The sequence below is a fragment of the Capricornis sumatraensis genome, chromosome 1 (genome assembly GCF_032405125.1).
Source record: "Capricornis sumatraensis isolate serow.1 chromosome 1, serow.2, whole genome shotgun sequence".
NCBI lineage: Eukaryota > Metazoa > Chordata > Mammalia > Artiodactyla > Bovidae > Capricornis > Capricornis sumatraensis.
In genome coordinates, this window is record NC_091069.1 from 159,495,025 (window position 1) to 159,639,203 (window position 144,179).

The window sequence follows — 144,179 nt, forward strand, 5'->3', positions numbered from 1 at the left end:
GCTTTACAGAATTTTGCTGTTTTCTGTCAAGCCTCAATATGAATCAGCCATAGGTGTACCCATGTCCTCTCCTTTTTGAACCTCCCTCCCATCTCCCTCCCCATCCCACCCCTCTAGGTTGATACAGAGCCCCTGTTTGAGTTTCCTGAGCCATACAGCGAATTCCCGTTGGCTATTTTACAAATGGTAATGTAAGTTTCCATGTTACTATTTCCATACATTTCACCCTCTTCTCCCCTCTCCCCATGTCCAGAAGTTTATTCTCTATGTCTGTTTCTCCACTGTTGCCCTGTAAATAACTTCTTCGGTACCATTTTTCTGGATTCTGTACATATGCATTAGAATACGGTATTTATCTTTCTCTTTCTAACTCACTTCACTCTGTATAATAGGTTCTAGGTTCATCCACCTCATTAGAACTGACTCAAATGTGATCCTTTTTATGGCTGAGTAATATTCCATTGTGTATATGTACCACAACTTCTTTATCCATTCATTTGTGGATGGACATCTAGGTTGCTTCCATGTTCTAGCTGTTGTAAGTAGTGCTGCAGTGAACAACAGGATACATGCTTCTCTTTCAATTTTGGTTTCCTCAGGGGATATGCCTAGGAGTGGGATTGCTGGGTCATATAGTGGTTTTATTCCTAGTTTTTTAAGAATCTCCATACTGTCTTCCACAGTGGCTGTATCAATTTACATTCCCACCAACAGTGCAAGAGTGTTCCCTTTTCTCCACACCTTTTCCAGCATCTATTGTTTGTACTTTTTGATGAGGGCCATTTTGACTGGTATGAGGTGATAATTCATTGTAGTTTTAATTTGCATTTCTCTGATAATGAGCGATGTTGAGCATCCTTTCATGTGTTTGTTAGCCATCTGTATGTCTTCATTGGAGAAATGTCTGTTTAGGTCTTTTCCCCACTTTTTGATTGAGTTGTTTGTTTGTCTGGTATTGGGTTGTATGAGCTGGTTGTATATTTTGGAAATTAATTCTTTGTCAGTTGTTTAATTTGCTATTATTTTCTCCCATTCTGAGGGTTGTCTTTTCACCTTGCTTAGAATTTCCTTTGCTGGGCAAAAGCTTTTAAGTTTAATCAGGTCCCACTTGTTTACTTTTGTTTTTATTACTGTTACTCTAGGAGGTGGGTCATAGAGGATCTTGCTTTGATTTATGTCATCGAGTGTTCTGCCTATGTTTTCCTCTAAGAGTTTTATAGTTTCTGGTCTTACATTTAGGTCTTTAATCCATTTTGACTTTATATTTGTGTATGGTGTTAGGAGGTGTTCTAATTTCATTCTTTTACATGTAGCTGTCCAGTTTTCCTAGCACCATTTATTGAAGAGGATGTCTTTGTCCCATTGTAAATTTTTGCCTCCTTTGTCAAAAATAGGGTACCCCATAGATGCATGGGTTTATTTCTGGGCTTTATATCTTGTTCCATTGGTCTATATTTCTGTTTTTGTGCCAGTACCATACTGTCTTGATGACTATAGCTTTGTAGTATAATCTGAAGTCAGGAAGGTTGTTTCCTCCAGCTCCATTTTTCTTTCTCAAGACTGCTTTGGCTATTCAGGGTCTTTTGTGCTTCCATATGAATTATGAAATCTTTTGTTCCAGTTCTGTGAAAATTGCCATTGGTAATTAGATAGGGATCGCATTGAATCTGTAGATTGTGTTTGGCAGTATAGTCATTTTCACAATATTGATTCTTCCTAGTCAGGAACAAGGAATATCTCTCCCTCTGTTATGTCATCTTTGATTTCTTTTATTGTGTCTTATAACTTTCTGTGTACCATTCTTTTGTCTCCTTAAGTAAGTTTATTCCTAGATATTTAATTCTTTTTGTTGCAATGGTGAATGGGATTGATTCCTTAATTTCTCTTTCAGATTTTTCATTGTTAGTATGTAGAAATTCAAGGGATTTCTGTGTACTGGTTTTGTATCCTGCAACTTTGCTAAATTCACTGATTAGTTCTAGTAATTTTCTGATACTAACTGTAGGGTTTTCTATGTATAGTATCATGTCATCTGCAGACAGTGAGAGCTTTACTTCTTTTCCAATCTGGATTCCTTTCATTTCTTTTTCTTCTCTGATTGCTGTAGCTAGAACTTCCAGAACTATGTTGAATATACTGGCAAAAGTGGACACCCTTGTCTTGTTCCTGATCTTCGGGGGAATGCTTTCAGTTATTCACCATTGAGAATAATCTTTGCTGTAGGCTTATCATATATGGCCTTTACTATGTTGAGGTAGGTTCCTTCTATGCCCATTTTTTGAAGAGTTTTAATCATAAATGGGTGCTGAATTTTGTCAGAGGCTTTTTCTGCGTCTATTGAGATGATCATATGGTTTTTATTTTTCAATTTGTTAATATGGTATATCACATTTATTGATTTGTGTATATTGAAGAATCCTTGCATCCCTGGAATAAACCCAGTTTGATCATGGTGCATGAGCTTTTTGATGTGTTGCTGAATTCTGTTTGCTAAAATTTTGTTGAGGAATTTTGCATCTATGTTCATCAGTGATATTGGCCTGTAGTTTTCTTTTTTGTGCTGTCTTTGTCTGGTTTTGGTATCAGGGTGATGGCCTTGTAGAATGAGTTTGGAAGTGTTCCTTCCTCTGTAATTTTTTGGAAAGAGTTTTAGAAGGATAGGCATTAGCTCATCTCTAAAAGTTTGATAGAATTCTCCTGTGAAGCCATCTGGTCCTGGGCTTTTGTTTTTTGGGGAGATTTTTGATCACTGCTTCAATTTCAGTGCTTGTAATTGGGTTGTTCATAAATTCTATTTCTTCCTGGTTCAGTCTTGGAAGATTGAACTTTTCTAAGAATCTGTCCATTTCTTCCAGGTTATCCATTTTATTGCCATATAATTGTTCATAATAATCTCTTATAATCCTTTGTATTTCTGCATTGTTTGTTGTAACCTCTCCTTTTTCATTTCTAATTTTGTTGATTTGATTCTTCTCTCTTTTTTTCTTGATGAGTCTGACTAAAGGCTTGTCAATTTTGTTTATCTTCTCAAAGAACCAGATTTTAGTTTTATTAATCTTCACTATTGTTTCTTTCATTTATTTTTTCTGCTCAGATCATTGTGATTTCTTTTCTTCTACTAATTTCCAGGTTTTTTGTTCTTCTTTTTCCAGTTTTAGGTGTAAAGTTAGGTTGTCTTTTCAATGTTTTTCTTGTTTCTTGAGTTAGGATTGTATTGCTGTTAACTTCCCTCTTAGAACTGCTTTTTCTGCATCCCATAGGTTTTGAGTTGTCATGTTTTCATTGTCATTTGTTTCTAGAAATTTTTTTATTTCCATTTTGATTTCTTAAGTAACCTGTTGGTTATTTAGAAACATGTTGTTTAATCTCTATGTGTTTGTGTTTCTCATGGGTTTTTTCTTGTAATTGATGTCTCATAGCATTGTGGTAGGAGAAGATGCTTGATATGATTTCAATTCTGTTAAATTTACTGAGGTTTGATTTGTGACCCAAAATGTGGTCTATCCTAGAGAATGTTCCATGTGCACTTGAGAAAAAGGTGTACTCTTCTGCATTTGGATAGAATGTCCTGAAGATATCAATGAGATCCATCTCATCTAATGTATCATTTAAGACTTGTGTTTCCTTATTAATTTTTTTTGATGATCTATCCATTAGTGTGAGTGGGGTGTTAAAGTCTCCTACTATTATTGTGTTACTGTCAATTTCTCCCTTTACGTCTGTTAGTGTTTGTTTTATGTATTGAGGTGCTGCTATCTTGGGTGCATAGATATTTACAAATGTTATGTCTTCCTCACAGATTGATCCCTTGATCATTATGTAGTGTCCTTTCTTATCTCTTGAAATCTACTTTATTTTAAGGTCTATTTTGTCTGATATGAGGATTGCTACTCTAGCTTTCTTTTGCTTCCCATTTGCATGGAATATATTTTTTCCATCCTCTCACTTTCAGTCTATATGTGTCTTGAGATCTGAAGTGGGTTTCTTACAGACAGCGTATATATGGGTCTTGTTTTTTGTGTCCATTCAGCCAATCTGTGTCTTTTGGTTGGAGTATTTAATCCATTTTCATTTAAAGTAATTATTGGTATATATGTTCCCATTGCCATTTTCTTAATTGTTTGGGGTTGATTTTGTAGATCTCTTTTCTTCTCTTGTACTTCTTGACTATATAAGACCCTTTAACATTTGTTGTAAAGTTGGTTTGGTGGTACTGAATTCTTTTAACTTTTGCTTGTCTGAAAAGCTTTTTATTTTTCCATCAGTTTTGAATGAGATCCTTGTTGGGTACATTTGTCTTGGTTGTAGATTTTCTCCTTTCTGTACTTTAAATATATCCTGCCATTCCCTTCTGGCCTGCAGTTTCTGCTGAAAGATCAGCTATCAAGCATATGGGGTTTCCCTTGTATGTTATTTGATGCTTCTCCCTTGCTGCTTTTAATACTCTTTCTTTGTGTTTAGTCTTTGTTAGTTTGATTAGCATGTTTCTCCTTGAGTTTATCCTGTATGGGATTCTCTGTGCCTCTTGGACTTGATTGACTATTTCCTTTTCCATTTTGGGGAAATTTTCAACTATAACCTCTTCAAAAATTTTCTCATACTCTTTCTTTTTCTCTTCTTCTTCTGGGACCCCTATAATTCGAATGTTGGTGCATTTGATATGGTCCCAGAGATCTCTGAGACTGTCCTCGGTTCTTTTCATTCTTTTTACTTTATTCTGCTCTTCAGAAGTTATTTCCACCATTTTACCTTCCAGCTCACTGATTTGTTCTTCTACTTCAGATATTCTGCTATTGATTCCTTGTAGAGTATTTTTAGTTTTAGTAATTGTGTTGTTTGTCTCTGTATGTTTATTCTTTAATTCTTCTAGGTATTTGTTAATTGATTCTTGCTTTTTCTCCATTTTGTTTTCAAGGTTTTTGATCATTTGTACTGTCATTTTCTGTATTCTTTTTCAGGTAGTTCTCCTTGCTTCCGTGGCTGCCTGGCTTTCCTCCATAGGCAATTCCCACCATGACCTCCTCCCTCACATCTCCTTGATCTGTCTCTCCACAGTCAACAGCATCCCTGGCCCTGGGGTTGCTCCACAGTCCCTAAACTCCAGCTCCAAGCTGCTGCTCCTTCCAGGAGACCAGCGTCTCTGTCTGGGGTATGTATGGCTGTGGCAAGGACTGTCTGATTCTCATTCCATTTAGGCTGCCACAGATCAGCTGTTTTACTTTTAGCCTTAACTGTTTCTCCTCTGACTCAGACAATTGCCCTGATTTGGGGATCAGACCCCTGCTTCAGTTCCCCCACCCACTGAGGGCCAGTCCAGTCCTACTAACACTCCTGTTTCCCCCCCTAGTTCCTTTGTCCTACTGAGTTTTGCGTGGTTCTATATATTCTTTTCCACTGATCAGGTCCTCCTGTCTGCGCTCAGCTGGTGTTCTGCATGCACTTCTGTGTCTGAAGGTGTATTCTTGATGTATCTATGGAGAGAGATGTACTCCACGTCCACCTATTCCTCTGTCATCATGTTCTCCTCTTGTCTTTTTGTTTTTTAAAGCCACGATTTTTAGTCCTATTTCTATGGTGTAAATACTCCCATTGATGGCTGATTTTAAGCTACAACAGTTTAATAACCACTCTCAAAATTTCTGAATCTCTGACAATGAGCTCTTAGGGGCTGGTACACCATTGCAAGCTACTACAGTGGAGGTGAGCCTATTAAAATTTAAAATCATGCAGTCTTAGGACTAGAAGCATCCAGAATATGTTAGTCCTACTCCTAACTTTTCAGAAGAAGAAAATTAATGCTGAAGATAAGTAACATCTTTAAAGTCATGCAGAAAATTACTAGAAAAGTTGGGATTGGAATCAAGGTGTCTGGACTCCCCATGCAGTGTTCTATGCCAAAGCCTTTATATAGGGAGTAGAGAAAAAAGTAGTTTTGGGCTATGAATGGAAATCTGACTGTATAATTGTGTGTTGGGCTATAGATGGGACAGGATGGGTGATGGGCTATGAACATGAAGCTCCCTCAGATTAGGAAACTCTGCACTTTGTAATCTTGGTTTGTTAAATAGGCAGGGCACTTAAACCTTTATGGCTTTGGTTTTACTATATTTTAAAGACAGTTTTTAATATTAGTATGTCTTAAACTCTAGTGGTAAATAATCTAGGGTACTTTATTAAAAATCATTTCAGATGGGGTTAATTTTAAGATAGCTCACAGAAGAAGCACTAATTTAGATCCTCTTTGAAGACACTTTTGGATCTAAGGTAGTTTATCTGTTTACTCATAGCCAGGAAACATTTCTAGAGTGCTAATTCCTTAAAGGAGTTCTTAGATTAGCTGCATCAAAGGCACCTGAGGAGCTTTTTAAACTTTCTGACCACCCAAGGTTCCACCTAAGACCTGTGCGATAAAGAACTGAGGGAGAGGAGGGCTGGGAAATTGGATTTTTTTTTTTTTTTTAGAAGTTACCTACTTGATTCCATACTAGAGTTGGGCACTTCAGAGGTTTCCAACCTAGAGAATGCTGTGTAGGGTAAGGAAGTGATAACTTGCTGTTGACTACTGACCCGTAGAGTAGGGGCTATGTACAAAGATTTTATCCAATAATTTCTCAAATAGGGGATGGGAAAAAGCAGATGATGAGCTCTAGGGCACTATTGAGGAGCAACCGGAAAGTGTCACTGTAGTTCTCAAAAGGGCAAGGACAAAGTATGGAGTGGACCAAGGTGGCCTGAAATAAAATACTAATGGTGACTCAGCAAATCACAGGTTTGAACTTTGCATGTCTGTATCGAAAACACCCAATTATGGAAATCTAATGCTTAAGATGTATTCTTTAGAACATGTTAACATGAACACATTAAGATGGTTCTTGCCCTCTTTTGTCCTGTATTTGTAAAAAGACTTGTCAAACGACAACAAACTAGTGAATCCAAAATTGATTTTACCCTTTAAAAGACCATGCCACCTTTTCAAATATAAAGTTTTAGGAATTATGACTTGGTTGTTGGGTGCATTCAGTTTTTAAAATGGTAAAGCTTTGACAATGATTGCTATTTGACTACAAAATAGAGAGGATCCTCTCTAACTACTTCAATCACATTGTTATAATGAAGACTGCTTTAAAGAAAACACAAAAAGCATTTCAGGCTGGCAGAAAAGAGTTTAAGCATTTGGGCATTTAATCCTACGTTCTCTACAAAGGTTCCTAAATCCTTAAAGTCTACTGACCCTCAGCATTCAAACCCATGTTTGTTAACCATCCATGTCATGCAGAAGAGTTTTGAATCAGAGAATTACATGTTTTCTCATCTTCCTTCACAGACCCATCTGTTCTAATAAAAGGCTGGAAAATAATCTAAGAACTGCACACTGATTTTTCATACCCGTTTACCTAAATCTACATTCTTAAAGGGCATTCTCGGTGAAGAGGGTCTGCTGTTACATTCTTTGTGAAAAAGAAAAGAAAGGGAACTACATTTGCTGCTTGCAGATTCACAGTGCAGATGAGAAGTCCTGAAGGAAATGATGTTTAATGTTTTTCAAATTTACTGGTTATAGAAACATTTGCTTATGTTTAAACTCATGGGAAATGCTGACCTAGGTTAATTAAGAGGGCAGTAGAGAAATAGTTCCTTAGAGGTGTCAGAAAGTTGTTCCTACTTCATCAACGAATAAATGATTATGTAAGTTTAAGACATGTTCATTGGGCCATATAATTTTATTGGAGAGGTCATACGATTCACACAAGTTGCCTATTTGAATCAAAGGGAGACTTACTTTATACAAAGCATATCATTTCCAAGAACCATCATTTTTTTAGCTTTATACTTTGAAATAATTTCAGATTTATAGAAAAGTCCTAAAAATGTACAGTGGATTTCTATATATTTTTATATATTATCTCAAATCTCAAAATGTTAAGTTAACCGTATTTTAAAAATCATTTTTTTCTCTATACGTGTGTGAATATACAAACACACACACAAGTATACATTTTTTTCCCTGAACCATTTGGGAGCAAGTTGCTGACATGATGCTTCTTTGCCTCCAAATACTTGTGTGTATTGCTAAAACAAAGGACATCCTTTTGTATAACTCCAGTACAAATATTAAAAAAAATGTTGATTTAACACAATTATCCAGTCTATAGATCTTAATCTTACCTGTCTCAGAAAATCTTACCTTTTCTAACAAATAAAGGCTTTTTTATTTTTTTTGCCCACTATTCAGTCTTGAATTGTTTGTTGCATTTAATTATGCCTCTTTTACCTCCTTTAATCTGGAGTAATTCCTCAGTGTTTTTCATGACCTTGTAATTTTTTTTTTAATTTAACAGCCTCTCTTGACTTTTTTAAAATTTATTTTCAATTGGAGGATAATTGCTCCACCATATTGTGCTGGCTTCTGCCATACAGCAGTGTGAGTCAGCCACAAGTACACTTTTTAAAAGAACAGAGGCCATTTTGTAAAACATTCCTCTGTTGGATTTGTCTGATGTTTTCTCATGACTATTAACAGATTCAAGTCATACACTTTCAGGAATGTGTGCTCTTTTCAGGAGAAACATGCTATCTATTTGTTTCACTGCTAGTAACGTTAACTTTTGATCCCTTAAAGTGATATATCCCAGGTTTCTCCACTGTCAAGTTATGATTTTTCTCTCTGTAGAATATCTCATGGGCTTTGAGATTATGTAAACACTCAGTTTTTCATTAAATTTTCACCTATTAGTTTTAGCATTTGTCAAGAAATAGCAACCTACTCCAGTATTCGTGCCTGGAAGATTTCATGGACAGAGGAGCCTGGTGGACTGCAGTCCATGGGGTCACAAAGAGTTGGACACAACTTAGCAACTAGACAACATACATAAAGAAGTACATTGAGGCCAGTTCAAATTACCAGTAATATTGTGCCATTTTCCCAACATGCTTTGGAAATGCTTATTTCATTCTCTGTGCTTCATTTGGGTAGTTGTTAAGAAAAGTTAATTCTTCAAATGTTTACTATTATTATTATATGATCAGTGACCTTTTTTTTTTTTTCCTTTTTGGCCATGCCATGTGGCATTTGGGATCTTGGTTCTTGACCAGGCATTAAGCCCATGCCCTCTGCAGTGGAAGCATGGAATCCTAATCACTGGAACATCAGGAAATTCCCTGATTAGTGATCTTTTTTTCCTCCATCAAATTCCTTCTTATTTGCTACTCAAGATATCATTGAATGATAATTAGCTATTATCCAAATTTGTCTCTCAATTTTCTGCTTGAAGAGTACTTTCCTTCTTGACTATTTAAAAAGTCCCAGCAGAAGTGGAGACCTTTCTTCTCCCCTCCTTCCTGTCTATCCTTTCTCAACCAACCTGGGAAGGAACACAATTTATTCACAGTTAAACTTCTTGTTCACAACTTGATGAGTGGGCCTTGATTCTATTACTATGACTTGTAAACCTCAGATGATCATTAGCAGTTTTAAGCAATAAAGTATTTTTTAATTAAAATATATACAATATAGTTTTTTTTTAAATATAGTACAATATAGTTTTAAAAGACAATGTTATTGCAGACAATAGAGACCACAGTTTATTGTGAACATAACCTTTACATGCTCTGGGAAACTAAAAAATTCATGTGATATACTTTATTATTTGCTTTATGGTGGTAGCCTGGGATTGAACCTACAGTATCTGTGAGATACACCTGCATGGCCATCGCCAGATGGTGATTTCTAAATGCTGTATTTCTTTTACTTTAGCTGTTATTGTACTATAAGGAGGACCCTTCTCTTCTGCCATTGATTCATTTATCTCTACCTGTATGGACTCATAGTTTGTTGTTTTATTCTCTGGGTTATAATTTATTATTGTAATTTGTTTTGATGCTCAGTTGTCCCAGATTGGCTAGTATGATATTCTACAGTCTATGTCCTTTAGCCATATCCCCATCATTTCTTTGTACATGTCCTTACTATCTGGCAAAGAATTCCAGGCTCATCTGTGCTTTCTCTGCCCCAGCCCAGGAATTAGTAATTTTTCTAAGAAACCTATTTTGTTGTTGTTGTTAAGTAGAAAATTTAGAAACCAAGATCTGAGTGCTAGGTATTCTCATTGCTATCTACTGGAGAAGGCAATGGTACCCCACTCCAGTACTCTTGCCTGGAGAATCCCAGGGATGGGGTCGCACAGAGTCGGACATGACTGAAGCGACGCAGCAGCAGCAGTCACTGTTTCTAGACACTCTTAGAGGACAGAAGTAGTAAACACATGTATAAAAGTGTTTGTATTTCTATATCTATAAATATTTATATTTTCAATTAATCTAACTGAAAAACCCTTGAGTTCATACTAATGCTGCCAATTCCAATTCTGGACCTATGATTTATAATTACTATCTTGAAACTGTCAGATCTCAGACTTGATAACATTACATTAATCTGCTGTAGAATAGGACCTGCGATATACTCTGGAGCTGCACACTACATCTACCCATTCACTTACTAACTCACACCCTATGTGCTAGGACCTGGTTAGGAACACAGAAACAAGAAGATTTTCTCTTTATCTTCAAGCTGCTCAATCTATTAGAGATGATGGAGGAAAAAATAATGACAATATAGTACAACAAGTTCTGTTATTCACAGGGCTCTATGGGAACTGAAAGGAGGACCACCTTGCCCAACCTGAGTAAATTGGATTATTTCAAAGGAAGTGAAAATAGGTTGCTTACACTAGTTATTGGAAGAGTTCTTAGATTATTGTATTTGCATGAAATGAAGAGTGCACTTTGTTTCTGAGTAACAGTACATTTTATGGAGAGCTCTCATCCCATGACAACAGTGAAACTGAAAAGTGAAGTTGCTCAGACTGTAGCCTACAAGGCTCCTCTGTCCATGGGATTTTCCAGGCAATAGTACTGGAGTGGATGGCCACTTCCTCCCCCAGGGGATCTTCCCAACCTAGGGCTCAAACCTGTGTCTCCCGCATTGTAGACAGACGCTTCACCGTCTGAACCATGACAATACCTATGCAAATAAGTTCCAGGGAAACTGCTGTTAAGTTTGTGGGTCCAAAAGTTAGGTTTTGGTCTTTCTGTTCTGCGCCTCCCAATGACCATAAAGGAAGGGAAAAATGTGGGACTTCATTTCAAACTACCTATTATCGGAAATTAAATAAACTGACTTTGCCATTGTATTGATTGCCATCCTCTTGAGTAATGGGCTTCCCTGATAGCTCAGCTGGTAAAGAATCTGCCTGCAACATGGGAGACCTGGGTTTGATCCCTGGGTTGGGAAGATCCCCTGGAGAAGGGAAAGGCTACCCACTCCAGTATTCTGGCCTGGAGAAATCCATGGAGTGTATAGTCCATGGGGTCACAAAGAGTCAGGACTTTCACTTTCACTCTTGAGTAAAAGAATAGTTTATGCATACTGATTTATCTAAATATAATCTTAAACTAGAAAGTTTGAAAGAAAAAGATTTGTGTGTGTGAGGGTATATATATGGAAAGTAAAAGCTAAAACAAAGCAGGGTGGAAATAAAATAATCAAATGAAAAATAAAAAGGGGATTTTATTTTTTCTGTTATATATATATACATATATACGCATACACACACACAAATATAATATTCTAATCAAAATTTATCACTAGATCCTTGTTTCCCCCTTATTAAAAAAAAATAAGTGTGGACTATCTTCTGGTTTGAGCACATTTCATCAGTTTCCCCCAGTTCCAAGTCTGGTCACTCTCATATTGCTTATGTCACCAACTTAGAAATCCCAGATGAGAAAGTTGCTCAGTAAGATGTGTAAATAAAGACCGCCAGTACCAGGAGGCTGATTGTGACATGACTTGATATCCTTCCTTCTGCTACAAAATGATTCTTTAGTATATCTGAAAAAAGTAGAACTGAGAAACGTATACACCTCTTTATTCACTACAGGAACATAATCAAACATGACTGAAATATTTATTTTCTATCAGGGAACCTTAGATCATAGTAGATATAAAATCAGTTTAGTCATGAAATGGTCATGGTAAGTAATAAACTTCAAATGTTAATAAAGATACTAAAGTTTTATTCTTATGCTTTTTAAAAAAAATGTAATTTTAGGTAACCATAAAGTTGAGGCAAGGGTAGTTTGGAATTTTGGAAAGAATTCCCAGCCATTGCTGGCTGCATCTGGGAGCAGAAACACTTCAGATCACTGTGTGTGTATCAAATGGAAGGGGCCGGCTTATGCCAAAGGTCCCTGTGCTGACAGCAGCAGCAGCACCTGCAGAAAGCATGGGTCCTACCCACTCTGCACCACGTTCCTCTCCCTCAAATGCAAGGAACCATAAGAACAGGGAGCCACCAGGTCAGGGCTTTACTATATGTAATGATTAGTGAAAGCTGCTTTGAAAGTGAGAATTTTAAATTACTTTATTAAATATTATATTCAATTTAAAAGTTTTGACCATCCATAATCATCATGATACAATATGTGTGTATATATGTTAAAAAATTCCCATCAACATGCTTGAAGAGGAATAACTGTGCTTTGTAATCCATGCAACATGAAATATGATTTTCTATAAAAAACCAATAATCAGAAGCATGAAAAATGGTACGTTTTAATAAGAGCCTATTGCAGATTCTGGAATGACTGTGGCATGCATGTCTCTTGTCATGTTGGACTTTTCCTTCAGTTTCGACTGGAGTAATGTGTGTTCCACAACACCGATTCTTATGTCCATCTGAACGGTTTCTTGCTTCAGCTTCGTTAAGCTCTGTTTAATCTTCACCAGAGGAGCTGCAGAATGAAAATAACATGGAGTGAAAATTTTCATTTGGAGTATCAGTTTATTACAGAATGGTATGACATTTTCCTCACTTTGTCTTAAGCCAAAAATAGGGTTAAAAACATAGCCAACAATTTACTGACATTCACACAGTTTTGCTGTGGCATTTTAAACACCTGAAATTTCTAGGCTGGGAAATGATGTAGCATTTGATATACTGAGGCTGAACTTCTTTTCTAGAGGAAGAGTTGCTAAAGGGGTATATAATGATTTATTCAGTATTTTTTAATGGCTAGTATATCTAAGGAAAAAAGGATACTATGGGAGAAAGGAGATTAAAAAAGGGATACAAAGGGAAGAAAGAATTACTTTGAGACAGAGCTAATGGGCTCATTCAAACATACTGCAAACCCTCTATACATCACCTTTTGAAAGATTACTCAGTATATACCATTAGAAATCTAAAAAACCACCAGGCCATGTCAAAGTAACTAGCTCACAATGGAGGATGATTACTGTCGGAATATTAATTCTTCCCTGTCTGACCCTTGCCCATCAGGCCTACTGGGGGTGAGTGAAAAAGGAGTCATCACATCACCACCTACACTGAGTGTTTTTGTACAATAAAATGGAATGATGAATCTCACTGGATGAAAACAGAACAAAATATTACGTTTTTAAACAGGCATATCAAAGTGTATATTTCAATATTTTCTACCTATTTCTGAACAGATATAGTTTGAATAAAATCCTGAATGACAGTAAAAATGACTCTTCTCAGCTCATTTATAAGGAAGATAGTATACTGATTATCAGACATCATTTTTGTACCATGTACCCCTCCTTCAAACAAATTCATTTTAAAAAGGAGACTTCCTATTTATTAATACCTTCTTAAAAATACATTTCTTAAGGAGAGACACTTCTTTTGCTCATTTTCTTCTTAAAATTAGTGTGTACTTACCACCGTCAGTCATACTGCTGCCTTTTTCTTCCATTTCTTGTTTCACCTTCTCTAGCTCTTCTGTAACCTTTCATTGAAAACAAAAGTTCTCATGAGCGCTGGATTTTAAAGAAACTTCCAAATTTTTGAATGATGTATTAAGACAAATAATTCAGACATAATACACACATAAAGGGATACAAAGATATTAGCAGTATCCTGGACATAATTTGAACAATAAGATAAAGTATGCAGACATGCTAAGCTTTTTATCTTCTAAGCGTGCTCCTATTGTTAAACATCCCCAAATTACTTTCTCATTAACTGTCTCAAGTTGTAACAGATCTAAGTTGTTTTTTTTTAGGCATTAGGCACTCAAGCTTTGCAGTTATCTCACAGCATCTACCATGCAAAGTCTCTAATGACTAGTTATTAATTAAAATACCATAAACATCCTAAAGGCTCTGCTAATTCTAAAGATTTACTAGGTATCTTTCTTAATATTATAATTTTGTAACAGAATATGCCACCTCTTCCACTATAGGACACTAAAAATAACATTTATGCCATATGGCTATATGTAAAAATATTCTAACTGCTTTATCCAAACCATGAACTCCAAGAGGCATATTGTGCTGTTATACTGGCCCTTATATATACTCTACATCATACTCACAATTGTACTATAGTCTCTGTTATTAGCAAAATTCCAAACTAGCATTAATATTGGTAGAGAGTTATCACCTTTAAAAAACTGAAAAAATTTTGATACAATCTAGAACCAAACCATGGAGAAGGCGGTGGCACCCCACTCCAGTACTCTTGCCTGGAAAATCCCATGGACAGAGGAGCCTGGTAGGCTGCGGTCCATGGGGTCGCGAAGAGTCGGACATGACTGAGTGACTTCACTTTCACTTCTCACTTTCATGCATTGGAGAAGCAAATGGCAACCCACTCCAGTGTTCTTGCCTGGAGAATCCCAGGGACGGGGGAGTCTGGTGGGCTGCCGTCTATGGGGTCACAAAGAGTCAAACATGACTGAAGTGACTTAGCAGCAGCAGAACCAAACCATAATTATTATAACTTAGTAGTCTTTATTTTTTATCATACTGGTGAGTAAAAACTTCCTTGGGAATAAAGTGCACATCCAAGTAAAGCAAATTAATTTTGTTCAGGCATCTGAAATGTTACAACTGGGGATAACTACATACTCCAAAAGAACTAAATGGTTCCCTGGACTCCCTTCCAGTGTTAATTTACCTAACGTAAGTGAGCACTTTAGTTCTGTATAATGTTTTATCTGCCTAGAAGCACCACAGGACTAGAGTCTAAATATTTCTAAAGTAATATTCTTATTATTTTAAAATAACTATTTACTCCTCAAATAATCTCCAGGAAAAAAGCTTAATTCTACTGCATAGAATGTGTGTGTGCTGTTTGCTCAGTCACATCAGACTCTTTGTGACCCCGTGGACTGTAGCCCACCTCCATCCATGGGATTCTCCAGGCAAGAACACGGAAATGGGTTATCATTTCCTTCTCCAGGGGATCTTCCTGACCCAGGGATTGAACCCACATCTCCTGTGTCTCCTGCACTGGCAGGTGGATTCTTTACCACTGAGCCACCTAGGAAGCCCACTATGCAGAAAAGTTTGTAACAATTATACTTGAATGTATCCAAAGATAGTCTTAGACTTTAGTCCCACACTGGCTACTGATTTTGTCAGGCCTTTGTTCCTCTCAGCTCTTCAGTGAGAAGCAGGAGTATATATTATATATATATATATATATATATATATATATATACACACATATTTAAACATAAGACCTAATACATCAAATATAATACATGTATTATTAATATAACTAATATATATTAGGTCTTCCGTCTCTTGCAAAATGATGAAAGTAAATACAACAATGTATGTAAACATTCTAAAAACTCTTCTTTTTATACTATTCTAAAAATAGTCTAAAAATCCCTTTAGAAGGGAAAGGGTTAAATGCCTGTCTCAGTTTCTGGACAGACAAATAGGATCACATACAAGTTATCAACAACAATCATTAAAAAAATTATATCTTAAATACTAACATTAAAATTTACTATAGTAGCTCAGAGGTTAAAGTGTCTGCCTCTAATGTGGGAGACCGGGGTTTGATCCCTGGGTCGGGAAGATCCCCTAGAGAAGGAAATGGCAATCTACTCCAGTATTCTTGCCTGGAGAATCCCATGGACGGAGAAGCCTAGTAGGTTACAGTCCACAGGGTCACAAAGAGTCGGACATGACTGTCACCTTTATAGACATTTAAGTAAATACTTTACTCTTCTATATATTAATTATAATCATTATGTTTTTAAAAAGATTAAGGAAGGTTATAAACGTGCTAATATCATTAGCATGTTTTACGTTACATTTAGTAAAACAATTTTAGGTATTTTGTGGAAATAAGTAGGTATATAAATACCTAACTGATTCACTGAAAAGAAAATTTAGGGATTTTTCTCCTGACGAAAAGGATTTAGAGCCACAGGAAGCAATTACTAAAGTAAACAACCATGGCTGTAGCAGTATTAAACCATCCATGGCTGTCAACAGCAGGGCCCTGCTGACAGGTGAGAATTTGGGTGAACACAGTGTGTACCTCAGACAGGATTCTGGTCCTTTCAGTTACTCCACCGTTTCCCTGCTGGTAACGCTCCCTTGCCTGAGGGAGAAAACATTTTGTTTAATGGCAAAATCAAAACAAGCAGATTACTTAAATATGACCTCTTTGTATTCACAACTTCTGCATATCACTTTATGACAACCCCCTTCCTTGTCTGTGAATACATTTGTGAAAAGTGACATTTTAACAGCAGCTATTTGAATGTCCCTAACGGGCACCATGTATTTAATGAAAACACTATATAAGGGTGAGCTACCTCAATCACCATATACTGACTGTGTAACACACAGGGCCACAATTCACAATAAAAATCTGTCCCCAGCCATTCCTAAACAGTTTAGACAATGGCTCTTGGTTGATCTAATCTGCCTGCTATGCGGAGAAAACTCATTCTCAAAAACAACAGAACATCAGAATCAGTAATTAGTAAGATTTAACAGGCAGTATGACAATATAGAATGTGTTCTTGGGAACTTATTTAACAATTATTTAGTGTCGGTGTTTGAGAAATACAGCGTGGCTTTAATCAGAGACTTTTACAGCATTTTAAAAGTAAAAAATATCCATAAATTCATGTGTATATGTGTGAACAGTTAATTAAACAAACAATAAAAAATGTGAAGGTTAGTTTCTGCTTCGTCTTTGAGAACTCCTAAAAGTATTAATACAGAAGTATCTCCAGTTTATTCCCATTCTTTTCTCCTTCTAACTTTGTCTGCCTTCAACTGACATCAGTGTGCTCTTAGTGGTCTTCCTCAACATCAGGAAAGTGGGGAGCATAAATCCCAGAGAAAAAAGCCTTTAGATCCCTACCGCTGGAACAAAGTGGGCTGCTTTCAAAGGATGAAGGTTTTTATTTTTGGTTGAAATTCTAAAACGTTGCAAGGATCAAAAAATGTGCTCATTTAATTAATTAAACTGCTGTCTTTGAATGTGTTTCACTTTCATATCCCTGATTATGTGGTTGTAAGCCATTATGGCAAGGCTGTCTTTTCTCCCTGACACATGTAAATGCATACTCTTACTTCCTCCTACTCAGACAGTAAATTAACAGCAGACTTAGAAACAAAACCAGGTGTCCTGACACTCTGTTCCTTTTCTAAGGAATATATGACTTCTTTTACTACAATCAGATGAAGAAATGCATTCTAAAGACTCCTAGGATGTCATTTCTATCACTCTAAAATGGAGATGACAAGTTCCATTTGCTTCCGAATGCGGGCAGAGAATTATTGTGCTGCTGTCTGTGAAAAGTACTGCATGACCCTCTAGAAGAGAAGTGCTGTGCCAAGTTTAGGGATTAGAGTCATGACCTGGAATGAGCCCCAGGTGTCACTCTTCAGTTACCTCACTCAGCTGGGCTTGAGCCGCGCGATACTCCTGAACCAAGTGCTCGAGCTGATTGTTGATGTACTTTTCTCGGCTGCCAATCTTTTCCAGAGTCCTGCTAATTTCATTATGAAGTCTGTCCAAAAATCCCTAGAAATTTCATAAAATTTTAATAGGCAAAGAACGCACAAATATGTTTTTCCAAAGTAGTTCTAAATGGGTTAAACCTCTGTTCAGCCCACAGATTCTTAGTTACAAATGAAAAAGATGAAACAGTTTGAAATTTTCAGTAACAAAAAAGTCTGCAAGGAGAATTATTTTAGTCACACTTTGCAGAATGTTAAAATTAAAAAGCACCTGGTAGTGTTAGTTGATGTATTTGTCCTTATGCAAATCCAAAATGTGTGTGAGTGGAATTTGCTTTAAAGTTCACAATCAAAGTAGGTAAGGGAATAACATAATTTTCTTATAAGCACAATTCAAAGATGACTGGAATATTGCAGCTGGAAGTAGATCATTAAACTTATCGCTCTAGTCTGCAGTGACATCACTGGGTGACACAAAAAAAGATGCCAGTTTTGAGTGGTATCCAGGGGGAAAAAGGGGTTCTATAGCAGATTCATACTTTGGCATGAGCAATCTTGCTATGATTGAATTGTGTTTTCCGAAATTAATATGTTGATGTCTTCCTTTCCCCCATCTTCCCTCAAGTGACTGTACTGGAGCCTTTTAGGAGGTGATTTCGATTAAATGAGGTCATCAGAGTGGAGCTCATGGAAATGGTGTTGTTATAATATGAGGAAGAGACATCATAGCTCTCTTTCCCCATGTGAGGACACAGCGAGTAAGTGGCTGCATGTGCGCCAGGAAGAGAGCCCTCGCGCAGCCTGGTCACGCTGGCATCCTGATATCAGACTTCTGGCCTCTGGAGCTGTGGGAAAATAAACTTATACTGTTTAAAACCAAACCAAACCAAACTTATAGCTCCAGTCTGGGAACCAGAACCTTACTGCAGCTTGCTTCCTTGCGGTAGTCTCCAAAAGTCCCTATTACTGGCAGGGCAGTAAGCCTGGAAGCTGTAGGTTCTAGGCATTGCTGGCCTGGCGCTCTATTATTCTTTGGGATTCCAAGAGGAAAGAATGATGAAATGATTCTAACACACCTACATATATAAATAAACTATCTAAAGTATGCAATAAACTATATATATACACATAACACACACATTTTAAATAGTTACCTTTCTTTAGTTGGTTTAAATCGTAGGGCTGTTGAAATATAATATGGTATATTTGATCAGTAAACTCCTCAAGGGTAAGGACTGGGCCGTTTTTCTTTCATGTCTTCCCTTAACAGGTACTTCACAGATGAATAAATGGACTCACGGACTCATCTGAAGTAATTCACATACCTTGGTTTCCTTTAGAGCAGATTCAATCCCACTTTTGTGCTGGTGCATTTGGTCAACATGGATTCTCCAATCCTATAGGGATAACAGCATAGAGGAAGAAGTGAAAAATACATTTCCTTCTTTCTTCTACTTTTTTGAAGCTGTATTCTTTATTTTAATTACTTTGGTTGCTGCTCTGTTTCAGGTAGGAGAGGCCTATATATAGCTTGCAATCAGATTATAAAGAAATATGTGTAGAGCACTTCAGGATAAAAGGTTCTAAATAAATTTAAATTATTTTATGTGTTCACAGAGTGATGTCTGACAATTTGAATATAAATTATCCCTGCACTGCTGGTGGTTAATATTTATGACTACCCATCAAAACGGAAAAAAACCCTAATTACTAGAAAAGAAATACTTGTTTAAACAGTAACAATTATATATAACAGAAGCAACTCTGGAATCAAGTTTTTATTCAGTTGCTAAGTCATGTCCAACTTTTTGTGACTCCATGGACTGCAGCACCCCAGGCTTCCCCATCCTTCACCATCTCCCAGAGTCTGCTCAAACTTATGTCCATTGAGTCGGTGATGCCATGGAACCATCTTGTCCTCTACTGCCCCCTTCTCCTCTTGCCTTCAATCTTTTCCAGCATCAGGGTTTTGTACAATTAATTGGCTCTTCACATCAGGTGGCCAAAGTACTGGAGCTTCAGCTTCAGCATCAGTCCTTCCAAAGAATATTCAGGGTTGATTTCCTTTAGGATTGACTGGTTGGATCTCCTTGCAGTTCAAGGACTCTCAAGAGTCCCCTCCAACACCACAGTTCAAAAGCACCAATTCTTTGGCAGTCAACATTCTTCATGGTCAAACTCTCACAACTGTACATGACTACTGGAAAAAATCACAGCTTTGACTAGATGTACCTTTGTCAGCAACAACTGAAGTGACTTAGCAGCAGCAGCAGCTAGGTTTGTCATAGCTTTTCTTCCAAGGAAGAAGTGTCCTAATTTCATGGCTGCAATCACCATCTGCAGTGATTTTGGAGCCCAAGAAAATAAAGTCTCTCATTGTTTCCCCATCTATTTATCATGAAGTGACAGGACTGAATGGCATGATCTTAGTTTTCTTAAGTTCTTTTCTTTCTTGAGTTTTAAGTCAGCTTTCTCACTCTCCTCTTTTACCTTCATCAAGAGGCTCTTTAGTTCCTCTTTGTTTTCTGCCATTAGGGGAGTATCATCTATGTATCTGAGGTTGTTGATATTTCTTCCGGCAGTCTTGATTCCAGCTTGTGATAGATATATCCATTCCAGCATTTCACATGATGTACTCTGCATATAAGTTAAATAAGCAAGGTGACAATATACAGCCTTGACATATTCCTTTCCCAACTTTGAAACAGTCTGTTGTTCCCTGTCTGGTTCTAACTGTTGCTTCTTGACCTGCATACAAGTTTCTCAGGAGGCAGGTAAGGTAGTCTGGTATTCCCATCTCTTTCAAAATTTTCCACAGTTTGTTATACGCACACAGCCAAAGGCTTTAGTGTAGTAAATGAAGCAGATGTTTTTCTGGAATTCTCTTGCTTCTTCTATGATCCAATGGATGTTGGCAATTTAACCTCTAGTTCCTCTGCCTTTTGTAAATCCAGCTTGTACACCTGGAAGCTGTTGGTTCACATACTGCTGAAGCCTAGCTTGAAGGATTTTAAGCATTACCTTGCTAGCATGTGAAACGAGCACAATTGTAAGGTAGTTTGAACTTGTATCATACATCAAATATTAGTTTGTCCCTTGAAATTAAAATGGGGCTCTCTTGTTTAGACTTCAGAGTCTCTCTCTTAAGAAATCTCTGTAATGATTATTAGAGTTCATATATTTGAGACATATTCTACTACTTCTAGACTGATCTAAATTTATGTGCATATTTAAAATCTATCACAACATTTTAATTTCCTAGAAGAGATTCTCAAAATTTTTGATTTATATTACTAAAGGTAACAACTTTAAGACTTGAAAAATATTCATCAGATGAGAAAAAATATTAAGGTGAGTTGAAGTAAGTGATGGGGCCAGGCTATCCCTCAATCACACATACCTTTCTGCATTTTCTCCCTTCCTGCTCCCGTTTTATATCTACACCACTTTATGAAGGAAAAATTCTTTTGTGAATAGTTCTATTCTAATGATTTCTTAACTTTGAAACATGTGTCTGTGATTATATGGTAAAAAATCCTTGGGTATTTCACACATATCAATTATGAAACTACATTACATCTGCAAAGAAGCTCAAAGAGCATCTAGCCTGACCTTCATCAATTCACAGATAGGCAAACAGATGCTCAGTGACAGAAAGGGCCACGTCCAAGGCCCCAGAGGTAGTGGTGCTTGTGGATCAGAAGCCCAGGGTGCTAATCCCCACACAGTATCTTTTGGCGGTTCAGAGTTAATAAAAGGAGAAACTGGCTGCTTGACACCAGTGAAGGTGCTAGTCAAAGAACTGTTTGTCGCTCAGCTATGTCCAACTCTGCGAACCCATGGACTGCAGCCTGCCAGGCTCCTCAGGCAAGGACACTAGAGTGGGAAGCCAGTCCCTTCTCCAGGAGATCTTCCTGATCCAGGGATCAAACCTGGGTCTCTTGCATTACAGACAGATTCTTTACTGCCTGAGCCACCAGGGAAACCCTAGAGCAGAGAACAAACAGCACTTTGCTGTGTCCTTAAACACTTTTTCTGTCTCATGAGTGGAAAGTATCTCAGAATACAGAGCGTGGAAAGAACCTTGAAGATCGATTCACCCATCTAATAGTCATCTAGAGCAATGCCTTCATTTTATACTTGAGGGGACTGCTGATGACCTATGACTATGGCTAGACAGATGTGACCAGGAAACAGGCCCCTCCAACTAAGCCAGTCAACACAGGAAAAGAGAATCAACTGGCTGACCTCCTGCAACTAGACCTAATATGGTTAAGTTTAAAAATGGAAACCTGTTAAGCTCAAGCAAGCATTTTGATGAAAGATAATGAACCTAACAAGTATCATTATAATAATTTTGTAAAGAAGTACTCATCCTGCCTGATTTAAAAATAAATGTTAGCTTAATAAACATCAGGCTCAAGTATTCCTATCAGTCTCTGTCTCTGTCAATAGATATATATGTATATGTGTGTATATATATACATAAATGTATAAACATACACATATATTTACATATACATTTAAAATTTAGTGTAACTGGTGTTTAAAATACTTTTCTGTTCTACTTTCTTCTACCTAGCATTGTTTTCTATCCAGCAAATGTTTAAAACATGGATTTTTTTTCATGTTTTGATTTTCAAAGTATTTTGAGAGAAGCAAACATGCCTGACTCATCTGTGCATAACGATGACAACTTACATTGATGTTAAGCTCCATGGAGGAGCTGGCATTTCATTGGAACCTTGAAACATGAGTACTAGCATTTCAACTTGCTGAAAAGGAGGGGGAGAGGAACAGTATTTTAGGCTGAGGGAGTAACAAGAACAAGGGAAAACAGGAAAATATATAGAGAACAGTAGGCCAGGCTGGCTAGAATATAACACACAAAGTTCATAGGGTGGGTGGGGTGGGGTGGTTGAATCACAAGGAAACAAAGCTGGAGATGGTAGGTTAAATTAGATCAAGGGCTTTAATTAAGGAGTGTGGATTTTATCTTGTAGAGATAATGGAGAGCTATCAAAGAGTTCTGATTTCAGTTTTAAAGACAAGTCTGTGTTTTGAGAAAGTAACAGAGTGAAGGACCAATTAGAAAGGTAAGAGATTGAAGGCTGGTAGCAGACCAATTGGAGAAGGCAATGGCAACCCACTCCAGTACTCTTGCCTGGAAAATCGCATGGACGGAGGAGCCTGGTAGGCTGCAGTCTATAGAGTCACGAAGAGTCTGACACGACTGGGAGACTTCACTTTCACTTTTCACTTTCATGCATTGGAGGAGGAAATGGCAACCCACTCCAGTGTTCTCGCCTAGAGAATCCCAGGGATGGGGGAGCCTGGTGGGCTGCCGTCTATGGGGTGGCATAGAGTCAGACACGACTGAAGCGACTTAGCAGCAGCAGCAGCAGGCCAATTAAGAGGCTGTGGGAAGCTCACTGACAGATTAGCAGGGGTTTATCAGAGCAGTGCTTGTAAGAATGGAAGGGAAGGGGTGGATTCCAGGGACACTGCAGAGACAGACTACAAGTATTTGATTACTGACTCAGGGGAAGTGTGAGGTGGCTGAAGAGGTGGGGGGGAAGTAGACAGATGTCTGCAAGGTTTCTAGTCTTAGGAACTGAGAGCATAGTACAATCACAGTGTGACAAGAACAGAATGGATTTCAGGGGGTCAGAAATACTGAAGAATTTGGTTTTGGACTTTCTAATTTGATAAGCTAATGGGACATTTGTGTATTCTTATTGCCTTTTAAAGTGGAAAACTAGTAATGATCTATAATTATCTGCCAGGCAAATTTGAATGCTTGTTTTCTTAAGATCTTTGAGATGGACACATTTCCTGACATACAACTATTTTTATAAAAGCCTTATAAAAGCGTTCTTACACTTTAACCCAGCAATTTCACCTCTAGATATTATTCCCAAGGAAGTAATTGGGGATACACACAAAGGCCAATGTATAAGCTCTGGGTAAAATAGCAGAACACTCTCTAAATATCTAACAGTAGAGGATGATTTAAACTAATTCTGCAACATATATTTCATTCCTAAAAACAATGTAGTATGATAACGTTTTTATAAAGCTCAAAGCAAAAATCAAGGATGCACTATTTGGAGATGTACACACATGTTGTTGTGTTAGTCACCAAGTCATGCCCGACTCTATGTGATCCCATGGACTGTAGCCCACCAGGCTCCTCTGTCTGTGGAATTCTCTATACAAAAATATTAGAGTGGGTTGCCATTGCCTTCTTCAGGTAATCTTCCCTACCCAGGGATCGAAGCTGGGTCTCCTATATTGCAGGTAGATTCTTTACTGAGCCACCTGGGAAGGACACACACATATGTGAAAACACTAAAAAAGAAAAAAAAAAAAAAAGAGGCAGCAGCAGCTACTGGCAGTACACAAATCAGAGGACAGTGATTACCTGTGGGTCAGGGGGTGGGGAGGGGCAGCAGCAGGGCAGCACATGGACAACTTCCAGGGTACTGTAATGATCCAGTTCTCTTTCAGGTTGGGTACTGGGTTCATAAGTGCTTATCACTGGATTTTAAAATTCCATATGATTTCATAGTCAATATATAATATTGTATATTAAAATGTTAAATTCATATCAAAAATATTTCATAGAAAAAAAAGCCTGTTTTTCACACATGTAGCATACAATAAGGTGGAAAAACACTGCCAATAGAGTATATTCATTAGTTGTCCACCCAGTAAAAATTAATCTCTGTGTATATTTTTATGTGTTTATTAAGACAGGATTTGAATATTGGTATTTTAAATTTCTTCCTCATTCTAATAACACTTTCCCAATTTCCTATAAGAGAATCTTGTCACTTTTAATCATCAGGGGAAAAAATGTCAAAAACTTCCTGGGTGCCCAAAGACATTTCTGAAAGGGGTTTAATATAGCTATAATAGAGGATATAAATAATTGTACTTGTAACATTTTAAAAACATGAATGTTCTTGTTTAGTTGCTAAGTTGTATCCAACTCTTTTACCCCATGGATTGTAGCCCACCAGGCTCCTCTGTCCATGGGATTTCCCAGGCAAGAATACTGAAGTGGGTTGCCATTTTCTTCTCAGGGGATCTTCCCAACCGAGGAATTGAACCTGTGTCTCCTAAGTTGCAGGCGGATTTGTCACTACTGAGCCATCTGGGAGGTCCCAAAACATGAATACATAGCTTTAAAAAACTACAACTGAGAGAGTAAAAACTTTAGAAAGGCTAGTGGTAAGAATGGAGAGTATAGGTTTCAATGATATGTTAGGATCTGATCCTCCAAATAAGGAACAGTAAGAAGAACTGTTAAACAATAGCAGCAATTCTTAAGTAAGAGAGAATCCATTCGGTTATGAGGCACTTTTAAACACTTCTCTTGTCTGAGACTCACAACGCTTGAGAGCACTAGTAGATATTCCTTGTCCCTTCTTTTTCACCGCTATTCGTCCCTGTAATAGGGTTATGTGACTTGCTGCTGGTTGTAGGAGAAGTGCACTTCACTGCTCCAGTCATGCTGGCCTTGGCCACGTGATTCTCTTTGGCCAGTGGAATGATGACGGACAGGGCCTACGCCAGGACTGTGCAGAAGCTGTAAGAGGTACTGTCAACTCACCTGCCCTTTCTTTCAGCCATGATAATAGGCAAGCCCCACAAAGGGTTTATCCTATAGGTCTGGGAATAAGAAACATGGAAAGCAGCTGGAGCAAAGCCACAGCTGAGCACACATCGGCAAATGCGTATCTTGAATGAGAATAAATGTATGTTATTATTGTTGTAAACCACTGTGATTTGGGGGTGGTTTGTGATACAGAAATCTGACTATATATACGTAATTTATAGGGAAGAAAAGAATCAGGCTAAACGACCTTTCCGAAGTTTCATGTCTGGAAAGTGGAAATCATTCCACACTGGTGCCTCTTCCACATACTATATGCTGCTTTTCTTTGTCATAAAATGAACTACCAGAGAGTACTTAAGGTAAACCAAGATTTCTTTTTGTTACGTGTCAAGTGAGATCGCATGGACTACGAGAGGTTACTGGTCACCTATTCCAAAGTGCTCCACGTGTGTCTATTAAGCATCATTTATCATAGCTATTGAAGGTGACCTTTTCATCTAATCTAGCACATTTCTTCTCTCTATGGAATGAGAAAACTAATAATGATAGAGAATATCATTTCTTTAGACTTTCCTTCTATTTTACAAATCCTTTCATACAAAATCTTGTGTGTAGTTTGGTCACTGTGAGGTAGATGGCAAAGGTATTGTTGAAACTATAATCCTCCTCCCTGTTCCAAATTCTTGAGTACCAAATTATATATCTCCCTTTTTCAGAAACTGGAGAACTGTGATAACATCTCTGCAGATGGTGATTCATAGTATACCATAAAATCAAAATGTATGAGATCTAGTTACAAAAGTTAAGGTGACTGGAAGACTACAGATCTTTGGGTTTTACTTCAACAGAACAACACCTGAACAATTTCCTTTGCATACACAGAGACATTTTGTTTTTTCCCAACTTAGTGCTTAAAGCGCCTCTCTGAAATAGCAGGGAAAAGTGAGTCTGAAACATGAGCTAGGGATGGCAAATGGAACTTTTATCTGTGTATAAGTTCTACTAATTTACAACTTGTGAAATGTCAAATTCTCAGTTTTTTTTTTCCACCCAAGTTTGAGCTTCTTTATGTGTGGAAAGGCACTGTGCCAAAGACTCTTGATATAGAAAAGCTGAGGAAGGCACCTTCGTGTGTACTGGGATGGTTTTCTTACAGGCTCAGGAAAAGTCCCTGCCAGGGCACCGCTGACTGATCTATGGGCGCCTTTCGCTCCAGCCCCCAAGGGCAGGGGCAGGGTCCCAAGGCCCTGATGTCTTGAACTGCTTTCCATCACAGAATGTTACTTCTGCTGTATGTCCCACCTTTTCCCTCTATTCTTATTGTTCCTCCCTCAATTCTGTTATGAATAATTAGTGATGGAATCTTCATTCATTGTTCTGTTTTTGTAGTTTTATTTTAATGAATATAAAACCATTTACAACAGCTTTTACGGGTTCCCTCCATGAAAAGTGCCTAACCCATTTTTTCTTTTTAAACCTTTGTTTCAACTCTGAATTCATTTTCTCTGGGAATTTTAAAAAATCAGTCTGGGGAGGAAATCCTATGTACCACATCCATTCTGAGATCTTTTTAAGCCTAATAATAGCAAATTCAATGTTAATATTCAAGGAATGCGTTATATGTGTCAGGCACTATGTTAAACATTGTTTCTAAAATCATCACATATGATTCTCTTAAAAACTTCATGAGGATATTGAGATGTGGCTGCTTCAAAGTAGGCTGCCCAAGCTCACACAGGCAAATTGGGTAGAGCCTAAACCTGCAAAGACCAGCAAAGGATATCACGTCATTTCTCTGATGAAATGCAATAAAGCATAACTAAAAATTTTATGGGGTGATGGTAAAAGGAGTCTTTAGTTTTACTTCTAATATTTGAATTTTTATAAGAATGTATTTACACATCAATAGTATAATGAAAAAATATGAAACATTTTAGGATAAACATATGTAATTAAAAACTTTTTCACAAAGAAACAGCCACACCTACATGCTTTACCTGTGTGTCTCGTTTTGTTTTTGGCCATGCCGCATGGCCTGTGGGAGCTTAGTTCCGTCAGGGATTGACTCTGCGCCCTCAGCAGTGGAAGCTGGGCAACCAGGGAATTCCTATACCTATATGGCATTATCAGTGAGTTTTCTCAAACACGTAAGTAAGAAATAACAACAAACTTATGTGAACTCTACCAGAAAATAGAAGAAAAAGGGATAGCAACTGCCAACTTGCTTTATAAGAACTTCAGAACATCACACGAAAACCTGACAAAGATATTTAAAAAACAAGAAAAAAAAATACAGATCAGTACCTTTTGTAGGGATATAAAAACCTAACAGCCAACAGAATCCAGTAACATACAAAAAGACAATATAACATAATTAAGGTACATTAATTCCAAAATGCAAGGTTAAATACTCAATAAACCATTATAACATGAGAGAAAACAAGAAGAGATAAACCAAATGGTCATTTCAATAGATGAATAAAGAAAAATATCACTTGAAAAAATTTAACATCCATTCATAATAACAACTCAAGAAACTAGGAACAAAAAAGAAAGTTCCTTAACCCATCTTATGATATTTATAAAAGTCATAAAGCTAACATCATCCTTAATGGTAAAACTGAAATAGTTAAAGCTTTCTCCTTACTAATGCCACGTATATCCAACATAGACTAGGATTCTTAATCAGTATATTTCAGACAAGACAAAGGAAATAAAAGGGATAAGGCTTATAAAGAAAGAAATAAGATGGATGTTATTTGCAGATAATATAATTGTATATACAGAAAATGCAAAAGTCTATAGGCCTACAGTTAGAATGAATAAGTGAGTTTAGCAAGTTTGCTGGAGATGTGTATAAATACACACATACACAGATAAATGTATTTTTAAATAGCAGAAACAAATAAACAGAAAATAAAATGTAAGAGATAATACTGAAACAAACAGACCAATGAAATAAAACAGAATGTCCAGTTACAGACCCACAAAAACATGTTCTCTTTTTATGACAAAGCAGAACACTGGTAAAAAGAAAATTTTTGAAAATAAATTGGGTCAATTGCATAAACATATGAAAACCAAATAAATCTTGAGTTCTGCCTTACACCCTCACACTATATATAAGAATAAATGTTAGATGGACTGCAGATCTCAATGAAAAAGGTAAAACAATACAGCATCAAGAGGAAAACAGGAGATTATCTTTGTTAACACTGGGAAGCAAAGATTCTTAAACCTAGATTTAAATAAAGATTATTGAAACAAAGATTAAAACACAAATATCAGCCATATTCCACTCTCTCCAAAACAGATCATTTTGTGTATATTACAATTAAGCCATTTTATCACAGTACACCCATAAGAATGAAAAGAGAGCCAAAAGGTAGATATTTACAATACATATTAATATATCTGACAAAGGACTCATGTCCAGGGTATTTAAAAAAAACTTCTTTAAATCAAAAGAAAAAGCAGGTAACCCAATAGCAAAAGACAAAAGGGAATACACAATTGCCAAATAAACATATGGAAACAGGCACAACTTCATCAGGCATCAGGAAAAAGCAAATTAAAATGACAATGAGACATCACAAGAAACCCACCATGATTATTAAAATAAAAAAGACTAAAACTATACTAAATGCTGAAGAAAATGGGGAGAAACTGGAACTTTCAGACAAGGCAGGAAGAGTATAAATTTGTATAATTACTTTCAAAAATGATCAGTATCTGGCAGGGTCTGCTAAAGGTGAACATACGCAGACACTATGACCCAGCAATTCCACTCTTAGTAGAAACTGTAAGAGAAATGTGTACTTATGTTTCCCAAATGACGTATTCAAGAATTTTCAAATCAGCGTTATGTATGTAAGTCACAAACTATAAACAACTCACATAAGCCAGATGTGGGTTACCCTGGCAGGGCATGAGCTTGGGTTAGGCAGCTCTGTACTGAAGGAGCTGATAGCTGGAGGTTGTCTGCAGACAGCACTCTCTGAAGTTGGGCAGCAAGGCCTTGCTTGGAAGGGGACCTGGACAACTCATTTGTGTTTTAGCCAGAGGGAGACAGACCTAGTTATTAAAATGATAACTGTCGTTGCAGTCATACAGAAATAGGGCCAAGGGTGAGCTGCGGTCCCAAAGTGATCAGTCTCAAGATTTCGCTCTGGAATACTGATGTTCCTGTGACATGTTTAATATCCCATCCACAGTCAACGACAAAATTCTCTGGTAATCTGATAGCAGGAAATCAGGTTAAATGAAAGAGGCAGAGAAGACAGCTTGATAGAAGGAGCTGCATATGGCTAAGTTCACTGTAGCAAATATTTTTGGAATAGGTCAATAATTTATCATACTCTCTGCAAGGATATGAGTAGCATATTTCCCTCCTCCACCCAGAACACTCCCCACTCTAATGACGGAACATTATCTGTATTCTCGCTTTTTGTCACTCTGCACAAGCAGTTTTGCAATCGCTTCTTCCTGTCCTAATTGTTACATTAATTTTCAGCTTCATCACTGCTCACATTTTTGTGTATGTGAGTGAGAGAGAAAAAGAGAGAGACTGTGCATTAAATTAAATAACTTTTTCATGAGATTAAATTACTTCCTTAATGAAAAATGCCCACCAGGTTGCAGGATAATTGCAGAATGTGGTTGCTTTGAATTTTTAAATGGGAGATTTTTCTTTAATTGTCAGCAGCTTAAAGTCTTTTTGGAGTGGAAGCAGGATTTTTCTTTCTAAGTGTTCAAAGAACTAACCATATGACTTAGGAAGAGTTCAGTATGTATGTTCGGTGTATGCTATATGTTGCAGGGGGTGTGGGAATCATGCTAGAAATATGTATTTCCTCGGGAAAGTTCTTGCTTCCTAGACATTCCTCTTGTACAGAAAAATAAGACGTGCATATAAAGGGTAAGCAAAGGCTATCATAACAATCACTGGGATCCTCACATCTGACTGTAATTGAACTGAAAGTAGAGATCCATAATCTCTCCATAAAATACCTTGTTAGTTAAAAAATAACATTTCTAATGTGTGCTCAGAGATTATCTATACTGATTACCATCTGCTACTAAGCATTTTCATATGTTGACTCCATCTTATTATTCATGCTTTCTCTATCCACAACCCTTGTAAAAGTCCAAATCTTCTGAGTGAGGGCTTCCAAATTTTAGTTAGAGTCATGAGCCTTGAGAAGAGATTTGGCAAGGCAGAGAAAAGGGCTCTTCTGAAAATGCAGGAACACTCTCAGGCTGACTCAAAATGTCATTTTTTCACATGACGCTGAGGAATCATGGTGGAGGGTCAGAAGGGATGACCTTGCCAGTCCCTCTCAACCTCAAGAATTAATCATCAAAACTTTGATCTCATACTGATACTCAAAAAACAAAAATGGAAGTCATCTACATATTTGAAGAACTAAAAAACATAAATCGTTACCATGGCATAAAGAAACAACCACATACAATGGGATAAAGACTATGGGGTAACAATCTGTACAAATGTTAAGAAATTTGTAATAAAACATTCTGATGGTTTAGAGAACTGCTCTATTGATTGGAAAAATGAGGCAAGGCAATTACAAAGTGCATTTCATAGAGAGGTCCATATGATAAATGGTTTCTGCTTCAATTCATATTTTATATTAAGTAATTAAAAGGAAACATGAAATTATACTTTGCAATAATGAAATATTTAGGCAGTCTAGAAATTTCAGTTATAATCAATGTGTATTAACTCCACGCTCTCAATCACAAATGTCTACCTGAGGTATATCTGCCATGAGGCATGAATCACTTTCCTCTACAGCATTTACATAACATGTAATCTTTATTGGTTATTTCCTTAAAAATCTACCACTGTTGATGTTCTTTAGTTAGAGCTGATTGTAATCTCTAAAGCAAAAACTATTCCAACTTGTGATAAATGAAACCTTTCCGGATCCAATTGAAACATTTATCACACTCAGGGTAAATAGGAAGGAAAGCATCTTCAACCAAGTTTAAACACAGAATATCCTGAACACTCAGCGCTGACAAGAAGCAGCTAAAAATCATTTCCAGGTGCCTAAGGATGGCTGGATTTTCCTTCGCCCCTTTGTAGTATTTTCAAATGCGTAATTATGCCTAGTATACTTTCCTACAACCCCGCCCATGATCCACAAGCTACAAAGAAAAGAAAAAAAAATACAGCTGACCTTGAGAATGCAACTTAAAGTCCACTAAATGACACCATTTTTTAAAAACAATACAAAAGTCCAAAACAGTACTCTTTCGTGCAGTCTCCCTTAAAGAAAGTGTGCCTGTAAAAGTCCGTCAGTGAATATTTCCTCTCATTCTCTGAGACAACCTGCAGTTGAGTAATCACACCGGCTGCTCTAAAAATGTATGTGTGTCTAGTTAATTTAGGCAGTTTATTTTGATAGCATTCACCTCTTTTTGATTATAGCAGGTGTTTCAAGGATAAATTTGCTGAAAATTGTATTTTGTTTAAACAACAGCAGCGTGTACATTTATGGCCTTACTATATTAAAAAGCATTTATTGTCTGGCAGCAATAGACACAATTACAAACCTTTGTGACAGTAATTGGAGCTATTACTCCTGCATGGAGCCTCACGGAGATCAACTTACTGCCACCTGTATTTACATGTGCTACTGGTAACTGCAAAATCTGGTGCCTTATTTTTTAAAACTTTTGTGAATATTTTTCAACAAAAGGTCTACCAGAAAATCTGTAAGAATTACAACTGTAGTTTCTCCATTATTCAAATAACAGGCAGAATCCCATCTTCTTACTAATATGTATGTAAAATGTATTCCTGTATCACAGCCCACAGACTGTTCAAGATGGATTTAGAAAACGCAGAGGAATCAGAGATCAAACTACCAACATCCTGGATCATAGAAAAAGCAAGAGAATTCCAGAAAAACATCAATTTCTGCTTCATTCATTGATTACACTAAAAATTTGACTGTGTGGATCACAACAAATGGTGGGAAATTCTTAAAGAGATGGGAATACCAGGCCACCTGACCTGCCCCCTGAGAAATATGTATGCAGGTCAAGAAGCAACAGTCAGAACTGGACATGGGACAACGGACTGGCTCCAAATTGGGAGAGGAGTACGTCAAGGCTGTATACTGTAACCCTGCTTATTTAACGTATATGCAGAGTACATCATGTGAAATGCTGGGCTGGATGAAGCACAAGCTGGAATCACGATTTCCAGGAGAAATATCAATAACCTCAGATATGCAGATGACACCGTCCTTATGGCAGAAAGCAAAGAGGAACTGAGGAGCCTCTTGATGAAAGTGAAAGAGGGGAGTGAAAAAGTTGACTTAAAACTAAACATTCAAAAAACTAATATGATGGCATCCAGTACCATCACTTCAAGGCAAACAGATGGGGAAACAATGTAAACAGTGACAGACTTTGCTTTCTTGGGCTCCAAAATCACTGCAGATGGTGGCTGCGGCCATGAAATTAAAAGACGCTTACTCCTTGGAAGAAAAGCTATGACCAACCTAGACAGCATATTAAAAAGCAGAGACATTACATTGCTGACAAATGTCTGTATAGTTAAAGCTATGGTTTTTCTAGTAGTCATGTATGGATGTGAGAGTTGGACCATAGAGCTAAGTGCCAAAGAATTGATGCTTTTCAACTGTGGTGCAGGAGAAAACTCTTCAGAGTCCCTTAGACTGCAAGGAGATCAAACTGGTCAATCCTAAAGGAAATCAGCCTGGAATATTCATTGGAAGGACTGATGCTGAAGCTGAAACTCCAATACTTTGGCCACCTGATGCGAAGAACTGACTCCTTATGCTGGGAAAAGACCCTGATGCTGGGAAAGATTGAAGGCAGGAGAAGGGGCCGACAGAGGATGAGATGGTTGGATGGCATCACCAACTTGATGGACGTGAGCTTGAACAAGCTCCAGGAGCTTTTGATAGATAGGGAAGCCTGGCATTATGCAGTCCAAGGGGTCGCAGAGTCAGACATGACTGAGTGACTGAACTGGACTGAGCAGAGCCCACAAAATATATAATATATTTTTGCTCATGTCTACAAGGATCCTTTCTGAATGTTGAGCTTTAAGCCAACTTTTTCACTCTCTTTCACTTTCACCAAGAGGTTCTTTAGTTCTTCACTTTCTGCCATAAGGGTGGTGTCATCTGCATATCTGAGGTTATTGAGATTTCTCCCAGCAATCTTGATTCCAGCTTGTGCTTCCTCCAGCGCAGCGTTTCTCATGATGCACTCTGCATATAAGTTAAATAAGCAGGGTGACAATATACACCCTTGACGTACTCATTTTCCTATTTGGAACCAGTCTGTTGTTCCATGTCCAGTTCTAACTGTTGCTTCCTGACCTGCATACAGGTTTCTCAAGAGACAGGTTAGTTGTTCTGGTATTCCCATCTCTTTCAGAATTTTCCACAGTTTATTGGCATCCACACAGTCAAAGGCTTTGGCATAGTCAAGAAAGCAGAAATAGATGTTTTTCTGGAACTCTCCTGCTTTTTCCGTGATCCACCGGATGTTAGCAATTTGATCTCTGGTTCCTCTGCCTTTTCTAAAACCAGCTTGAACATCTGGAAGTTCATGGTTCACATATTGCTGAAGCCTGGCTTAGAGAATTTTGAGCATTACTTTACTAATGTGGGAGATGAGTGCAATTGTGCAGTAGTTTGAGCATTCTTTGGCATTGCCTTTCTTTGGGATTGGAATGAAAACTGACCTTTTCCAGTCCTGTGGCCACTGCTGAGTGTTCCAAATTTGCTGGCATATTGAGTGAAGCACTTTCACAATGTCAACTTTCAGGATTTGAAATAGCTCCACTGGAATTCCATCACCTCCAGTAGCTTTGTTCATATGATGCTTCCTAAGGCTCACTTGACTTCACATTCCATGATGTCTGGCTCTACGTGAGTGTGAGTGATCATACCATTGTGATTATCTGGGTCATGAAGATCTTTTTAGTACACTTCTTCTGTGTATTCTTGTCACCTCTTCTTCATATCTTCTGCTTCTGTTAGGTCCATTCCATTCCTGTCCTTTATCGAGCCCATCTTTGCATGAAATGTTCCCTTGGTATCTCTAATTTTCTTGAAGAGATCTCTAGTCTTTCCCATTCTACTGTTTTCCTCTATTTTTTTGCATTGATCACTGGAGAAGGCTTTCTTATCTCTCCTTGCTATTCTTTGGAACTCTGTTTCCAAATGGGTATATCTTTCCTTTTTTCCTTTGTTTTTCGCTTCTCTTTTGACAGCTATTTGTAAGGCTCCTCAGACAGCCATTTTGCTTTTTTGCATTTTTTTTTTTCCTCAGGGATGATCTTGATCCCTGTCTCCTGTACAATGTCATGAACCTCTGTCCATAGTTCATCAGGCACTCTGTCTATCAGATCTAGTCCCTTAAATCTATTTCTCACTTCCACTGTATAGTCATAAGGGATTTGATTTAGGTCATACCTGAATGGTCTAGTGGTTTTCCCTACTTTCTTCAATTTAAGTCTGAATTTGGCAATGAGGAGTTCATGATCTGAGCCACAGTCAGTTCCCGGTCTTGTTTTTGCTGACTGTATAGAGCTTCTCTATCTGCAAAGAATATAATCAATCTGATTTTGGTTTTGATCATCTGATGATGTCCATGTGTAGAGTCTTCTCTTGTGTTGTCAGAAGAGGGTGTTTGCTTTGACCAGTGTGTTCTCTTGGAAGAACTCTATTAGCTTTCGCCCTGCTTCATTCTGTACTCCAAGGCCAAATTTGCCTATTACTCCAGGTGTTTCCTGACTTCCTACTTTTGCATTCCAGTCCCCTATAATGAAAAGCACATCTTTTTTGGGTGTTAGTTCTAGAAGGTCTTGTAGGGCTTCACAGAACCGTTCAACTTCAGTTTCTTCAGTGTTACTGGTCAGGGCATAGACTTGGATTACCGTGATATTGAAAAAGCTGGCTTAAAGCTCAACATTCAGAAAACGAAGATCGTGGCATCCGGTCCCATCACTTCATGGGAAATAGATGGGGAAACAGTGGAAACAGTGTCAGACTTTATTTTTTGGGGCTCCAAAATCACTGCAGATGGCGATTCCAGCCATGAAATTAAAAGACGCTTACTCCTTGGAAGGAAAGTTATGACCAACCTAGACAGCATAGTAAAAAGCAGACATTACTTTGTCAACAAAGGTCCGTCTAGGCTATGGTTTTCCCAGGGGTCATGTATGGAAGTGAGAGTTGGACTATAAAGAAAGCTGAGCACTGAGGAATTGATGCTTTTGAACTGTGGTGCTGGAGAAGACTCTTGAGAGTCCCTTGGACTGCAGGAGATCCAACCAGTCCATTCTGAAGGAGGTCAGCCCTGGGTGTTCATTGGAAGGACTGATGGTGAAGGTGATACTCCAATACTTGGCCACCTGATGAGAAGAGCTGACTCGTTTGAGAAGACCCTGATGCTGGGAAAGATTGAGGGCAGGAGGAGAAGGGGACGACAGAGAATGAGATGGTTGGATGGCATCACTGACTCAATGGATACGAGTTTGGGTGGACTCCAGGTATTGGTGATGGACAGGGAGTCCTGGTGTGCTGCGGTTCATGGGGTCGCAAAGAGTTGGACATGACTGAATGACTGAACTGAACAAGGATCCTATCAATATAGCCTATCCAGCAACCAGAGAACAAGTCTTAAGAAATGCTCTTTATTCCAGAACTGTAATAATTGATAAATCCATATAGGTAAGAAATATTTAGAAAGCTAAATTTTATTAACACTCTTCAACACACTGATGGCAGAAGATCAAAGCAAGTTGATCTTCCACTGCTTTGGAATGGAAAAAATACCCTCTATTGCTTCCTGGTACAGATCTGTCTACAAGAGTAAAAAGAGAAAGCCTAGCATTGTACACTTCTGCAGGATTTGGCTTACAATATGAAGAGACTTAGAAATAATACAGCAATTCTGTGGTTTCTTCAGGTTCATTTAAATGGACTTCCACCTTCTGATTAATGAAGGCCTCTCTATTCCCTTTTAGGTTTTAGCTAGCACAGTGACTGAAGAGCCCAAGGGCTCAAGACTATTGTAATGATTACACCCTTAGCACAAATACTTCCCAAAAGGTTTCTTGTTGTGAATTACCCAAGGCAACACCCGTATGGTTTGTTTACATTAAAACAAAACCCAATTGCTTGGAGTTGAAATTTAAAGTTTAAGGTTCTTTTTACAAGTGCAACCAGACAAAGCTGAACTCTGAAGAACAAGGATGTAAAAAAGCAGTTCAGTGAATGAAAGGCTTGAAATAATTAGAAACACATGCTGCAGTACTACCTAAGCTTTAAGTAAAAAATCATCTCTTTATCTGAATTCCTTGTAATGAACCTGAAGATTTACATAATGACTAAAGACATTTTGGTGGAAAGAAGGGGTACCTAGCCAACTATCTTTTTTTTTTTTTTTTTTGCCAACTATCTTTTAAAGCAACAAAGCAAGAAACATTTAATTATAATTTGGAAAAAAGTCTACTTAAGTCATTAATCAAAATTCTAATTACAATATCCATAGGGCATTAAAGCACGATAGAACATTTGTTCACTGCATTAAATACCTAATATTAAATCATTCTAATATACAATCTTTTTAGGAATAAATACTGCATAATTGAAAAAAAAAGAATCTGTGTAAGGTTTAGTTGAAAACTGATTTCACACTTGGTGCTCTTCCTTATTTGTGAAATAAATATTATTAATGATTACTTGGCTTCTATGTAAAAACCCTTGACTTGAAAAAAATCATTCTCCTGATAAAGATTAATAAGATTGATCATTTTAAGAAGACATTTCCCTTCGATTCAATGACTAAAGTTGAGAAACTGAACATACAAATGGACACCAGATAGCTAGACCATTACTCAGAATAGAATTCTGACCCACATTCTGTGGCCACTACTTCAGGAAGCCAAGCCACGACCTGTGTAGCAAGTGACCAAAATGGTCAGCACTTAATAACTGTCGGCTTCTCCAATTTTTAGCCCCTGCTGCCACCCCATTTCTAATGTAGGACCAATCAGACAAAGCCAAATATCCACCCCTAACCGATCACGAGAGGCCCTGTTTCTAGTGAGCCTGCCTCTAAATTTCCAGTCACATCTGAACATTTGAAGCCTTTCCTTTTTTCTATTATAATTCTTTTAAGTATTCCTGCATGCCTTAAATTCTCTGCCAAATGCAAGTGGTGGTGGCTGATTCCTTGCTATAGCAAGCTCTGAATAAATAGACTTGCTCTCATTTCGGTGGGCTCTGTTTATTTTCATGAAGTCAAATAAAGGCTTGCTTTTTTATAGTAAAAAGAAAACTAAAAAAGAATAACTTTCCTTAAGAAATGGCATTTAAGTATTTCTTTAGCAATCAAAATTAATCAAAACTACACAAAGTGAAATCTATATGAATATGCACTCACATTTTCTATTTTCCCAGAAATAGAGGACATGTAGAATTCTTTGGCATCTCAGCTTCAATCATTTTATTATTTAACCCAACAACTGTCAACTGATTCACTACGGCAAAAACCATCACAATACTGTAATTATCCACCAATTAAAATAAATAAAAATTTTTTAAAGTTTAAAAATTATCATAGAAATTAAAATATTTTGATCAAGTAGGAAATATTATCCTTCAATAATCATCATAAAGTAAGCTGGAGAAGAGCCCCTCACACAGTTAAAAACAGATAACAGCAGTTACAACCCATAGGCTTTTCTGACTGTACATTCTTGCACCAATAAGTAATTATGTAAGATTTCTAATTTCATTTTCTATTTAATCATCATTGGCTTTCTCTTCTCCAAGTTTTCTCTTTCAACTGGATTTTCTTATGCAACAACCACTTGTTCTCTAAAATGACTCACTAGCCAATCCACTTCCAGCTACTGGATTGTGTTCTCAGATCTTATGGTCCTTAGGCTTGCTCATATCCTAACCACTAGCTCTTGTGTGACACTGCCCTGTCATTTCTCCACCCAGATCTTAGACCTCCTGGTTTGATCCCAACCTGCTAAACTTGGCCAAGACATCTCGCTACCTGTGCTTAGCTGGAGAATGACGGTAACCGTCTAGCACTACAGACAGTCATCTAAAGTTATGCTTTATAATTTTTAAGAATATGTGGAAATACTCATGATGAAATGTTAGGTGAAAAAAAGAGGTATAATTTCAACACTATACACAAAAGCACACAGCAACATATATTAAGTGATTCTTCTGGCACCATTCTAAGTGCTTTAGATATGTTAATTCATTTAATACTTTTAATAACTTAAGGTAGGCTTTATAATGAATTCCATTTTACAGACCAGGAAACTGAGGCATAGAGTGGTTAAGTAACCTACCCACAGGGTCCAACCACTAATAAGTGTTATAGAGTCAAGACTATTATTCAAGCATCCTGGATTCAGAATTTGTGCTTTTAAACCAGTGTGCTATATAGCCATTAATTGAATAGGTCAGAACCCAGGTTGGAGGCTCAAATATTGTGTCTGTCACCTACTAGGCAGTGGCAAATAATTTCTCCCTGTTTCAGTTTCCTCATTTGTATTAAAAGGTACCTGCATATCATAGGGCAGTGGAAGGGATTAAATGAGTTAACGTATGTGAAGTGCTAAGAACAGCACGTGGCACAAAGCAAACATTGAACAAATATCATTTACTACTATTATTTTCATCATATTATACATACCTTTACTAGGGAAAAACTAGAAATATTACAAAAATAATATGTATATGAATCCAACTATACCCTATTAAAAAATATAAGGCTGACAGTAATCAATATTCCTTAAATGTTGGAAGCATTAGTGCAGAAATTTTGTAAACTCCTCCTGAACACTGATAAAGACACAAAGAGGGCTATGATAGAACACAGTAATATTACAAACCAATGCTGTAACATAAAAATAATCAATATTCATTAGGCAATAACTATCAGTCAGATACTGTTCTCGGTGCTTTACAACAACTCCACAAGGTGAGTAATATAATTAGTCCCTTTTTAGAGATAAGGAAAAGAGGAACAGAGAGGTACAGTAGCTTGCCCTGGATCACACAGCTAGTTAAGTGGTAGAAATATGAATTTCAGGTGCCCACGGAAGGTGTGTGAGATAGGCTCCATCTTCCCTGGGTCTTTATAACTACCACAGTTCTATTAGGTTTCTGAAACTTTGTTCAATAAAACAGGATTTGATGGTGGGACTAAATGTGTTCTCCCTAGCTTCTAATTCACAGTACACTGCTTGCCTCCTTTCCCCTTGAAATATTATTTCTGTGTTACTTATATAATTAAAAACAAAATTTTATTTTAAAAAGACTCAGAGATTAGGATAATTCTTGAGCAGTTACAGATTTAAATCTAGTCTGAGTATAATCACAGATGTTTGCTCTTAAAGTTTTACATTCCATCCAAGTAGGTGTGTAACAGTTGTGGGCACTTACTATTGGATCTAATAAAGAACAATGGTGGCTTAGTGGCTAAGTCATGTCCAACTCTTGTGACCCCATGGACTGTAGCCTGCCAGGCTCCTCTGTCCATGGGATACTCCAGACAAGAATACTGGAATGGGTTGCCATTTCCTTTTCCAGGGAATCTTCCTGACCCAGGAACTGAACCTGGGTCTCCTGCATTGCAGGCAGATTCTTTTTTGACTGAGCTACCAGAGAAGCCCAATAAAGAACAACAACAACAAAAAAAAACACAGCAGAAAGGAAAGATTAGAGAAATAAAGAGGAAAAAAAGAACAAGGTGTAGAGTTGCAAACTAATAGCTGTAGATAATTTTATTAGGTGGCACCAACATCTACTCTAGCTTAAGTGTCCTCAGACTGTCCTTCTAAGGAACTGACACCCTAGTCTTACACACTTGGCCCTAAATGAAGCATTAACTAGGGCTGAACGACCCAGGATTTGGCTGAATTTATTGACACTCTTGCAGAACTTCTGACTGTGTCTTCAGACATATTATTCCAAGTTGAGGTAGATCTGAGACGGATATACAGCTACTCTAGAAGTAATCACCAGGAGCATTCTCTGTATCTAGCTCTAAAAAGGGAAACAGCTCATACAGTCCATTCAAGCTAGCATATGACAAAATCTTTTATCTTCAGTTGTGGAATGTATTATTTGTAGTTTTGGCAACATATTTATTTTCCCAATTGTAATTTGTTTAAGCTAATATTAAAATTTATTTGCTTTCTTTGGGAACTGGCAATAGTAACAAGTAGTGCCAGAAACAAGGATAAGCTAGCCTTGCAATAAAAACCTGATTACAAGATGACGCATATACAAAATAAAATATTGGCATATGACAGGATCTCATCAAGCATACAGACTATAATATGCAAAAAGAACAGAAAAGAAGATTTACTGTTTTTGCAGTTGGGAAGCATACAAGGAATAAACTGAACTTGTAAGAAAAAAAAGCAAAACAAATGCTTGATCTGGTGCCAAATAAATATGCAACTTTTTTTACTTATACCACCAGGTCATTTTAAAGAAATTTATAATGGTTTTAAATAATGGAAACTCTGCATTACTTATCTCCTACATCTCTATGCTACTTAAAACTTAATCTAACTGTGATCAGTAAAACACATTGATCTGAAAGTAATTAACTTTTCACCACTCCCTCAAACATGAAGTTGAAATCTTTAAGAGGTCCTAAACAGCCTGCAGATGAGTGAAAGGTTATTGTTTTGTCCAAAAGTAAAGGGGAGGTTTTGGTTTAGCCAGGAGTTGAGGAAGAAGGGGATCTACCATGATGCTGGAGTCAACCTCTCCTGATGAAGGAGGATAATGAGTCCGTGAGAAACCACATATATTACCAGATTTCTTCACTTCTGAGACATGAAAAACATTTCTCTATTCATTAGCACCTTATTTTCTCAAATCAATGTATAATTTTATTTTTCTTAAGTGAGCTGAATAAAGAATTGACCTTAAAGCTGCAATTCCCATTTGCTACAGCTGAAATACTTAGGGGAAAAAAAGGGTTTATGAACTAACTACTGGACACAAAGACCAAATTATCTAGAGAAGAATTCAGAAAAAGCAATCAAACATGATTTTACATCACTATCTTTTACCACAAAAATCTAAACTCGAAATGATATTCACATATTCTAAAAAATACCAACCCCCCTAAAAACTTTTTCGAGTACTGCCTGTAACACAGGGATTGTGTAGCTAATCTGACACAGTATATCCTCGTAAGGTCAAGGCTGGTAATGAATGGCATGAGACTCAGTTCAACCCTGAACTAGTTAATTCTTTCCCGATTTTGTAAGAATCCAGGATTTTGATTACTGCTATACTGGTTTATAAAACCGTACAGGTTAGCAGTTACATTTATATTCTCTCATTTTTTATTCAATTACTTCTATTATATAGTGATCAAGACCATTCGTGTGGTCCTATTATTATCCTATCAAACATCCTATTGTGAGATGTTTGATTTCAAGAGTTTACTTACCTTGAAAGTAAACAAATTAAACTTGCTTCCTTATGGAACTAAAATGTGCTTGAGAGCTCCCAACTACACAGTTATTTTAACACGTTCTAACTACAGTCACAATAGTAGTGATCTTTAATTTTATGAAGAGAATTTGTTCTGACAAAACTATAAAAATGAGAAATTACATTTTTTAAAAAAATTACATTTTTGCAAATTATGACTTTCAGCAGAGATCAAATCAGGAAAGAAATTCTTATTAATATATATTTATATATGAGATATATAAACAGGAATTTATCCCCGATGTATTCAAATAATAACTGTCCTCCATAATGACTGGGTAAACATATGGTAAAGAGAGTGCAGGATTTGCCTATCTACTCTAGAGAAAGCTTGTTCCACAGCTGTTCACAGTCTCGGAAGACCTCTGAGGTCCTTATTTTAAGACTGTCCTAGGAATGGACTGGCCCTAGGCCAAGTCTTACCTTCTCCAGGATTCAACTCTACAAGCCCAAATCCAGACAATCTAGTACGAATTAGCTTCCCAGAAAATGAGAACAGCAGTCTTTGCAAGGCTTCTACTTTGGAGATAGACACACAACCACATTTGCAGAATGACAAGTTTCCCTGGAACCTTGTTCCATAATTCTGGAGCTTGTCTCAAGTTCCAAAGATGAAAATCCTTTCGTTCTTTTTTATTTTTTTTAACCTAGATGTCCCTCTAGCTCTTTTTAGAGATTACTATATAGTATTGTCTAGTATATAGTATTGTCTAAAGAATAGGATTGTCTAGTCACTTATTAGCTTATTCTGAAGTTTTTACTCATAAATTGTAGGTAAAAAAGCAGAAACTTTATTAAATGGGCTGGTTCATTTGGCCTAATCTCCAAATATTTTTTGCATATGATTTCTTGATGATTTTGTTAATATTTAACTTTTAGTCACATGTACTGAATAGATTATGTAAGGTAACTTCCAGGATGTCTTGTTTTGCCATCCAGCAGAGATCTAAAATCACTTTTAACTCTACTCAATATATAGTCATAGAATTCCAATTTCATTCACTATTCACCTAGACAAAATATGACTGCCAAGAAAATATATCAAAATATATCGAGAAAATACACCTTACTCCCAGGGAAATGTGATATATTCCAAATCAGTTTAAAGATATATTCCTTGATTTGTGGACCATATAATGTTATATATTCATTCAACAACAGTTTACTAAATCTCTACTAAAATAAAACACTGGAAACTGAATCCCTTCTGAAATCATTTGTATAAGCGGGAGTACCCTTGATCCTAAATGGCCATATAAAAATCTATCTGACCAAAATGTGTTCTCTCTTCTATACCTTATTGTCAGTCCTGATCGTGACTTTCAGTTGTGGTAGTACACGTTCTACTTCCAGACTCCATTCCGCAGCATCTGTTGTAGATTCCAAAATATCTTCTTGTTTGGCAGACTCGTTCATATCCTAAGAAAGGAAAGATATCACAGGATTGAGAGTTTATAAAAAGAAATGGTAAAATTTTGAGGCATTTTAGCAGCACTGCACAATTTATATCAAGCACGGTAGTGTTAAAATTATAGCAGCAGCAGAAATTCTTTTCTGTCCTCCTATCCATGTTGAAAGACGATAATGCACCAAGCGGGTAGAATAGCAAAATAAGTATTTAGAATTATAAAGAAGCAAATTTGTGATGTAACTATTGTTTTTTTTATAAAGAATAAGGCTTCTGAGATATCAGAGTGAACTCAATAGGAATACTGTCAAATGGACAAGCCATTTAGGTATGTTAATAACAGCTAAGAAGATACAAACACTCACATGTTTGGTAAGAAAACACTGTCTTAGATTGAACTCACTGTACTGAAATACAAACCCCAAATCTGAGAAACAAAAAAGATAAAATTCCAGAAGCAAAGGGCACTTCATTTACAAATTTTGTATTTATAAGGTGATATTTTGGTTAGGTTAAACCATAATAAAGCTTAAAAATGTGATTTAATGCAGACCTATTTGAACTCAAATAGGGTTAACTTTCTGCATTTGATTTCTGCTGTTGAGTAATAAGATCAATTCATGCCTGTTTTCAAATCAGAAAAGGAAAACTTTCCCCCCCCCATTTTCCTAGCCCTATACACTTCAGCATTAAGTATGTATGGATCTGAAAACATACAGAACATAAAAATTAATGATTTAAATATAAAGCTTATAGTCAAAGCTATGGTTTTTCCAGTAATCATGTACAGATGTGAGAGTTGGACCATAACGAAGGCTGAGCGCTGACGAATTGATGCTTTCAAATTGTGGTGTTGGAGAAGACTCTTGAGAGTCCCCTGGACAGCAAGGAGATCAAATCAGTCAATGCAAAAGGAAACTAGTTCTGAATATTCATTGGAAGAACTGAAGTTGATGCTCCAACACTTTGGCCACCTGATATGTAGAGCCAACTCACTGGAAAACACCCTGATGCTGGGAAAGACTGAGGGCAGGAGGAGAAGGGGGGACAGAGGATGAGATAGTTGGGTGGCATCACTGACTCAACGGACATGAGTTAGAGCAAACTCCGGGAGATGGTGAACGATGGGGAAGCCTGGCATGCTGCAATTCATGGGGTCAGAAAAAATCGGACATGATTGAGCGACTGAACAACAACAACAAAACATAAAGCTTAATATGTTAATTCTGGTAGTATTTTTCCTTTTATGCTCCCTTGAAAAATTATTTTTAAAGTAAGGAAAAATACTAATGTAGAAAAAAAGAAACTTGAGGGACATAAACAGCCAAATACAATGTATAGACCTTCTATGGATTCTAATTTAAGTAATCTGTAAAAGGATGTTTTTGAGACAATCAGGGAAATTGGAATGTGGAAGAGTATTAGATGATATTAAGGAATTATTATTAATTTTATAGGTATGAAAATAGCATGGTGGATATGTTTTAAAAAAGACTTATAAATTAGAGATAAGTGCTGAAATATTTGGAGAGGGCAATGGCACCCCACTCCAGTACTCTTGCCTGGAAAATCCCACGGACGAAGGAGCCTGGTGGGCTGCAGTCCATGAGGTCGCTAAGAGTCGGACACAACTGAGCGACTTCACTTTCACTTTCTGCTTTCATGCATTGGGGAAAGAAATGGCAACCCACTCCAGTGTTGTTGCCTGGAGAATCCCAGGGACGGGGGAGCCTGGTGGGCTGCCATCTATGGGGTCACACAGAGTCAGACACGACTGAAGCGACTTAGCAGCAGCAGCAGCAGCAGCAGCAGCAGCTGAAATATTTACAAGTGAATTGATGTAATATCTGAAATTTACTTTAAAACACTATGGGGCAAAGAAAAAAAGAGGCAGAGGCTTCAAAGGAAACACAATCAACCAAATGTTAACTGTTAAACTGGCTACTACTGCCTAAGGGTTCATTATCTCATTCTAATTGTGTATATGTTTGATATTTCCCAAAATACAACATTTAAAATAAAAAACTATATAAACAACCTCAAGGTGAAATTACACTCAATGTGAATTTATGTCACTAAAAGATATTTTTATCCAGTCTAACACCAAGTATAAGAATAACCTTATATCGGGATTTGATTTTATGGGGAGCTTGAGGTCTTTAGGGGCTTTGAACTCATTCCTGACTGAGTCTCTAGGGCACTGCTAACACGAGAAAGCCTCTCTTTCTCTCCTACCTCCCAGTTCATATCAGCAAGTTCGAAATAGGCTCAGAGCCTTAAAAGGAGCATATACTGCTTTTTGTTCAGAAATTCTGGGGGCTATACAGTTCTAACCATGCAGTTAGAGGATGGGTAACTAATATATGCTTTTTCATTTCACAATATGTGGTCTGAATTTATTCAGTTACATTCTATTTTTAAAAACCCCAGAAGTATAAAAAAATACAAGGATTACATTAAGAAAAGTAAAATGTGGAAACTCTTAAGTGCAAAATGTTCAAGATCCTATTTGAAACATTAAAGTGCTCATATTGCGCACCTAACATAATGCTATATATCTGTATAAACTGAACCCAAGGTAGCACATAGCATCAAAACTGGGAAGTGGTGGTGTATTCACCAGACATGTGTGAAGTTATATAAGGATGTATGTGATGGCATGAGAAGAGATACTGGATCTCCCAGGGGAAATGTAAAGCCATGGGGAATGTTCTCAGTCATGTAGCTCCACACAGATACTCACTGACATTCATATACTTGCACACTCACTGGCACATCCCAGTTCCCCTCCCTGGCTCTAGGAAGCCCAATTCTGATGAACTCATTGTCTATAACAACCAGGGTGAGGTCTTATGAGGATGAGGCTGAGGGTGGGAGGGTGGATGCACTGCCAGTGGGATTTGAGCCCTGACATCTGGGGCATGTGTATGGTACATACACAGGCTTGCTCCTGCCAGGATTACGAGCCCCCCACGTCCCAACCCTGCAGAGCCAGGCTGAGTCAAAAAGGGACATGTCCTCTGAAGCAGCAGTTTTTCTATGATTCTTAATAGAACATAGGTGGTCTAATCACTGATTTAAAAATCAGTTGCTTTACAGACCCACTGTCTGAGTGAACTGAAATTGGTATTCTTGATGAAATACCCGAGCCATTGCTACCCAAGACCATCCTCTCATCCCCATGCCCCCCTTCCTCCTCTCCTTCCGGGAGGGTGGAGCCCAGAATCACCAAAGCCATCCACATTCCCACTTTCTTCAGGCCTGAACATAGGATTATTCAAGTCATGCATAACATACTTAAAATTTTTACTCAAGGAAGGGCACATTTTTCTGATTTTCACAATGGCGAATGGGTTAGCATTGGCCCTGTCTGAATCAGACTCAGAATCCAAGAGTTAACAGAATATATGGAGACCACACACTACATCAAGATACTCCAGTGCATGAGCCACTATTTATTTTTATACTGGGCCCTTTAGTAAGCTGCATTTACCCTTCTTAGCTTATTATTTGGTTCTGGTAAGCAATGATTTGCTAATTCCTACTCCCAATGTCCTGAAATGATTTAATGTAGTAGCTTGAAAGTTTTCACTTAGTACTGGGCTATAGTTAATATACTGGGGGAAATAACCTAGGTTACTAAATGAAGAAAAGGCAAAAAAAAAAAAAAAAAAGCACATTAGATTTGGTAGAGCAGCATTAATGTATTAAAACTATACAGTCTCTTTCTATTTCCATCTTTGCACATACGTTTCATAACTTTGTTCCTCACTCAAAATTTCCTAATGCCTAATAAGTGGATACATTCACTGAGCAAGCCCTACATATGAAGTATAAATCATTTTAACCACGCCTTGGTGATAATACTTTGAGAAAATCTTTCCTTTCTAATTGTTTCTCTGATAACAAATGGTGTTTTATGTGAAGCTATTAGTAAAGAGAAATAAACTGCTGTTTCCACTTAATCAAAATTTTATATCATCATGACGAAGTCCCTCTCTGAAACAACATTAACTAAGATAAAGGATGCCTCTTGGGAAATTGCATTTCCTAGTTAATGTTGCTGAAGAAACAATTAGAAGCTCAATAATACACAGACTATCCTGAAGTCTCATTTATAATTAATTAATTTACCAGTAAGCTATCTGTTAAGCTTCTATAACATGCAAGGTAAGAATCCAGACACTGTGCTTAGTATGGGATGACAAAAGGATTTAATTCCTGCCTGTAAAGAGTTTATAGCCTATTAGAAAGCATCTGAGGCTAGTTAATGCAGGTAATAATTGGTCCTAAGAAAGAGAAACTGATGAGAACTGACCCTAAGACTGCCAAAAGCTAAGCCATCCCATAATGTAACCTTGATGCATATTACCCAAGGTCAGTTCAAGGATCAAACATGCAATGGTACTAGCCTGCTCAGAATCCTGTTCCAGAAAGTAGTCTCCCCTTTTCCCAGGAAATATGAATGGGATAGTTTAGCCATCTGAAGAAATGCTATGTTCTCTGTGTGTGCATTTATGTACACACACATACACACATAAATATATACAATGAGATGTGGTTTTGGTCTTATGATCATAGAGAGGTAATAAGGAAAGGCCCTGCATATCAGAAAGGGAGATCACATGAGGGTAAATAAAGCCGTTGGATGGGTAGACCCAAGAGTGAAGCTCAAGGCTCAGGCACCCATGAGAACACATTTCTGATAATGGATACCTCAGGTCAGACACCACAGAGAGATCATAAATTCAGACTGGAGCCTGCTGGGAGGACCTAGATCATGAAGGCCTGGGCAGAAACTGGACTCACCGACTTCCAGGTGAAAATGGGAGATGAAGGGAGATTTAGAAGATCCCAACACATAACTAGTAGTGAAACAAGAGCAAGGGGAGGTGCTTAAGCCTGCAACTACCAAGCCCAAATCCCCCTGCCTCTGAGGAAGATCAAACACCACTGTCAGAATGGATTTCAGATACGGGGAATGCTGATACTTACTGGCTATAACTTAATCTTTTTGACATCTCTTATTGTACTATGCTGTAATACAATGATGCCTTAAAAGCGGAGAAATCTGGATATGACTGATCCCACACTAAATGATCCCGGATAACTGTAAGTTTTGCTTTCTAATGTCTGCTTTTAAATCGTCCCTAGAGCTGTGTTTATTATTATGATGCCAGTGATCACCTGTGGCTGTCTTCCTGCTTGTGTGTAGCACCTCTTCCTTCTCCTAAGCTGCTGTGGATTTAGAAACCTAATAACCAACCTTGTTAGAATTTAGGCAAAGTTGGACTTCCCAGGTGGTGCAGTGGTAAAGAATCCACCTGCCAATGCAGGAGACTCAAGAGACAAGGGTTTGACCCCTGGGTCAGGAAGATCCCCTGGAGAAGGAAATGACAACCCACTCTAGTATTCTTGCCTGGGAAATCCCATGGACAGAAGAGCCTGGCAGGCTACAGTCCATGGGGTTACAGAGTTGGACACGACTGAGCAACTGAGCACAAGAGTACAAGAGAAAAAAGTGAGCATTCAGGGATGGAGGGCAGTGAGGTTAGGACTCTTCACAGAAAAATTTTAGATAAAAGTGTTTATTCACTTGGTTGTTCAGCGGTCCTTTTTGAATTCTGCCTCATTTGCCGCATTTCCAAGATAGGCTAGATGGCCAGAAGGCTAATAGAGTATATATAGTATTACTATGAATTAAACAGGGTTTCTCCTAAGGGTACGGGTATCTAGTGCTCTTCTTTCCCATCTATCAATAAAGCTAGAGAAAGGGGTAAATAAGTTATTGATATTTCAATCAGAGTATTCCCTCAAAATCTAATGATTTTAACAAATTATATTTAAGGCAGAGATAAAACCATTCATGTCGCTACAAGTCAATTCTTCTTCATGATTAAAGCAGCACAAAATGTGAATCTAATTCATTATTTTCTTTCCAAATTAGGTTTTACATGATTTAACACTATATTACTGTGAAGAAGAATGTTTAATACCATACAAAAAGTATCTTCAAATTTGCTCTGAATAACCAAATTAAACCCTGGCTAATCTATCGAAAGAAACAGATAGATGGTAGCCTCTGTCTTGAAATATATGAAGTTCACAAAAGTTTTAAGTTCAATTTTAAGACTATCAAAAGAAATTTTATTGAGTTATAATGTGAACCAAGACTTGAACAAATTTTGTTACCATATACCAAAAAAGGTAAAAAGAAAGCTCCCCAAATTAACACAAAATAAATTTAATTTTCTAATAAAAGATCTGATATTGTTTTTGAATAAGAATTTAACCTCCAATATTATTTCTATTTAACACATCAAACGACCTTTGCTACTTTAACTACTTTAGCTACTACATTGGTACACTAAGTGCTAAGATAAAATCATTTCCGTAGACTATTTAATTTTCTCAAACTAAAACCAAAGAAAGTAACACAGGAAGCGCATCTGGAGGAAATAATGTAGACATTATACCTGGTGTTGCAGAGTATGTAAAATAAGTCTAACTTTTTATGGCATAAATACCTGTAAGGCTTCTTTTCTTTGCGATGGCAACAACATGGATATATCAATGCCCCAATACTAGGTGTTGCAGAGTATGCAAAATAAGTCTAAATTTTTATGGCAGGAATTTCTATAAGGTTTCTTTTGAGACTGCAACCACATGGATATACCAGCACTCAAATACATTTGAAGAGCTCAATTCATACCTACTGAGAGGAATATAAACATCCAATTAATTTTCAAGATTAAATATTCCCCAGGACTCAGGGAACCAAGTTGTCTTAAGAATCACTACAGTATGATGTAAATGTTAAGACAATGAGTCAGGCATTCCATCTCTGGTCAAATTCCACCTTTATCACTTAACTAGTTGCTAGTCATTAAATCTCAGGGTCCCCATCTGTAAAATGGAAGTAATAATTGTACCCTCTCCACACTGAAAGTTTTGTTACAGGGATTAAATTAAATGATGTGTTTGAAAGGCTTTCATAATATTTGATACATAATAAGCCCCCAATATATGTTAGTAGTTATAATTACTATTACCATTATTATATGCCAAGCATGGTATTAGATGCTTTTACATACAGGTTAAATGCCAAGTAATAAGAGCATGAATCAAAGGAGGCTTATTCCCATTTTTTCAAATAGGAAAACTGAGGTAGAGAGTAGTTATGCAATTTTCCCAATGTCACATCATCAGTAAGTGGCAGGGCCCAGGCAAGGCCTCCCTAGGGCACAAGCTCTGAAGCACCTTACTAAACGGCTATCAATCCTTTGTCATATAAGTTACAACTCTATTTGTCCAGTTTCTTACTTGTCTTTTAACTGTATGGTATTCCCCATCCCTCCATATATAAGGATTTAATTTATCAGAGGATTTATCAGTACTCTTCCTTTACGGTTTTTAGTTTTCTCGCCATGCTTTATCATGCCTATTTCAACCCATGAGTATTACACTTCCCACTCATATCCTTGGGCCTCATCAGTTTTTAATTTGTTGATCCATATGAGGTTTATTTGGGTGTAAGATATGAGGGAGGAATCCATCTTTTTTCTCCAAATGAACAGCCTGTTATCTCATCACCATTTAATTGAATCTGATTGATTTGCATTTCTTCATATACTAATATAACCATATATGTGGATTATTTTTTTAACTCTGTACTACTTCAGTAATCTATTTTCACATCAGTATAATTTTTTTCAGACTTGTAAAAAATTACACAAATAGCATTAAAAATTCACATATACCCTTCATCCAGATTCACTAAATGTTAGTGTCTCACTTGACCTCGGGGCAATTATGTATAAAGGGATACAATGTTTATATCTAGGTGCTGAGATTTGAAGAAATTTTTAATTTTTTCTTTGTATTCTTTTGGGCTTTCATTTAAAATAAACAAGGAATATATTTTACCTTTAAAAAGAATAAAGTTTTTTCAATAAAAACAAGTAAAAATGTAAGTTTGATTAATTTCCAAACACTAGCTGGTACAGGGGTGGTAAATGCTTTAGAAGTCTGAGTAATAGAGAGAAGTGCATTTTAATGGGAATGGTGAAATTTAAGTTTAGCTTTACAAGGAAGTTTGGGATGTAAACAGGCAGAAGAGGCAAGTCAAGCGTTTACATAGGCAGGAAAGCATCATAAGCCAAATATGAAATACGGAATGAACATAGCTTGTGAAGATCATATGAGATGAGAGACTAGGAGATTAAAAAGCTAAATATTGGGAAGCAAAAGAAAATTGAATATATCGTGAAGACCTCAGAGGCCAGGCTGAGGAATGTGAATTTTGTCCTCTAACCCAGAGGACAAAGAAAAGTTACAAACAAGGTAAAATAATTTAACCTAACAAATCTTTATTTAGTACCTACTAAATACCAGGTACTGTTCTACTCCAGGGATAGTGAATAAAATGATAAAAATCCTCATAAAAGAATATTTTAGTTTTGTTTTATGAAAATTTATAGGTTGTGGATTTGTGAATCATAGGATTAAGTGGAGCTGGGGTGATAAGGAAAGGTATCACTAAGGAGGCAGGATTTGAGCTGAACCTTAAACATTGAAGGGTCAGGTAGAGAGATGACGGGAAGGCATTTTAGGTAAGAGACAAAAGAGGATGAGATGAGGGCAGATATACTCATGAGGTTACCTTGAAACCTCATGAGTCTGCCTGGAAAAGTTATCCCAGAAAAAGAAAATAAAGTTGGCTATATAGGTTGTTGTCAAATTGCTAAGGGTTTTGAAAGCCAGACCAAAAATGTATTGCTTTGTTATCTGTCTAAACTTAGCTGTAGGCAATGAAAAGCCAACAAAAGTTACTGGATTCAGAATGATCTGGCAAAAGCCATGTTTGGGGGAGTAACACCAAAGAGTAAGAGGATACTCTCTAGTGGTCCAGTGGTTAGGACTCCATGCTTTCACTGTCGAGGGCCCAGGTTCAGTCCCTGATCAGGGAACTAGGATCCCACAACATGGGGGGGAAAAAAAAAAAGAAAGATTGAGGAATAGAGGAAAAATATTTCAGCAAAGGGTAGAGTTGGGGAAGGTGAATATGAGAGGGATTTCAAAGGCACCATCTACAGGTCTTAGTAACTAACTACATGTCCTGGATGAAAATGAATCAGTTGTCAGATATTCAAAGCACTAACACTGTGAGGGGTAGATGGGTACAGGTGAGGGTTTTTAAGAATATAGGTTTATAGAAGAGCGCACATTCCGGGTAAACATCTAATGTACTGAATTTTATAATAAATTACATGCTATTAGTGTTGATTAAGGAAGTAAAACCTATCCATTCACAAAATGACAGCTTTCAAATGATTCCTAGAAAAGATCCTAAAACTACAATACTTTTCATTAGATTCCCCTTAGTCATCTCTATAGAGGAGATCCTATGTGACAGCAGACTGAGTCCAAAAGGCCTTCAATAATAATCCAGTGACAGATAACAAAATTAAAGCCATGCTATCACCAGAGCTTCCTAATTTACATCAAAATGCAATCTTCCTTATAACTTACATGCTACGTAAGCTTCTTACTCAAAAATATTCATGGTGGTCTAGAAATTTGTATTGTGAGACTGGGGCTTTTTTCTATTCTTCTATAACACCTAAGAATGTTTATAACTAATTCCAATCTCTAGGAGAGGTAGAAATTATACAAAATAAGAAACTCATCAAACATATACTCTCTGCCAGCACCTTGCTAGGTGTGGTCCCCAAGTTCTATTAATCTTAAAACAACTCTGGGTTGAACTGTGTCCCCACCTAAAGATAAGAAATTGAGTTAGAGAGAGGATAAATCATGGCCATGTGGTCAGGATTTTCCATCTAATGCTGCTTTTCCACTGTAGCACTGGCCTTAAAGGTATGGACTCAGAGTTGGAAGTGACCTTGAAAAGTCCTTGCTTCCCCACAATAAAACCAGGATGAAGATGAGGATCTTTCCTATTTCAAATGTGGATTCAAAAGCAATGCTAAAGATCAAGCAAAACTCTCTTTTAAACCCAGCAAGAACTGCCATTTGAGTCTCCTCTGAGCAGTGAGGGGTGCAGCTTTTTTCTCTAACCTACATTTCCTATTCACCTCCAGATGTGAAACTGCTGGGGTGGTACGGGTTAGTTAACAGAGAAATAAAAGCATTTGCTCAGCCATAACGCATTCCATCACACTCAAAACATGTGGCATTTTAATTGTATCTTCTGTGAAGTACCAATGATAGAGTACAGTCACAGCACAGAGAGAACTCACAACCCATTGTTTTAGGAAAGGAGAAGAAAGAACATTTTCCTCAAGCAGGAATCAGAACCAGGGATAAACTATGGGGCATAGTTTATCACAGTTTATCAAATATACCATGTTGTAGCATGGTATATTTTCCCTCGTATTACTCAGAAAGACACTTTGTTGAACAGTAAAGTGTAAACCATATGTAAAGTGAAGAAAATGTGAAGTATTTAAGCTATTAATCAAAGTAGATCCATCTTCTTCCCCTTTTTTATTGCAATATTGCAGACTTGCCACAATGACACCCTAAACTACAACTGAAATGATTTTTATCCTAAGCCCAGAGTTTTACTTCCTTACAGCTTTTGCCTTTTAAGCTAAAAATTCTCTCATTCTTGCTACAATGAATTTTTTGCTAAGTAATTAAAAACCAATTGTGTTTAAACCTTTTCAGAGAGTTGGTTTTGTGCAGTATAACTTAGGATTTGGTTTCTAAAACCTTAAATTTAGCATCTCAAGGAAGAATGGTGTCTATGGCATGTTTGAAAAAAATGTTTTGAAATGAAGTGATGGGCATTTAAAAATAGAATTCAGAGAGTGTGCAGCTTCCCTCCCATTTTTTTTTTCTGCTGGGGGAGAAGAATGAGACATCTGCATTATGCTGCCAGATCGCTACTGCTGGGATTCTGTTGAGCTTCAGAATGGAGAGGTTTTTCAGAGACCACTCATAATTACAGCCTAGTTACCATGAACATGCTGGCACTTTCCAATCAGCATGCTCAAATTTCAAATGGTAATAACCAGAACACCTGCTGAACACCTTGCTTCTTTCCCTGCTCCCACGCCTCACATCTTCGAACATTCTACCACATCACTAACCCTCACAGGCTCTGCCCAACTGTCAGAGCTTCATTCCCCGCTAGGGTCCCCCACCCCATGGCCAATCTCACAGACGCTTTTAACTCAATTTCAGACTTGGGAAACATTCGGAAACCAGAGGGACTAAAAGAATGTGGAACTCTGGGGGCTAGCATTTTTTTCTAAGAAAAAATTCAAAATTTAAACAAATAGCCTGCAAATCAAACTCTGGAAAAATAAAGCAATCCCTCACTAGTTGCAGGAATTGTTTTCTTGCACAGTATGGGCATAAACCTCAGCGATGTTGCAGGTTTGGCTTCAGACCACTTCAGTAAAGTGAATACCACAATAAAGCAAATCACACAACTGTTTCGGTTTCCCAGTGCATGTAAGAGATATGTTTACAATACACTGTAGTCTGTTAAGTGTGCAACAGCATTATGTCTAAAAAATAATGTACATGCTTTAATTAAAAAAGATTTTATCAATAAAAATGCTGTCATCCGAGCCTTTAGCAAGTTATAGTAGTAATATCAAGATCATTGATAAAAAAAATCATTGATCACAAACTGCCATAACAAATATAATAATTATGGAAAAGTTTGAAACATTTCTAGAATTATCAAAATATGACACAGAGATCAAGTGAGAAAATACTGTTGGAAAAATAGCACCAGCAGACTTGCTCAATGCAGGGTTGCCACAAATCTTCGATTTGTTAAAAAAAAAAAAGCAGTATCTGCAAAATGCAGTATCCTGCAAAGCACAATAAAGTGAAGTATCACAAGATGAGGTATACCTGTGTTATTGGTAAAACTATAATGCATTAAGAGACTGGAGGAGGAAATCACAGCAAAAATGGCTTCAAAGTATATTTTTTAAACCTCAAAGTAGATAACTATTCTGAAAAACACCTGCTTCCACACAAGCCAATGCCACCACTGCAAGCATTCATGACTGATAGGAAGCACCATTTCCTTAGAACCCCGGTTTCAGTGTTCATGAAATGCTGCTGCTGCATCACACTCTGATTAGGAAGACATTGCAAAGTTTAGCCAATGGGCACACAGCATCTCTTTACAAATTCCTCAAATTAGCAGTTATAGGCTTCAGCTATTTAGTGGGAGCAAGGACGCTTGGCCTCTTGGATTTCTTTCATGGAAGGACTTGTGCTCAGCTGGGCAGCAAGTGGCTTTCCTGCTGTCAGCTCCCTCGGGCTCTGTCCCACGTGCAGAGCTACCGATCCTGGGGGTTGCCTCCTTCCCAGGGCAGCCTGCCTCCAGAGATCAAGCCCAGCAGGCAGCACTTCTCCACAGCTTCTCAGTAGGCTGGCCAAGGCTTTATCAGGCCTGACTCACAGTTCCATCCCCTCTCAGCACAATACCGCTTTCTCACCCTGTCTTTTCAACATGAACATCTTGCATCCCAAACTGTCTCAGTGTCTACTTCCAGAGAACACGATCTACAACGTATGTCTGTTTCATTTGCCTTCTCTCTTGTTCCTACCACAGGTCTCAGGAAAATGCTCATGCAGACCCAGCTTCTTGAGTTACCATCATCCTTAAGAGCAAACTTCTCAGGGTCTAGACTATGCTTTATTAAATCAAAGAAAGGAATATAAGTAAATTTCTCCTTGCATGATCCTACATGGTACATAGAAGAGAACCGAATTATTGCTGAGAGATTCTCTTCTCTATGAAGATTAAACTATACTTTCTCATAAAATTATATATAAAATAGCATCCATTCATACGTGTTTTCATTCAATATTATTCAATATCGAGCACATTCTACACAACAGGCACAGGTAGGTGAAAAAGAGTTTAAAAAGTTTCTGCTCTAGAGGAGTTTGTGTTCTACTGGTTGAGACAGACAATAAACAAATCAGATGAGTATGATGCCAGAGCCTGTGAAGAACCATAAAGCTGGGGAAGGAGACAAAGAATGACTGGAGAAGGATCTAATGTTTCAAAACCACAGTTAGAGGGGACTGCTGTATGCCACATGCTGCTGGGCTGGCACAGTCACGTATACATTTAGGAAATCAATTTCCTAGATAGAATCCACCATTCTTGTTCTAGCGATGAATTCATCACATCAACTTGAGTGAGATATTTCTTCTGCATTGTGAGCCCACCTGCTTCATGAAACATAAAATCTTAAATCTGTGTTACTAACTATACAGCAGTTCTGTCTTAGGGAAAGAGCAGCCTGAGCCACTGAAAGCTCCAGTCAGATACAGCTGTCTCAGGCAGATGGCTTTAGTGGGCAACATCATAAACTTGCCAGATTTTTTAAAATATAAAAGGGTTTTCTGCCTCATTAGTACTTCATGGCTGACCATCCACAAACACCTGGTGTTCAGACTTTTTCCTCTTGTGAAAATGCAACCATACAGTCTTAGCTCAAAAAAAGTATAGGTTATATATGAGTAACTATTGACCAAAGGATCTAATGCTTAGATCATTTTTAAAGTCACTGGTAGAGCAAAAACCCATCCTTACACAGTTTAATGGAGGTGAAAAATTGAAATTAGGACCAACAGGGACTTAGAGTCATGGTAGAGGCAAGTTAAATTACTTTGCTCCTTCCCAATACTCAAACTACGTAGTCTAGAGGGAATCACAGGTGGCCTGCACAGGCTTCTATTTACACCATCAATATAAGAATGAAGAGTACAAATAACAACTTCTTTATAAGAATAACTGTGTATGCAACTCTCCTTTTGTTTTTTTCTTCACACTTTAGAACTCTGTCATCACATCTTCATCACAAGAACACCAAGCACCAAAGCATCCTTGCTTAAGTTAGGAATCTATGCCATTGAACTCTTTGTTATAAGGTAAAGGAGAAAAATCAATAGACTTGGGAGTTTGAAGAAACTGAGCTAAAATTATGGCATTGCAATTTATTTGCTTTTTAAAAGATTAAACTGTCTCAAGGTTAGAAATTTCAGTTTGTGTATCTATAAAACGGAGGTAACATCTTCTCAAATACCTTAAAAGGTCAAGAAAGGATGTGTTTTAAAGTACTTTGAAAACTGTAGTGACTGGCAAGTATATCGTTATAACGGAAGCTTGGCTGTATTTAAATGTTAACATATTATTTTGAAATAATTTTCAATTAAGCAACAAAAATTTATTTGTTCATTTAAGAAGCATTTAGTCAGTACCTTTTGTATTACATTATGGAGAATATAAAAAATGATAGTTATTCCTGTTACCAAGGAGCTTATACAAGTCAGATTTAAGAGAAGGAATGTGGGGGGAGGTGTGGTTTTGGTTTTTGCCAATAACTTGTAAGTACTTTCTATGTGCCAGACAGACATTGTATAAATGCTTTATGTGCAGTAACTCTTTCAATCTTTAAAAAATCTTTGTTAAAGGTAATAGTTTTATTCTGATTTTATGGATGATGAAGATATGACGCAAGAAGATTGGAAACCTACTCAAAGTCAAACACCTAGTAAGTATGGAAAAGTCTCAAAGACAACTCACACAGTCAGTCAAGTTAGCCACATTATATTACATACACCTCAAGTTGGGCAGAAAACACACACATATTGTTAATAATAGTTACAAATGCTAATAATACTATGGCAGTGAATGATAGTGAAGAGATCACCTTGGGGTGAGGTGGCCAAGGAAGTCTTCATGATATGTACCCAAAACTAGGTCCAAAATTATTTGCAGAATTAAGATAAGAAAAATTAAATAAAGGACAAATAAGATTTTGTTTCATATGTATTTTTTGTGGCATGTGGTAAGTATCACTTTATTGAAATACAACATACATATAGGAAAATACAAAAATCCCAACTGTACTTTGAAATTATTTCATTGAGTGGGTTCTCTTTTATAGACTGGGCTTATTTCCTAATTAAAATAAAGCAAAAAATGAATTGAAGCAACTGACCATTTATTCATATACCAGTCTTAATAAAATCCATTTTATTTCAAAGAATTACCTAGAATTTAGGTATTTTCCTATAATGAAGACCATTACAGGCCATTATAATGGAAAATAACTTGAAATTGACCCTGAGTTGATATTTCATAATATAGACCAGAGGCTGTTCCACTTGCTCCTCTGAGTTTTATATCTGCTATAACATTTTATGTATAAGAAAATAATTTCAAGAGCTACTTTTCAAATGACACACAGAACCATGGCCAGAACAATGATTTCTACTTGCTTCCATTCCCAGCAGAATACATGTACTGACTGCTTATTGGTCCTGCCTGTATCCCATGTAACTCACCAAGCGATAGGTCTGGGCCTTCAAAACGTTGAGATCAATAAAGTTTTCTTCATTGTCTGTCTCCTCTTCCTTAGGAAAATAAAAGAGTTTAAAAGTTAATAATTATAAAAGTTGTAATTAAAAAATATATTTCCAGATTTTTTTTTACAGTAGGTCCTTGTTGGTTATATATTTTAAATATAGCAATATATACATGTCAATTCCAAACACTTATGCTAAGCTTGACAGGAAGACTAACAAAGAAGGGACATTTAAAAGCCTAGTAGTGTGCATAAAGTAGGGCATTATGTTATCTGTTTTTTGAGGTTTTGATGATGCCATTTAAAAATAGGGCCTGCATTTTTTTTACAATCACTTAAGAAAAAAAAAGAGCTGTGAAACTAGGGATAAATAAACATAAGAACAGAATAAGCAACAGTTAATGGAAATTTTGACTAAGACGACTAAAATGGACAAAAATGAGAGACTGATAGATATGGAATACTCTTACCTACTCCAGGGACCAATCACAGTAATGTGTATTTTTGACATCTCATCTCCTATATGCTTAAGTTTAAACATATTAAATATTAATTCTATATAAGGATGTAAGATATTAACCTTGTATCTTAGATATTAACTATCTAATAAAAGGATACTTCAGGTAGATTCCAAGCTGGTCCTGATTCTGAGCCCAACTGATGCGGGGGACAGGGTCAGAAGAGACCCTTTGACAAGCAATCTCCTTCCCAATACACAGTAAATACAGAGTTTGAGCTGGCTGTATAAGCAGGTAGGACAAAACGTTAAAATGTCTTTGTGGTGACAAGTGACAAAGTGGGTGAAGCAATTTTAACAAGAATATCCAAAGCTTAAAGACATGATAATGAGGCCAATGGAGCTTGGTTCTAAAGTCTTGTAAAGAAAAACAAAAAAAATAAGTGAGAGTTGTTTGGTGGACACTTTCACATGTAGAGCTGCACAAAAGCTACAGTAGTTGATTTCAAAGATAACCCTTGTCTTTAAGCACTTAGAAGTATGTAAGACAGTGGTTCTCAAAATGTGGTTCTTATATCAGCAGCATTAGTATCACCTGGGAGCTTGTGACAATGTAATCTAACCATCCCAGATCTATAAAGAAACTCCTAGGAGTGGGGCCACTGAGCTGAGACATTAGAACTATGTTAATCTTTGAGAAATTAGAAAGATTATAGTAAACTATGAAACAATATAAACACAGATAATGTACAACCAAATAACGTTCACTTTTTTAGGGATGGAGGCAGTGGGGCCTAGATGTGTAGACAAAACTGATGTGTTTACACCTTAAATCCTAAGCATACATGCAGATGCACATCTCTGAGAAACAGCTCAGTCTATCCTGTGTTTGCACTAATGATGGTGTACTTAACCAGAGCAAATGACAGACGCCAATGACTCAGTGCCGATGGGAGAAGAGACGAGTTTATAATGCTTTTATAATAACCTAATCGGTACTGTTTACATAGGTGATCAATAAGTACTTGTTGAACTGTGGTCGACTGAACACTATTAGGCAAAAAGCTTTAAGAGTAGGTACTAGAAAAAGAATTTAAGTTATTAAAAATTATTAAGAAAGCATTCAAAATGAATTTGAATATAAACAGACTCAAAAAATAGCTTTAAATTGAGGATTTTAATCTCAGTAATTTAAAAGGTACTCAATTTCCTGTCATTTCTTTGTCTAATATGTGTCTTCATTCTCTTACTGCCAATTACTAAGGATATGATTATATACTGTGAGGACATTCTGTGAGACTATTCCGTGTCGTGATCCCAATCCTCCCTTCTTCCCTCTCGGCTGCCCTCCCTCCCTCCTTCCCCTACCCCCTCTCTCACTTTCCAGTTATCAATGTGTCCTAACTTGATTTGACCAGTCCAAAACGGAAGCTTTAGAATTTCTTGTTGACCACAGAAGAACTTTACTTTGTCAGAAATAAATGATCTTTGCCATCTGTGAGCTATCCCACAAACTCTGGCAACAAAATAGAGTAATATACCACCATCCAGATGCTTTTGGCACTGACCCAGCTCTCCTTACTAAGAAGAACGAGAAAGGTAAAAGGCCTCCTTAAAATAATATAATAACAAGGAAGAAGGAAAAGGGAAAAATTCAAGAGACATGATGTAAGGGAACTAAGAGCCTCAGACACAACCCTTTGAGGAAGGCTTCAGCTTGGTCTTATGACAGCAGAAGGTCTTTACTTCACAGTTGGCAAGAAATGTGTGAAGACGATGCTTTCTAGTTTGTTCCTCTAATTTATACAAACAGCAATGCTGCTTTGAACATTAAATGGTTCTCAGAAAAAGAAAAAAAAAAACCCTATTTTCTAAAAGTTACAAGCAATACACTGACAGATGATTTTTTGTCAAATATTTAATGAACAGCTACTATGCACCAGGCATTGCATAATAAACTGGAGACAAAAAATGTGCAAAATTGGTTTATGCCCTCATGGAGTTTTCCTTCTGATTAGTTGGTTTTTGTCCTTTTTTCCCCTGACTAGCTGTTTTGAGTTAGAGGTCTTTGAAGCTAAATACTGATGCATTAGGACCAGGTATCTGTAGATAAACTATTTACTACTAATAATAAACAGTAACTAAGAAACAAGATGAGGAAACATCTGAGTAAAATAAGTGAGATTAACAACAGGGACTATATGAGGACTTAAAATTTTCTAAGCCTGAATGGAAAGATTTATTACACAAAGAATAAAGTCTAAACTCCCTAAAATGACCAAAATGATCTGGACCTGGTCTTTCTTCCCAGTTAACCCTGGAGATGGGAATGGCAACCCACTCCAGTATTCTTGCCTGGAGAAGTCCATGGGCAGAGGAGCCTGGCAGGCTATAGTCCATGGGGTCCCAAAGAGCCATACAAAACTGGGCAACTAACATGCACAATCAGAAGTCACTCTCCTCCTCACTCAGAAGAGCTGGCCGCAATGGTTTTCTCTCAGTTCCTTGATCATGGTAAGTGTCCTCCTTCCTCTGAGTTTTTGTACATGCAGCTCCACCAGGGTCTTGCCCAGTGCTTACTACATAACAGGTGCTCAATAAACACATGAATGACTACATTTTTACCTTAACTTTAAAAATTTATCACATTAAGAAAGATATCTTTTAAACTGATTGGTTTTACAATGGTCTTTTTCTTTCTGTAGACAGTAGTCATCTTTTTTTAAAAAAATCACTTTATTTATTTTAATTGGAGGCTAATTACTATACAATACTTGGTGGTTTTTGCCATACATTGACATGAATCAGCCATGGGTGTACATGTGTCCCCCAACCTGAACCCTCCCGCCACCTCCCTCCCCATCCCATCCCTCTGGGTTGTCCCCGTGCACCAGCTTTGAGTGCCTTGTTTCACGCATTGAACCTGGACTGGTCATCTGTTTCACATATGGTAATATACATGTTTCAATGCTATTCTCTCAAATCATCCCATCCTTGTCTTCTCCCATTGAGTCAAAAAGTCGTTTCTTTATATCTGTGTCTCTTTTGCTGTCTCGCATATAGGGTCATTGTTACCATCTTTCTAAATTCCATATATATGCATTAAGAAACTGTATTGGTGTTTTTCTTTCTGACTTACTTCACTTTGTATAATAGGCTCCAGTTTCATCCACCTCGTTAGAACTGATTCAAATGCATTCTTTCTAACAGCTGAGTAATATTCTGTTGTGTTTATGTACCACAACTTTCTTATCCATTTGTCTACTGATGGACATTCATGTTGCCTCCATGTCCTATTTGTATGGAAATACAAAAAACCTCAAGTAGCCTAAGCAATCTTGAGAAAGAAGAATGGAACTGGAGGAATCAACCTGCCTGACTTCAGGCTGTACTACAAAGCTACAGTCATCAAGACAGTATGGTACTGGCACAAAGACAGAAATATAGACAAATGGAACAAAATGGAAAGCCCAGAGATGGATCCACATACCTAAGGATGCCTTATATTTGACAAAGGAGGCAAGAATATACAATGGAGAAAAGTCAATCTCTTTAACAAGTGGTGCTGGGAAAACTGGTCAACCACCTGTAAAAGAATGAAACTAGAACACTTTCTAACACCATATACAAAAATAAACTCAAAATGGATTAAAGATCTAAATGTAAGACCAGAAACTATGAAACTCCTAGAAGAAAACATAGGCAAAACACTCTCTGACATGAATCACAGTAGGATCCTCTATGACCCACCTCCCAAAGTAATGAACATAAAAGCAAAAATAAACAAATGGGACCTAATTAAACTTAAAAGCTTTTGCACAATGAAGGAAACTATAAGCAAGGTGAAAAGACAGCCTTCAGAATGGGAGAAAATAATAGCAAATGAGGCAACTGAAAAAGAATTAATCTCAAAAATATACAAGCAGCAATATCAGAAAAATAAGCGACCCAATCAAAAAATGGGCCAAACAACTCAAAAGACATTTCTCCAACGAAGACATACAGATGGCTAACAAACACATGAAAAGATGCTCAACATTACTCATTATCAGAGAAATACAAATCAAAACCACAATTAGGTACCATCTCACGCCAGTCAGAATGTCTGCTATCCAAAAGTCTACAAACAATAAATGCTGGAGAGCGTACGGAGAAAAGGGAACCCTCTTACATTATTGGTGGGAAATCAAACTAGTACAGCCACTATGGAGAAAAGTGTGGAGATTCCTTAAAAAACTGGAAATAGAACTGCCGTATGACCCAGAAATCCCACTGCTGGGCAAACACACTGAGGAAATCAGAACTGAAAGAGACAAGTGTACCCCAATGTTCACTGCTGTTTACAACAGCAGTCATCTTTTTTATACATATGGTTTAAAATATTTATACTACTGATAAAATACATTAAAAACTTTAAAGATATAAGGGAAAATAATCATTCATAATCCTTCTACCTACATATAACTAATATTAATATATTGGTGTTAACTGTTTTTCTGTGTATTTTACATAGTTAAGTTTGTGTATATAGTATGTTATCATCAAATGTCACTAACATTTCTTTGTAAACATTTCTTTTAATGGCTATGTGACATTCTACCATATGGATATGTCTAATTTATTTAATGGTTATTTTCAGCATTCACTATAAAATAATGCAGTGATTAATATCTTTGCAGCCTATCAGTTCAGTTCAGTTCAGTTGCTCAGTCGTGTTCGACTCTTTGGGACCCCATGAATAGCAGCACGCCAGGCCTCCCTGTCCATCACCAACTCCTGGAGTTCACTCAGACTCACATCCATCAAGTCAGTGATGCCATCCAGCCATCTCATCCTCTGTTGTCCCCTTCTCCTCCTGCCCTCAATCCATCCCAGCATCAGAGTACTTTCCAATGAGTCAACTCTTCGCATGAGGTGGCCAAAGTACTGGAGCTTCAGCTTTAGCATCATTCCCTCCAAAGAAATCCCAGGGCTGATCTCCTTCAGAATGGACTGGTTGGATCTCCTTGCAGTCCAAGGGACTCTCAAGAGTCTTCTCCAACACCACAGTTCAAAGGCATCAATTCTTCGGCGCTCAGCCTTCTTCAGAGTCCAACTCTCACATCCATATGTGACCACTGGAAAAACCATAGCCTTGACTAGACGGACCTTAGTTGGCAAAGTAATGTCTCTGCTTTTGAATATACTATCTAGGTTGGTCATAACTTTTCTTCCAAGGAGTAAGCGTCTTTTAATTTCATGGTTGCAGTCACCATCTGCAGTGATTTTGGAGCCCACAGTAGCAAAATAAATTACTGTTAAGTTAAATACAGAATGTATGTATCATCTATTGATTTTTAAAAAATCACCTCAAAAATGTAATTGGTCTATGACAGTAAAATATACTGCAACATTTTCCTTCTCCACCATTTTCGTTTTAAATCATATATACACTTTCTAAAATACTAGTGTCAACTCATCTCTGATTCTGAGGAAGAACTCTTCTTCTCTACCATTCTCCTAGTCCAGTCTGTTATAAAGACATGATCATTTAATTTCACACTATAGATAGAATTTTAAGAATGAGGATATGCCCAGAGGTTGCCAAACAACTTAAATAATGTTGATATTTATAAGTATTTTTTAATGTTCCTGCGGGGTAGGGTAGTAATCATCTTAATTTCACAAGCATAAACAAGTTCCTGAGAAATGAATGGTATTCTTATGAAGCAGACGGTATTAATTCAAAGTCTATTGCTGTCTTCTAAATTCTCTATTATTTATGGTCTATTTAAGATCATGAACAGTTAACAAACTGTTTACCTATATAACTAGTGGTCGACTATTTTCTGTCTATATTCAAAGAACCTCTGCTAAATTCACACCATAATCATTAGTGAACATGAGAATTAATTTAACCAAAGGTTTAAATTACTGGTATTTGGCACTATATTCAAAAGCTGGTTTTGTTTTTTAAATCTACAAACAATGAAATAAACTATATTCCAGAAAATGGAAGTCTACGGGAATTAACAGAAGGGAAATGAATCCAAAGGTGAAAATGGACAAAAAAGTTCAGCAACACACATACCACAAATTCTTCATCCACTTTATTCAATGTTAATTCTGCATCATCTTCTGCAACAGTTTCTTCATCTAATTCTTCCACTGGGTATGCTGGTCTAAAATAATAAAGCGTTACATGAGATGAGAGGGAAAAATAAAACATTTCAGCAGGGCAAAAAGGTACAATGTGAGTATTAAGGATCCTCCCCACTCTATGCCAGTTCTGGTTCTTTTTCACCTCTTCCCATAATCAGTTAAATGTTTCATGTATCCTTCCTGAAACTCTCTATGTAAAGAAGCAAAAATGTTTATTTCTAAACTTTAAGATTTAAGTAGTAATACATGAATGGGAAGGTACCATGCATGCTATTAGCCAACCAACTTTCTTCACTTACTAACATATCATATTTAAGTACATACACAGTTGACCCTTGAACAGCATAGGTTTGAACTGTGTGGGTCTATTTAACACAGAGATTATTTTTTTAATCTATAGTAAATACTAACTATTACATGATTCTTGGTAGGTTGAATCTATAGATGTGGAACTGTGGATACGGAGAAACAGCTTATAAGGAAGCCCTACCCACTCCAGGATTCTTCAAAAATCCAAAGGACAGAGAAGACTGGTGGGCTACAGTCCATGGGGTCACAAAGACACGACTGAGTGCCTGAGTACAAGCACAAGCACACTAAGTTACATGTGGATTTTCCATATCCTTAACCCCTGCACTGTTAAAAGGTCAATTGTGCGTCTCTCTCTCTCTCCCTCCTCATCCCTCTCTCTTGCCCTCATGCTAGCTCTCTCTCTCAACATACCTGCACTGTTTTCGATCAAACAGCAGTACCACAGCAATATAACTAGCAACCTATGGATGAACATTAAGATTATTTTTCATTTCCTTATTAGACAATGCTGCAAAGATCATTCTTATACATCAAGTATAAATGCTGGGCCAACAACTAGGTCTATTTTGTTGTTTTGTTCAATATTACTAAAAACAACTTCCAAAATGTCACCCTAATTTAAACTCCCAACAGCAGTGATGCCTTTTCCATACATTTGCCAATATGGTAAATAAGCTTCAATTTTTGTCTATCATCTAAGGGAAAAAAATCCCTAATAGCATTTCTTTCACATGAGAGTGGTTGAATGCCTTCTCATGTTTTAACTGGTTATGTGGTTTTCAGTGAAATGCCTATCAATGCCCTCTGCTTTTGTGTATATTAAGAAAATTAATACTCTGCCTAACCCTGTTAGGCACTTCCCTTGTAGCTCAGTCGGTAAACAATCTGCCTGCAGTGTAGAAGACCTGGGTTCGACCCCTGGGTTTGGAAGGTCCCCTGGAGAAGGAAATGGCAACCCGCTCCAGTATCCTTGCCTGGAAAATCTCATGGACAGAGGAGCCTGGTGGGCTGTAGTCCATGGGGTTGCAAAGAGTCGGGCACGACTGAGTGACTAACACTTACCCTGTTAAGATATTTTTCTTAGCTTATTACCTAAATATTAGCTATTCAGGACTGTTATTACATAGACTTCGCAACGTTTTCTTGCATGAATCCTACTTTTCATATCATATATCTAACATCCCTTCATGGATCACAGTCTTGCTGTGACAAAGGGGCTTGCATAACTCAAAGAAGCTATGAATTATGCCCTGCAGGGCCACCCAAGATGGACAGGTCATAATGGAGAGTTCTGAGAAGATGTGGTCCACTGGAGGAGGAAATGACAAACCACTCCAGTATTCTTGCCTTGAGACCTCATGAACGGTGTGAAAAGGCAAAAAGATAGGACTCTGAAAGATGAAGCCTCCAGGTGAGAAGGTATCCATTATGCTACTGGGGAAGAAAGGAGGGCAATTACTATTAGCTCCAAAAAGAGAGAAGTGGCTGGGCCAAAGCAAAAACGATGTTAATTGTGGATATGTCTGGTGGTAAAAGTAAAGTCTGATGCTGTAAAGAACAATATTGATAGGAACCTGGAATGTTAGTGTCATGAATCATGGTAAATTGGTCATGGTCAACTTACCATCTTGTGTGGTCAGGTAGGAGACGGCAAGATTGAACATCTACATCTCAGGAATCAGTGACTAAAATGGACAGGAATAAGTGACTTTAATACAGAGGATCATTATATCTACCATTGTGGGCAATAATTCCTTAGAAGAAATGGAGTAGCCTTTATAGTCAACAAGAGTTCGAAATGCAACACTTGGGTACAAATTCAAAAACAACAGAATGTTATAAATTTGTTTTCAAGGCAAGCCATTCAACATTACAGTAATCCAAGTCTATGCCCCAACCACTGATGCTAAAGAAGTTGACCTGCTCTATGAAGACCTACAACACCTTCTGGAACACCAAAAAAGTTATCTTATTCATCACAGGGGATTGAAATGCAAAGTAGGAAGTCAAGACATACCCAGAATAATAGGCAAGCATGGCCTTGGAGTTCAAAATGAAGCAGAACAAAGGCTAACAGAGTTTTGTCAAGAAAATATGCTGGTCATAGCAAACACCCTTTTCCAACAATATAAGAGATGACTCTGGCTGTACTTTGCACCCAAAGATGGAGGAGCTCTATACAGTTAGTAAAAACAAGACCTGGAGCTGACTGTGGCTCAGATCATGAGCTCCTTACTGCAAAAGTCAGATGTAAATAGAAGAAAGTAGGGAAAACCACTAGGCTGTTCAGGTAAATCAAATCCCTTGTTTGTACAGCAGAGGTGATAAATAGATTCAAGAGATTAGATCTGATATACAGAATGCCTTAAGAACTATGGATGGAAATTTGTGACACTGTGCAGGAGGCAGTGACCAAAACCACCCCGAAGAAAAAGAAAAGAAAAAAAGCAAAGTGGTTGAGGAGGCTTTACAAATAGCTGAGGAAAGAAGAGAAGTGAAAGCAAGGAAGAAAGGGAAAGATATACCCAACAGACTATATCTTTGAACACAGAGTTCCAGAGAGTATCAGGGAGAAATATGAAGTCCTTAAGTGAACAGTGAAAAGAAAGAGGGGAAAACAACAGAATGGGTAAGACTAGAAATCTCTTCAAGAAAACTGGAGATATCAAGAAAACAAATCATACAAGGATGAAGCAATACAGGACAGAAAAGGTAAGGACCTAACAAAAGCAGAAGATACTAAGATATGGTAAAAATACACAGAAGAACTATACAAAAAGGTCCTAATGATCCAGGTAACCATGGATGGTGTGGTCACTCACCTAGAGCCACAAAACCTGAGTGTGAAGTCAAGCGAATCTTAGAAAGCGTTACTATTAACAAAGCTGGTGGAGGTGATAGAATGCCTGTTAGCTACTTAAAATCCTAAAACATGATGCTGTTAAAGTGCTGCACTCCAACATGTCAACAAATTTGGAAAACTCAGCAATGGGCACAGGACAAGAAAAGGTCAGTTTTCATTCCAATCCCTAAGAAGGGCAATGCCGTACAACTACTGTAAAACTATGCTTATTTTACATGTATGTGATCAAACTACCATACAACTGCACTCATTTCACATGTTAGAAAGATAATGCTCAAAATATTTCAACCTAGGCTTTAGCAATATGTGAATCCAAAACTTACAGACGAATACACTAGATTTCAAAAGGGGCAGAGGAACAAGAGATCAAATTGCCAACATTTGCTGGATAGTGAAGAATGGAGAAAGCAAAGGAGTTCCAGAAAAATATCTGCTTCTGATTATTTAACTTATATGCAGAGTTTGGTTCAGTTCAGTCACTCAGTTGTGTCTGACTCTTTGTGACCCCATGGACTGCAGCAGGCCAAGCTTCCCTATCCATCACCAACTCCTGGAGCTCGCTCAAACTCATGTCCATTGAGTCGGTGATGTCATTCAACCATCTCATCCTCTGTTGGCCTCTCCTCCTCCCACCTTCAATCTTTCCCAGCATCAGGGTCTTTCTAATGAGTAAGTTCTTCACATCTGATGGCCAAAGTATCAGAGCTTTGGCTTCAGCATCAGTCCTCCCAGTGAACACTCAGGACTGACTCCTTTAGGATGGACTGGTTGGATCTCCTTGCAGTCCAAGGGACTCTCAAGAGTCTTCTCCAACACCACAGTTCAAAAGCATCAATTCTTAGGCACTCAGCTTTCTTTATAGTCCAACCCTCACATCCATACTTGCCTACTGGAAAAACCATAGCTTTGACTATGACTAGACTGGCCTTTGTCGGCAAAGTAATGTCTCTGCTTTTTAATATGCTGACTAGGTTGGTCATAGCTTTTCTTCCAAGGAGTAAGGGTCTTTCAATTGCATGGCTGCAGTCACCATTTGCAGTGATTTTGGAGCCCCCCAAAATAAAGTCTCTCACTGTTTCCGTTGCTTCCCTGTCTATCTGCCATGAAGTGGCAGGACCGAAGGCCATGATGTTTGTTTCCTGAATGTTGAGTTTTAAGCCAACTTTTTCACTTTCTTCTTTCACTTTCATCACTTTTCTCTTTAGTTCTTCTTCACTTTCTGCCATAAGGGTGGTGTCATCTGCTTATCTGAGGTGATTGATATTTCTCCCAGGAAACTTGATTCCAGCTTGTGCTTCATCCATCCCAGCATTTCACATGATGTACTCTGCATGTAAGTTAAATAAGCAAGGTGACAATATACAGCTTGATGTACTTCTTTCCCAATTTGGAGCCACTCTGTTGTTCCACGTCCAGTTCTCACTGTTGCTTCCTTACCTGCATATAGGTTTCTCAAGAGGCAGGTAAGGTGGTCTGATAAGGTAAGATATCCCATCTCTTTAAGAATTTTCCAGTTTGTTGTGATCCACACAGTCAAAGGCTTTGGTGGAGTCAATAAAGCAGAAATAGATGTTTTTCTGGAACTCTCTTGCTTTTTTGATGATCCAACACATGTTGGCAATTTGATCTCTGGTTCCTCTGCCTTTTCTAAATCCAACTTGAACATCTGGAAGTTCCTGGTTCATGTATCCTTGAAGCCTGGCTTGGAGAATTTTGAGCATTACTTTGCTAGTGTGTGAGATGAGTGCAATTGTGTGGTAGTTTGAGCATTCTTTGGCAGTGCCTTTCTTTGGGATTGGGATGAAAACTGACCTTTTCCAGTCCTGTAGCCACTGCTGAGTTTTCCAAATTTGTTGGCATATTGCGTGGAGCACTTTCACAGCATCATCTTTCAGGATTTGAAATAGTTCAACTGGAATTCCATCACCTTCACTAGCTTTGTTAGTAGTGATGCTTCCTAAGGTGCACTTGACTTCGCATTCCAGGAGGTCTGGCTCCAGGTGAGTGATCATGCCATCGTGCTTATCTGAGTCATCAAGATCTTTTTCATATAGTTCCGTGTATTCTTTCCACCTCTTCTCAATAGCTTCTGCTTCTGTTAGGTCCATACCATTTCTGTCCTTTATTGTGCCCATCTTTGCATGAAATATTCCCTTGGTATCTTGAAGAGATCTTTTTTCTTGAAGAGATATCTAGTCTTCACTATTCTATTGTTTTCCTCTATTTCTGCACACTGATCACTGAAGAAGGCTTTCTTATCTCTCCTTGCTATTCTTTGGAACTCTGCTTTCAGACAGGTATATCTTTCCTTTTCTCCTTAGCCTTTAACTTCTCTCCTTTTCTCAGCTATTTGTAAGGCCTCTTCAGACAACCATTTTGCCTTTTTGCATTTCTTTTTCTTCGGGATGGTCTTGATCACTGCCTCCTATACAATGTCCTGAACCTCCATCCATAGTTTTTCAGGCACTCTATCAGATCTAATCCCTTGAATCTATTTGTCACTTTCACCGTATAATCATAAGGGATTTGACTTAGGTCAAATGTGAATGTCTAGTGGTTTTCCCTACTTTCTTCAGCTTAAGTCTGAATTTGGCAATAAGGAGCTCATGATCTGAGCCACAGTCAGCTCCTGGTCTTGTTTTGCTAACTGTCCAGAGCTTCTCCATATTTGGCTACAAAGAATATAATCAATCTGATTTGGTATCGACCACCTGGTGACGTCCATGTGTAGAGTCATCTCTTGTGTTGGAAAGTAAAAGTAAGTATTGAACACTCATTTCTCCACCAAGATCACTGACACACAGGGTACTGGATCAAGATGCCAGAGTAACAGGATGTGCCCTCATCCTGCGAGGGCACCAAAATCAGAACTAGCTCTTAAACTACCATCAACAGAATGCTGGAACCCACCAGAAAAAGATACCCCACGTCCAAAGAAAAAGGAGAAGCCACAACAAGATGGTAGGAGGGGTGTAATAATGATAAAATAAGATCCTGTAACTGCTGGGTGGGTAACGCACAAACTGAAGAACAATAATACCGAAGAAGTTCTCCTACTTTTGTGAAAGTTCTGAGCCCCAAGGCAGGCTTCCCAGCCTGGGGACCCAGCAAAGGGATTAGGAATCCCCAGGCAATCTGACTTTGAGGACCAGCACAATTTGATCATAGGACTTTCACAGGAGCGGGTAAAATAGAGACTCTACTGTTGGAAAACAGAAACAAAACCCTATGCAGACCAGGACCCAGGGGAAAGGAGTAGTAACCCCATGGAGACTGAAACAGACGTATCTGCTAGTGTTGGAGTGTCTTCTTTGGAGGCGTATGTCAGCAGTGGCTCACTGTGGGGACAGGGGGACTGGCAGCAGCAGTCATGGGAGGTGCCCCTTGGGTCAGTCTTCTTGGAGATCTCCATTAACCCTAACACAGAGCCTACAGACTCCAGGCCTGGGTTGCCTCAGGCCAAACAATTAACAGAGAGGGAATGCAGCCCTACCCATCAGCAGACAATCAGATCAAAGTTCTACTGAGCTGGGCCCTGTCCACCAGAGCAAGACCCAATTTTTCCCACTGCCAGTCCCTCCCATCAGGAAGCTCACACAAGCCTCTTAGCCTCATCCACCAGAAAGCAAACAGAAGAAGCAAGAAGAACTACAATCCTGCATCTACCAGGATGAAAACCACATAACAGAAAGTTAATCAAAATGGAAAGGCTGAAGGTTATGTCCCAGAAGAAGGGACCCGACAAAACCCCAGAAAAAATAAATGAAGTAGAGATATGCAACTTTCCAGAAAATGAATTCAGAGTAATGATAGAGATGATCTAGGAAGATCTCAGAAAAAGAATGAAGATGCAAGAAATGTTTGTCAAAGCCCTAGAAGAACTAAAGAACAAATGAACAGAGATGAACAATACACTAGAAAGAATCAACAGCAGAATAACTGAGGCAGGAGAATGGATAAGTGACCTGGAGGAAAGAATGGCGGAAATTACTGCCATAAAACAGAATATAGAAAAAAGAATGAAAATAAATGAAGACAGCCTAAGAGACTTCTGGGACAACATTAAATGCACCAATATTCACATTATAGGGGTCCCAGAAGGAGAAGAGAGAGAGAGAAGACTCAAGGAAATATTTGAAGAGATAATAGCTGAAAACTTCCCTAACACAGGAAAGGAAATGGTCAAACAAGTCCAGGAAGCAAGCACAGAAAGTCTCAGGCACAATAAACCCAAGGAGGAACACACCAAGACACACAGTAATCAAAAAGACAAAAAATTAAGGCAAAGATAAACTATTAAAAGCAACAAGGGAAAAGCGACAAATTACTTACAAGCAAACTCCCATAAGGTTATCAGCTGATTTCTAAACAGAAACTCTACAAGACAGACAGGAGTGGCATATTTTTTTCGGCATATATATTTAAAGTGCTAAAACAGAAGAGAACTTACAACCAAGAATACTCTACCCAGCAAGATTCTCATTCAGATTTGATGGAGAACTCAAAAGCTTTACAGACAAGCAAAAGTGAAGAGAATTCAGCACCATCAGTCTAGCTTTATTTACAACAACTGCTAAAGGAACTTCTCTAGGAAGGAAACACAAGAGAAGGAAAAGATCTATAAAAAATAAACCCAAAACAATTAAGAAAATAGTAACAGGATCATTATCTTAAATTATCTTAAATGTAAATGGATTAAATACCAAAACATATAGACTGGCTGGTGGATGAAAACATGGGCATGTTTGCACTTCCACTTAGCTCATCAGTCTACTTAACCCTCTAGATTGTATGTAATTATTATATATTGTTAGGTTAATCATGTTTCCATTATGGCTTGCAATTGTAATTATCTTTTATTTTTTGTCTGGATATTGATTATGAAAACGGATAAAAGTTATCTACTACTGTGATTGTGATTATCTAACTATTATCCCTTTTAATACCACTGCATCATAATTGGTCAACAGAAGATAACAGAATTCTATGTCACTAAAACTATCATTTAATAGGAAAACCTGTAATCACTTTTTAAAATCCAGATGCACATTAGAATTATCTTGGAATTTTTTGAAAAAAATAGAAATGCCCAGCTATTGTTTTTTCTCCAAAGTTCCAGATGTGATTCTAATGAGCAGTCATGTTTAAAAACAACTGGACTATATAATGATCTTTAAAAAAAAAGAAATACATGCAATTGGAGCTGAAGTCTGAGTAAAGCAGCCTAGTGGTCCTCCCACACCTGCTGATACGATTGCTCAGGGGAAGGATAATACTGTATTAGTGATGATCCCCAGACAAGAAAAATGTGCCATTTAAACCACTGTTAATCTCATGAATGTTATTCTTGGAAGCTTGACTGTACTGTGGGTTGTCATTCACGCCTCAACCTTCAAGAATATGCTTCGATTAAAAGAAAATATGAAGAAAGCTATAGGATAATCTTCAGCTGGAGAAACCTGAGCTGGACCTGAACTCAGGATAACTTCACTTGTTCAGCAAACCAGGCCTGTCCTTTCTTAATTTTGCCTTTCTATGGACAAAATTTATCTGTCTGCTAGATCACATCCCATTGATAAAGATACAGCTCAAGCCTTGAACACAACGATTATATGCCAATGTCATGTGTTACTTTAATAGTTGCACCTACTTACTGATAGATTGTGACAAGGCTAATGATAGACTGTGATGTGGAACAACTTCTTGCATTTGGGGAACCCTGCATACTGGAAAACTCCATCAACTATTGTGAATGGACTGTTTCCCCTAAAACCTACAGTATGATTTTTGAAATCACTCCTCAATTAGTAAGTATTATAATTGATGATGTAAACATTAGCTCCAGGTATCACTTAGGAATCCCTTTCTCTGGATGCTTAATACATGTTAATCTTTTATATTGGAAGAGGACCATCTATTATTATTTCACTCCTCCACCATGAAAATTCAGGTGTTATCGACTTCAATGTTATTTCCTACTTTGTCTGTTCCTAATAGTAGCTTTTCCTTAGAACCCCTACATAAGATTTTGCAAGGAATCAAAGTATTAAAAAGATTTCATATGCTGTGCTTAGTCACTCAGTAGTGTCTGACTTTTTGTGACCCCATGGAATATAGCCCACCAGGCTCCTCTGTCCATGGGGATTCTCCAGGCTGCCATGCCCTCCGCCAGGGGATCTTCACAACCCAGGGACAGAAACCAGGTCTCCTGCATTGCAGGCAGATTCTTTACCATCTCAGCATGCTGCTGCTGCTAAGTCGCTTCAGTCGTGTCCAACTCTGTGCGACCCCAAAGATGGCAGCCCACCAGGCTCCCCCGTCCCTGGGATTCTCTAGGCAAGAACACTAGAGTGGGTTGCCATTTCCTTCTCCAGTGCATGACAGTGAAAAGTGAAAGTGAAGTCGCTCAGTCGTGTCTGACTCTTAGCGACCCCATGGATTGTAGCCCTCCAGACTCCTCTGTCCATGGGATTTTCCAGGCAAGAGGACTGGAGTGGGGTGCCACTGCCATCTGAGCATAGGAAAACACAATTGTATCTTGATAGAATAGTTTACTGTTTTACTATTATCATAGCTGATAAGTTAATGGATATAGGAGTTAATGTACAAAAACATACCTCTCATTCCTGGTGGGACATTTCCTTTACTACATCCCCTATCACTCAGAAATGGGTTTTTCCCATTGTTTAACTCATTGTTTTTTGTTTTGTTTCTTTTGACTGTTTGGAATTAATTGACCTATAGAATTAACAAGATTGTTCATGTTATTTTGCCTTATTCCTATGCTCTTAAGTATAAATAATCCTGAGGCTATTATGGAAATTAAAATGGAGGAAGCTTTGGTTCAGGCTTCAGAAGCACGAGAGAGCAGGTCTCTGACCTTGCTTTTGATGTGCCTGGCCACAGAATATTCCATGGTTGTCTGCACGCACAACTAGTCAGGCAGCACTTTAAATAAAAAAGGGAGTGGGCCTGGAATTCTTGAGCTCCTGGAGGCCTGGCCAACTGTGCCCAGGATTTATGGAATCCTATGACTCGTAAGATAAAACAAACAGCATTGTAAAAGTGTTAACATAAAACCAAAGCTTCATTTTTGCACACAAACCAATGATAATATTAGTTTGCACCCTGCGATTATAAGCAAAAGCCCCTGAAACTGCAATCTGAAGTTTCATTTGTGACGTGGACATACTTTTCCCAATTGGGACTCCAGACTGCTATTATTTGGAGCTTCCCAGCATGCTGCTTAAGTTCTGGATGTTGGTTGGCCTAATTTGGTGATGTATGTGCTATTATGCTTCTTTATTGTTTCTATTTCTCTTTCCTTTTAATGACTGTATATTGAAATTAAGTTAAATAATCCTTATTAGATACTGAAACTTTTAATGCTTTAAAAAAAGATTAATGACACATATTTCTCATATTAAAAATATTCAGAAGTATTTGCATTTATTTCTGGAAACTTATAAAAATCCATACCTCAGAAAGGTTAACAAAAGACAAAAACTGACATTTAATATTAAGGGAGGAAAGTACTATACACCAAATTAATCTTAAAGGATAAATTTCCTATTTTTGTTTTTACTAATTAGAATTAGATTATATCTTAAAAGCAATGTTTTCCTAGGATTTCTATGTTTTCTAGGGTTTATTTTAGCGTATTTAAATATATAAAATAAGCATATACAAACATGTAACTTCTTTCTCACTTATATATCACATAGCTGATATGTAATTTTGATTTTCAATGTTTTTCTAATCTGATTTTCAATGTTCCCTCCTTCTTCCCTCTCAGTGTATATACGGTCCCTATAAATTATCCAAATTACAATACATGGCCAAGAATAAGATATACTAAGAAACAAAGGAAGTACCAAATTAAATAGTAGCTGAAATACTAATAGTTCCTGAATTTAGAATCCACTGGGCAAAAAATTTAAAAATTTCTAAAAATTACAAATGTAGGATATCTCATAACTTTTCATCGAATCTAATAAGGAAGTAATGTGGATCATATACTCATTCTCCATACTGTACTAAGTCGTAATGTTTGAGTTGGAGCATATGCAATTGCCACTCTTTTTTTAATTAAAAAATAGATGAATATCTGTAATTTCATATGGTTCAATGTGATGATAACCTAAGTCAAGTAAGTTTTTAAAAGTATTCATTAATAGAGAGTAGATTGTTTTCCTGAGAGAATGTAATTGAATATACGTTAAAATTTGTTGTTGTTGTTTAGTTACTAAATTGTGCCCAACTCTTTTGCAGTCTCATAAACTGTAGCCTGCCAGGCTCCTCTATCCAAGGGATTTCCTAGGCAAGAATACTGGAGTGGGATGCCATTTCCTTCTCTAATACATTAAAATATAGAAATAATATATATACCTTTCCAAGAAATTAGTTCTAATTCAATATCACTGTTTGCTCATGTTTTTACCTAAATAATGCCTTCCACAATTTTTAACCTATCAATAATCTCAATCTCCAAAAGACAAAATTTATATACTTTCTAATTATAATCTATACAAATTGACAGTTTCTAAATATTTTATTTCCTCATCCATGTGGTCAACATTTATTGAGTATCTATGATATACCAAATGCTATGCTAACTGCCATACAAAGATTTCATAATTTCTAGAAAGAAAGACCTGTCAACAAATGACTTTAATACCATGGGAAAGATATGGCAACAGAAATATAAACAAATCATAGGTCAGAGAAAGAAGTAATGAACAATATCTAACAGAGTGTCTTCTTCAGTCTTATTCTTGCCTCATCACTATAAACAAAGGAAAAAATCCCACTTGAAATACTTTATTAATTTCCATTTTTCCTTAAATTTGTAGGCTATCAGTTACTTCCCATGTATATACTATCTTTGTTTGTATAAATAAATATATTCAAAGAAACTTCAAAAAATATACTCAATTGACTAGGATATAGTTACAGTTAAATCTTTAATAACTACATATTTGAATCGGGAAGACTATCTCCAATGACTAGATATCTCCAATTTTGTTTGTACTGACTTTTCTAATTACCTGTGGCATTTTCAGTTTAATGGTCAAGAGGAAATACTTCTTATCAGTTCAGTTAAATAGCTCTTAACAGTTAGAAGAAAAAGCTATGCACATAAAATTACTATTTCCAGCTTGGGTAATTTTTACCTTTTCCAAGTAAAACCAATATATTTTAATGCTTCTTCAGCTAAACAGTCAAGAACATAGCATACATGCTCTCCATAACCCGACTTTAATTTTGAAGGAGGAAAATCTGCAGTTCTTCCCTGAAATACAAAAGATAAACTGGGTATTATTTGTTATTTATATTGCAAATGTCAAAATATTTTAAGCAAAGTACTGTTGAATAAATGTATCACTTCTCGATTCTTCAAATGATTTAAAATAACTGTAATTACATTGCTTCTCAGAAATCCACCTCTTTAGTCTTCTTTTAAAAATCCATTGGTATATAAATACAAAAGGAAAATGAAGATGTTTTATTGTCAAAAGTATCAAATTAAAAGGCAATAGTATCAAATTAAAAGGCAATAACCTCATGAAAGCAGAACAAATCACTGATGTTATTAGGGCGAAAAATCAGTAAAACCACTAGGTTGGCATCATACTGTTAAACAACTATGTGAACGATGAAGTGATTCACTTGTCAAAAATTAATAATGTGTGTGCCAAAAATTCTTACTGCTTGTCCCCAGGAAAAGTCAGAAATGAAAAGCACCACTGCTATCATGGTCTATTAAATCAAAGTTTCTTTTCAAAATACAGTGTTTCAGCTTTCTAGTTTTTAATCATTTTTTAGAAGGTGAACTAAGTATACATAAATTCATTTCTGAGATATATCAACATTAATAATGAACACACACTGAACATACACACATAGACAGTTATCCACAGAGAATTCTTCTAAAAGGCTAGCATTTATGTTGCTGAATTATCAATATTAAAAATGTCCTAACTACAAACATGCAGAAAGAAGGGACTTGTTTATACTTACAAATGATCGAAGCTCAGATAATATGCTAGATATTATTGCATTAGGGTCATCATATTCTTGAGGCTGCTCAAAGGGGCGTCCTGCTTTGTTAATCAACCAAGCAGCGAGGGTACAAAACATGTAGAACTGTTCCCCGGGATTGGTAGGCAGTGCAAAATAGTGTCTGTTCCAAAACAAAGGAGGAGAACAGAACATGAAATATTGCAAACAAGTCCATAGTAGCTAAACGAACAAAATCCGAAACAGCCGAAGGATTTTTTGTCCCAATGACTTTAACATCAAAAGACACTGACAATTCATTCTGAGGTTTCTAGTAACCTACCACACTCTTATATTAAAGATTTTAATCAACAGGATAAGGGCAATTTCTACTGGACACAAAATATTAGTTCAAAGACTTTGACCCAGAAAATGCACTGATGAATGTAGAACTCTGAACAAAATCATGTGTCAGGATAATTAATAAGAGAGTATCTCCTGAAATGGTAATTTGAAATTTAAGAGACTCTTGGAGTTTAAAATAAAGATCGTAATGATTATTTACAATGCATTTTTACTTTTTTTTTTTAATACAGTGTCACTGTTAATCTTTACTTACTGTTTCTAACCTACCCACCATGTTAAACAGTTGTTCTCAAGTTGGCTGTATACTGTATACTGTTCTCAATTGGCTGAATCACTTGAAGAGCTTGTTAAACTACTGCTACCTGACTAAACATTGTTTCTTACCTCACAAATTAAATCAAAACTTTGGGGAGTGAAGTCCGGAGTAGGTATGTTTCAAAAGCTTCCTAGATAGTTTCAAGGTTCAGCCAGAATTAAGAACCACTGCCTGTGTATATCCCAGTCTAACAAACATTTGTGGACTTTAGGTTAAAGCCCCTAGCCTCTTAAAAATAGCCCTATGAGGACCAACATGATTCACACCTAAACTTTTAAGAAATAAAACCTGCAAGCCACAGCATTTTCTACTTTGATCAAAGACCTTATTTTGCTTTTATGTGAAGCTATTACTATTGTTTATAATTAGATTTATAGATACTTTAACTATTTTTCATAAGAATCAGCAATCTACTCCTTCCTGATTTTTTTTTCCAGTTTTTTTTTTCCTTCCCAATTTTTCTCTTGCAGGATAGTTTAAATGTTCTGGAAAATAACAGCTGGGAGGGAAAAAAAGGCCATGAAGTCCTTCCAAATAGGTATATGTTCACCCACTACTAATAATTCTTTTTTTGTTTCCTTATTAGCTGATAACAACTCCAGGGCAGAGGAATAGATACTGATAGATACTGGAGACCCAAGACAGTTCAGTTCAGTTCAACAGCTCAGTCGTGTCTGACTCTTTGCGACCCCATGGACTGCAGGACACCAGGCTTCCCGGTCCATCACCAACTCCTGGAGTTAACTTAAACTCATGTCCATTAAGTTGGTGATGCCATCTAACTAGCGCATTCTCTGTCATCCCCTTCTCCTCCCACCTTCAATCTTTCCCAGCATCAGGGTATTTTCAAATGAGTCAGTTCTTCACATCAGATAGCCAAAGTATTGGAGCTTCAACATCAGTCCTTCCAATGAACACCCAGGACTGATCTCCTTTAGGATGTACTGGATGGATCTCCTTGCAGTCCAAGGGACTCTCAAGAGTCTTCTCCAATACCACAGTTCAAAAGCATCAATTCTTCAGCGCTCAGCTTTCTTTATAGTTCAACTCTCACATCCATACATGACTACTGGAAAAACCATAGCCTTGACTAGACAGACCTTTGTTGGCAAAGTAATGTCTCTGCTTTTTAATATGCTGTTTAGGTTAGTGGTTCTCAAACTTAAGTGGGTATCAGAATCACCTGGAAGGCTTGTTGCAAAAGCAGACTTCTACACCTCACCCTCTAGGATTTCTGATATAATGGACTCAGGAAAGGGCCTGTAGGATTACACTTCTAATAAGTTCCCAGGTGATGCTGATGTTGCTAATCTGTTGACCATACTTTGAGAACCTTTAGACTAGGATATTTCCATGCAAATCCATGACTCAAAGTACCCTCCTGAACTTCTGAGGAAATAACAGAGATTGTTATCAACAGAATCTTAAAGCCAATTTATTTTTGTTTGAAAAATATACTTGGAGAAAAAAAACAAATTTTTATTAACAGAAAATGTTGACTGTTTATGAATTATTCTATTCATTTAAGTAATAACTTCCAATCTTACAATTTATATCATGGATCAAACAACATTATTTCTTCCTCTAACTTTTCTATTATGGACTGGCTTACCAATATGGGCAGTTTACATGAAGCCAACATTATCTTCTAATGGAAGTTACTGGAAGAGAGTAAGGAATTAAATTTAAACTGTCAAGGTAAATAATTTGAAAATAATTTGAGCCTAGGTATAGTCATTTAGAGAAAGGACTACAGATTCTTAAACTAAACTGCCTCTTACACAATTAAACAAAAACAAAAATTTAATACAAAAAAAAAGTATTAATGTGAAGGAAATCTACAAAGTTTATGAGGCCTATCACTAGGCTACACTAATTTAAAGAGAAAGTGCTGGCTGTCCATCATCCTCAGCAACTAATAACCAGCCGCGGCTTCAGAATATGATGGACTTTCCCAACAGAAAAGAGCAGAACTTCAGGTTCTATGAAAAGAGACAATTCCATTGTCACTTCATTTGTCTTGTTCACTTCTTAGTTTCCAAAAGTACTGTTACTGCAAAGACAGAAATCTTTTAAAAGATAGCAATTAGTGAACAAGTTTACTAACCACTTATAAAATGCACAGGTAGGTGGCCGGTACGAAAGTTACAAGTTGTAGGGACAAATTCTCGAAAAGGAAAACAAAAACTAGAAACAGATCTAAACTGATTATGGCATTCATCTTTGAGGATGAGATCATGAGTGACTGCAGTACTTTACACATTGTAAGTTTTCTGAGTTTTCTAAGAAGTTGTTTTATTATGTTTACAATCAGGAAAAAAAAAAGTTTGCGTTTTATGGAGCTGCGTGAGTGCTCTAGGCAAGCTGCCTTCCAGTCCTATTTGAAGTTTCAAAACTTTACTCTCGATACAAAAATACCAAGTCTAAACTCCGTGAGCAGTCCGGCCCTACGTCGCCAAGTTTGGGGTGAAGCGCTCTTTCCTGCGTAGGAAGACAGAGGCAAGTGCTTGGTAACCCACGCTCGGAGTTCCCCCAAAGGCCGGAGGAAGGCTTCTCCCTAGGGCCCAGCCGGCTTCCAGGCGGCTCGGGGGACGAGGGCACCCACCTGGACGGGGGCTTCAGGTTGTTCTTCCGAAGGAGATCCTCCTCATAGCGGAGCAACTTCAGCTTCTCCACCAGGTCTTCCATCACCACAAACATGTGGTAGGCCGCGCCGGGGCCCCTCTCCACGACCACCTCCCCCGCTCCTTCGCCGCGGGACCGAGACACCTCATCCTCCAAACCCGACGGGGTGACCACGGCGGCGGCGGCTGCCATCACGGAACAGACCGAAAGAGGCCAGCGCGAGGTCTGACCCACAGACCTCCGCGGCCTGCGCTGGCGCAGCCTGGACCAGCGCGGCCGGTTACCCAGGCGACCCGGGCACACCAACAGGAAAACTAGACTCCGCCCCCTTCCCCCGCTCCAACGTTCTAAATTCCCTCCAACCAGGGCGGGCTTCCTTGCGGGCGTCACGTCTGGCTCCTGCCCCTTCCCCCGCCCCTTCCCCCGCCCCTTCCCCCGCCTCTGGAGAGGCGGAGGCTGAAGCAGCCCCGCCCCATAGGCGTGGCATTCTCCTAGTCACGTTGGGCCACGCCTCCTACCGCTTCATTTTAAAGAGAGAGGGTCTGCGGCCGTTTCTGTTGTGCTTTCTTGATGGTCCTTAGGAGGCTCTAGGAGACTTGGAACGGTCATCAAGGGCCCCTGAGTCGGCGTCTGAGTCAGCTGGTAGCAGATAAAAAGATTAAAGAGAGAGGAAGGCGTGCAGTATTGAAGGCTACCATAGTCCACTGGTATATTTTTAATTTTTCTTTTTCAAATTGAAAGTTTTCACAGTTGTAAAGATATTCGATATCATCGGTTTCCCTTTACTTCAGGAGTTTTCCAAAGAGAATTTTCCTTATTTTTCTTAATCTTTCTCTCATTCGGGAATGCAGTATTTGATTTAACAGTATATTGCAAGATTTGAAATATTATAATTCTCTGCTGTTACTCCAGGGATGAGAAAAGTTGTTGGTTGGGAGGGGAAGAAGAAAGGCAGAGGATAAGCAGAAAGGAGGCATAAGAAAGTGTTTGTTGTACCTCAGAAACAAAAATTCTAAACTCACATCCTGCTGTTTAATCAAGGCCATTACATGTTGTGTGAGGTTTTGGGGTGCCTTGTTAAAATAGCAAAGGAGATAATCTTGAGAGGAATTCCCTGCCCTGTAGCTCTAAGTGTGGCTAATGACAGAATGTTACTACTGTACTGTGCAGCTGTTGACCTGGAAAATACCAATACAAGGAAGGGGGCATAACTGACTGCTTTACAGGTCTCAAAAAAAAATTTTGTGTATCAAGCAGTTTTCCTACCAGCTATATAAAAAAATCAGGTAAGTGGTAGATGCTGGGGGTTTCCTGGGAGATGAAAACTTTTGGCAAGGGGTTGCAACTATGTTTGTGTTTATGTGATTTTTGATCTCTGTACTTTTATCTGTTGCTAGAAAATACAGAGGCCCATTTTTTTGACAGAGCTGAAGTTTGAAATTTATTTGTTGTATCTTTTTGTTAGAAAAATGGGCAGAAGAGTACTTCTCATTTTTATATCAGTCTAGACCTAACTTGTTTCTGAGATGTATAAAGGATCAGAATGAAAAATCAGAAAGGCAAATACCTTTACCTACTTACTGAAGAAAGTAAATACATAAAGTAACTGATTTATATAGAAAATAGCTCAAAGGGGGAGACCACTTTAAGAATAAATAGCATTGTTTGCCTATTGCAGGTCATTAACGGCTGCTTTTAATAAAAATGAGAGCGAAATTTGGATTTGACTCCACCCCACTGCCAAAAGCCCACTGCCAAATTGTTGTTTTTCTTTTCCTTCTTAGAACGGTGTTTCTCCCCAATATATACCAACAGCAATCACTGCATGTGTGGGTAAGGCATATTGTGATATGTCTGTGTAACTTTCAGAGAACAAGATAGATGCATAGTCTTTTAGGATTGGAAGAAAAAAGTTAAAGCTCAGTCATATGCTTGAGTGACTAAACACAGCACATATGCTTTGAGGTCCTTGATTAGCAAGTAACCTGTGGCTTTTTAAGATGACTCTCAAAACAGTGTCAGACTTTACAGGTAAATTGATTATAATCAAGGAGATGTTCACTTGAAGGCAGACTGCTTACATAAGATATTCTGACATGTTCAGAAAATTATGTATAACACTCAGAATGAAACCGTCAAACATTGTTTTCTGGCTGACAAGAAATTCCCCAACAACATATGTATTTTGATTGGGGACATTTGATGGGGATCGGGGGGAGAATCTCTCCCAGAACCTAACCATTTCCTTCCCAAGTACAATGCTGATACATTTTGGCTTGAAACCAGTATAAAGAATTATTTCCCCCTTAATTATGTGAAGAATAAAAAAAATGAGATTAAAATATAAACTGTCCACTAGTTACTGTCACAGAAAAAAAATGAAACAAAGGAAAAACCAACTGTTCAAGGCTGAACATATTTCCCCCACAGGGAAAAAAAGATAGGAAAGAATACTCTGAAATACTATTTCATTTTTATAAAGCCTAGAGATTATTTTTGCTGAATTTTTGTATACCCACAATAGTTTAACACTTCAAGAGGCCTTTTGCCTGATGGAAGTAGTTCCCTTCACGTGTGTGAGAATCCACACTCAAATCCTCCTCCAGCTTTCTCAGCCACCCAGAAGTTTTGGGGTACATTTGTGTTAGTATTTCGGCAGGACCTGCTTACTGATTACAGAGTTAAATAAGAACTTGAAAGAATAGGATGTTGCAGCATGTGAGTACTTCAAGAATCTTAGAAATATCCTTTGTTGTATGTGTTGACCACAATTAAGAGCTGGGCTTCTAACTTTGAGTTTTATTTCTTGCAAACTGCCTGTGAAATGATAGAAGTAATTTTTAAGGCCCTTAAAATATTGCTGTGAATGGGTTAATCTCAGAAAACTGAAGAGCATTGCAATCAAAGGTGATTTAAGCTAAAAGGATTTCCCTGAGATGAGCAAAGCTGGGGGTGAAAAGGAGGCGGGTTCAAAGATGGAGGAATGCTTTCCAGCTGCATCTCCGAATATAAGAAGTCTTCCAAGAAGATTCAGCAGACTTAAAGAACAAAGTTGCTTTGTTTTATAAATGGCTTCAGTTCAGTTCAGTCGCTCAGTCGTGTCTGACTCTTTGCGACCCCATGAATCGCAGCCCGCCAGGCCTCCCTGTCCATCACCAACTCCTGGAGTTCACTCAGACTCACGTGCATCGAGTCAGTGATCCCATCCAGCCATCTCATCCTCTGTAGTCCCCTTCTGCTCCTGCCCCCAATCCCTCCCAGCATCAGAGTCTTTTCCAATGAGTCAGCTCTTCGCATGAGGTGGCCAAAGTACTGGAATTTCAGCTTTAGCATCATTCCCTCCAAAGAAATCCCAGGGCTGATCGCCTTCAGAATGGACTGGTTGGATCTCCTTGCAGTCCAAGGGACTCTCAAGAGTCTTGTCCAACACCACAGTTCAAAAGCATCAATTCTTCAGCGCTCAGCCTTCTTCACAGTCCAACTCTCACATCCATACATGACCACAGGAAAAACCATAGCCTTGACTAGACGGACCTTAGTCGGCAAAGTAATGTCTCTGCTTTAAATGGCTTAGTACCACCCATTCGGGATGTTAAAAACTTAGAAAGCCATTAACTGAATAAAACTTCTTAACCTGATAGAAAGTATTGGCCAAAAATCTAGAAGGAAAAAAGTAACATTTAAATGTAAAGCATTAGGTGATAAGCCTTTTAAAGTCAAAACCAAAGTGAAGATATCCCTCTTCAAAACTGTGCTAGAGATCAGAAAATTTACTTAAACCAAAAACCTCAGAAACAAACTATGTATAGCACCCAGGAATAAGTTTGTCATGATAATTACAGAGTAATTGTTAAAGGCTTATAAAATACAAATAGGAATATAATATTCATCAATAAGAAAAATCAGTTATCTTTAACTTATTCCATAAGCTCAGTTGGAGGTTATGGAATTTAGTTGCAACTAAAATTTCATGAGAGCTGATACTGAAACTCATGTAAGAGTAAATTTAAAGAAGTGTGAGGAAGAAATCAGATAGTAAGTTCCCTAATAAAATATATAATTTAAAATAATGGCATCTCAAAAATAAATAGAAAATAGCCTGGAAGCAGGTGAGTTTATATAAAAATTCAGTATATGATAAAGTTGGTGTTACCAACTAATGGAAAAAGATAAACTATTCAATAAATGCTGCTGAAGCTATGGGTTATCTATATGGAAACAAAATTACATCTCTGAATTCCAGCATATAAATTCCATATGGACTGAGGACATAAATGTGAAATACTTGTAGGGTGGTTAAAAGGAAGCAAAATAATTTCAATGTAAGGGAGGATTTTTTGAAGGAAATAAAGAATAAATGAGAAACTCTTCAAATTTTAAGAAATTAAATACCAAAGAGGACTCTAAACAATATAGATACTTGTGATCGATTAATGTCAATGGATTGGTTCCAAGGACACACAAAGATGATAGATCATTATAAGGCCTCTGTGCCATGTTGGAGAGTTTTAGAAGTATCCTTTTAGGTCTGAATTTCTTGACCTTAGCATGGTTGACATTTTAGGCTGGACAGCTCTTTGTTGTTGGGAGCTAGTCTGTACACTGTAAGATTTTAACAGCATCCTTGGCCTCTACCCACTGGATGCCAGTAGCACCCATGCATAACTGTAATAGCCAAAAATATCTCTAGACATTGCCTGCTGGCCCCTGGGTGACAGTAGGCCCCTGACTGAGAACCACTTCTCTGGATACATGGGTTGAAACAGCTAATGCCTTTATAAAAACCAGGAGGGTAAAGGTAACTGAGTGGCTGAGTGATGTGTATATGTGGTATGGGGAATGGTGATAGTGAGCTAGGAAACTCAGAAACCATCTCAAGGAGGGGACATTTTTGTCATATAGGAATTCAGCTCAGTTTTGCTGTGTTTTATGATTTTACAAGGATCTGAACTTGGGTTTGTATGTCACTGAGATCCTAATGATTTTGAGGGTGACCTAACACAGAAAATATTATTTCAGGGGTTACATTAGTTGTTAAATACATTTGATTTATTAATGCGTTAAATTTCAAAATGAGAAGCCTTACTCTTTTATTTTGATATTCAAATCTTATTCAATTTGTAAGTACAGTAAGTTTGTTACAACAGAGTTTAATGAGGGGATTTACAACTTAAATTTCTATAGAGGTATTAAACTGTAAGAAACATAAGCTTATTATATTGTTTTGATATTATCTGACAAACTATTGCAGATGCTATAAAATCTCCTGAATCTAAAAGTAAAAAATGGGAGAGGAGGGAAATAAGTTTTATTAAATATTCCAATACTGTTTGTAAAGGTAGGTGTCAATGTAAACCAAAAGTCTAAATCGATTACTCAGAATCTCGTCTGTTTCTCTAACAGACTAAACGTTCAAAAATTAGATACTTAAATATCAAAGAAGCACATATTTTTTTAACATAATTATACTACTGTAGGTTTGACTTTCTTCATTACTTACCCACTTGGCAACTAATCATCCCTACCTGAACCTGTGAAATTTCCCATCCAGTGTACCAATTTCTGAGCCAGAAATACAAGAGATTCTTGCCCAGAACACCATAGGACACACCAAGTCCTAACTTGCTGTAACAAACTCCCTAACTTAGAAGTGAATAGTTTTGTAACGCATTTCCTTGGATTTGCTTCATTTTTTTTTTAGTTCTCTACTAAATGGAAGGAAGTCTTCTAACTCCCCCAAGATTATAAATAATTAACTGTTTCAGCTAACTTTGGCTTTCAAGATAGATAAATGCCATCCAGTTACATTCTATGTATTTCAAGACTTTGCTCCCTGGTTTCATTTTCTTGGAGGAGAAACAAAGTGCACGGTGAACTGAGTTCCATTTCCTCCCTCTGTGTAGATGGTGGGGGTGTTTATTGAAGGGTTTCACGTAGACGTGTGTGCTGTGGGAGGGGTGTGGAAGATGATTATATTTGCATCTTCGAGTATTCAGGCAATATTGTAGAGGAGGGCCTACTGATTTGGCAATTTGAATAGTCAGGTGAGAGATGGTTCTGAACTGGGATGAGGGGCAATTAGGTGAGAAAATGATATTAAATATTTGGAAGGAGATTCAACAGAACGTAGTAATGAGCACCATGGTATGTTCCCTGGGGCACAAATGGCACCATAGGATGTATCCACTGTAGGGCAAGAAGGCCCTTTATACCATTTCCTCCCTGGTTCATTAGCTGTAGGCTGTCCACATACATCTCTGGTTGGGGTGGCATCTATTGGGGTGGACAAGGGTAATTTTCTGGAAAAGAATGCAGCTGTGAACACTGAGCCCCCAATATTCATAGCAACTGGGAAATGCATTATCAACCTGGTGAAAAGGGACATGGGCAAGCACTGGCAACTTTTACTGCAACAGTTGACATTAAAACGCAGCATTTCTGAATTTCTTATGTGGTTCTGAAGTAGTGAAGATGGTCCTAAGCTTTTTTTTTTTTAAGTCTGCTAAAGATTGATCAGCTATAGTATATACTGTCAGATGGGAAAATAGGTAAGTAACTCTGCAAATCTTGAAACATTCATTCTAGTTTCTTGATACAGCGTTCTATTGCATCATATATGTTAGTAACACTTAATTTGATGTATATTGGGTACTAACAAGAAGGATTGATTGGATTTGTCACAGTTTTGAAGGTTAAATAAAAATAGGTTTATTCTTTAAGGTCTAGATTGAGATGATTCAATTTATTTTATAGTCTGGGACAGCATCTTTTCCCTCAAGGAAAAATTAAATTCAAGATGGAGATTAAATAACAAATGTCATAAAAAAAATCATTCTTAACGGGGGTCCCTAGAGCCTAATAAAAGCAAAATCTGCTAGATGCCACACTTTCATAGTGTAACCATAAGTGGCTGCTCACCACTCAAAAGCTAATAAAGAGGCCGGCTTGGTGAAAAGGAAGGTTTGCTTTATTTTGGATCCTGGCAACGGGTGGGGGATGGAGGGTGGAAGGCAGATGCCTGCCCAAAGGCCTACCCCCCTTCCCCCCTCCCCCACTGACAACCCATGGGCAAGAGCTTTTATAGGCTGAGGAATGGGGTTACATGCAGACACAGCACAGTAGCCCTGACTGTCACCTTGAAATTAGTCATCAGTGGCCTAACCGGCATTATTTTCATTGTTTTAAGTACAATGGACCTTCAGTTCCAGGACTGGTTGGTTTCCATTTCTTTGAGTTTTTGGAATTGTGGCAGCTTTATATCATGGCTACGGTCTGGTCTTCATGTAGTTAACTTCTACCACCTGATGGAGGATTCAGTATCTATAAGACTGAATATGGCTCAGAATATTATCCGTAGCCCTTGAGGAGGAACCAAAGGTCCTTGATTATGCTTACATTATTATTACTTGATCTTCTTTGACTGTTTACCATTGTTTCTGCATTTTCTCACTTCTCTGATTAAACTTACTCTCTGGCTAAAATTTTTCCAGAGAGAAAGACAAATGGAGGATATAGGGAGGCAGGACCATAGGATCCCACTCTATTTCAGTAGTACAGCTCTGCATTGCAATACACAATACAACAGCCATTCTGATGGCTGTTTGTCGAACAGTTATTAGCACCTTTTCATGAGGTTCTGGAACCCGTTGCCCAAACCATTACATGATACTAAAACATTAAATCCAAACATCTAATTTTTATTCCTAGCTGTTTAGTGGAAACGATTTCCTACTCCATACCTACATATTTTGCTGCCTGAATAGAACAACGAATCCATTCTGCTTTTGCATCTAGTGAGATTTTGACAGTGAGAGAATTTTTTTTCTTTCTGAAGGCAAGAATGTGAAAGTCCAAACTAACTGATCTAGAGATCAGAATTTTGCTTTTGACAGAGTAGTTGCTAAATTTTTATACAGCAAATATTTGAGTATGTGTCATGTGTTAGGCACATGCTTGGGCATGGTGATACAAAGACTTATGAGCCTGGCCTCTGTGCTCAAACAGTGCACACGCTCATGTGGGATATATGTGTAAATTGGGAGTTGCAATCTAGGATATGGAGAAGTAGAGTGTATTTTTGAAAATGGCTCTCCAGACTTCTGTCAAACCTTTCCACAAGGCAGAGTTGCTTGTGTCTCCTCTGTATATACTTTCTCTGGAGGTCTGTTTTTAACCTAGGCTCAGAAGAGTTGTAAGTTTTAGGGGAAATTGGTAGGAGAATTTATATAATTGAGGTAGATCTCTTGCCTGGAGAGGTCTGTGGGTGGTGTTGCCCTTTAGCTGAAAGGTGCAGAGGGGCTGACCTGACTCTTTTTACTTGGGAACTTTAGCAAGGGGTCTGCCTGTAGAGTCGGGTATTTTCAGTCTGAAGAAGAACATGCACCTATGTCCAATTCACTAAGAATTCAAACTGAAATGTGTGTAAGTGCATTCTAAAGCCCTCACCCCAATATGAAAGTGTCAATCACTCAGTTGTGTCCTAGTCTTTGTGATCCTGTGGACTGTAGCCCACCCGGCTCCTCTGTCCATGGAATTCTCCAGGCAAGAATACTGGAGTGGGTTGCCATGACCTTCTCCAGGATATCTTCCTGACCCAGGGATTGAACCTGGGTCACCTGCATTGCAGGCAGAGTCTTTATCATCTGACCCAGGCCTGAATCAAGAGCATAAACTAAAAACTTTGTGACTTTCTAACATCTTACCATTTTCAGTGTGTTTTTGTGTTTTATCTGCATGCCCCAATGTACATTGCAAAAAATTATAGAGGGCAGAGGAATACTCATAAACTCTGTATAAAACTTTTCTTCCTTCTCGGCAGTACCCCAAGGCAGTGTGTGGATTTGTCATAGTCGCTTTCTGAGGAAGAATAAACAGTTGTGAGGTACATAGACTGTGTGGTTGTCTCAGCCACCAGGAAGAATGAGAGACCTTCCCTACAGCTCCCACCTGGAGGGAAAATTGATTGTTTCCCCTTCATCCCACAGAACTGCGCAAAGATGACTAGCCATCTACCAGCTCATTCTTACCCTATTCACGTGGAATGTTTATACTTGGTCCATTTTCAAAGTTCAGACTTTAAACAGACTTCTCTTTGCTTATTCTCATGCCTGTGGAAAAAGCCCTGTGTTTTGTGGCTTTAAAATTTACTCTCAGGTAGAACAACCCACCTCTAACTCGCTCACTCTTCTTGTTTATGATATATTCTTCTTCCAGGTGAGCTCTAAATTTATTTAATGTTAAAATATGTACTCTTAGTATATTTTTTGTAACATTAAGTTTATCATCCAGGGATATGGCATATACTCCATTTAAATCTGTTCTATTTTCGATTTTTAAACTGACAGGTAATTTTAAAATAAATTCTTGCCGTTCTCCGTATGCTGGTAAGTTAGCATTGTTGAATATGGAAACTCCATATTTTGCTTTCTGAAGGCGAGGAAGGATTGTTACACTGCAAAAGATCCGAATCTCCTCAGCTTCTTGGAGGAAGAATAATACTTCTGAAATGGGAGACCAGAGCTTTTATAAGTAAAATTAGAAATGCCCCAGAGGATCTTGCTCTTTCAAAAGGAACACAAGTCCTTTTAACAAAAGAAAAAGAAAAAGGTCTTTATTCTTGCTTGGAATACAATGTCAGCTTCCTTATATTTTCCCTGCAAATAGGGTCCTCTTTCACATTGTTCCTAGAGTAATCTTTCTGAAATGCAAATATGGACACATCACTGTCCTGCCTGACATCCATACATGATCCTCCATTTGGGACAATATCCACATTTCTTAGCCTGCTATACAAGCCTCCGGGGGGCATATCTGGGCTTTGTGAAGCTTGAAGCTTATGGAATTTGGAGATGGGGATTCTTCCTCATATAAAGAAATATACAATTTTGATTTCAAAATGAGCCTCAGGGCCTTAGGAGGGATAACGCAAGGGGCAATGCTCCTTGGAACATAAATTTTACTAATTTCCTAGTATATCTGCTTCTACTAAGGGAATTGATTTATCATCTCAAATGAGTTGCGGTTACCAGGTCAATAAATAATGACTAAGATAAAGTGTCCAGTAAGCTGAAGTTGAAAAGAACTTTTCCTCTGCCCTTCTAGCTTCTTTGGCTGAGGCTCTGCTGACAAGACAAATTAACAAAAGAAAAGTAAACAGTTTGTTAACATGTGTGGTGAGCTTATATGCAGGAGTAATCAGTGATGAGTAACTCAGAGGTGGTTAGAATTGGGCTCATGTAGTACTTTTGACAAAGGACAGTAAATATGTTGAGAAGAGATAAGACAAAGGAAAAGGGTTTTAAGCTTCCAAGGTAAATATATGGAGGAAACCAATGGAAGATAAGGGTTGTTTTGGTAAAGCATGTCATGTAGATTCTTCTCCGTGCTGGCTCTAGGTTGGAAGGCATCTCCAGTGATTGAAGAGTCTAAGTTTAGTTTTAGGCAAATGTAGGGGAGGGCAGAGAGTTAGTTTTGGTTTTTTTTTTGTCTTTTTTTGGCATCTGCTATTTCTTAGCTGTCTTCAACTCAAAATAATCTTTAAGTCAGTGTAGCATATTTTAATGTGTCATATTCGGATCCCCTACAGCCTAGAGATCTCACTAGAACTCAAGACCCAGAGGCTGCGTATGGCAAAGATGGTTCTTCTTAACAAGATGATTTTAAGCCCTTTCTATGGTCACTATAATAAGGAAAATATTAAACCGTAGTTTTCATACTAGGTTTATTTCGAATAGATTCAAGTTCAACCCTTAAATTACTAAATTGCATTACTTAATAATTACTAAATTACTTCCATCTGATTTGAGATTGTAGCCGTCTGCCCTCAGTAGTAACTCACGTCCTTCACCGATCCTTCATCCTGGTTGAAGTATCTATCAGTCTTCTTGTCTGGGAGAGCCACCAATCTTAATGCTGTTTTAACCATGGCTGTTTGGATCCTATATCTGCCTTTATCTGCCTTTGTAGTCAGTACCACGAAAGTTATGCTTTGATTAACTTCCTCACACCGAATGATGGTTCTAGTTTCTTCTCAGTTGAGACTGAGAGGGTGGAATGGGGAGAAAGGCTATACACATTCCCCTTGTTTCTTACCCCATGTGACCATCCTCTCCTCACTCTATAAATTCAGTTCCTCCCTTTTGTTTCCTCTAGAGTTTCTTTTGAAAGATGGCAATGGATCCTTTTTCTTTAGGTGACTTTTCTCTAAAGCACTTGTGTTAGTTTGAGTCTTTACGGAATGAGAGGCCAAAATGTGATTGAACAGGCAGTCTTGTTTATTAGTCTATATGCCTTGACTGGCAAATGGGAAGGAAACTGGCAGAGGCTGGGTCAACACTCAGTCTTGGTGTAAGACTGATCTATGTGCAGACTAAAGGGAAGAAAGCCTGTGTGGAAGTGCTCACACTTCACTGGACGTGCAGTCCAAGGGCCTCCGTCAAAGCTGGAAGCCTTTTAGATCACCCTGTAAATGGGTGGGGTGAATTTTCCCAGGTTTGGAATATGTCACTTTCTTCTTTGTGTAGAGAATACAAAATATAGTGCTTTGTTGTCTTCTCTGGGGCATGTCCCAGCATACCTGTGATTACTGAATTCTTAAAACTTCACTGAAAGGACTGGCACCTGAACACCTCAAAAGGTCAATGGGCTGCAAGGAAGGCTGTAGAAAACCTGCAGCTTAGTTTCTTGCCATTGCTAGCTTCCTGGATTTATGTTCATCATAACACACTTCACTTGTGTTATAATTGCCCGTTTACTTCTGTTTCCATCTTCCTCTGCATCTGGCACACAGGTGCTTAATAGGCATTCAATTAACTGTTCCTCCCTTAAACCTGCTTTGGGAGCAAAACTATGTAGGATAATAAAATTACAACTTCATGTGGTTCCAGTTGTACAATAAGAGTTAAGCCTTCTTTTCTTCCTCATCTGAATTAAATCTAGGATGGTGAAAACTAGGAATTTTCCAAATAAAAAACTGCAGGGAACTATTTCAAGATTCTTCCTTTTTCTTAGGTGGTTGATAAACAATTCAACCATAGTCTGACATTTAATTCCAAAATAATAAAATCCTAGCTTGCCTCCTGAAATGGCCTTTCTAAACTGGGAATTAGGGAGCTGAGTTCTCATCCAAAGGTAATTAAATGGCCTTAATAGGCCTAATGACTTCTTAAGAACCTTCTCAGTGTATTCAAGTGCAGTGTTTACCACAGTAAGGAAACTATGAGAGAAGTGGGAAGAATGATAGGACTTTGTCCTGAAGGACATTCCAAACAATTCTTCAACCTTCCCCTACTATGTCTCCCTTTAAAAATAATACCAAAAAGTAAATGAAGAATATTAGATAATAAAATGGATTAAATCTCCATCTATACAGTGGTTAAAATGCAAAGTAACAGAAGAAGCAAGAGGGAAATAAATGAGACCAAACAAAACTACATCTTACGGCTGTGTCAAATTACCCCTGAGTTTGTTTAATCTCTATGTGATTTATGCATGAAGAGCTCACTAATTTGTGATATTGTTTGGAGAATCCAGAGGTATCAGAGAGAAGTCGGGTTTTCCAAACTAAAATGAGTTGGGAAGATAAGAAAATCCACCATTTAAAATAAATTGGCTTCAGGACTAGCAAAGCTCAGTACAAAGCTCTATCACGAATGAAATCCTTACTGCAAACTTAGCTCTGACCTGTCACTAAATATAAAATTCTTATTTTAGTTTTGTGTGGCAGTAGATATCATTTATTTATAATTCTGATTTTGCCTGTAACAATTTGCATAGCATGGTAACTTAAGAAATCTGCACAGTTCTAAAGAGAAAACAAAGATCCGTTGAAATTAGAAAAAGTTTTCTTACCAATCCTTGCTTTTCATTATGGATTTGATAAAGCCGTACGTTTCCTTTGAGATGTACAGAATCTAATTATTGCACTTGGGCCTGTCTTTCTTAAAGATGCGTAGGATTATACCTTTATCTTTCCTACATTCCGTTTGTTTTTGTAGTCAGACTAGCAGAGAACAAAGCGGACTGCTTTCTCCATGGTCTCTCTTTCTCACTTCTGACAGGCTTGATCAAAGAGGAAATATGTATATAGAGATGAGGGATAGTTCTTTTACTTTGTTCTTGCGTAAAGTACTGGGTTGAAAGCTTAAAATAATAATGAAAAGTACCATGAATCCAAAAAAATCTGTTTGGGTAGTTATATCCTGTTTAGAGATCATTTGTAAGTATCATGGAGAGAGGGGAAGTAGGGCACCTATGCTTGATGTTAATTAAAGCTACAGAACTAGAGAGGAGATTCTTTTCATTTGAGAAATTAATTGAACTTATCTGAGTCTTAAGGTATCATTCAGTATGCACCAGTAAGACATATATTTTATATAATACCTACTTGTCATTGGCAGTTTCTGGCTATAAAGTCAAGGTAATTGAGGATTAACCTTTTAGATTCTAAAAGTAATGTTTAATAAGAGTCTTCCTAAATGTATGGGGTTGGCGATCCTAGTTGACTAAAGACTAGTTCACTGAGCAGCCGTTATGCCCATCCCCCAGCCAACAAGGGTGTTTTGATTTACTGCGTTTGAATGGAGCCTGTATATCTACGTGTTTAAAATCTCTCTACAGTTGAATCTGAAATGCAGCTAGTAGCTATATCATCCTCCCAGGAAAGTTACTGCTTCTATCTTACATCATATTGCTGTGGATTAAAAATTCAGAACTATCTTCTTTTTCACAAAATACTGCTTGTTGGATTGACTACACTACCCTGTGACATTGTGCAATGTGAATTTTCCTCCCTACGTTATCATTTTGCTCTATCCATTTGGGCTTCGGCTTTCTATCAGTACTCTTCAACCATACAATAAAGATTTTTTTTTTCTCCTTTATAAAGAAGAAATAAAAACAAAATTAAGCAATTCTACTTCTTTTCACTGGATGGTTTTTTAATCCTATTTAAGCAGGGGGTCTATCCTATGTTTGTTGCTTTTTCTTTGAAAACTTAATTTTGGCTTCCTAATGCAGTCCTTTCTTGTGCTTTTGATTATATACCTATTCCCTGAAACTGTAATTTGGGTTGTTGAATTTATATATGTGTTTCCCTTTTTTCTTTCCTCTGTAACTTCCTAAATGATTCCAGAGTTTAGTTTGAGCCTCCTATCAGGCCTGAACTGTTTTTCAGAATAAGAGACTGTCTAGCATTTGAATGATCTAAGTGCTTTGAAATAAATTTTCCCAATATCTGGTATACTTTTCACAACGTACTTGACATTCTTTTCTTCAATTGTAATAGATTCTGAGGTGTTTTCACTTTCTTCCCAAGTTTCTATTACTTCTACTTCAAAAAGCATTAATGTGTGTTGATCAGAGTGAAATTAATTCAAGAGGAACAAATACTTACTTCCAAAAAAGCATCTTCTTAAAAATCATGCTGCATTCTTTTCAGAAGGATTTGTCACACAAATCAAGAATTTTAGAGTACAAGTTTCCCCCGCTATCTGAAAGTAGAATGTTCCTATTAAACTTTTTGAAAGCTGAAATGATGTAAAGCAAAGAAGCAATCATCTTAGGACACATTTTGCTAACGGATGCACAAAGTAAATCAAGATAAATCACACATGCTCATAGACACAGTTCAAAGCAATGGCAGCTCAAAGCTGAGAGGCTGAGTGTGGTTCCCGGAAAGGAGTTGGGCGGTGCCACTCTCACTGCTTGGGGCATGCAGCACCTTTATAACTGCGCAACTGCAAAACAAACACTGAATGCAGTTTTTGCTTTTTGCCTATTTTTTGTAAAAGCGAAAATCCTCTTTGGATTTCTTTCTGTTAGCAAAAACAGGTACTAATGTAGGTAATTCGTAAAAATGAAGTGTAAAGCAAATTTTCAAAAAGGTGTGTGGGGGTTGCCTGTATATTCTTTTTCTCAATATCCCCTCTATAGAAAGTATTCTTTTGTCAATAGTCAACTTATACAAAATTTTATGTAACTTGAATTTTTCTATTAGTTTTTACTGGAGAAAAAAATTGGAATCAATAATATGTCCATTCTATTAAGGCTCTAGTTTAGATAACATTGCAGAAGATGTTTTAAGATATTTGATGATGTGGAAAAATACGCATGCAATCAAAAAGTAGATCTGAAAATTGTATATCAGCAACATAATAACAGTGTTCTAGAAATATATGCATATAAAAATAAGATTAATCATGTTATTCTATAATGATGATTGCATTTTCTGTGTCTCTTTTTAAAATGTTCAGTCTCTATAATCAACAAGGAAATGTTATTAGACCATTTAAAAAAAAATTACATATACACTTCTGTTAACATGTCTGCTTAGTTGGGGTTCCTTGTCTCTTGTACACTTTGTTTTATAATAAATAATCACTTATCAAGGGACACATCATAGGGACAGAAGAAACAATTGCTTGCTAAATAATTGCTCTGATTCTTTCTCCTTCATGATAACTAGCATTTGAGTACTACTATGTGGTTAGGCACAATGCCAGAGGTTTTAAGTATACAGTGTTTCATGTATCTAATTTAGCAGTTATAAAGGTTCTTGCTTAAACCTCGAAAGGAATCTAGTGTTTTATAGAAGAAGACACTGAAGGTCAGACTGTCTAAGGTCACACAGCTGATATGTGGTAAGCTGTATCTGACCCAAGGTTTCGAATGACAAAGCGCATAGTCTTTCCACTACAAATTGAACATTACCATGCTTCTTCCATAGTACTTGGATAATATAGCAGCCCCTAACAGAATTATTTGGATGTGCAATAAAGCTTTCCCATGGCCCTTTTAAAAAATTAAACTTTTAAGATAATTGTGGATCCTCATACAGTTGTAAGAAATAATCCAGAGAGATCCTTTGTACCCTTTGTATACTCCAGTGGTGTCATCTTGCAAAACTATGGTACAATCTCATCATCAGGATATTGACATAGTCAAGATACATTACCACAGGGGTCTCTCATGTTGAACTTTTATAGCCAGGTCCACCTCCTTCCCACCTCACTTAACAACTGTTCTGTTTATGTAATTGGTCATTTAAAGAATGTTACATAAATAGACTCAAACTATGTGTAGCCTTTTGGAATTGCTTTTTTAAACTTAGCATAGTTTTCTGGAGATTAATCTGGTCGTTGTATGTATCTATAGTTGGTGCTTTGTTATTGCTGAGTAGTTTTCTATGGTATAGATATGCCACAGTTTAGCCATTCACAGCTTAACCATTCATACAAGGATATCTGTGTTGTTTTCAGTTTATTACTGTTACAAATGAAACTACTATGCATAGTACAGATTTTTGTGTGAACGTGTTTTCATTTCTCTGGGGTAAATGCTCAGGGGTGCAGTTGTTGAATGCTATGGTAGTTGCATATTTATTCATTTATTTTTAATTGCCAAGCTGTTTTCTGGACTGGCCGTGCATTTTGGGTTTCCATCAGCAATGTTATGAGATTCAGTTTCTCCACATCCTCATCAGTGTTGGAAGTCATTTCTTTTTAAATTTAATTATTTTGAAAAATTTATTTTAATTAGAAATTTTATGATGTGTAGTGATTATCTCATTGTCGTTTTACTTTGCATTTCCCCAGTGTCTAATGATGCTGAATATCTTTTCATTTGCTTATTTGCTATCTCTGTATCTCCTTAGGTATAATGTCTCTTCATGCCTATTGTCCATTTTCTTTCGGATTCTTTGCTTTGTTGCTGTTGTGCTTTGGAAGTGCTTCCTATATTTCAGATACTAGTCCTTTGCCAGATATGTGGCTTACAAATATTTTCTCTCAGTCTGTAGTCTTCTTTCGCTTAACAGAGTCTTTTGCAAAGTAAAAGTTTAAACTTTTGGATGTTAAGTATTTAAGTAGGATTTTGGATCATATGCTGCTGCTGCTGCTGCTGCTAAGTCGCTTCAGTCATGTCTGACTCTGTGCGACCCCAGAGACGGCAGCCCACCAGGCTCCTCCATCCCTGGGATTCTCCAGGCAACAACACTGGAGTGGGTTGCCATTTCCTTCTCCAATGCGTGAAAGTGAAGTCACTCAGTAGTGTCCGACTCTTCGCGACCCCATGGACTGCAGTCTACCAGGCTCCTCCGTCCATGGGATTTTCCAGGCCAGAGTACTGGAGTAGGGTGCCATTGCCTTCTCCTTTGGATCATATATTTAGTGTCAAATCTCAGAACTTTCATCCAACTCTGGTTACTAAAGATTTTCTCTCTCTCTCTCTTTTTTTTTTCTAAAAGTTCTACAGTTTTATATTTTATTCTTAAGTTCAGGCTGATTTCCTGCCTTAGTCCTAGAATCAACCATTCTAGCCTACAGAGCAAAGAAATATATGTTACACTAACCCATACACTAAAACTTGTATGTATATATCTAGAAATATTTTTATATGTAACAGTCTGTATCTATAACTAAGCTAAATCTGAGTTTATATTGATGTTTCAACTTTAATCTATTACCACATGGATCATTCTAGCTTCCTTCCCTTGTCGTTCAGTTGCCAAGTCATGTCCGGTTCTTTGGGAGCCCATGAACTGCCACACGCCAGGCCTCTGTCCCTCACCGTCTCCCAGAGTTTGCCCAAGTTCATGTCCATTGAATTGGTGACGCCATCCAACCATCTCATCCTCTGTCAACCTCTTCTCCTGCCCTCAATCTTTCCTAGCATCAGGGTCTTTTCCAGTGAGTCAGCTCTTTGTATCAGGTGGCCAAAGTATTTGAGTTTCAGCCTCAGTCCTTCCAATGAGTATTCAGGGTTGATTTCTTTTAGGATTGACTGGTTTGATCTCCTTGCTGTCCTAGGGACTCTCTCTTCTCTTGCTTATCTGTAAATTTCCAACAATGAGAAAACTGGCTCCCGTCATCTGCCAACTATTTACTTAATTGTTCAACTCCACTATATGTATATAGTGATATCAGAATTGTGCATCTGTACCCCAGTGGGAAACAACTTAATCAGTGAGGGTACAGTGGTTACGTACAGTTTCTTTTGCTGTAGTGTTAGAGGGCCCACTAATTTCCACAGTTATACTTTGTTCAGCACCTTTTCTACTTTTAAAGTAAAGTTGTCTCATACATTTGTAGTACAATTAGATTGTTTTGTCACCTTTTGCATTCCATCCTAGAATCCTCTGACCATCTAAATGATTTTTTAAATTTGCATGCGTTACAGTTTGCTCTTTGAGCTATGAAGTTCTATTGCTTTTGACAAATGCATAATTGAATGTATCCACAACTAAGTGATAATACAAAATGCATGCCTTAAAAATATCTTCCATGCTTCACCTACTCTCCCTTCCCTCTTCCCTCTCCTTAGAAAACGCTGATATTTTTACAGTCTCTACAGTTATACTTTTCCAGACTGTCACTGTCTTCTTTCATTCTGTCTTATGCATTTAAAATAAATCCATGTTCTTTCCTGATTTGATAGCTTGTTTCTTTTTTTTTTTTTAATAACTAATACTCCATTTGTACCTCAGTTTATTTATCCATTTACTTATTCAGGAACATTTTGGTGGTTTTTAGGTTTTTGTAACTATGAATAAAGTTACAAGAAGCATTCATTACAGATTTTTGTATGAACATACATTTTTATGTTGAGTAAATATCTAGAAGTAAACTTGCTGGACTATATGGTAAATCTGCGTTTAGCTTTATAATAAAACTTCCAAGTCGCTGTCTTCTAAAGTTACTTTACCTTTTTTGCATTCCCATCAGCAGTGAATGAAAGTTCCTGTTGCTCTGCATGCTCACGAGCAATTCAGTTCAGTTCAGTCACTCAGTCGTGTCTGACTCTTTGTGACCCCATGAACCCACAGCACACTAGGTCTCCCTGTTTATCACCAACTCCCGGAGTCCACCCAAACTCATGTCCATTGAGTCAGTGATGCCATCCAACCATCTCATCCTCTTGTCGTCCCCTTCTCCTCCTGCCATCAATCTTTCCTAGCATCAGGGTCTTCTCAAATGAGTCAGCTCTTCACATGAGGTGGCCAAAGTATTGGAGTTTCAGTTTCAACATCAGTCCTTCCGGTGAACACCCAGGACTGATTTCCTTTAGGATGGACTGGTTGGATCTCCTTGCAGTCCAAGGGACTCTCAAGAGTCTTCTCCAACACCACAGTTCAAAAGCATCAATTCTTCAGCGCTCAGCTTTCTATGTAGTCCAGCTCTCACATCCATACATAACTACTGGAAAAACCATAGATGGACCTTTGTTGACAAAGTAATGTCTCTGCTTTTTAATATGCTGTCTAGGTTGGCCATAACTTTCCTTCCAAGGAGTAAGTGTACTTTAATTTCACAAGCAATTAGGATGCTTGTTTTTTTTTTTTTTTTTAACTATCCATTATAATGTGTAGTAGTGAGTTATATTTTTATTCTTAAAAATATTCTAGAAGACATTATTTTGCAATGCAGAAGAATTAATTCGAGGAAATGATACTGTCAAAGGCAATGATAACCATAGATTTTGCCTCCTCCTTACTGAATGCAGACTAGCTTCACAGCTAAGGAATTTGCTTCAAGACCCAGGAGAGCTCATGTTTATAAAAATTCCTTGAAATCCATGCTTCTCAGTCCTGTCAGACACAGTGCACCCTTACAGCAAATGTTTGTAATGCTTTCTTTTCTGTGCCAAAATGAAATTATCTGTAATATAGCCTAAATACATGGTTTCAAAAAATCAGTATAATGTCCTGTTACATACAGGAGAAATCTTAAAAATTATGTATTCAAGCATATAAATGTTCAGTCATAAATACATTAACTATATTAGAACATAAGTAGTCAGGTATTAGTACCTTCTTCCTGAATAAGTGAGACAATCAGAAGTCATTTCATATAATTAAAGCAATGGTATGAATGGATACTAGAATATAAGTTAAGTTTTGCTCTTGTGCATAACTGGAAAAGAACTTATTTATGTGTAATGAGAAAGAACAGCCCCAGTTGAAGTAGAAATAACATGCTGAGATAAACTACAGACTGTTGAAGTGAAAACAAATGAGGATATATGATTCTCACTAATGAGCTCACTATAACAAGAGTGGTGGTAAAATTTCCTATATTGTGACATAGGGTATGTTAGTGACAGAGTTCATGTGTTCTGCCATTTCGAAATTCTATATATTGGAACACATGGTAAGTCTCAGCTAAGACAACCTGGGAGGCTCTATTCTTCCATAAGAACAGTGACTATAGATTGGAAAGAAACTATGACTAAGAGGCTATGAGAAATTATGTGATGAACCTTAAGGGACAATATTGTATTGAATAGTAAGAGCTGAAAACAGGCAACCCCCAAATAATCTTAATGCTGTTTTCACAATGTAAGTTTTGTTCCCAGTACTACAGAAATATAATGTAAAATGATATATGAAGTTTAAAAAATATTTTTATAATGAAATGTAGTGTTATGCTAGTGTAGTAATACTTGGCGTGAAGTCACAAAAGGAGTCCCAAAGTTTATCATTTATTTGCAATCTGCCTTGTTTTTAAAGTTTTTACAGAAATTGCATTTCTGTGCTGAAACCATTTTTAAACTAATATCCATTAAAAAAGGCTTTATAACAGTGAGTAGATAGAAAGTAGAGATAGTAAACTATTGAATAGTTTGAAAACAGTCTTTGTCCCATTTAAGCTTTTCTTTCTATAACAGCCTTCTCTTAAATTATGTTGACTTTTTGCATAAATATATGAAAAATCTTTTTGGTATCTCATCTACTAAAGTATCATTTGTTCGTACTTATAGTGGGTTTGACATCTGGTGTATTAAAATTTTGTTCAGGAAGATACTCCCTATGTGAAATTGTCATTTCTAATTTAGGACATCTAAAATTCTTGGCCCCTAACCTAACTGCCTAAGAGCCTCCGCGTCTCTGTCATAGTCATCAGGAAAGTGAAAATGTTCCCATGTTTTCAGTATGTACCTTAGCCTACAGTACCAGCCTTATTGAGAACCACAACTAAATCTATGGTTCCTGACCTTTCATGAGGAATATTGTTAGTTTCTACTGCTTGAGCCTAGAGAAGAAAATGTACTTGAGGAGGAAATAGGCTGTTAGCAAAGAAGAAAACTAGGTCAGAGACTAATTTTGCTCATTTTTTTGTTGCTTTTTAGCCCATAAAGCTGAATTAGGACTTGGGAAACAAGAAGTAAAGGAAACTAACATGCAAGTGTGTTAGTTTCATGTGCCAAGAACTCTTGATACTTCCAAATCTAATCTCCATAAAAGCTCTGAGGAGGTTGCACTGTCCTCAATTAAGTCTCCTTAATAGTAGAGGAAATTGGGATCATGAGAAATTATGTTACTCTTTGATCCCTGGGAAGATCCCCTGGAGAAAAGAAAGGCTACCCACTCCAGTATTCTGGCCTAGAGAATTCCATGGACTGTATAGTCCATGGGGTTGCAAAGACTTGGGCATGACTGAGTGACTTTCACTTTACTTCCCTTCCTACTTCAGTTGAAAAACAGAATCTGACATGGGCCAAAGAACTAAACAGACATTTCTCCAAAGAAGACATACAGATGGCTAACAAACACATGAAAAGATGCTCAATATCACTCATTATCAGAGAAATGCAAATCAAGACCACAATGAGGTACCATTTCATGCCAGTCAGAATGGCTGCTATCCAAAAGTCTACAAGCAATATATGCTGGAGAGGGTGTGGAGAAAAGGGAACCCTCTTACACTGTTGGTGGGAATGCAAACTAGTACAGCCACTATGGAGAACAGTATGGAGATTCCTTAAAAAACTGGAAACAGAACTGCCTAATGACCCAGCAATCCCACTGCTGGGCATACACACCAAGGAAACCAGAATTGAAAGAGACACGTGTACCCCAATGTTCATTGCAGCACTGTTTATAATAGCCAGGACATGGAAGCAACCTAGATGTCCATCAGCAGATGAATGATAAGAAAGCTGTGGTACATATACACAATGGAGTATTACTCAGCTATGAAAAAGAATACATTTGAATCATTCTAATGAGGTGGATGAAACTGGAGCCTATTATACAGAGTGAAGTAAGCCAGAAAGAAAAACACCAATACACTATACTAATGCATATATATGGAATTTAGAAAGATGGTAATGATAACCCTGTATGCGAGACAGCAAAAGAGACACAGATGAATAGAACCGTCTTTTGGACTCTGTGGGAAAGGGCGAGGATGGGATGATTTGGGAGAATGACATTGAAACATGTATAATATCATATGTGAAACAAATTGCCAGTCCAGGTTTGATGCATGATACAGGGTGCTCGGGGCTAGTGCACTGGGATGACCCAGAGGGATGGTACAGGGAGGGAGGTGGGAGGGGGGTTCAGGATGGGGAACACGTGTATACCTGTGGCAGATTCATGTTGATGTATGGCAAAACCAATACAATATTGTAATTAGCCTCCAATTAAATTAAAAAAAAAGAAAAACAGAATCTGCAAAAAAAAAAAGAGGAATAAAAAGAAAATTGGATGTTGGAAATAGAGCAGGTTGGCCATCTAAGCAGGGTTTTAGATGAGAGAGATCAATGATTTGGAAGACAGAGAAAGCCTTTGTGAGATGGTAGCGCAGGCACTCTGTACTCTTAACCTGAGCTAATGTCTTTTGTTCAAGTGGTTAAGAACATACAACTATTGTACTTTGCTCCCTCTAGGTAGGAACAAAATAACACCACTCAAGGTTTAAACTCTGATTCAGATCTCACTTTGGTGAGACCCGCATTAAATAACATGCTCTGTGATTGTACAATAATTAAGAATTCCAAATTGAAAGATGGAAGAAGTTCCTGTTAGCTTAGATTAAAGATTCAGTGTGGGTGAAATGTGTTGCTTTCTAAGTATTTATGAACAGAAAATCTCTACGTGTTTATGTGCCCCTCTTGGCAAGATCTACATTTAAATCAGGGGGTCTTTTGCTGTAATTCTGGAGTCTCAAAGGTACTGCCTGGAACATGCTCCTACCAGATTGTGAGGGCCAAATGTTAAATTTTCTGGAGTTTTGTCATTAGTTTGAAACCAACTGTGATGGCAATATTTACATCAAAAAAATGATGTACAAATTCAGCCCCTACTCCCTGCTTCAGAAGTAATTGTTAAACCCTGCATCAGTATATACTACTGTTCAAAGGCTGTGAAATGATCCAGCTGTGGTCACTGGCATTTACCTGTGCTCAGGGGTATCTTCCTGTGGCTTACAATCACTGGCTATATAACAACTACTGACAAAAATTATTTGCTTCTTTTACATAACCCACTTTTGGTAAGAAACAAAATGACTTATTTACAGGGAGATCTCTAGTGCAGAGGGTGGTGGTAGTCAGTTTGTGCCTCATTATCATTAAACCCTTTATTATTTCCCTTCATCCTCATTCTTTATTCCCATAGTCCTCTGCTGTCATTGGCAAGCATTCTCATCAATTTACTGTCTGTATTTTTTAATGTGCTCTTATAAAATGTGTTCTGTTTTGCAGACGTATTAACTTACAGAAATGGTTCTTCTCAATCCATCTTCCTCTATTTCATACGAGAATTAGTTTGAAAGAGTTTTAATTTGACTATGTTGTAACCAGCTGTCCTCTGGAAAGATTTCACTCGTCACTTTCCCATGATCCGTTCTTGAGGATCCCTATATTCACACATTCTTGCCAATATTTGACAGTCATCCAGCTTCCTATTTCCAGGCTAATAGGTGTAAAATAATATCTTTTCTTAATTTACATTCCTTTGATTATTAATGAGTTTGAGCACCTTGTTATATAGTTGCTAGCTTTTGCATTTTCTGTAAATAGCTTGTGGGTATATAGTTTGCACTTTTTTCTTTGGTGTTCCTGTCTCTTTATTGTACATTCTAGATGTTAATTTCTTGTTTCAAATCCTACAAACTTCTTTGGAGGAACATATTTAAGTACTTTTACTATCCAGGTCCTAAAATTAGAAACTCAAATTTCATAATTTTTGGTCAAAGTGTACCAAGAAGAAAATTATAGTAATGGGTTCTTTTATCAGTCAGGATATGTTAGATCATGTTTCAGTACCATACATTCCCATATCTTTTTGGTTTAAACAGGCAGTATGCCTGAGTGAAAAATAAATATGTCAACTGTGGATCACCAGAGGGCTTCTGCTTGTCACAATAACTGAGGGACTGTCAATCAGACACCCCCAACCCTACCCCAGCATTGCTGGATGCTGAGACAAAGAGGAAGAAAGAATTCTGGAGCATTTAGTGCCAACAAATATTGGCCAGGAGTTGGTCATTTCAGTTTAGTTAGTTCAGTTGCTCAGTCATGTTCAACTCTTTGCAACCTCATGGACTGAAGCACGCCAGGCCTCCACCTCCATCAACAATGCCCAGAAGTTGCTCAAACTCATGTTCATCGAGTCGGTGATGCCATCCAACCATCTCATCCTCTGTCGTCCCCTTCTCTTCCTGCCTTCAATCTTTCCCAGCATCAGGATCTTTTCAAATGAGTCAGTTCTTCACATCAGGTGGCCAAAGTATTGGAGCTTCAGCTTCAGCATCAGTCCTTCCAGTGATATTCAGGACTGATTTCCTTTAGGATGGACTGGCTGGATCTCTTTGCTGTCCAAGGGACTCTCAAGAGTCTTCTCCAACATCACAGTTCAAAAGCATCAGTTCTTCGGTGCTCAGCTTTCCTTATAGTCCAACTCTTCACATCCATACATGACTACTGGAAAAACCATAGCCTTGACTAGATGGACCTTTGTTGGCAAAGTAATGTCTCTGCTTTTTAATAAGCTATCTAAGTTGGTCATAGCTTTTCTTCCAAGGAGCAAGCAACTTTTAATTTCATGGCTGCAGTCACCATCTGCAGTGATTTTGGAGCCCCCCAAAATAAAGTCTGACACAGTTTCCCCATCTATTTCCCATGAAGTGATGGGACCAGATGCCATGATCTTAGTTCTCTGAATGCTGAGTTTTAAACCTACCTTTTCACTCTCCCCTTTCACTTTCATCAAGAGGCTCTTTAGTTCTTCTTCACTTTATGCTATTAGGGTAGTGTCATCTGCATATCCCGGCAATCTTGATTCCAGCCTGTGCTTCCTCCAGCCCAGCGTTTCTCAGGATGTACTCTGCATATAAGTTAAGCGATATAATATAACATAAAACATTCACTTACTCCTTTTCCTATTTGGAACCAGGCTGTTCCATGTCCAGTTCTAACTGTTGCTTCCTTACCTGCATACAGAGTTCTCAGGAGGCAGGCAAGGTGGTCTGGTATTCCCATCTCTTGAAGAATTCTCCACAGTTTGTTCTGATCCACACAGTCAAAGGCTTTGGTGGAGTCAATAAAGCAGAAATAGATGTTTTTCTGGAACTCTCTTGCTTTTTTGATGATCCAGCAGATGTTGGCAATTTGATCTCTGGTTCCTCTGCCTTTTCTAAAACCGGCTTGAACATCTGGAAATACTTGGTTCACATACTGTTGAAGCCTGTCTTGGAGAATTTTGAGCGTTACTTTGCTAGAGTGTGAGATGAGTGCAATTGTGCGGTAGTTTGAGCATTCTTTGGCATTGCCTTTCTTTGGCATTAGAATGAAAACGGACCTTTTCCAGTCCTGTGGCCACTGCTGAGTTTTCCAAATTTGTTGGCATTTTGAGTGCAGCACTTTCACAGCATCATCTTTCAGGATTTGAAATAGCTTAACTGGAATTCCATCACCTCCACTAGCTTTGTTCATAGTGATGCTTCCTAAGGCCCGCTTGACTTCTCATTTCAGGATCTCTGGCTCTGGGTAAGTGATCACACCATCGTGATTATCTGGATCATGAAGATCTTTTTTGTATAGTTCTTCTGTGCATTCTTGCCACCTCTTCTTAATAGCTTCTGCTTCTGTTAGATCCATACCATTTCTGTCCTTTATTGTGCCCATCTTTGCATGAAATATTCCCTTGGTATCTCTAATTTTCTTGAAGTCTTCTGTAGTCTTTCCCATTCTGTCTTTTTCCTCTATTTCTTTGCATTGATTGCTGAAGAAGGCTTTCCTATCTCTCCTTGCTATTCTTTGAACTCTGCATTCAAATGGGTATATCTTTCCTTTTCTCCTTTGCCTTTCACTTCTCTCCTTTTCTCAGCTATTTGTAAGGCCTCCTCGGACTGCCATTTTGCTTTTTTGCATTTCTTTTTCTTGGGGATGGTTTTGCTCCCTGTCTCCTGGACAATGTCACGAACTTCATTCCATAGTTCATCAGGCACTCTATCAGATCTAGTCCCTTAAATCTACTTCTCACTTCTACTGTATAATTGTTAGGGATTTGATTTCGGTCTTACCTGAATGGTCTAGTGGTTTTCCCTACTTTCTTCAATTTAAGTCTGAATTTGGCAATAAGGAGTTCATGATCTGAGCCACAGTCAGCTCCTGGTCTTGTTTTTGGTCATTGGTCATTTACCCATTTCCAAAAGGTCCAGGAAGTATAATCCTGTTTTTACGAGAAATAATCAAGATGGAAATAGTCAGCAAAAATCTCTATTATCTGTCTTTCTGGCCATCAGATATGCAGGTCACCACTTTCTTTCTTGCCGCCAGAACACATTCCATCTTTCTTGAGAGATACCATGCAAAGTTTACTTTCAGTCAGTGCATCAAACTCAAAGCCCAGAATCTCTTAAGTAATAAATAGAATTCTTTTCATCAGGTCCAGTTATGGCCCTTCATTATCTGGAAACCTATGAACTAAGAGGAAAATTTATTAATTTCTCACACAGTCATACTTTGGTGGAAAAAAGAAAGGATAACTGAAACAAATAATCCTGTTCAGGTTGGGAAAGAATGGGAAATTTGAAAGTCAATGGCAGTTTGAAGATCTCCCTAGGAACGTGTTGTTTCGATTCTTTATCAGTGGATTGAGGATATTTCTAATTAGAGCTCAATTTTGCTTTGTGGAAAGGACTTCCAAGTTCATTTTTCCAAGGTCCTTGGCTTAGGCCCTGGGAAGTTTCTCCATTATATTCAGCGGCTACATTTGAGGAGAGCATTAGAGAATATATCTTCCTTAGAGATGAAGAAGCTTTCTCAGCTTGTGCTTTAGGGCCAAGAATCATTTTAAGTTTCAAATAATCATTGAATTTTGGTCTAGTCTTATGGTTCTTTGGACTAAAACTACACATTTAATTGAATTCTCATCTGTTTCATTCCATTCAGCAGCATGTGCCAATAGACGTCCACAATAATTTTCAATGCTAGGCTAAGTTCAATTAAGTGCACAGCTTGAACCTATGAGGGTTTGGTGGGAGAATCATAGCCTTGTCTGTTTTCACTGAATCATTTTTTCCTCTTAAAAATGTTGTAGTGGATGCCACAACCTTAAATAGATCTATGGTTTCTGATCATTATAAACATTTCAGAAGTTTTCAGTTTCAGCCAAGCTTTTGATTTAGTTCTTGCTATAAGGCTAAATTTTAATAAACCTTTCTTTTGGATCAGATGTCTTCTTATTTTTATCTTTTATCAGTTGGGGAAGAAGCATTGCCTTTCTCAACCCTGCAAGTCCTGGACTTTCTGGATCTGCTCTGTTCCCTTTCATTCATTCTTATAAATCAGCTAGCTCTTTCCCCAAGTTAAATAATTTCATCTATTTATTGTTGGCAGATATAACCTATGGTAATTAAAATTCTCTCTTCTAACCTCTTCCCTCTGAGATGCAAGTTTATCAAGCATGTACATTACATACCTTCCAAGTATCACAGATGACAACCTAACCAAATGTTTCACTGCTGTGTAATATGGACTGTTACTCTTTCAGCCGCCAAAGTTAATTTTCTTTCTATCTAGCTCCTAGTCCAATGCCAAATAATTTGAGATTTTTGTTAGGTGATATTTCCTTTTCTAAATACTTACTTATGTAATGATCTGGACATTCTTCTAAGATGAATGACTAATGTAACAGGTAACTTTGAGGTTCCGCTGCTTAATGGACTGTCTCCCTCTGGATACTGAATTAGAAGGCGGGAACATTAATTGGTTCATTTTCTCCTTAGGTTCATATTTCTAGGTCAGTTACCAAACATAATATACAGTTCAGCCACTCAATTGTGTCTGACTCTTTGCTACCTCATGGACTATAGGACACCAGGGTTCCCTGTCCATTAGCAACTTCCGGAACTTGCTCAAACTCACGTTCATCGAGTCGGTGATGCCATCCAACCATCTCATCCTCTGTCGTCCCCTTCTTCTGCCTTCAGTCTTTCCCAGCATCAGGGTCTTCTCTAGTGAATCAGTTCTTATCATCAGGTGGCCAAAGTATTGGAGTTTCAGTTTCAGCATCAACTTTCCAATGAATATTCAGGACTGATTTCCTTTAGGATGGACTGGTTGGATCCCCTTGCAGTCCAAGGGCCTCTCAAGAATCTTCTCCAACACCACAGTTCTAAGCATCAATACTTGGGCACTCAGCCTTTTATAGTCCAACTCTCACATCTATACATGACTACTGGAAAAATCACAGCTTTGACTAGATGGACCTTTGTTAGCAAAGTAATGTTTCTGCTTGTTAATAAGCTGTCTAGGTTGGTCATAGCTTTTCTTACAAGGAGAAAGCATCTTTTAATTTCATGGCTGCAGTCACCATCTGCAGTGATTTTGGAGCCCCCCCTCCCCCAAAATAAAGTCACTCACTATTCCCATTGTTTTCCCATCTATTTGCGATGAAGTGATGGGACCAAATGCCATCATCTTAGTTTTTTGAATGTTGAGTTTTAAGCCAACTTTTTCACTCTCCTCTTTCACTTTCATCAAGAGGCTCTTTAGTTCCTCTTCACTTTCTGCCATAGGGGTGGTGTCATCTGCATATCTGAGGTTGTTGATATTTCTCCTGGCAATCTTGATTCCAGCTTGTGCTTCATCCAGCCTGGCATTTTGCATGATATACTCTGCATATAAGTTCAATATAATGTTCAAGTAATAGTAAGTATAAATATCTAAGTCATCAATATCTAATATTCAGATATTGAATATGTGTTTCCCCCTGTTACAAATTGTTACAGATGAGGATATTTCTCATATGATTTGCCTTCTTGCCTGATCCTTTTACACAGGTAGAAAGAATAAATGGGTAACTTGGTTTTACCTGTCCTTTTCTGATATGCTTGCGTAGTCAGAATTTTTCAAGGTATTGTGTTGAGGCTACGCAGGCTCCAGCTTTGTGTCTTTGTTCTTTCAAGGGATCCTTGAATAATTTTAGACACTAATGTTTTGAAGTACTGATTTGGGGGAGGTAGAAAAATGAATGATGCTCCTCTACTCTGGGGGTGGGGGTGGGCAACAGACTCTTCCATAAGCCTTAGGGAGCTGATACCAACTTCATGTTTAAAATTTGTTGGGCATTAAGTCTCAGACCCATCCTGACTGCCAGGGCATGAGAGATGGATGAAGAGGATAAAGAAGTCTGGATAGGCTAGAGAGGGCCAAGGGGGCGACAGAAGATGGATGCCATCACCAACTCAATGGACGTGAATTTAAGCAAACTCTGGGAGACAGTGGAAGACAGAGGATCCTGCTGTGCTGTAGTCCATAGAGTCGCAAAGAATCAGACACAGCGACTGAACAAAAACAAGTGCTTTGTATGTTTTGGCCTAAGGAGTTACAGCTATTATGCCTACCTTTGGGGCTAGGAAAAGATATCTTATGATCTTTAGAAAATCTAGTACATATGCCTTTGGTCTTTATATCTCTCCTTTTGAAAGTCTTACTGAGGTTTTTGCACCTGGTAGTCATGTGCCAGGGCAGAGTTGTATAGGGTTTATGAGTCAGGCTGCTACATGGTGGTATAAAGCGGGTCAGCAGTCATGGCATCTCCAGGGCCAAGGTGGAAAGGAACTCCAAGGCCAGCCTATGGCTGTCATCTATGGTTGTCAAGAGAGTGCGTTTACATCAACTTCTTGATGGTTTCACTGTCTTTAATATCAAGCCAGCCCAAGTCCCCTTGCCTAGTTCTATCCTGCCTTTGTAGTACCTTAAATATTGGACATAAGGAAACTTGACGCCCTTTTCTATGGCGTCTATAGTAGGTGCTAATGGAAACAGTTCTGTCCTGGTTGGTCCCCAAGTCTATTCAGTTTCGTTTGCCCAGTTCTTGGTCATTGTAAAGTCAGGCCAGTAATAGTTCTGGATATCTCATTCAGATGATATGGGGCAAAAATATCGACTTCACTCAGTTGCCTGCCTACTTCCTCTGAGGATCTTGAATCAGCAGTTGACTTGCAGTTGAATGTCATTTTAAGGTCTCTAGTAGTTGTAACTTTCTAGACATGTTAAGAATACTTCCGCTTTTACAGAGAGTTTGGATTAATAAGGACAGTGAAGTTTCTGAATTAAGGACAAAGCCTTTCATAAACCATGAATAATTGCTCCCCACCAAAATGTCTTTCCCTATCAGTGGATGGGGATAAATGTTAGGCTGACCTAGGTAGAAATTATGAAAACTTAGTCTCTCTTTTTAAATTATGCTCACTGCAATTGCTGTGTCTTTGACCATCCAGAAAATAAATATTCTATTACTACTACTACATATTCACCTATGGGATAAACTGTTTTATAAAATTTGTTTGGAGATGTTCAACCAATCCTGTCATTTGTAGTTTCAATCTGTATTACCTTTGTCATTTTTTTAGCATTATGTTAATTACAGATTGGAGCATAAACTGGGCATATCCTCTCTTCTAGAAAAGGTTTCCCATTAATATTTAATATCAGAAGCAATTTGTCTCAATTATAATTAACCATATCATGGAGGATTTTAGCAAGGTTCTTTGCAAGTTATCTGGTGACACCAGACATCTTTCCTCGATTTCACAGATTTTTCATGACTTTTAAAATGTGATGACTTCTATTTTTGCCCAGATTTTGAGGTCTAACTTTATGCTTCAACTGTGGACTCCTTGAACTTCTGCATAAGTTTTTTCCTTTCTGTTCTGTGAGAGAGTGCATTTGTACTAGAACTTATGTTAACACCACCTATTAAGAATGGTGATATACTATGGCTGTCTTTTTAATTACAGGCTTCTATCTTGATGATAGCAACTTTCTCAGGTAGAAAATCTTAGGGTTTCCATAGCATTTCAAAGTCCTGAACTATTTGGAATGTGTGTGTATCATATTTATTGGCAATTTAACATGCCCTTTTTATGACTACAAGTTCAACTATTTGAGCTGATTTGGCTTCTTTTAAGGGACTGGGTTCTATGAGAGAGTCTAGAGTAATTGGTTATCCAACAATACCATTCTGGTATTATTACCTTTCACTTTTAAGATAAAACATCAATAACTAAAAAGTCTGAATCTGATATGGGCATGTCCAAAAGATCCGTTCTACGATGGATGCTTTTCAAAGTATAAAAGAAGAACCATGTGGTTCTCTTTCATTAGGTAAGGTTAATCATGTTGCTGGACTAAGTATGCTAAGTCAGTAGATAGGAAAATGAAGGGAATAAAATAACAATATGTCATAATTGTTTCAGCATCAATAGAAAGTGCTAGATGTTTTCTGTTAGCAGTAGGGGCTGTGCTGCATGTAGTAGCATCAGATTGATAGTTGACTGTTAGTTCAGAACCTCTGGGAAAGCAAATGTCAAGAAGTGCAGGATCTTCAGGTGTAGTCAACTACAGTGTTTAGACTGTGATCTAGGTCTGATACTTGTAAAAGAAGGAGAATTGAGAACAAAGCACTTCAAACTAGGTAAGTCTCAGAGAAAGTCATTTGGTCAACCTAACAGGGAGCTCTGGAGCAAAGAATGTTCTTTAAGGAATGCCCTTTAAGGAAAAATGGCCAGGATCTTATACCAGAGTGCCTGAGCACAGCCTGCCTGAGGAGATTTCAGTGCTGTGGTAGATTTCAAAAGTACAGTCCCTGGAAGTTGTCAGCCAACTCTACTCCTTGTGGCAGGTTTTCTGTTTACAGCAGGTGCTAATGGAACTTTGGGCTTCCCTGGTGGCTCAGATGGTAAAGAAAAATCTGCCCTCAACACAGGAGACCTGGGTTCTATCTCTGAGTCAGGAAGATCCCTTGGAGAAGGGAATGGTAACCCACTCCAGTATTTTTGCCTGGAGAATTCCATGGACACAGGAGCCTATTGGGCTACAGTCCATGGGATCGCAAAGAATTGGACTTGACTGTGTGAGTTTCACTTTCAATGGAACTATACATTGCTGTCATAGTCCACACTTGTTCAGGAGACGGCTTCTCCAGGGTTCCCATGGGCTTCTCTGCCTGAGTGGGGACTTGGAATAACCATAGCTTTACCATTGCATTTGATGTTGTGGCTGTAACTGGTAAGGTGAAATCTAGCTGATGGTCCAGATCTCTTAGACTGTGTTTAGACAGAGGGCCTTATTAAGTGAGGACATTGTTAGCTGTCCTTTAGGCAAAATTATAGAGAAATTTTGTCTGTTTCACATGAATGCAAGTGTTCTGATTCTCATTCCTGGTTGGATCAGAAAAAAAAAAAAAAGTTATGTCTCTGGTTGTGTGCCATGTACCTGAGGCCTTATTAATCTGCTCCAGCAATGAAACCACATTTAGCACAGTGGCTGTGGCAGGGGCTACTAGTTGGTGAGCTTGCAGTGGTCTATAGACACTCTTTAGGATGCACTCAATTTCTCTAGGATCAGAGTGGCAAATTAAATAGAAATAGAATAGGGACCACCACCCTTGTATTCTTTTTGAAATATGATATTGTTGTATATTTACTATTATATGTAGTATAAAATTATTTCAGAGACTTCCCCCCTCTTGTAGCTCCTACCACTAGGACAAGGACCCGATGTGGGGGTTATGCTAACTGACAAATATGTCAATCCTAATTATCTGTTTGAGGACTAAGAAACCCATGATGTGTGATTCTGCAGACCAAGCAGATGTACCATAAGTCAGTGTAATCCATTTCTTATGTGGAATTTGCATGTCCCCCTCTAACAGAGGAACTTTGTCTGTGTTCTCTTATTATCAGTGTTCGTAAAAATCTTATGCCCCAAAGTCTTGGGATATCTGGGTATTCTCCTTTCCCCTATGTTCAAGTAAATGGCCATAATTTTCTTTGGAAAATAACTAGTGGAATCTTTACAGTACATATCTACTATGGTTTTGAAAAGTCCTTCATCCTGAGGACTCAGCCACCTTTTCAGTCAGTAAGTTCCAGGAAAACCTGATTGAGGAACTACACAGAAGAATGTGTCTTTCAAAAGAGATGACTGCATTCAGCTTTCTGCTTTTCCATTCTTACCTTATTTTGTTTGTATGTAGTAGCACATCCTTACTAACTGCTGGTCTGTTTTGTCTCTGGACACTGCAGTCCCCTGTGGGATAAGCCCCTTAGCTGCCCTTCTAAATTTGCTGGTTGTTAAGGTAATTTGGGGGTCCCTGGTTTATGGTATTTAAGCACCACCACCTCTCTCCTATTTTTGCCCATGAACCCCATTGCTATGAATGAGCCAAACCCTAATCCCGCCTTTCCTACTCTTAGCCCTGACCTGATGAGGTTTTTTTGTTGTTTGTTTATTTTTGCGGGTAATGCCTGTGAAATACAAAGAGGAAAGTAAGCAGGAAAAGGGAAAGCCTTCTGACTATGATGCAGATCTGACGTTTATGAAATAGGTCAGGGAATGAAGGATAGATTGGACAGGAAAAGTGTGAAGCTGAGGTGTCCTGAGTTTGACAGAGAGCTCCAGGGCAAAGACAGCATCACAGAATGCTGGCAATGGCCAGAAGCAATCACATTCCAGTACTGCTGTTTTTCTGTCATTGGCTGGGAGCTGTCTGGGGAGGATTGTCTTTGGCCCAAACACAGCAGTAGATCCTGAAGATGCTACAGCTAGAGATTGTCAGTGGCTTGTATTCCTTGTTATAGGTTCTCCCTTAAAGGGAGATCTGAGCAATGTGCTTTTGTACTTTTATGCTGCCAAATTAGATGTGGGCTAGAGGCTAGACATTACTTTTTACATTTCAGACCTTTTGTCTGTGATCATTTCCCTACTTTTTGAATCACATTCATTAGAATTTACTTAGTGAATTTATTCTGGTTGTAAAAAACCAGAATAATTTAATATCTTTTTCTTCAGAATGTCTTTAGGCATGCAATGATGTTATCTTACATATATTATTTCTCCATCTTCTACTTTCCATGATAGTCTTTCAAGAGTGCAACCATTGTTCTGTTGCCTTTATTTTATAGGCTGTCTTTCAACTTCTCTCTGACTGACTTCATAATCTACCTTTCTTTAATATTTATGATGTGTCAGTGTATGGTTTTATTTTTTTTCTGCTTCAGACTTTTAGGAAATCTTGACATTTTAATACTTATAAAAATTATCAGCCATTATCCATCTAAAGCAGAGACATTACTTTGCCGACTAAGGTCCGTCTAGTCAAGGCTATGGTTTTTCCTGTGGTCGTGTTAGGATGTGCGAGTTGGACTGTGAAGAAAGCTGAGTGCCAAAGAATTGATGCTTTTGAACTGTGGCGTTGGAGAAGACTCTTGAGAGTCCCTTGGACTGCAAGGAGATCCCACCAGTCCATTCTGAAGGAGATCAGCCCTGGGATTTCTTTGGAAGGAATGATGCTAAAGCTGAAACTCCAGTACTTTGGCCACCTCATGCGAAGAGTTGACTCACTGGAAAAGACTGATGCTGGGAGGGATTGGGGGCAGGAGGAGAAGGGGCTGACAGAGGATGAGATGGCTGGATGGCATCACTGACTCTGTGGACATGAGTCTGAGTGGACTCTGGGAGCTGGTGATGGACAGGGAGGCCTGGCGTGCTGCGATTCATGGGGTCGCAGAGAGTCGGACACGACTGAGCGGCTGAGCTGAACTGACTGGTCCATCTCTCCCTCAGGCTCTCGTGTCCTTCTGGAGCTCCAGTCAGACGTTCTGTTCTCTTCTGTTTGTTCTCTTCTCCATGTCTCTTGCTGTCTCCCTTATATTTCTGTATCAGTCCTTCTAAGATGCATTTGGGATTTTTTTTTTCAAATTATACTTCCAGTGTAGACAGAGCAAATAAAGTTAGCTTTTTAATTCATACTCTGAACTTTATATTTTATACACTATGTTCCTTTCTACATATTCTATTTGATTGTGTTTTACATCTCTTAGTTCTTGTTCTTTGAAATCTCTTGTTCCTAGCTCATTCTCAAAAGATCTCATTTCTTTAAATATATTTGCTTTTTGTTCTCATTGATAATTCTGATATTTGAACTGTTTATGGGTCTATTTCTGACAGTTCTTACTCGTAATACATTTTCATTATTACTTTGTGATTTGTCTTTTGGTATGTGTAAGGAGGTGCTCAGTTTTCTTGGAGTTTTATCTGTGGGAACTCTTAAGAGTTCTGGGTGATTGTTAAGTTCCTATAGAGGATTGATATTTTCTTATCTTAGTATCCTGGAGGTACAACTAATCCAGTACAACTGCAAATTAGTTCTGTGCTTCGGGTTTCCTTGGACTACACAGGTAGCTTGAGTGTTGACAGTGAACTTGACAACTAGTTGACGTTTATATGTTCTCTGGGAGACATTTGTTGTTTTTTCCCTTCACCTAGCACCATGTTTGAAAGGCATGTTTTCTTGATGTCATCTTTTGGGGCAATGTTCTTTTTTTACCTTATTTTCTGAAGGAGTCAAAATTTTATGCAGGATATTCTGTTAGAGTATTAGGATATTTTGTTAGAATACTAGGGCTTCCCTTGTGGCTCAGAAGGTAAAGAATCTGCCCACAGTGCAGGAGACCCAGGTTTGATCCCTAGATCAGGAAGATCCCCTAGAGAAGGGAATGGCTACCCACTCCAGTATTCTTGCCTGGAGAATCCCATGGACAGAGGAGCCTGGTGGACTGCAGTCCATGGGATCTCAAAGAGTTGGACATGACTGACTGACTAACACTTGTTCTATTAGATTCCCTAACTAGATGGGACATAGGACTTAGTTCTTCCTCATTTTAGCTCACAAAGAATCTCCTTGAGACTCTCTAGGGTTCCTCAGAAACTGACAGGTCAAGAAATGGATTTGGTGCCTATTTATCCACCATTCCTGGTTTTAAGTAATTTGAGGGATTTTTTTTTCTGATGTTCCTTAATTTTGTCTATTGACATTTTATAGAAGATTTTTAAAATATTTACATAAATTCTTAGATTAGGTTGTGAATGGTTGTTTAGGATATTTAATCTATCATACTTCTCAAACTATAAATACTGATAGCTCTTTATTATACACTTTCTTTAATTCCAACTTCCCCCCAAATATTTCTTATTCAAATTGCATATTTTGGTAATTAGATCCTTTAAATAAAATCAACATTCAATAAAAATCTAACTTACCCAAAAGTACTCCTGGGAGGAAAGCTCCCAGTGGAGGAGAAGGAAAAAAGTTAACTAGTTCAGGGAAAATAACCTGTTTGTCCTCAAATATTTCCATGATGAAAGCCAACTTGCTGCTTTCCTTTGTTATCTAACACAAACTGCTGTTAACAAAACGTATTGCTTTCTGGTTTACCTGTTGTACTTCTAGAACCTTCATGTTTCTATTGATCTTCTGTCATCTTCTCCTTTCTATCCCCACAGGCTATTTTGAATGCTCTTATTGTAAGGCAGCATTCAATCCATTGAAAAGTAGAAATATGTATTTCTGAGGTACCCAGTTACATTATTTTTCCTGTGTAAGATTCTGAAAGACTAAAAATTTTTCACTGAACCCTGAAAAACCTTAGCCTCAATTTCCTCTCCAATTCTTACTAAACCAAATCATCCTATCAACGGCTGCCAAACCAATCTTGATGTCCTTGCATTTTCTTCTGTGGTTATTAATAACACAACCTCAGTTTTCTCATACCCTTCAAGAACTTTCATAATGAAATTGACCTTCCTTAATATGCCTATAAAAATCTTTTAAGTGTCTTCTCCCCCTAGAACACTCGAGCACGCATCGTAAGTTTTAAAAATAAATGCTTGAGTTAACTCCTTTTGTTTTTCTTCTCCTTTCGCACTCCTTTCGTTCAATAAGTGCTTATTACTTTCCAGGTAATGAGGACCCTAGTTGCTAGGATGACAGGGTGAAGAAATATGATACTTGTCTTCAAGCCTTTTAAAAAAGTATGTAGGTAAGTAAACAGTTTCCTTATCATTTGAAACATTCTTCACATCTACTGGTAACTGAAGAAATACAATCCAAGTTTGGGTAAACTTGACATCTACAGATGAATAGGAGTGAAAATATGAGGACATATCTGACTCATATGGAGATGATAAATCTATGTTTCTGGGGATGGGATTTCCCTGTGTAACATGCAGAGACAAAATCCATTCCACAGAACATCTGATCTTCAAATAAAATAGGCTCCTTCTAAGGAATTTTTTTCCTTCAACTCTCCTTCAAAGTAGGTTGGAGATTCTGAATTTACATCTTTCAGAAAAATCTTTTAAAATGAGCATGTAAAAAGTTAGATGGGTTCATTTATTGTTTTTAAGGAAGTGTAAGTGTTTTAAACAGACCACTGGAGTGGCAACCAAATTGACGTACCTGAGGTTTCTCAAAACACATTAGATCATCATCACCTTCAGATGACTTTAACTTGTTAGAACCTGGAAGCTAAACCAATTAACCTCAGGGTTATTGTCTCCAGCTCTAAATAACTATTTAATAACTGAAAGAAACTCTCATTGCATAGCCCATTGTTTTAGAGTTGCAAAATTACTTTAAAAGTGTTCTTCACCCAATAATGTGCTTTTGGAATTGTTATAGTTAAATTTGATTATGCATAGCTCTCATCCAAGAATTTAGTTCGGGAGAAATAGTACTCTGTATCTGTACATTACACTATCTATGTCCCTGTATTGCTGTTCTACAGTGAAGGAAATCCTGGTTTGTGACTGCTGAGAGGGAAGCCTGAATCCTCCCTTATGGTGTCTGTGTGTAACTCCCTTACACAATAGTCTTTGACTCTGCTGGAACTGTCTCCTCTTCCATTTTGCTGTCTTTACTATAATTTTACTTCCCCCTGTTGTGGAACAGTGGTGGAACTGGGGGGGAAAAAGTCAGGGAAAGACCAGTGATGATGGGAGGATTTTATTGCATTATTCTGGCAGTGTGCCTCTTTTTTTTTTTTTTTTTTTTAAGGTGTGGATATCATTTAGATGAGAAGGTTGGCATGTGGAGCCACTGATCCTATGAGGTAAATGTCTGGTGTCATCCCCATGCTATTACTAGGGAAATGGCCCTGTTGTGAGAGAATTGCCCCCAAGGCACTCCTAAAATTCACAATGATACAGGAGGAACTTTCTTTTGAGTAGATGTTTGAGTGTCTGCTATAGACACGGGGCTTTGTTAAGGAAATCACATGCCTATTTGAAATAGCCAACTCCAAGGGGAAAAGGCAGGAATAGTCTTATTGGTATGGAGTGGATGTAAAGGTCTGGCAGATACTGATCCCTGGAACTAGAAGATTCAGAGGAAGTCTTGTAAAAGGCACCTGAAAGATCAGAAGGCTGGTAGCAGTTTCATTTCAAAGAGAAACGATTCAGTAGTGCACTGTCTACAGTGAGTCAAGCACCTTATATGTTGTCTTGTTTAGTCTTCTGCACCACTCTATGAGGTGGATGTTCCCCGGATCTCACAGAAGCTGAAGTGACACGGAAGGGCTTCCCTATCACTGCTTCCAGGCCGACTAAGTGGAAGTACCTGTCTCTTTTTATTCCACTGAATACAGTAAAAACTCTGAACACTGTGTGTAGAAGAATATAAGGCTCTGAAAGGTAGAAAGAGAAAGGACAACAGACTAGGACATCCAGGACCCAAGGAGCTACAGTGTAGAGAATTCCTTGGGTTTTCTCTTAGCCTTCCTCCTGACCCAGGGATCGAACCCAGGTCTCCCACGTGACAGGCAGATTCTTCGCTGTCCGAGCCACCAGGGAAGCCCTTGAATCCTAGACTTTGACAACTGGAAACGCCAACAGGCATAGAGGAAAGGGCCGAAACAAAAGTCTGTTCTCTCTACTAAACAAACCAGAAAGGGAAATCCTAGCAAGACAGAAAACTTAGACAATAGCCTCTCAATTTATACCAAACATCACAGAAAAATGGTGGTGGTGGGAGAACTGAGGCTTGTATTTTCTAGAGGCTGTAAGAAAGTGCCACGCCCCACTACAGGGGTGGTGGGAGAGAAGGCTGATTAGGAAACTGGGACTTTTGTCCCTCCTAGGCAGTAAGGAGAACTTTGTCTGCCCCCGAGTGCCAGCAGAGACTGTGTGGGACCCTGGAGTTCCACCCCACTCTGTAGTAGGATTAGGTAGTTAGAATAGGAAAAAGGAATCCAAAATAGTGTTGGCTAAAAGACAAAGGAAAAAGCCCTCCAAAATGAACAAAGGGAGGTCTGAGGACTGGAGTGAGAACCTCAGGTGAAACAAACAGTCCTCCTGGCTAGCCCAGTTTACATAGGGCAGGCTCACGGGGAAGAGAAAAAAAATTTATAAAAAGAGGAGCCAAAATTAAGCCCCTCTCTTTTTTTGGATCAACCTGCCCTCACGCCTTGAGGATATATTTTCCTTTGCTTGTCAAATAAAACTGAGCTGTAAACAAGCTGCAACACTAGTCCACCACTTCAAATTTTTTCACGGCGAGGCAGAACCGAGGAAATTACACACTCCCTGAAATGACATCCCTACCTTTCCCCACTGAATCTGTATCAGAAAAAATCAATTAAAATACAATGTAAGAGTACGATCTAAAGTCTAAAACTAAAAACTGTTGCTCTGCAAAAGTCTCTGTTAGAAGGATGAAAAGACAACCTACAGACAGAAAATATTTGTAAACCATGTGTCTGACAAAGGACTAGTATTTAGAATATATAAAATGTGCTTAAAACTCAACAATAAATAGGCAAATCATTAGAAAGTGAGGAAAAACATAAACAGACATTTCACTGGAATATATGTTAGCATGTGAAAAGATATTAACATTGTTAGGTATCAGGGAAATGCAAAATAAACTCACAATGAAGTACTGCCTACCTATCAGAATAGCTAAATGGTGACAGTACCACATACTGATTAAAAAAGTGACACCAAATGCTGGTGAAGATTCAGAGAAATTGGATCACTCATATTGCTAGTGAATTACTCATACTGCTGGAGGGAATATAAATGGTACAGCTATTCTGGGAAATAAGCAGTTTCTTAAAAAAAAATATAGATACTTATGTTCATAGATACTTTTGGCAGATTTACTGATAACAGCCAAATACTGAAGTCAGCCCTCATGTCCTTCAACTAGTGAGTGGTTAAACTGTAGTACCCACACTATAGAATACTACTCAGTCTTAAAAAAGGAATGCATTAGTGACACATGCAACATGAATCACCAGAGAATTCTGCTGAGTTTAAAAAGACAGTCCCTAAAAGTAATATACTATCTGTACCATTTATAAGACATCCTCAAAATGACACAATTATAGAGATGGAGAAAAGATGAATAAATTCCAGGTGTTAAGGGGTTAAGTAGGGTGAGAGGAGGGAGGTAAATGTGCCTTAAAAGGTCAATATGAGCTAATGTGGTGGTGATGGACGTGTTCTGTATCTTCACTGTATGAATATCAATACCCTAATTGTTACAGACTGAATTTACACCTCCCCCACCAGAATTCATAATTGAAATCCTAACTACCAGGATCTCAGAATGTAATCATATTTGGAGATTCAGTCTTTAAAGAGGTTCCTACATTGAAATAAGGTCATTAGGAAGGGTCCTAATCCAGTATGAGTCATTTGCTTTTAAGAAGAAATCCAGACAAAGACACATACAGAGGGGAGACATAAAGACCCAGGGGGGAGACAGCCATGGACACGCCAAGAGAAACCAACAACCTTGGCAACAAACACCTTGAGGTGTTCAGCACACCTGAACTTTAGCTTCTGAGGTCAAGGGACCTCAGAAGGAACCAGCCTTGCTGACAACTTGTTCTCAGACTTCAAGCCTTCAGAACAGTGACAAAATAGCTTTCAGTTGTTTAAACCACCTAAACTGTGGTGCTTTGTTATGGCAGTCCAAGGAAACTAACACATTCATTCTAATATTATACTAGTTTTGCAGGGAAACTGGGTAAAGGGTACCTAGGATCTCTTTGTATTATTTCTTAACAACTGTACATTAATCTATAATTATCTCAAAAAGTGAAAAACAAAAAACAAAAAACAAAAGTGGTTCTGTGGTTCAAACATACGTCTGTTGCTAAATCTTAGACTAAAAACCTGACCCAACCTTTGGACACAGTCCTGTGTCAGAGGGCCATCAATTCTGACATTGAGTCAAAAATCTAAACTGTGAATTCAGACTTAGGTGATTGACATGGGTGCTGACCTAGAGGCTTAGTGGTAACAGGTCAGAGGTAGCATTTTGCACTGGGGTTTTCTGATTGTCTTAATTGTGGATCAGTACTTACTGACTGCTTTCTTATAGAAAAGTCTTATTTCATAGACCCATACCTTAGAGTTGGGAGTGACTTCAAGTTCTGTTGCTTTCATATGGAAGTGAAACTACCTCACCATGTCTTAAAGGTAATTGATACCACACAGTGTTCTGTGACTTTCTGTAAGTCATATTGTGTAGTTTTGAGTGCAGCTATTTCATAGTGATTAAGAATATCTCTGGTGGCTCAGTTAATAAAGAGTCCACCTGCAATGCAGGAGACCTGGGTTCAGTCCCGGTGTTGGGAATACCCCCTGGAAAAGGGCCAGGCTGCCCACTCCACTATGCTTGCTTGGATAATCCCATGGACAAAGGAGCCCGGCAGGCTACATTCCATGAAGTTGCAAAGAGTCGGACATGACTGAGCGACCTTCACTGCACTTCACTTCAGGAATATATTGCTTTTATAGGTATTTTTAGTACCACATAGACCTGAAATGCATGTCAATTACATTGGGTCCTCAAATGAAAAATAGTATTTTGAACTAAAGAAATAGTAGTCTGTTGCCATGCTTAAATAATAAAACTCTAAAAGACAAACTCTTCTGTTAAACTTGGGATACTTCTGTCTGTTTCTTATGTGGTAAGGGATTTTTGTAAGGACTTTCAGAGATAATTTTGACTTTGCAAGTGTTTTGCTTTATACGCTGACTTTGGAAATTAACCTCCTCATAAAATCCAATCCCACTTTGCTATTTTGACACTTCTTTTGTCTGAAAGTATTCATTAACATTTCACGTAATTGCCCCGTTTCCAGAGCAAGTATATAATTTCCTACTGAGTGACGACTTCATAATGCATATCCATAAAGTCCGTCCTGTCTCCCAAGTATTTGATGCCTTAGTCTTACCATGAGCTCCAGAGAGATTTTTCTGCTGTGGAACCTGTTGAAACTTGTTGACCATTTGCACCATTACAAGGTGACCACTGGTAGTGGCTGTTTGTGATGTCTACTATCCTCAGTCGTTGTTCTATGAACATCTGGCTCTTTTCTGTGCACTCCAACTGATTGTGGCCAAGTCAACATAGTATAAGATTTTAAGCAAAATTGATCAGAGCACTTTCATAATTTTGTTTTTACCAAGACAGTCATGTAAATATGAATCTAATTTTGGTTATAATATTGGAGAATAGGGAAAGCCATGACAGTGTACCTATGGAAAGCTATGTTCTAGTGGAATACAAAGTGAAAAGATGGGCTTATTGGAACAAAGATATTCTATTTTTTTACTAAGGAGTGAATTACTTAGAGCTTCAATAATTTTTTTTAAATTGTGCATCACCAATGCAATGGACATGAACTTGGGCAAACTTCCGGAGGTAGTGAGGGTCAGGAAGGCCCGGCGTGCTTCTGTCCATGGGGTTTCAAAGAGTCAGACATGACTGGGCAACTGAACAACAAAAACGATACATTTTTTTTCCTCAGGAATTAAAAGCAGTCATGGAAACAGATTTCACTTTATTATTTTTTCCACTGACATGACCTGTTATTATTTTTATGTTCAAGCAAACTACACTTTTAAATGTTCTTTAAAAATTGTATCATTATTAATTATGTGGATAATTCTGGTGTTCATGGAAGTAACTGATACCTATTTATAGATATATCTGTTTTAGACTTTGAGAGAAACAGATTCCTCGGCCACTCTATATTGACTCTGTGTGTTCTTTTGGAAAACCCAGGAAAAAATTCAGTTTTTCCACACTGATGAATGTTTCAGCCAGTGTATCTGAGATTCGTAAGCTGGGTCTTGATTCCTTTGCTTCATATTTATAACATAATACACAGCATCTCAATCTGTAGTGATAAGCAATCACAGTAATGTTTACATTCAGGTTGCTTAATTTCTGGTATCTGTCAGATATTATAAAATGATCTTTGTTGGCTTTTAAATCAGAAGCATTGTGGCTAACTGATCTGATAGTCTGCATAAGCTGCATAGAACTGTTCCTTTTGGTACTACTACTTATACTTAGATTTTTCCTTTCCAAATCAAAAATAGTTTCACATTCAGCAATTGGTTTTCTTAATACTGTGGTGATATGTGAAGCTGATAGCAATATGGTACTTTGTCCAGGGGATTTTGTTAATTTTTTAACCAGAAACAGATAAGATGATCATGTTCCATCTTTATAAAATTAATGAAAGCAACCCCCATTAATACATATATGTATAGATAATTACTGTGGATAAGCATTGGTATTATTGCTATTATAAACCCCAAAGCTATAAGGACATCATTGTGTTTTCTCCATTCTGTAAGACTGTAAACCATCAATATATATATAAAATAAGAAGCCATGAGAATTAAGTTTTTACTTTTTTTAGAAAACATAGGATGAAAAGAAAACAGCTAGGAAGGTTTATAGATGTAGAACTCTCTAAACTGATCCTAGAAATGTCACTGGGAAGTTATAGCTACTTCTAGCTATTTTAAGTCATCTGCAAAAGGGCAATTTATGTATTTCTTTTCATATTTACATATACATCATTTTTAAGTAATCATTACCTTAAAAGTAGCCACAATTTCCCCTTATTAACCACCTAATGTGTGCAAGGGTGAATAGAACTTATGGAAGTTATACTTGATATTCAATTATTAAGTCTTGAGGCTGTTCTTTGTGATTGTAAGTGGAAAAGAGTATTGAGTTTTAGCTCTGGTGATTGATAGGGTAATAAGAATGAACCAGAAAATCAAAAGAATGTTTTCCTGGCCTTAAGTAATTGGGTTTCTCCAAGAAGCAGAGCCTGAGCTGAGTCTTTCATGCAAGTAGTTGAATTGAGGAAGGGAACCCAAATGGTGGACGGTCCTGAGAAGAGGGAAGGAAGGAAGGAAGGAGGGAGGGAGGGCGAACCCAAGGGCATTCTTGAGTTAACAATTCCTGTGGATAGCTGGGGCTTTGTCCTGGTGGGGGTGGGATGTTTTAAGGAACCATATAGAAAACTTTCAAAATTGTCAACAAGAGACCCTGAAGAAAGGAAAACCTTGACCCCTCCAGGCTGCAAATGAACACTGAAGGGTGTTAATTTTCTCTCCTTTATGATTCTCTCTAGGAAACAGAGAATCCCTGGGACGAACAAGATAGACACACAGAATGGAAGAATAGACACACCGAATTGTACATGGAAGCAATTTAAATGATAACACACTATAAAACTGAAAATTGTTGAGGCTGTTCTGTACATGAGATGTGTGAAAATACAAGGGAAACAGAGAGCAAAGAGGAGGTCACAGATAGAATCTTGGAGAATGAGAAGCCCCAGCATACAATGTGACAGTTCGGTAGCAGCCATGGACCAGGACAGGAGGGAATGCACAAACGAGGACAGACATCACATTTAGCGTCTAGGAAAGCAAGCGTGTGAATTTAACAGCTCAAATTTTCTACTACCTAGTACTAGAACATTGTTTCTTGTTAGAAATAAATATTGATAGAACTGATTTAGCAAATGCCTAATACATAATGCCTAGTCTGCCTTTCAGACCAATTGAAGATTGTCTAAATTTTAGTCATGTCTGTCTACCCCTCCACTTTAGAGCTCAAATTCACTTCTGCAGTGTTTTGACAGTTGAAAGACTCTGGTTGGATTGTTAATTTCAGCCGTATTTGATCTCTGAGGATTCAGCAGTAACTACTCTCCCATCCTCAAGTTACATGACAGTTATACTTCTATTTCTTCAGAACTTTTGCAAATTTAATAAGTGTTAAATGCCAGTGTTACTTTAAATTCTCTTCTGAGCCTTAGAGTAGGTGCATATGCATGATAGATACGATCAATGTTAACAATATTCCATATGCCATTTCTCCTCCCAGCAACTTGAAGACATTATGGAGGAACTTGGCAGAGGAGAATCCAAACTGATACGTACTTGGATTGGTAACAGCTGTCAGGGTTTAATAATAGAACCTCTGCAAGCAGTGACCCTGTGGGCTTCCCTAATCTAGTTCCTAATGGCTCTTCCTGCTTCCTTTCATGTTCCCCTTCCTGGAGAGGTAGTGACAAATCCATCTCAAGGGAAAGGTGCATAACCTACAGCTGTTGATCTGGTCTTTAGTTGTTGTAGTATAAATGTTGAGATAACTTTCTCTGTGACATTAACCTCAGAGCAACCCTCATCTCTCATCTATTGATATTCTTAAAAACCTTAATTCTATTTTTACTTCAGCTTTAACAGTCTCTGCATAATAAATAGCTATATGATATTTCATCTTAAGACTTCAAAACTGTTCAAAGACTATCTGGTTCTTCTATTTTGAGATTCCGTGAAAGTCTGTTCTCCCCATGTGTGGGCTTTAGGATCTTAGCTATTTCCTTAAACTAATATTAGAGTGGCTGTGATGTATGAGGAACTGTGTGGCCCTGGGGACTCAGAGGTGAAAGTTGGGATTGCCTGCGTCTTTAAAGGAAGCCCTTGTTTGATCTTATTTCATAATGAATCTTATTAAATAGTGATTAAAGTTGGCATGGGTGACTTTGAGGATCCTGGGAAGGGAACAGCAACCTCCAGTTCAGCTTTCAGGGAGTAGTAAAAGACTCACCACTGGTGAGTGCTGAGTAGAAGAAGGAGGGAGAGAAAGAGGGAAGAGTTCCCCCTCCCCCCAATATACCCTGCCTTCTCCTCCAAGTGTCTCCATTGGCAGGAGGCTAAGTGGATGCAGGCAGTAATGCATGGAGGCTAGATAGTCAGCCAGGGCCACAGGATCAAGGAGTTTGTGTGCCGTTTGATCCAGACAAGAGTCCTGCTGAAGTCCTTTCAAAGAGTCTAATGTCCTTGTGCAGTAACAAGCAAATACTGACCACCTACTACATGCTAGTGTGTAGTAGGCACATTGCTAGTTGTGCACATTGCTAGGAGTGAGTAAAGCATGATGCCTAGTGTCTTCCACATGTGTGAGTGTGTGTGTGAGAGAGAAAAGTGAACACCCAGTAATTATAATAGCAATAGCATAAATCAGAGGCATGCACTGCTAAGGTCTCCCCACGGAGTTCAGAGAAGTCTTTACAAAGAAAGCTGTTCTCTGAAGCTGAGTTTGTTCATCTTGAGTATGCTCCCAATGAGAACTGCAATGAGAATTATAGGTGCAGATGTGCTGACTCTGTGCAAGGCTATGGCTCTTGCATGGCACCATCAGCATTCGCTGCAATCAGCAGCAGGTGATTGTAGTAATCTAGCAAACTAGACAGCCTTGCTCTGCACCTGGAGACCAGAGAGCAGTCCCACCCCAGGGAGGCTGCCTGGGTCTTGCTGATGGTGAAGGATGGCATGCAAAGCATGAAACCAAAGAGGCCAGCTGCTCCATTATACTATCTGTAACTGGGCGTCCTGATTTCTGGACTGTAAACGTCTGTATTGACCCTGATCTGCATAGGGTCAGGAGTCTTGCATTACATTATTGGTTTCCTCGATCTATCATAGGCAAGTAATCAAATACACCTTAGACTTTGCTTTCTGACTCAGACTGCATTCAATCTGTATTCTTATGGACTGCTTAGTGATCACCTGGAAGGCCTACACTTCTAAGTAAGGTAAGATTTTTTTCCTGAGTTGTATGTACCTAAAACTTAAAATAGGGCATGAATGACACAAAAATTATTTTTCTGTTAATAAAAAATTGTGACTGGTTTTTGTGACTGAATTGTAGATTGATTTAAGGCAGATATCTACAGTTGTAAAAAATGTGCTTACTAAAAGGTTTTCTTGGAGGATCGTGCTGAAATATTTCAAATAATTTAGCAAAAATGATAAAACACAAAGGACAGACATCATAATCTTCTGATAAAGTCATGAAGGAGGGATGAGAAATGTTTGCTCTGAAAAGTATTCAGGGAAATTGAGGGTGTATTCTCACCTCTGATTATTCCTCTAGTTACACTACAGAGGCTTGTTAGCTGACCCAAGGATACATCTCTTCTCCCTGTGTGGGGGAAAAAAAAGAAATATGGTTTTCTAGCAGAATCAAGTGACTTTTGAATTCTAAAATAAGAAGCTGAAGTTGGCTACTTATTTACACTGTCTCAAGGGAATCATTAAGTAAAGCCTTTTTAATACCTAAGAAAGGATTCAACAAATTAAGATTTAATTCTCATTAGATTTATGTTGTTTGGGACTTGAGACATTAGAAAAAAAATACTAAAAGATAATTTATGTTTTTGTGTTGCTGCTACCTGAGAAAGAAAACTAGATTTTCCACATTTCCCCAAAATGTAGAGGAAAGCCTTCTGTCTAAACGGTAAACTGGTGTCATCTCCCACATTTATAAGCAAATTTTCATGAAAAGTTATAATAACTTGTGGTGGTTAGGATCATAATCTCTAGAGGCAAATAATCCTTGACATGAATACCAGTTCCACATTAAGCAAGTGTATATTTTTCTCTGAGCCTCAGTTTCTTAATTTTTAAAGTGAGGTAGACAGGACCTCTGAGATTTGCTGTGAAGAAACAAACTGTATTTAAAGTGCTTAGCAACATGCCTGGTGTGTAGAACGTGTTCCATAAATATTGATCATTATTATTTCAGAATATAGATAAGACAAATAATTTCCTAATCACATTGTAACATGGTATTTTAATATACTCTCATAAAACTGAGAATCCTGAACCTAAAGAAAATTAGGTTCCTTGGAGGAAAGTTCTGCCCAGTTTCAGTTTGCCCTCCACCCCCAGTGCCCCTTTCCCACCTCAGCATGCTCTATCAGCTAGTCTGTGCTGGAGAAGGCACCAATTCCTGGATTTAGTTTTCTTCCAGACACTTAGACAAGACCAACCTTGTATGAATGTTTTGATCAGTAACTGGGGATCCTGGGCAGCCCCTCCCTGCTGTGGTCAGTAACTAAGGATACATTTTATAGTAAGGAAATCATAGGTGTCTGGGTCAATGAGAAATTCCCAGACACTTGTAGGGGTGAAAACTGTTCTAAACTATTACATTACAGCATCCTCTTGGACTCTTTAAATGAATATCTGTAACTGACTTCCAACTCTAGACATGTAGAGATTTACCCAGCAGCAGTTCGGGAGCTACCAAACTGCCCAGTCACTCCTTGATTTGGTTTAAGCCCTAGGAAGACCAAATTGCCTACTCAGGAAAATTCCAGTCTTTCTCAGACTGCTCCCAGGTGAGACTGGCCCTTGGGTGTACACTCCCTAGGACTATGACCTGACTTTCCTAGGAAAGAAAACTAGGGTCCAAGTTCATTCCACTTAACTGGAGCTATAAACATACGTCATCCTAAAACTGCTATTCTTGCTTTGTTTAACTTTAGGTTCTCCTAACAACACACTCTCTTTCTCACATATGAACACCTTTCATTTGTATTCAGTTGTGTTAATGCATTCAAAATACCTCAAATTTGGCCCAAAGCAAAGTTTCCAGTAAATATTTTAGGGTCTCTTTTACTCCATGATTTTTTAAAATGTATGTGTTTGTTTCTTTTGCGATAGAGTTTACCCTTGGAGGCTTGCTTTTCTCTGAAGTTCTTTCCATCAGGCCTCTGTGATAATGCCCTCTATTGCATTCCTCTCTGTTGAAGAATCAGATGTAGCTAAAAGCGGCAGCTGTTTATCATCTCTTCAGAATTTTTCTCTGTAAAGCCTGGTAAATGTCCCTTCAGAGGGTTAACTTTTAAATTTTGAGTAGTAGAGGCTTGCTCTTCCTTTGCTTTTGATCTTGGAACCTTGTATTTTATAAATTGTACATCACTTCTTATCAGCTGTTTTTAAGAGTTCAGGCTAAGAATTCCCAATCAACCAGATATTAAGATAACAACCAGAGATATGTAAAAGTACATCTACCGCTTTATTACTTTAATGCTTTCTGTTTCATATGTGTCTTTGCCGTGGCCACCCAAATTCTGTCCTACATACCATCTTTGACTAATGGGGTTCTTTTTGTCTAATATAGATTAGAGGCAGTGTGGAGACCACTTTCTAAAGAAAAAAGCTTTCTCTTGCTGCCTCATCTTCTATCTGCCTTAGCTGAAATCACTAGAATGTCCTGTCAGTTCATTGATTTGTACAAGATCAATGTTACTGACTTCAGTAGTATTTCTATCTGTCGGATAATAAAGTTCAATATCATTTCAAATTAAGGAAGGAAGTATTCTCTTGAAAAACACCACTGTCTTATACAAAGTCGAGTACTTCACTAAATGTTCTTTCCCAGTAATATGTTTAAAAGTTCACTCATTGTTTTGGCACTACCTTAGCCATATTTTTCCTTTTAAACCCAGTCTGGTTAAACTGGGCCTGCCTTCTCATGCTGTCCCAGCTCACCCAAGCTCTACCTCAGTCTGCATTGAGTATTTTTAAGAAGCACATAAAATAGACTTTTTAAATTTATACATTTGAATCATTTCATCTAATCATTTGATCTCTAAAGAACTTACTATACCCCTTTTTAAAGCTGTGCTATATTTTTTAAAACCCTAAACATTTAATGATCTTTTACCTATGATTATGTAAGCAATTTTTACTGTAATTTTTGATATAATTGCACAAATCCTTTCAAGCTGTTTCTAAGAAACATAGGCATCAAGCTAAAATATTTAGCAAAGATGTCTCATTTGTTTAAAGTATTATAAATGTAAATAAATGCAAAACCAAGATGCCCCTTTTTATTAGCAAAATGAAAATGTCTAGTGCTGGTGGGTCTTGGAGTATGACAAGCACTTCCAAACCCAGCTAAAGTATATTGCAAAAACCTGTTTGAAAGCAATGACTTAATAAATATAGAGCATATATAACCCTGGGCTTCCCAGGTGGCACAAGTGGTAAAGAATCTACCTGCCAATGCAGGAGATGCAGGAGACTCAGGTTCGATCCCTGGATCAAGAAGAGCCCCTGGAGAAGGAAATGGCAACCCACTCCAGTGTTACTTACCTGGAAAATTCCATTGAAAGAAGAGCCTGGTGGACTTCAGTCATGGGGTTGCAAAGAGTTGGAGACAACTGAGCACACACGTGTTGATAAATAATCCTAGAGTCAATTTCAAATTCATAAAATGCTAAGACATTGTAAAAAGCATCCTATACCTAGTCAGTTACAGGAAAGATCATCTCCTCGGGGGTATATTGAAATAGAGTCCTAAGAACTACGATGCTTTTTATTTATTTGTTTTTATTATTATTATTTATTAACTTTTCCCTCTAAAATACTTTTATTTGCCTGTGGAAACTTTAGACAATAAAAATATGAGTATTTTTTATTCCCAGTACTCTTATCCTTTATGATTATAAGGCAAAAAAGCCTTTGGCAACTTGTGAAACTCTATTTGGTAATTGTTGGTAAGGCCGGGTTGGGGCTCATTTCTGAATTCCAAGGCTTTAATAACAGTTAAAACTTATTTGTGTACTATATGTAAGACATTGTTCTAAATACTTTTATACACATTGATTTGCTTAATCCTCCAAACCATCTAAGAGATTTTCTCCATTTTTGTCCAATGCCACAGAGTCAAGTATAAGAGCCAGGATTTGTGTCCCAACAATCCTATTCCTTATTTAAAGAGTGTTAGTGGCTCAGGCAGAGAAGGCAATGACACCTCACTCCAGTACTCTTGCCTGGAAACTCCCATGGATGGAAGAGCCTAGTGGGCTTCCGTCTATGGAGTCGCACAGAGTCGGACACGACTGAGTGACTTCCCTTTCACTTTTCACTTTCACACACTAGAGAAGGAAATGGTAACCCACTCCAGTGTTCTTGCCTGGAGAATGCCAGGGACGGGGGAGCCTGGTGGGCTGCTGTCTATGGGGTCGCACAGAGTCGGACACAACTGAAGTGACTTAGCAGCAGCAGCAGCAGCAGCAGTTGCTCAGGTGTGCTCAACTCTGCAACCCCATGGCCTGTGCCCTGCCAGGCTCCTCTATCCATGGAATTTTCCAGGCAAGAATGCTGGAGTGGGTTGCCATGCCCTTCTCCAGGGTATCTTCCCAACCCAGGTATTGAACCCTGGTCTCCTGCATTGCAGGAGGATTCTTTACCATCTGAGCCACCAGGGAAGCCCAGAGTGAAAATGCTAGTTGCTCAGTCATGTCCAACTCTTTGTGACCCCATGGATGGAAGCCTTCCAGGCCCTACTGTCCATGAAATTCTCCATTCCCTTCTCCAGGAGATCTTTCTGACCCAGGGATCAAACCCAGGTCTCCTGCATTGCAGGAGGATTCTTTACCATCTGAGCCATCAGAGACCTTCTCAAACTAAGCCATCTTTTTTGGTCTTTCTCAGTAAGATAAATTATGTTGCGCTTATATCCCTTCTGCTCAGGTATTATCAGATATAGATGACTGGTCATATTGTGACAAACCGGTCTATCCTATAATCAGTTGCCATAATTGTTTCTAGTTTTCACCTGTACAGTATGTATTTAATATTTATTCACAAGCAAGGGTATATTCAAAATATTTATAAACCCTTGAGGCAGGGACACTAGCCAGTCAGTGGGGACACCATCCAGTCAGAATGCATACATTAAATAAGCAGTAGGGTAGGATGGATATAAGAAGGATAGGTATCAATCTACTCCATAACCAACTCACCATCCAGGCGTGTCTGGGCACCTCAGGAAAACAAGCAGCTAAGTTTATCACTGACAGTGTACATTATGTTTAAAGATTGCATGTGAGATTAACCTTTGGAATTTGTTAAAGACTTCATAATTATAACTGCAAAGCAAATCTTTCTGTATCTTGTGTTGTTTCACCCAGGAATTGAAGACTCTAGTTCTCTTTGGGCCTTCAGTTGACTTTTAGATATTCTTTGTTTTATTACTTTTAAAGAACCATCTTTAATAGGAATATACTGGCAAAACTGTCTTAATTGTTAAATACATGCTCATCAGTAGAGCCTGTCCTCCCTCCAGTACAAACTCCACATGTGGGTGTACACTTTGTGCTTCAAGGCTAAACTTGCCTGTTACTCCAGGGGATTGGAATTCACTCTTTCTACCAGATTGAATCTCTTGAATCTATTTGTCATCTCCACTGTATAATCATAAGGGATTTGATTTAGGTCATATCTGAATGGTCTAGTGGTTTTCCCTACTTTCTTCAGTTTCTTCCTTAATTATGCATTAAGGAGCTCATGATATGAGCCACAGTCAGCTCCCAGTCTTGTTTGTTCTGACTATATCAAGAGCTTTTCCATTTTAAGTTGCAAAGAATATAATCAATCTGATTTCAGTATTGACCGTCTGGTGATGTTCATGTGTAAAGTCATCTCTTGTGTTGTTGGAAAAGGGTGTTGGCTATGACCAGGGTGTTTTCTTGTCAAAACTCTCTTAGTCTTTGCCCTGCTTCATTCTGTGCTTCGAGGCCAAACTTGCCTGTTACTCCAGGTATCTCTTGATTTCCTACTTTTGCATTCTAATCCCCTGTGTTAAAAAGGGCATCCTTTCTTAGTGTTAGTTCTAGAAGGTCTTGTAGGTCTTCACAGAACCACAGCTTCTTTGGCATTAGTGATTAGGGCATAGACTTGGATTACTGGGATGTTGAAGGTTTTGTCTTGGAAACAGACCGAGATCATTCTGCCATTTTTTGGACTCTTTTATGGACTATGAGGGCTACTCAATTTCTTCTAAGGCATTCTTGCCCATAGTAGTAGATTTAATGATCATCTGAAGTAAATTCACCCATTCTCGTCCATTCTAATTTCACTGATTCCTAAGATATCAGTGTTCACTCTTGCCATCTCCTGCTTGACCATGTTCAATTTTCCTTGATTCATGGACCTAACATTCCAGGTTCCTATGCAATATTGTTCTTTACCATATCAGACTGTACGTTCATTACAACTGAGGGTTGTTTCCACTTTGGCCTGGTCTCTTCATTCTTTCTGGAGCTATTTGTCTGCTCTTCCCCAATAGCATATGTATTTTGGACACCTACCAACCTGGGGAACTCATCTTCCAGTGTCATATCTTTTTTGCCTCTTCATACTGTTCATGAGGCTCTGAAGGCAAGAATGCTGAAGTGGTTTGCCATTCCCTTCTCCAGTGGGCCATGTTTTGTCAGAACTCTTTACCATGTCCTTTCTCTCTTCAGTGTGCCTACAGGGCATGTGGCTCATAGTTTCTTTGAGTTACACAAAGCTGTGATCCATGTGATCATTTTGGTTCACCTTCTGTGATTGTTGTTTCCATTCTAGAGGCTGTAGGATTATATTTCTTGCTTTTTCTATCTGCCCTCTGGTAGATGAGGCTAAGAGGCTTATGCAAGCTTCCTGATGGGAGGGACTGACTGTGGGGAAACTAGGTCTTGCTTTGGTGGGCAGGGCCATGCTCAGTACACCTTTAATTCAAATTCTGCTGATGTGTGGGGCTGTGCTCTCTCCCTGTTAGTTGTTTGGCCTGAGGCTACTCAGTCCAGGAGTCTATAGACTGTTTGGTAGTGAGAATGTTAACAGCCTCAGTAGGGAGGCCTGAGATCCCCGAGGGGCAGGAGGAAATAAAAGTGCAAATAGCAAACTTTTTTTTTTTTCCTTTTCTCTTCTAATCCTGTGTTGTTATGGAGACACCTGGCTCCACCTGAACTTAACTTTATCTCAGGCCTTGAGCTAACCAATGCATTTTTCTCATGAAAATATCTTTCTTAAGCTATGTTAATGAATTATGTATTTGCTTGGAAATTTGCCTTTCTTCAAGATTCATGTCAATTGTTTTATGGCCCTGAATGGCTCACCTTGTGCCAATGTTACCTCAAAATGCATGTTGTGGATGAGGGGCCTGGTGCAACTCTCAGTTTTGAGGCATTTCCTTTCTCTAACTAGCAGCTTGCTAAAATGCTCCTCCATCCTTGGGATTCTCCAGGCAAGAGTGATGGAATGGGTTGCCATTGCCTTCTCCAAAAAGGTATATAACTCCTTGCTAAAAACTAGCAAGGGGGCACTCTTTCTGTCCCCTTCTTATGTCTATGTCAGAAGCTTTCTCTGTCTCTTTTATACTTTAATAAAGCTTTATTACACAAAGAGCTGTGAGCAATCAAGCCTCATCACTGGCCCAGGATTGAATTCCTCTCCTCCAAAAGCCAAGAATCTCAGCATCGTGGCTTGTAGCAGCAACCTTTCATCTTGGTGGCTCATCCAGAATTCTTCAGGACAAGGTATAGATGCTCAGAGATTTAGTTCTTTGTTCTCCTAGTAAACATGTTTTCTGCTTTACTAACTCTATGGTGTGCCTGTGTGTGTGATTGATTGAAAGAGATGCACAAGCAAGTGCAAAGCAAGAGCTGTGTCCTAATCTGCAGTTCCACGGTGACCTCATATGGCAGAAACCCTGTCAGGGGATTATACCAACCTGCTAATGTCAAGAGGCACTCAGTGTCTCCTCCAGGGGAGCGGCCAGAGATAGATGAAGCCTGTGGACCGAACTCTCCTTTCTCAGTGAAACTTTCCGGTCTCTTTGACCACTTCATAAGGGTCTGGGAAGTAGTATTGAAACTACTAACCTAATCTGTCAGGTCATACACTTGCAGGGGACTTGTGATCCATGCTGTTACTGTGTACTTTTACCTAGACCCCAAGCATGGAAGTGCCTAGCCTTGCTAGGAGCTGAAAGTTACAAGAGCACATTCAGGAGTGAGGTGGAGCTCTAGCTCCAGGAACGGCTCTCAGGCTAGAGGTCACTCTCTTGGCTGGCCACCTCAGGGGCCAGCAATCTGAAAGAGTTTTGTCATGGCTATGCCCCTGATCTACGTAGATAGAGGCATTGCTGGTGACCATGAGGCTTTTGAGGACACAGATCAGGGATTACAGGATCTAGGCAGATTGGAAGTGCAATGGGCTCCTTCCTTTGGTAGTGCTAGCTCTTAGTGGACCAGAGGAGGCTGTCTGGTGGCTTTTGTCTCAACTCCTTAGGTATTCTTTCTGTGGAATTTGTGGAAATGAACTGGAAGGATTGGCCCTAATAGCTCGAGGACAAAAATCACTTTTTCCTCTCTGGCCAGCCCTCCAGAAGGATTTATGCCTCCCAAGATTGCTGCTGCCAGTGTCTCTGTCCCCATGGCTGGCCTCTGCTGACCTATGCCTCCGCAGACACTCAAGGCAGGTCTGACTCAGTCTCTTGTGGGGTCACTGCTCCTTTTCCCTGGGTTCTGGTGCACACAAATTTTTGTTTGTGCCCTCCTAGAGTCTCTGCTTCCCCAAGTCCTGTGAAAGTTCTATAAGCAAATCCTGCTGTCCTTCAAAGTTAGATTCCTTGGGGGTTCCCAGTCCCTTAGCTGGATCCCCAGGTCAGGAAGTCTGATATGGGGCCTAGAACCTTTGCAACAGCGTTAGAACTTCTTTAGTATTATTGTTTTCCAGTTGTGGGTCGCCCACCCGATGGGTATGAAATTTGATTGTAATGCAGTTCTTCCCCTCCTGCCATCTCTTTGTGGCTTCTGCTTTGTGCTTGGACATGGGTTTTCTTTTTTTGGTAGGTTCCATCATCTTCCTGTCGATGGCTGTTCAGCAGCTAGTTGAAATTTTGGTGTTCTCACAGAAGAAGATGAGCACAAGTCCTTTTACTCCACCATCTTGATTTGAGGTTAATAGCAGTGTGTTTTATACTTAGGCCTTGCCATTGGTGATGAATTTGTAATAAATTATTTAATTCCTTGCCCCGCAGTGTACTCATCTATAAAATGGTCATATTAGTATGTACTTTATAGAGTTATTGCTAGGATCAAATAAAGGAATGTTTTTAACATATGTAGCAAGTTTCCTGTCACATCACCAAGAGTTGCTGAAAGTGAAGTGAAGGTGAAAATTGCTCAGTTGCATCTGACTCTGCGACCCCATGGACTGTATAGTCCATGGAACTCTCCAGGGTGGAATACTGGAGTGGGTAGCCCTTCTCTTCTCCAGGAGATCTTTTCAACCCAGGGATCAAACCCAGGTCTCCCGCATAGCAGATGGATTCTTTACCAGCTGAGCCACAAGGGAAGCCCAAGAATACTGCAGTGGGTAGCCTATTCTTTCTCCAGTGGATCCTCCCAATTCAGGAATTGAACTGGGGTCTCCTGCATTGCAAGTGGATTCTTTACCAACAGCTATCAGGGAAGCCTAAGAGTTACTGAGTGACTTCTATTAAATACAAAGTGGACCACAGCAGAGCTTCTCATGTGACTGGGTGAAGGAGGTCTTTCTCTTTGCTTAAGCTGTCTTTGTGGGCAGCAAAAAAACAAAAAGCCTCTGAGAGCTTTGTAAGATCAACTTTTTGTAGTTGACTTTATTTACTTTATATGCCTGAGTTTGAGTGTTCACCTGGAAGGCAAGAACATCCAGAAACCGTATCTCTCCAAAGAAGTGTAGCTGTGATGGTCATGTCACGCGAGCGTATGTTCCTCGATTATTTGTCTCGTCGCAACAAAGATTTGGAGTGACGGACATTAAAGCCCTCGGCACATCACAGCTCTTGGGACAAACCGTGTTATAGCTCTTAGGCACATCAGTGTTACAGCTCTATTTTATTTAGGAGATAGCAGGAGAATCCATCTTCGAGGCGTGAGGGCACGTCGATCTAACGAGATGAGGAGAAGAGCGCCCCAGCGCGCGGGAGAGAGAGAGAGCTGGCTTTGGCTCCTCTATTTATATGTTTATCTCTCCCTGGGCCTGTCCTATGTAAACTGGGCCAGCCAGGAGTGTTGTTTGTTTTACCTGAGGTCCTCACTCCGGTCCTCGGACCTTCTTTTGTTCTATTTTCGCGGGCTTTTCCCTTCCTTGTCTTTTAGCCACCGCCATCTTGGACTCCTTCTCCCTGTTCTACCTACAACAGTCACACCTGGACATGCCCAAAAGACGATTGCCTTCTTAGCCTCTTGATGATGCACACAGCATGGGATGGAAGGAGAGTAGGCTTTGGAATGGGACTCAGGTCCACTGCTTGAACATCTTTGTGACTTTGAGTAGTTTGATACTCTCTCAACCTCCACATTCTCATTTTAAATGGAGAGCAGATAGGGATTTAAATGGCAGCTGTTACAGTTTACAACTAATTACCCAGCCTTTTAACATCTTTTCAAAGATTTATTTCCATCAAAAAGGCCTGTTTAACTCCTCGTCTTTTTAAGGTTTTATATAGATTTTCTTATTGAAATTTTTTCTTTTCTTTGATTGATACTCCATTACCTTGATAGAGAAGTAAATAAAGCAGAAGTCGATGTTTTTCTGGAACTCTTGCTTTTTTGATGATCCAGTGGATGTTGGCACTGATGAAGGCTTTCTTATCTCTCCTTGCTATTCTTTGGAACCCTGTTTTCAAAAGGGCATATCTCCTTTTCTCCTTTGCCTTTAGCTTCTATTCTTTTCTCAACTATTTGTAAGGTCTCCTCCGACCACCATTTTGCCTTTTTGCATTTCTTTTTCTTGGGGATGGTCTTGATCCCTGCCTGCTATATAATGTCACCAACCTCCGTCCATAGTTCTTCAGGCACTCATTCTATCAGATCTAATCCCTTGAATCTATTTATCACTTCCACTGTATAATCATAAGGGATTTGATTTAGGTCATACCTGAATGGTCTAGTGGTTTTCCCTGCTTTCTTCAGCTTAAGTCTGAATTTGGCAATAAGGAGTTCATGATCTGAGCCACAGTCAGTCTTGTTTTTGCTGACTGTATAGAGCTTCTCCATCTTTGGCTGCAAAGAATATAATCAGTCTGATTTCGGTATTGATCATCTGGTGATATCTATGTGTAGAGTTGATTTAATATAGTTGCCTCTTCCCAGGGCCCCTCCTGTGTAGGAGCAAGAGTCACTTCAGAAGAAATTCTGATTTTCATAATGAAATCTAGAGAATGGTAAAGGAGTGTACCTATGAAAAGACAGGTTTGGAAAGATCATTGTTGTATAATGGAGGTTGCCAGGTTTATATGTAGATTTCAGTGTGAGAGAAAGTGGAAAAAGAGTCACCCTTTCTTAAGAAAGAAAGAGAAGAAAAGGAAATGGAACCTTTGGGGATGAATCAGGTTTCAATTGAGGCTGGGAAACAGCAGAAATCTCAGCTGGTTATGGCAGGGAAAAGGCAGTTTAGTGTGGAATAATGTTTTCAGAGGGCATATGGGAGAGATTTGAGCGGGGCAGGTGAAGTAGGAGGCTGGGACAGGAGAAGCAACACAGAACCTAGGAAAGGGAATGTGTGAGAAGATGAGTGTCTTGTTCAGAGGGAAATGCCAGCTTTTGTGGAAATGTTAAGATGAAAAAGAACAACTCAGGAATTTCAAGGATAACCTGCCAGGGGGATTCAGTACATTCATTTGTGTCTTAGGAAATATTCTACTGCAAGCAGCTGCTTAGGTAAAGATTTAGGTGCAAATAACTTAATTAAGATAGTACTCCCAGGAGAAACCAGTTAGGGAGTTGGGTGGCCAGCCTGCTAACTGGGATGAGAACATAAACCAGGTGAGCCTGGGACATGCAAAAAGTAGTTGCCTTGGGCTTCTGGGAAATTTCTAAACAAGAGGTGCTGGCTGAAAATACTGTTTTCACTGGAATTTGAAAGTGTGTGGAAGTCAAGCCCAGGAGACTCCCGCAGCTGTACTATTACCACAAGGAAAGCTGGACTGCATGTGGAGCAAAGCAGAGACATGGGACTTAGTAACATGATTCTTGGATGAAATTGGTCTGAGGCTTCCCTGATAGCTCAGTCGGTAAAAAATCCACCTGCAATGAAGGAGACCTCGGTTCGATTCCTGGGTTGGGAAGATCTGCTGGAGAAGGGATAGGCTACAGTCCAGTATTCTTGGGCTTCCCTTGTGGCTCAGATGGTAAAGAATCCACCCGCAATGTGGGAGACCTGGATTCAATCCCTGGGTGGAAAGATCCCCTGAAGAAGGGAAGGGCTACCCACTCCAGTATTCAGCCCTGGAGAACTCCATGGACTAAGCCACAGGACTGGAAAAGGTTGCTTTTCATTCTCCCATCCCAAAGAAAGGCAATGCCAAAGAATGTTCAAAGTATCGCAAATTTGCACTCATCTCACACACTAGCAAAGTAATGTTCAAAAATCCCCAAGCCAGGCTTCAACAGTGAACTGAGAACTTCAAGATGTTCAAGCTGTATTTAGAAAAGGCAGAGGAACCAGAGATCACATTGCCAACATTTATTGGATCATCGAAAAAGTAAGACAGTCCAGAAAAACATCTGCTTTATTGACTATGCCAAAGCCTTTGCTGTGTGGATCACAGCAAACTGTGGGAAATTCTTCAAGAGATGGGAATACCAGACCACCTGACCTGCCTCCTGAGAAATCTGTATGCAGGTCAAGAAACAACAGTTAGAATAGGACATGGAACAATTGACTGGTTCCAAATTGGGAAAGGAGTACATCAAGGCTGTATATTGTCACCCTGCTTATTTAACTTATATGCAGAGTACATCATGTGAAATGCTGGGCTGAATGAAGCACAAACTGGAATCAAGATTGCTGGGAGAAATATCAATATCCTCAGATATACAGATGACACTGCCCTTATGGTAGAAAGTAAAGAACTAAAGAGCCTCTTGACGAAAGTGAAAGAGGAGGGTGAAAAAGCTGGCTTAAAGCTCAACATTCTGAAAACTAAGATGACGGCATCCAGTCCCATCACTTCATGGCAAATAGATGGGGAAACTATAGAAACAGTGACAGACTTTATCTTTTGGGGCTCCAGAATTACTGCAGATTGTGACTGCAGCCACGAAATTAAAAGACACTTGCTCCTTGGAAGAAAAGCTATGACCAACCTAGACAGCATATTAAAAAGCAGAAACATTCCTTTGCTGACAAAGGTCTGTCTATTATGGATGTGAGAGTTGGACTATAAAGGAAGCTGAGCACCAAAGAATTGATGCTTTTGAACTGTGGTGTTGGAGAAGAATCTTGTGAGTTCCTTGGACTGCAAGGAGATCCAGCCAGTCAATCATAAGGGAAATCAATCAGTCCTGAATATTCATTAGAAGGACTGATGCTGAAGCTGAAACTCCAGTACTTTGGCCACCTGATGCAAAGAACTGACTCATTTGAAAAGACCCTGATGCTGGGAAAGATTGAAGGCAAGAGGAGAAGGGGATGACAAAGGATGAGATGATTGGATGGTATCACCGACTCAATGGACATGAGTTTGAGCAAGTTCTGGGAGTTGGTGATGGACAGGGAAGCCTGGAGTGCTACAATCCATGGGGTCACAGAGTCAGACATGACTGAGTGACTTTCACTTTCACTTTCCAGAATTTTCAGTTATGTTTCTCAGAAAATTTCCTTTGTTTTCTAAGCCAGTTTGTTCCAGTTTTGTTGTTGTTGTTGTTGTTATTACTTGCAACAGAATTCTCAATTCTCAGTTTAAGAACTGTGCCATATTTATCTAAATGTAATTTAATCTTGAGATTGAAAGTAATCAAAAATGACTAATGACATTACATAGTTAGTCTTCTGACACAGCTGAAATATTTCATAGCATTGAATGAAAAAAATTTTTCATTCCCACTGAAAAGGAAAAAGGAAATTATACATTCACCAATATCTCTTCTAATCTGTCTTCTGGTCTTGCAATTTGTCTTTTTTTAAAATTTGACCTAGGTCCTCCAAACCAATTTTCCCCATTGAATTTAGCTTTTTATTTTATGTGCAAAACAACTCCCTATCCTAAGTGTGGATATTGATCACAGTTCCACGTTTTGTACATTCCTGTGCTTTTAGTGTTGCATACACTGACATAGTTCTGCAAGTTATTCATATCTCTGAAGGGCCTTTTACCATTCATTTGTCTGCCCTGTGAATCCCAAAGATGTGATCGCAGAAATCACTGAATTCCAAAGATGCCCTTGCTTTGTTTTTCTACTTTTCTTTTCTGAAGAGCCTAAGCATATCTGTTGTTTTTAAGGGCATTTACTTTCTTTGACAACTATCTTCTTTCAGGTACCTCCTGTTCAACTCAAAATTCTCTCCCTGTATTTTTTTTTTAATTTTTTTTAAATTGGAGCATAATGGCTTTACAATATTGTATTGGGTGGACACAGTGGGGGAAGGAGTGGGTGGGACAAATTGAGAGAATAACATTGAAACATATATATTACCAGATGTAAAAAGATAGCCAGAAGAAATTTGCTGTATGACAGAGGGAACTCAAATCCAGTGCCCTCTCCATATTTTTCTCCCACCATTTGACATTGGCTGTATTTCTCTCTCCACCTCCAATTATTTGAAGTGTCCTTGTCTCTTATTTTCTTGCTTCCCTCCTTAGGCTAACATGAGAGACTGCATTGCTCCTCTTTCCCTTTGGACATTTTAAGAGTGGCCCACAAAAACTAAGCAGCCTTAAGATCATCTTGCCTCCTCTTCTCTTTTTTGGTACTAATCAGCATATTTTATTTCCCATTTCCACGTGCCTGCTGCCTTAAGCCTTATGTCTTTCTCTTTTGCTTCCAGTTGTTTTTAATCTGAGTGACTCATTTGCTGAGAGCTTCCCTTGAGCTCAGTAGTCCTGGTGTTGCTTGCGCATTATAAAAGGTAAGGCAAATTTAATCTGCGTAACTGAGCCAAGATATTTGGATAGTACTTTCATTTTAGAAGAAAGTTGAGATACGTTATGGGCTTAGGAAATAACGTTAGTAAGAATTTGAGGCTTGATTTCTGTGTTACTGTTTATGCTGTAGCTGTAGTTGTTGTTCAGTCCCTAAGTTGTGCCCTACTCTTTGTGACCCCATGGATGTAGCAGACCAGGCTCCTCCACTGTCTCCCGGAGTCTGCTCACATTCATGTCCATTGAATTGGTGATGCTTTCTAACCAGCTCATCCTTTGCCACCCCTTTCTCCTTTTATCATCAGTCTTTCCCAGTAGCAGGGTCTTTTCCAATGAAAATGCATCTGGTGGCGAAAGTATTGGAGCTTCAGC

At 38.2% G+C, this 144,179-nt stretch overlaps 1 protein-coding gene across 1 annotated transcript; it reads right to left on the reverse strand.

Moving 5' to 3' along the window:
• Positions 1 to 12,500: 12,500 nt before the first annotated feature.
• Positions 12,501 to 82,103, reverse strand: IFT57 (intraflagellar transport 57). The gene is made up of 11 exons (XM_068982309.1): positions 81,843 to 82,103; positions 78,577 to 78,739; positions 77,730 to 77,848; positions 65,311 to 65,401; positions 58,764 to 58,832; positions 43,295 to 43,417; positions 19,132 to 19,203; positions 17,739 to 17,870; positions 16,368 to 16,430; positions 13,746 to 13,812; positions 12,501 to 12,792 (listed from the first exon to the last, which is right to left on the reverse strand). The coding sequence occupies exons 1-11, from the start codon at positions 82,052 to 82,054 to the stop codon at positions 12,614 to 12,616; spliced, it is 1,290 nt and encodes a 429-aa protein (XP_068838410.1). The 5' UTR covers positions 82,055 to 82,103; the 3' UTR covers positions 12,501 to 12,613.
• Positions 82,104 to 144,179: the final 62,076 nt, after the last annotated feature.

Coding starts and splice junctions, on each gene's coding strand:
- IFT57 (XM_068982309.1), bottom strand. CDS start 82,054: ATGGCAGCCGCCGCCGCCGTGGTCACCCCGTCGGGTTTGGAGGATGAG. Junction 77,849..78,576: donor TATCTGAGCTTCGATCATTT/GTAAGTATAAAC, acceptor TTTGTATTTCAG/GGAAGAACTGCAGATTTTCC. Junction 58,833..65,310: donor AAGTGGATGAAGAATTTGTG/GTATGTGTGTTG, acceptor TATTTTCCTAAG/GAAGAGGAGACAGACAATGA.